This window comes from Cygnus olor, chromosome 15 (assembly GCF_009769625.2).
Source record: "Cygnus olor isolate bCygOlo1 chromosome 15, bCygOlo1.pri.v2, whole genome shotgun sequence".
Classification (NCBI taxonomy): Eukaryota; Metazoa; Chordata; class Aves; order Anseriformes; family Anatidae; genus Cygnus; species Cygnus olor.
Window position 1 is genome coordinate 1,979,816 of NC_049183.1, and position 140,296 is coordinate 2,120,111.

A 140,296-nucleotide genomic window follows, 5' to 3' on the forward strand; every position below is an offset into this window, starting at 1 on the left:
GCAATCCAGGAGAAGGAGACTCCACAACCTCTCTGGGCAACCTGTTCCAGTGCTCTGTCACCCTCACAGTAAAGAAGTGCCCTCTCATATTCAAATGGAACCTCCTTTGCTTCAGTTTGTCCCCATTGCCTCTCACTCTTATTCAAGATTCAAGATTCAAGATTATCTTGAGTGTCATCATGCGGCACTTACAGGGCAACCAGGCAATCAGGCCCAGTCAGCATTGGTTTATGAAAGGCAGGTCCTGCTTGACGAACCTGATCTCCTTCTGTGACAAAGTGACACGCTTGGTGGATGAGGGAAAGGCTGTGGATGTGGTCTGCCTTGACTTCAATAAGGCTTTTGACACCGTTTCCCACAGCATTCTCCTCGACAAACTGGCTGCTCGTGGCTTGGACTGGCGTACGCTTCGTTGGGTTAAAAACTGGCTGGATAGCCGGGCCCAAAGAGTCGTGGTGAATGGAGTCAAATCCAGTTGGAGGCTGGTCACTAGTGGAGTCCCCCAGGGCTCAGTACTGGGGCCAGTTCTCTTTAATATCTTTATCGATGATCTGGATGAGGGGATTGAGTGCACCCTCAGTAAGTTTGCAGACGACACCAAGTTAGGTGCATGTGTCGATCTGCTCGAGGGTAGGAAGGCTCTGCAGGAGGATCTGGATAGGCTGGACCGATGGGCTGAGGCCAACTGTATGAGGTTCAACAAGGCCAAGTGCCGGGTCCTGCACCTGGGGCACAACAACCCCAAGCAGAGCTACAGGCTGGGAGATGGGTGGCTGGAAAGCTGCCTGGCAGAGAACGACCTGGGAGTACTGGTTGATAGTCGGCTGAATATGAGCCAGCAGTGTGCTCAGGTGACCAAGAAGGCCAACAGCATCCTGGCTTGTATAAGAAGCAGTGTGGCCAGCAGGGCTAGGGAAGTGATTGTCCCCCTGTACTCGGCTCTGGTGAGGCCGCACCTCGAGTACTGTGTTCAGTTTTGGGCCCCTCGCTACAGGAAGGACGTGGAGGTGCTCGAGAGAGTCCAGAGAAGGGTGACGAAGCTGGTGAGGGGTCTGGAGAACAAGTCTTACGAGGAGCGGCTGCGGGAGCTGGGGTTGTTCAGCCTGGAGAAGAAGAGGCTCAGGGGTGACCTTATCGCTCTCTACAGTTACCTTAAAGGAGGCTGTAGCGAGGTGGGGGTTGGTTGGTCTATTCTCCCACGTGCCTGGTGACAGGACGAGGGGGAATGGGCAAAAGTTGCACCAGGGGAGGTTTAGGTTGGATATTAGGAAAAACTTATTTACCAAAAGGGTTGTTAGGCATTGGAATGGGCTGCCCAGGGAAGTGGTTGAGTCACCATCCCTGGAGGTCTTTAAAAGACATTTAGATGTAGAGCTTAGTGATATGGTTTAGTGAAGGACTTGTTAGTGTTAGGTCAGAGGTTGGACTAGGTGATCTTGGAGGTCTCTTCAAACCTAGACAATTCCGTGATTCTGTGATTCTGTTGCTGGGGACAACTGAAAAAAGCCTCGTTTCATCCTCTTGACACCCTCCCCTCAGATATTTATATACACTGATGAGGTCTCCCCTCATTTCTCTTTTCCAGGCTAAAAAGGCCCAGTTGTCTCAGCCTGTCCTCATACGAAAGGTGCTCCAGTCCCCTAATCACCTTTGTAGCCCTAATTTGTAAATTGCCTGTAGGAAGTTTCTTCTGTTGGTCGGAAGTAATTTGAGACCCTTGAATGGGCAGCGAGCCCCCCAGGGACATGAGAGCACAATCTCTGATGGTGCCACAAGGCAGTATTCCTGTCTGAATAGGTCCTTGTCTCCTTTCACTGTAGAAGCTACAGCTACCTCACCTGGGGAAATATAACTGAGTACCTAAATTAAAACATCTAACATGTATGGAGGTAAAGGAGTGCCCTGATTTTCATGGACACAAGGAAGAAACTTGCGTTTGGAAGTTTTGCATTAATAATTGGGTTGCACAATTAGATTCTAACACTCTTTGGTCTGGAAGATGCCCCCTTCCTCCAGGATTCCTCCTTAATCAGACCTCACACTGAACAGCAGACAGGTCAGGTAACACAGCTTACATCTGTGCTAGATGACGGAGAACCTAAAGTGTAAATCGGGAAGAATCGAGTAGTTTGTGGCCTCCACAGCATTTATTCAGAAGCCTTTCTAGTCTTTGGCTTGTTAACGTGTCCAGGTCTAGGACAACTGCTCGCCCTGAAATCGTTCAGCCCTGGGGCCCAGATCAGGAGAAGCAGACGTGCTTTGGGTGCCAGTGAGGGAAAACCGACGGGACCAGGACAGGGCTGGGTGCACGGCCCGGGGCTGACCCCGCAGCACACTCGAGGCCGCCGCGTTTCGCCCGAGGCCGTGGCGGCCCGCGCGGCTCACGCCGGTCCCATCGGCAAGCGGAGGGCGCCTCGCTCGCGGGCACCCCCCACGCGCCCCCTCCCGCCCCGCGACTGCGCCGTGCCGCGCGGTGCCGGGCGGCCTCCGCGCCCCGTGACGCGGCGGGGAGGGGCCTCGCGCGCATTGGCGGCCGGCAGCGGCGGAGGAGCGGAGCCCGGCGGCGGCCTCGGCAGCGGCGGAGCGGCGCGGAGCGGGGCAGGGCAGGGCGCGGCGCGGCGCTCGCAGGCCGGCAGGATGCTGGAGATCCAGCTGGACGATGGCGGCGTGGGGGGGTACCCGGGCGACGACTACTGCTCGGGCTCGGTGATGTCGGAGCGGGTCTCGGGCCTGGCCAACAGCATCTACCGCGAGTTCGAGCGGCTCATCCACTGCTACGACGAGGAGGTGGTGAAGGAGCTGATGCCGCTGGTGGTGACGGTGCTGGAGAACCTGGACTCGGTGCTGACCGACAACCAGGAGCACGAGGTGGAGCTGGAGCTGCTGCGGGAGGACAACGAGCAGCTCCTCACGCAGTACGAGCGGGAGAAGGCGCTGCGCAAGCAGGCCGAGGAGGTGAGCGCGGCCACCCCCCCCCACCGCCGGGCCTAACGGGCCCGGCCCGGCCCCGCCCCGCGCCGCCGCCTCGCCCCCCCCGGCCCCCGCTCGGCCCCGCCGCCGGGCATCCAGCGCCCATCTGGGACCTCCGCCGCGGGGGGCGGCGCTCGAGGGGACGGGCCCGTCACGGCCGGCGGGCTGAGGGGCCCCGGCGGGCCTCCCGTGAGGCGGCGGCCGGCGGCGGAGCGCCGCTCGAGCCGGGCGGGGCCGCGCGTCCACGGAGGTGGGAGGCCGGGGCCGTGAGGGGGAGCGGAGCGGAGCGGCCTGCGGTGCCTTCTAGAAGGGCCGGCGGGGGCCGGCCCGGGCGAACGCGGCCCGCTGCGCCCCGGTGGTGCCGGACAGCTCCGCCAGCCCGCCCGCGGGGTGCCCCCTTGCCTCGCTCGGGGAGCGTCGGCGAGAAAATGGCCATGGCTCCGCCGCCGGGCTGGCGTCGGCTGCGCGCACAGCCGGGCTCTTTTTCTCCTGCATCACCGTGCGCCTGGAGCCAAGGAGGCAGGGACTGGGGCTGCCGAGCCGCCCGCTCGAAAGGGGGAAGGAGAATGAATCAAAAATAGCTGCAGTTCTGTGAATGTGAAGAATTCACTCTGCAGTACCAACGGCAGCTAGGTGACTTGAAATTTCGTGCTAGTTTGTGGTTTAAAAAAAAATTATTCTTGTTAATTTCTTGACCCGTGGTTGAGCGGATGTGAAGATGGTGGCCTGTCTCTCTTTAGCGGTAACATCCCTTTCAATGCCAGCAGTAAGCTATTTGGAGCAAAAATTATATTTAAAGATCAGATTTTTGAAACTTTTTTTTTTTAAACCAAAACCATACCTTGGAAAAAAATAGTTTTCCGAGTTAGAGTATGCAGTTCCGTGGAGCACAGGTTTACCTTCCGTGAGCACTGTGCTCAGCCGGGCGAGGGGGTTGCAAAGTGGATGGTGGGGAGAACGACCCCCTCTGATGGAAGGCAACAAATCCTTGGTCTGCAAAGACTCAGGCGTAGACAAAAGAGAGAGAGGAGATGACTTGCACTGTCTCCCCTCGCTACACGTGTGCCTGTCTCTGCTGAAATCAAGAGCATCTTGTTGGCCATAAATGAGGTCTGCCAGCCCTGGGTGTGCTATTTAGCCTGCTGAAATAATAGTAATAGTCTGTGAGATGGGTTAAAGCACTGGTGGTAGAAAAAGTCCATCACCTGCCATATCATTTATGCTTCTCTAAAAAACTAGTTACAAAGTCATCTTTTGCCATCTTTTAAACTACGAGCAAAAGATTTAAGCTTCAGTAGTCATCACTATGAATCATATTCTGATTTGCTGAGAGGTAATTAATGAAATAGCTTTTGAACTCCGGAACTGTGTAAAACACTGTAGAAGTGTTTTTGTTGCTTAATAATGACTTGCAAGAATCTTGCTAACATAAAGATGAGGGGGACAGTCATGGTCCATTACTAATGCCGAAAGCTAGAACCAGGCAAGTAAAGTTTTACTCCTAATTTTAATTATGTATTAATGGGCTGATATTTTAATTAATAAAATCAATAAACAATCTTTAAAGTTCTTATGAAAACATGTAAGGATTTAAAAGTGACTGAGTACTCGGGACTTGACTTATTAAATATTCCACAGAGCCAGTATTTTGCAGCCTCTGAGAAACAAAAATATTTGAAAGTGCAATATTTATTGGGTGGGGGGGGATGGGACTTCGTATGGGAAATGGAACAGCCCATTTGGGATGATCTTGCATCTTTGGACTTGGGTAGATTTCTGCTCTCAACTTAATGGATACAGGATGCATTTTCTTCATGTGTACCAAGTCCCTGGAAGAAAATGTAGTGACAACAGTTACAGTCCCTGCAAGGATGCTCAAGAACCAGAGCAGAATACCATTTGCTGAGATTTAAAAAGTATTCTGTCATCCTTATGCACAGTTGAACTGAAGTGGGCAAAAAAGTGTCTGTAAAGAGACTTTTTACCAAAAAAAACCCCAATGAATAGATAATGTACTTCTTATGAGAACAAGTGAGTGTTCTCCTTCTACATTATCCCTGCACGTTCCACTGCCTAAAGGGGGCTACAGGAGAGCTGCGGAGGGACTCTTTGTCAGGGATCGTAGCAATAGGACAAGGGGTACTGGCTTTAAACTAAAAGAGGGTAGGTTTAGATTAGATATGAGGAAGTAATTCTTCACTCAGAGAGTGGAGAGGCACTGGGACAGGTTGCCCGGAGATGTTGTGGTTGCCCCATCCATGGCATTGTTCAGGGACGGCTTGGATGGGGCTTTGGAACCTGGTCTGGTGGGAGGTGCCCCTGCCCATGGCAGGGGGTTGGAGCTGGGTGATCTTTAAGGTCCCTTCCAACCCAAACCATTTTGTAAGTCTGTGATTTTTTGATTTTTTTTTGCGATGAAGTTTATGTGAGTGGTATTAGGCAGTTACCCCAGTAACTCAGGAAGGCGCTAACCACTTTCAGCAATATTTGGGGAAAACAAAAAGGCTCGGTATCTTTTTCTTGTGAAAATCACTTGGCCTTTCTCTAAAAGGCCTTTGAAGGCCCCACCTGCAGAAGAGGCCGGCAGAGCTGGGCTGCCGCTAAGCCACGCGGAGCGTTTAGCATGTGGAGCTGGGCACACACGGGTTCGGCTCCTCTTCACCCTTACAGGGCTCCCATCCAGTCTTGGCAAATGTTGTCTCTTGCCTGGTGTCTGCTCAGGAAGGGGTTGAGTTCCAACAGGGACAAGGAAGGGTCTAGGGGACACCAGCAAAAAAACCACAAGGAAAACAAGTTTTAATAAGTCCATCGTTAATGAGACATTCTGTTTTATGTAAACCTCTTTTCTGTGTGCCCTAAGTACAGGCTTCTGCAGAGATCATCAGTCGTGTGGAGTGTAACTCTTAGATGACTGGGCAAGTGTTAATGCATGTAAAAGCTTTCACAGCCTGTAAGATGTGAAGTGCAGGGTTGGTCATTGTACATTAGCATTGCTTCCCAGAGTGCAGAAGAATGATGAGGATCGCTGTCAGGTGTGGCACTGGTCTGCAGACATCTCATTGCATGAAAACCGCTTCCAGTGTGATTTTACATACTGCAAGGGAAAGGTAGTGGCTGCCCAGGTGAACAAAAAGTGAGTTAGTAGCAAAGCCAATTGACGATCTGCAGCATGAGTTGATCCTTGTTAGATTTTTTTTAAATGAATGTTCATTTGCCATGCACATATGCATGGTGTAAAAAGAAGTCCCCGGTGCTGCTTAGTAGGTCTGACCCCCTAATAAATGGCTTTTGTAGTTAGTGCTCTGCGCGGGGGCACTCCGGTGCCTGGGAGCATTGGAAAATGGTTAAAGAAACCTTGGTCTCAGTAAACGTGGCTATGATCTGTAAATAACTTTTCCTCTTGTGGTGGCAGGTCTGTTTCTAGGCGTGATGCGTTGGCGCTGCCTGAGTCAGTCCCTGGGCCTCTGTTCAGCTCCAGGAATGAGGAGACGGGCACTGGTGTGTTTGTTACAGCAGCCTGCCATGCTGCAGCTGACAAAGGCTTCTCTTGCTGTCAGTGCCCAGTCAGACCTGACTGAGACTGTGAAAGTGCTTTGATGGCATCGTTGCTGTGGAACTTGCAGGAGATACGCGAGTGTCACTATACCACTTCCGAAGAAAAGCAACCTCCCTGTATTCCGACAGCATGTTGCCATGGCCATCAGTTCCTATTGATGGTTTGCTATTTGCACTGTTGTTTTACAATAAAACCACTTTCGCTTACCAGTATTTTGTATTTATGAAATAGTTGGAGATGTCTTTGGTGTTTTGTTAGAAAATCATTGCTTTGGTGAAAAGTGATCCTTGGAGAGCTGTGTGCTGTGGTTTCCGCAGGTTTCTGCGGGATGTGAGGTATTTAAAGAGCTCTTCAACTGGGTGGCAATATTGCAAGTTCACTAGCTTGTGTCTGCATCTTAAGCAACCGGAAGACTTCTGAAAACTGCCCTCAGCCCTAATTAAGGAATGCTTTAAATATGATCCCTCCCTCTGTGGCTAATTAACAAGGTGGTGAGGTAAGGTGATGAAAGTGAGGCTCTGTGCTCAAACTTCTGGTGTTCTCCACTGTGAATGCTTTCTCCCTTTCTGCCTTGTGTTTTCCGTTTCTGGAACGATGGCAATCTGGGAAGGCACTTCCTATTTCCATACCCTGAAATCGGAACTCACGGATAGCTGGTTACTGGGAGATGCTGCAGCCTGATGGTGACCTCATAGTGTCAAAAGGGGAAAAAAGCATTCAGGAATAACAGATGTCAGAGAAAGAAAGGCTTTGCATATCACTTGGATGCTTTTCACTAAATGTAGTTGAAAGCAACTGGCAAGCGTGAAATGCAGACTAACTTCACAACCAGCCATGTTCAAGATCTGTCTTTATATTTTTCAAACTCTGCTCTTCCATTCCCGATGCCTGCGGGCAGTGTCAGATTTTGGTAACAGAATGAGCAGCAGAATCTGCAACGTTCTGTATCTGTATGTATCTATAGCGTTCTTCCAATTTAACTCAAATCCACCTCTATTGTTGTGTTGATTTACAAAAGATGTTGATCCCAAAGAAACTAGTTTCTTTGTTATCTTGAAAAATACTGTAAGATTGTAATGATGGTTTTCTACTGAGCTGGGTAATACTAGATTTCACATTTGTGACACTTACCTCCCCTCTTGTTATATGATTCCAAAAGATATCCATTTAACTGTTCAAAAGTAAAAGGCAATGCAAGTGTGAGCATCTGTCAAGTGATCACCTCTTCTGGGTGAGGCAAACCTTAAATCATTGGGGTATTAATAATCTTTTCTCATATTTGCGTCTTGTCAGGGTTAGGAGCTGAACATGATTCAGAATTTAATACAGTGTTGAAAATTATGATTAAAACAGAACACTGAAGATGATAAAATTAACTCCATATATTTAAAATAAGCAACAACAAAAATTGTTTCTGGAGAACTCTGTCCCAGATTCATACCTAAGCAGGCAAGCATTGGTTGTAAGTTCTCATTTTTCTCCTTTCTTTCTTACGTGGTAAACTCTTCTTACAAGCCATCCGTAGCAATAGCGATACCCTCGTCTCTGATTCGGCCTTCCGTCAGCACGTCCGCTGTGTGCAAGTTGGAAGTCTTTTGATTCTGAACGTACTTTCCTTACAGAAAATTGTGGCAATAAAACCAAGTAGGATTGTAAGCCAAAGATGTGATTTTGTGTTACCTGTCACCTGCTGCAGGACTGTGATTAACGTTAATGCAGATGATAATGGTACAGGGAAGGGATGAAGTATTTATAAGATGAATTAGGGACGTTCACTGGGAAACAAGTAAATGGTGTCTCTGCTTTAGTCAGACATGAGGGTTGAGAGTTGCCTCCTTGTGCTGAAGAACTATTTGCTATACTTTTAGATTGCTCTTAAACTTCTGCAGGCAGGTCTCCCACCATGTCAGGCTGAGGAAGGGCAGGAGCAGGAAAGGAAGCAACGACCACTTTTCCATCTCCTGCAGTGTGATTTTAGTATTACGGACGGCAGTCTGCCCTTATTTACTTCCCTGTTTGGGTGTCACTTGATCAGAAATAGCAGCAGACACTTGACAGATTGTGGATCTGGGATGACAGCGTGAACTAAAGCCAGGCTGGCAGCAGTGCAGCATCTTGGTAAATACACAATGTGCTGGTCCTGGGACCTCATCTCCTGGGGGATCCTTCTCGGTGGCAGACCACCTGGCCCTGGTTTTGTGATGCAGGAGAGAGATGTCATTCTGGTGACGAGCCAAGCTTGTCTTAAGTCTGACATACAGGTACCAGAGGATTTAAGAATAAGAGTTTGCCAGCAGAGACATTCAAGCAAATATAGTCAAATACTAACTACAAATGAGATTATTTATTTTATAATCTCTTGGAGGGGTTTTGTTGGGGGTACGCAGGAGGGTCTGTTCTTAAGTTTGTGGGTGATTGTTTTATACTGGATGAGCTATGTAAATATCAAGTGGATCAAATGCTGATTAAAAGCTAAAATACAAGATGTATTTTTCCTCTGCCTAACTCCGAAGTATTACTTGTGTAAACACAGAAGTAGCATGCCCTTCCCTCACCTTTTTTGGTCTTTCCCCCATAACATGTTTTTGTACAGAATGTTTCTTCTATGCAAAAACTATATATATATTTAGCATATTAGAGGTGTTCATAGCTGACAAACGGTTGCTGGAACAGTACTTATTAAAAAACAATTATTCTAATACTTTCTAATGTATTATGTGAATTCTACACTGATTAGATGAAATGCATTTGGAGACTCTTCAGTTTACAAGTTTGATTAATCTTAAGAAGATCGTCAGAACAGTGACAAGCAATAGCACCTGACCATGAGGTACATATTTCTGAATCAGTTTTTTTTGAGGAATCAGGCTTTCAAAATGCAATGCCTGTTAGTCTTTGCCCTGCAGGAAACTTACTTGATTCTCAGTAATCTTTGAGGGGAAAAAAAATACTATATCTAAACATAGATCCTCCATCCTCTTTCTGTCACTTAAGCTTATGACATTTATCAATGTTCATAAATAGCAGCATGTTATTAAAATTACTTTTCAAGTAAAATTATTCTGAGCAAGCAATATGAGCTGTTACTTCTTTTAAAGATCAATTTGAGGGCTTTAAACCAGGGTTGCTGGGAGAGGGGAACCCCAATACATCCCACTCCTCCCAGTTTGATGCTGGTGTCAGTGATAGATGCCCAACACCTGGAAGAGTCTCAAGGGTCAGCAGGAGAGCACCTGAAGAGCAGGACAAAGGAATTTCAGCCACTCCAGCCAGTAAGTCAGCTTCATAGTAAGTTTGCAGACAGCACCGAGTTGGGGGAAGTGTTAATCTGCCAGAGTGTAGGAAGGCCCTGCAGAGGGACCTGGACAGGATGGGTTGATGGGCAGAGGCCAATGGGATGAGGTTCAACAAGGCCAAGTGTTGGGTCCTGCACCTGGGGCACAACAACCCTATGCAGCTTGGGGGGGAGAGCGACTGGAAAGCTGTGCAGAGGAAAAGGATCTGGGGGTGCTGATTGATGCTTGCCTGAACATGAGCCAGCAGCATGCCCAGGTGGCCAAGAAGGCCGACGGCATCCTGGCTTGTATCAGGAATAGTGCAGCCAGCAGGACCACGGAGGTGATCGTCCCCCTGTGCTCTGCTCTGGTGAGGCCGCACCTCGAGTACTGTGTTCAGTTCTGGGCCCCTCAGTACAAGAAGGACATCGAGGCCCTGGAACGTGTCCAGAGAAGGGCAACAAAACTGGTGAAGGGCCTGGAACACAAGTCCTGTGAGGAGCAGCTGAGGGAACTGGGGGTGTTTGGTCTGGAGAGGAGGAGGCTCAGGGGAGACCTTATTGCTCTCTACAACTACCTGAAAGGGAGGTGTGGGGAGCTGGGGGTCGGCCTCTTCTCGCAGATAACTAGTGATAGGACTGGAGAGAATGGCCTCAAGTTGTGCCAGGGGAGGTTCAGGTTAGAAATGAGGAGACATCTCTGCTCAGAAAGAGCAGTCAGAACGGGTTGCCCATGGAAGTGGTGGAGTCACCATCCCTGGGGGTGTTCAAGGAAGTGTTGGACGTGGTGCTTAGGGACATGGTTTAGTGGGTGGCATTGGTAGTAGGGTGATGGTTGGACCAAATCTAAGACCATGTAAGGAACCTGAAGGTGCACAGGTCCATGGGACCTGATGAGATGCATCCGAGGGTCCTGAGGGAACAGGCAGATGAAGTTGCTAAGCCATTATCAATCATATTTGAGAAGTTGTGTCAGTCTGATGAAGTTCCCACTGACTGGAAGAGGGGAAACCTAACCCCCCTATTTAAAAGGGAAGAAAGGAAGAGCTGGGGAACTACAGGCCAGTCAGTGTCACCTGTGTGCCTGGCAAGATCATGGAGCAGATCGTCCTGGAAGCTGTGCGGAGGCCCATGGCAAATAAGGAGGTGACCGGTGGCAGTCAGCATGGCTGCACTAAGGGCAAACAGTGCCTTGGCAGATCTGGTAGCCCAGCGCGATGGGATTAGAGCATTGTTGGCTAGGGGAAGAGCAGCTGGCGTCATCTGCCTGGACTTGCGCAAAGCACTTGACACCGTCCTGCATGATATCCTTGTCTGGAAATTGGAGAGAGATGGATGTGACGGACGGACCGCTCGGTGGGTAAGGAGTTGGCTGGGTGGTCGCACTCGGAGTTGTGGTCAAGGGCTTCAATGTCCAGGTGGAGACCAGTGACGAGTGGTGTTCCTCAGGGGTCAGTACTGGGACCGGCGCTGTTGAACGTCTTTGTCGGTGACATGGAGAGTGAAATTGAGTACACCCTTGGCAAGTTTGCCGATGACACCAAGCTGTGTGGTGGGGTTGGACACGCTAAAGGGAAGGGTGCCGTCCAGAGGGACCAGGACAGGCCTGAGAAGACTTAATCTTTCAGTTTCTCTGAACTAAGCCCAAACAGCAGTAACAAATCCAGGAATCCTTTTAAAGATGCCCTGCATAGTGGGAATAAAATTGGTCTTGTACCTTCTTTTGCTTCCTAATTTACTACCCAGAGATACATGATTATTTTCCTTAAAGTCGGTTATTTTTTATTGCCACTAGAAACATGATTCCTGCCTGGCCAGGGTGGCATAATCCTGGATGGAGAGTTAGGAAAAGGTGGGCGTCTCGAGCCAAAAGAGCTGAGCAAGAGTGAAAGCTGAGGAAGTGAGATGTGATGTGGATTTAGAAATTGGTCGTAATTAAAAGTTTGTCAACAGAGCTTTAGCATGGAGCAGTTCCAGCAAATTCGTGAGAGGAGATGGAGGAAAATAGATTTTTTTGTATAGCTTAGACCAGTCCTCCAAGCCCAGTTAAACTTCTTCTTTAGGTCTGTGCTCAGTGTAACTGTTTTGGTTAGATTTTTTTTTTCACTCAGTGTGAAATGATATAGTTATTCTGGAAAGAGTTTCAAGAAAAAATCTGCCCTTCTCAAAATCTCCAAAGCAGATTGCTGGATATTTGTTAATGACTAAGTGGTTTCAATGTTGAGTTGACATTTCAAAGAGAAAATGCTTTTACTTAAAAATCTAAAACCTTGTACAGTCTTAAAATTTAATGAAAAAGTCAATGCATAGCCTCTGAGATATCCAGTAACTCTTTTAAGAATATAGAGAGGAAAAAAAGGTATTGACATTTCTGGTATTTCTAGAAAATACTGCATCAAAAAAGCCATGGGGAAAATAAAATGTGTTGTAATACATCTGGGCAGAATGGAAAAGAAAGTTAAAAGCGCCTTTAAGGATTAAAAGCACTGCAGAACAGTGAGTGCAGGAAAAATAAGACATGACCAAAATGTTTTTGTATGTTTCTATAAATACAGGTTGTAGGAATAAAAACTGACTCATTGTTCAGATGAAGTTACTGAAGGGTTTTAAAAGTCAGCAGGAATAATAAATGATGGGACCTCTCAGTCACCTGAAGAGAGAGGATCCAATTCACCAGCATCGTGATGTCTCCGGTATGGCTGCTAATTCCAGTAAAAGGAACGGAAAAATGTGCACATGGCTTATCCCGAGAATAGTCAATGGGTGTATTGTTTTGTGTGCTGGCTTTTAACAAACCCCGGAGTAAGAATATTTCCCTATATTTTAATTGCATTAATTTCCTTGGGAATCTTATTAAAAAATGATTTTCAACCAGATTGTCTCTCTCCTGGAATCCAGTGAGGTTTTACTCTTTAAAATTATATTTGCCACGTCCTCTTCTGCTGCAGTCTTCAAAGCGACGGGCTGTGGGCTCTTCTGATAGTCCATGGGACTGCTCTGCGCCGTAGAGAGTCACCGTTTGTAGAGGGCAGTACTTGCCCTGTGCAGGGTACAGAGGAGGGTGAAAGCAATCTTACCTTCCTAGTATTCATTGTTTTAAACAGAGATTTCAGCAGGTCAATGTATGTGTGTTGTGATATGTTAGAACCCAATCTAAGGGGCATTTTGCAAGCAGACCAAAAATAGGAGCTGTAGGGCTGGCAGCAGAGCACGCTTCGGAGCTGTTTGCCCTTCATAATCCTGAGTTCTCTCTCCCAAGGCCTGCTCTTTTTCAAGAAAACATCTTAAATGTAGATTAGAGATATCTCCCCTTTATTTTTTGTTTGCTCTCTTCCTATGCAGCTCTGAATAAGGGGCTGTGGGGCTGCTCCAGTGGTCTCTGCAGTTTTTCTAAATGGAAGACATGAAGTAAGAAAAAAGACACCCCGTGGCGTGGTATGATTATGTGCACATGTAATCTTTGAGAGGAGAACTGGTGCCGTGGTTTTACCTTCCATGGATGTTGCTGTTTAGGAATAATGTAATGAGGCATGGTAGAGATGAAAGAGAAGTTTTGGATCCTTGAGGTCAGGAAAGGATTTCTTCTAAAGCTGGTGAGATAGCTTCAGTGACCTTCCTTGTAAGTGTGGTGGTCCTGTGTTTTACATGTGGTTTGCTGTGGAGAGGATGTGCGTGGGTAACAGAACAAACATCTGAGCTGTATGGATCTTTCCACGTGCTTGTAGTGGGTAATGCTATTAGAACTAATTGGGTTTCCTAGTCTAGTAATCTGGATGGTAATTTATTGCAGCAGTACGCATGTTAGTTGGCTGTACAGAACAATTCATGTGCCCACATAGAGCGTGAAAACTAGGCTTGCTTAAATATACTTAGAGATTTGAAGGTGACATTTGCTTTTCAGGGGCCCTGTTTAGCTTAAATGTTTCATGAAAGCAGCTGCGACTACAGCTCTAATCTAGAGTCCCATATAGTATCAGTCCACTATAGTGGAGCTAAAGGGAATATTTTGTGTGTTTTACTTTTCTAGCGTTTTTTTCTCTGCTCTACATTGGTAGCATCTGATATAGAGAATAACTAGAGTCCCTGGTCAACAGTAACATTTTACAGAAATCTGAGCTTGATACTAGATACTATTTTGTTGTGATTTCATAACAAGGTTAGTATGTGTGTAAAAATCTTTCCTTCAGCTCTTACTGCTTTGCAGTAAGTAACCTATGTTGCTGTGTGTGCTGTTGACACTTTGTTGTTGCTAATGAGAGTTATCAGAGATGATCCCTTCCCTGCCTTCTTTGCCAAGAGGGCAAGCCAAGCCTTTTCTTTCTAAATATAAATTCATCGAATTCTGCTGCGAGAATCTTTTCCTCCACTTGCTGGTCATGTTTGGTCGGCTCCCACATATCAGAGCCTTTCTCCAGTTCATTGCTGGGGTATTTCACGATCACTGGCCACTGAGGTTACTCTGAGCTCCTTACCTGTGCCTGGTTCCCCAACAAGGCCAGCACGGAAGAGGAGGAGTTGGGGAAGAGAGATCAGAAGTTCTGGGGTTAGTGTTAGTTCTGTTAGTTAGTCTGGCTGCGGGAAGGCTCCCTAGGATTTTCTTCCTGCAAGTTCTCATCAGGCTAGGAAGCTTTGCTTCCCAACATCTACTTCTTCCTTTCTGCACTGATTCAGGCTGTAACACAATTTATGAAATTGTCAAAAGTAAGACTCTTCAGAATTTCTCAGTGACTCAAGAGTTATAGAATCACCTCAGTCAACATTACTTTAGTTTATACAATTTTAACTGTTAGTTTTCTTCTGTCTATATTATTTATTTACTTTTTCTAATCTCTGGTTGAGGCTCTGGTAAGCGGATTGCAAAGGGGACTATGAAGTCTGACAGCTGTGGATAGGTTTTCCACAAGACTTGCAGATTTCCTGCAAAACTTACACACAGCATGAATTACAGTCAAAGCTTTCTAAAACTGCAAAAATAGACGAATCACTCTGAAGAAGGTTTCTGACATATGTAGTTATTAATATATGACCATAGACATAGAATTTGTCTTCTCTGACATAAAATAAACAGGCATCAAAATTAAGCCTGGCATGAGAAAGAAAAATGTTACTGAAGATGACAGAATTGCACTGGTTTACTGGTTTATGTTGGACCATAGTTTATATGTTAATTATACACAGAATGCATCTTTTACTTTCTCTTGTAAGATACTTTCTTCAGCTTGATTAAATGCTATTGTACTACTTCCAGTACATAGAAATTCTTATCTCCTCTTTTAAAATTTATGCTTTTTTTTAATGAGGGAAGAGAGAAGGGGAAAAGCGTTAAAGAGCAAATAAATTTTATGTTTATTTCTCATCCTTACCTCCTTCTGTTTTTTCCCTATACAGAAGTTTATAGAGTTTGAAGATGCACTGGAACAGGAGAAGAAAGAACTACAAATCCAAGTGGAACACCTTGAATTTCAGACTCGACAGTTGGAGCTGAAGACCAAAAACTATGCAGATCAGAGTAAGCAAAGTTGTGCACCAGACATGATTATACAGTTTGCCTTACATGACCATGTAACAGCTATTGTGCAAATATTTCACATTTCTGTTTGTTTGTTTGTTTTAATGTAATTTATGCAAAAGCTGAAATCTCTGGCTATCCCTTTCTTAGGTATAAAATTCTGAGTCATCTAAAGGATGGGATATAGCTACACTAATTTAGCAGTGGGTTCAGTGCTTCTCTTGCATGGAACATGCTTAGTCTCTCCATCTTTGGGTAGACCAGTGCGGTGCCAGGAGTTGGACTTGATGATCCTTACAGGTCCCTTCCAACTCGGGTTATTCTATGATTCTATGATCTGCAAGATTTGGGCCATCGGTAAAGCTTTTTGTACCTGGTTTCCAGTTTCTTCTTGTGCTTGAACAGCACCTCCTTTTTTTTTCCTCATATAATGATCACATTTATTTATTTGTTCGTTTATGCACGTGCTTTCTTAACAGTTGCAGCTGCATTTTGTTGGTTGAAGTTCCCATCATGTTTTGTGTAATACTTCTTGTACTCAAACAGCTGGGAGGCACCCACCCCAGAGGGTAATTTAACTTGTTGATAAACCACCACATTTATAGGGTACCTGGCTAGTGCTCTGTTTCTGCACTTCCATTGCACCGCCCAGTCTGCCTGTTTTGGGAACATGCTAGTACCCATGACGTAAGTTTGTAATGAAAACCAGATACTCCAATTTGCATTATTCTGTTTCCGTTTGTTTCATTCAGTAGATAGGAGTTCATTTCTAACAAAGTATGCCTGTTTTGTAGTATAAGCTTTGAGACTTTTCTAGTTGCTCTGGGGAGACTGGTCTGTATGTTAGCTAATGGTTGGAATCTTTTCTTGATAGTTTCACGACTGGAAGAGCGTGAATCAGAAATGAAGAAAGAGTATAATGCTTTACATCAGCGTCACACAGAGGTAGGCTGTCATCTAATTATTTCTGAACAAACAAACTCTTACCCTGCCCATAAAATCATGTCAAAAAATTAATCTTTACCATACTGAACTAGAGCTTCTGAATCTTGAGAAGAACATCAGGTATACCTGAAGGGAGGATGAAAAGGTGATGGAGCTAGGATCTTTTCAGTGATGCCCAGTGACAGGATAAGAGGCAAAGGGCACAAAAGGGAACATAGGAGGCTCTGTCTGAACCTCAGGAAGCACTTTACGGTGCATGTGATGAAGTGCTGGCATAGTTTGTGCAGGGAGGTTGTGGAGTCTCCATACTTGGAGATATTCAAAAACCATCTGGACATGGTCCTGGGCAACCTGCTTTGGATGGTCCTGCCTGAGTAGGGGGGTTGAACAAGATAACCTGTATAGGTCACTTGCAAACTCAACAGTTTTTGATTCTGTGAAGAGAGCCCCCCTGCCTCATCTCCTGCTACTAACCAGCCTCCAGGATACCTTTTACATTATTTTTGAATATGTTTTTTCGTGGTTCTTGGTTAATCCTAAGTCATTTCTGATGTAATTTTCTGATGGATTTTCTGTCAATTTATTCCATTCAATTATGTCATCAGCTTAGAAGAAGAGCAAAGTTGAGGAGCATCGTCTTATTTCACCTGTTTTGTTTTGTTCTTTAAGAAAAAGGGAAATTAGAAATTGAGTCTTTTCTTCTCTTGTATTTGGCTCATGGATTTTTTTTTTCTCCTTACAGATGATCCAGACTTATGTGGAACACATTGAACGATCCAAGATGCAGCAGGTTGGCGGAAATAATCAAACTGAGGGCAGTGTACCTGGGAGAAGGTAGGGCCATAACCTCTCCATATAACATATGCCATCCAGGAACTTGTAAACTGAGTGCACATATTTGACAGAGAAACAAACCAGAAGAAGGATCTTTCCATCTGGGCATGAATTGTAGCTGAAGTTTTTTGTAATGGTTGTGGGTGAGTTGTAGGTAAGTTTTCTAAGGCTTGACAAAGAGGACCTTTTTGTGTTCATTTACAAAGTTCAGACCTTATCACACTGCCATGGGTGGAGGACATCTGGAAAAATATGTTTGTATTCTCAGGTAGCATGTAAAAGGTTTATCCGTAAACTGAATGGAGGTGGCAGAGAGTATTCATTTGTGTGAATGCCTGTGTGTGTGTGATAGCCAGCAAAACTGTAGTAATTAAATCCATTAGCCATTATATAAGTTTTTCCTCAATTTCTTCAGGGGAAAATTTCTGCAGGTCAGTCACCCAATAGACCTACTTATGAGAAAGAAACTGATTTTCCCCCGTTTTCATAGAACCAGCCTTTGTTTAAAGAATGACAGTAGTAGTAATGAAGTTCAGTACACAAAAGCCCTAGTATTTTGTAGTCTTAGACCAAATTTAAAGCACAGAAGTTGCAATTGCATTGATTTCATTACAGATGCATTTTATATACCAGTAATACTGCCCTTGGGGTGAGAAAGAAAAGAAAAAAAAAAGTGGTGTTCCATAAGTACTGGAAGACTAGAGAAGTAATAATCAAATAAAACATCATATAAATCTACTCAGAATGAGCACAACCTATTAAGCCACTGAGACGTAAAAAATATGTTTTCTGTGGCGATTTTTATGTCTGTCAAACTATTATTTCTGTTAATGAGCTTTAAACTAGCCAGCTTGCTATGCTGGCCTTTGGGAAAACAGACTTTGGCCTCTTCAGGGATCTGCTTGATAGAGTACCATGGGACAAAGACCTGGAGGTAAGAGAAAAGAAACCAAAAATATCAAATATGGTAATATACCAAAATATCAACCAAGAAAGCTGGTTGATATTCAAGGATCACCTCCAAGCTCAGGAGCAATGCATGCCAACAAAGAGGAACTCAGGCACAAACACCTGGAGGCCTGCATGGATGAACAAGGAGGTCCTGGCCAAACACAAGCAGAAACAGAAGGCCCACAGGAAGTGGAAGCAAGGACAGGTAGCCCGGGAGGGATACAGTGACATCGTCTGAGCAGCCCAGGATCAGGTTTGGAAAGCCAAAGCATCGTTAGGATAAAATTTGGCCAGGGACATCAAGGGCAACAGGAAAGGCTTCTATAGGTACATTGGCGATAAAAGGAAGACTAGGGAAACTGTGGGCCTTCTCCAGAAGGAAACGGGAGACCTGTTTACCTGGAGTATGGAGGAGGTTGAGGTACTCAATGACTTTTTGGCCTAAGTCTTAGACTTTTTGGCCAGCAAGAGCTCCAGCCATGTAACCTGGGCCCCAAAAGGGAAAGGCAGGGCCTTGGAGAATGAAGGACTGCCCGCTGTGGGAGAAGATCAGGATGGAGACCATGTAAGGAACCTGAAGGTGCACAGGTCCATGGGACCTGATGAGATGCATCCGAGGGTCCTGAGGGAACAGGCAGATGAAGTTGCTAAGCCATTATCAATCATATTTGAGAAGTTGTGTCAGTCTGATGAAGTTCCCACTGACTGGAAGAGGGGAAACCTAACCCCCCTATTTAAAAGGGAAGAAAGGAAGAGCTGGGGAACTACAGGCCAGTCAGTGTCACCTGTGTGCCTGGCAAGATCATGGAGCAGATCGTCCTGGAAGCTGTGCGGAGGCCCATGGCAAATAAGGAGGTGACTGGTGGCAGTCAGCATGGCTGCACTAAGGGCAAACAGTGCCTTGGCAGATCTGGTAGCCCAGCGCGATGGGATTAGAGCATTGTTGGCTAGGGGAAGAGCAGCTGGCGTCATCTGCCTGGACTTGCGCAAAGCACTTGACACCGTCCTGCATGATATCCTTGTCTGGAAATTGGAGAGAGATGGATGTGACGGACGGACCGCTCGGTGGGTAAGGAGTTGGCTGGGTGGTCGCACTCGGAGTTGTGGTCAAGGGCTTCAATGTCCAGGTGGAGACCAGTGACGAGTGGTGTTCCTCAGGGGTCAGTACTGGGACCGGCGCTGTTGAACGTCTTTGTCGGTGACATGGAGAGTGAAATTGAGTACACCCTTGGCAAGTTTGCCGATGACACCAAGCTGTGTGGTGGGGTTGGACACGCTAAAGGGAAGGGTGCCATCCAGAGGGACCAGGACAGGCCTGAGAAGACTTAATCTTTCAAACAAATATTTTTATTGTCCTTACCTGTTCTTTTTTAATTCTTCAATTTCTTCTGGCCCTGAGGAATATTAAAAGGTTTCATAGATATACTAGGCACAAGCTGTGACAGCCTTTGGTCTAAAAAATATACAGACGCAGTACCAGCTGCATAGGAGTACTCAAAAAAGACTGCCTGCTAGGTGTGTCGTCTCTTGTGTCTTACGAAATATGTCTGACTGGTCTTTCTTAATACCTGCGTACTTCATTTGGTTAATACTGCTGTACTTCACTCAAAAACCAAATCTTTGGAAAGCATTAGGGTAAGAAAAGGTACAGCATGTCAGACTATACACAAAGGACAACCTGGGAGAAGACATGGATATGACAATACTAGGAAAATTGATAAACAGAAAGTCATGAACATTTTTGAAAGGGAAATGGTATCATCTGTTTAGGCATAATGAAATGTGAGAGAGGAGCAGTAAGCAGAATTTGGATGTGAAGAAAGAGGAAAATCACTAATGAAGAAAGATAGTAAGAATAAATGTCAGATGGGTTTGAGGTAATGAAGAAGAAAGGAAATTTCAGGCCTTGGCTTAAGAAATACAAGTACCCTGGAAGTAGTGCCTTCCTTTTGCTGGATTGGACGGCTGTGGAGAAGGCTGAATTCAAACTGCCAAAATTTTGATTGTGTATTGTAAGAATGAAAAAGGGAGAGAAAAAGAGACAACCCCCTCCTTCTCCCCATGAAAGAGGTTTGAAGGATGCAAAAAGGGAGTAGTAAAAAACATGAATTTTTAGAATGTTTGTTAAATAGCTTGAGACTCCTACCAGGTTCACTGCAGCCTTGATATTCCTTCCCCAGCTAGCACTCTGTTTTCTGCCAGAGTGGTGGGTATGAATGGAAGGTGGGACATCCTGCTGGGCTGGGAGACTTATCCTCTGGTTCTGTACTGGTAGTATTGTTGGTCTATTCTCCCATGTGCTTGGTGACAGGACGAGGGGGAATGGGCTAAAGTTGTGCCAGGGGAGGTTTAGGTTGGATATTGTGAAGAACTTCTTTACTGAAAGGGTTGTTAGGCATTGGAATGGGCTGCCCAGGGAAGTGGTTGAGTCACCATCCCTGGAGGTCTTTAAAAGACATCTAGGTGTAGAGCTTAGTGATATGGTTTAGTGGAGGACTTGTTAGTGTTAGGTCAGAGGTTGGACTGGGTGATCTTGGAGGTCTCTTCCAACCTAGACGATTCTGTGGTGTGCACACAGGGTTGATGGCGTTAACAGTTTTGTTCACAACTTTTGGCAGTGTAACATCATTGCATATGTGGAAAATATGGCACAAAGCTTTCCATAGACCTATTGTTGGAAGGAAGGTAGGATGCAGAAGGAAAGTGGGCTCAATAACTGCAAAAACATACATATTTGAGGCTTCTGCTGTACTGCATGCCTTTGCTGTCAGATGACTTTACACAAGCTCTTAGACACTCCATGGTAGAGGATAAACAGGGTAGGCTAAGTCTTGTTGTGAGAATTAAAGTTGTGTTTTTGCAGTGGAAAATTCCACTAACCTTGCATATTCGAAAGTGATTGTGCAGGCATAACAGTGTGTGGCCAGGGTGTTAAGCACATAAGGGGACAGTGGAAGGTCCCACTGTTCCAAAATAGGGAGGATAGCAAAGAAAAACAAGCAGTTGCAAAATCAGCAAAACCAAAAAATCACAGGCCCCTCCAGTTATGAGAGAAGAAAAAAAGGGAGAAAGGAAAAATTAAAGGTTGGTCAAATAAAATTGTATACACATGGCACAGTAAAAAGCATCTAGTATGTTGTAGTACTCCGCCAGTGAGGAAATGGGAGGAATCAAGCTTCAGGTAATAGGGGATACAAGGTTATGATACATTTCTGCAGCACGCTCCTCCTTGCAGGACACCTGCCATTACAATTGCAAATAAAAATGCTTCTTCCCTGAGATCCTCGCTTGAGCCTGTGTTACTGGCTGCTGATTGTTTCTCACATTGTCAGTCCAGCTGAGCTCTCCCATCTGAAATTCATGGACATTTTACAGGAAGAACAGCTGTGCTGATGTCCGCATTTGTATCTTGCTACTGTTTCCGTGTCTCAGGTGGGGACTGGGTGTGCTGTGAGCTGATGAGCAGACATGGCACAATGTAGCTGGAAGTAAAGTGTCCACATATGCTCCTGTTTCTTTTGTTGTGCAGAGAAGCACAGCTCCCCTGCCATCCACTAGACAGAGAAGACTCAGCAACATCTCAGGGGGAGCAAGATCACGGTTTTAAACAGCTTTCACCTCAACTTGAAAGGCAGACTGGCTTATCTAGTTTTTCTCCTACATGTGCTTTCTGATTTACAGTGCAGTTCTCAATCAGATCTATAAGGAATTGGACCAGGAGCATTCTGGTCTGGATGAGCTCTTACCATAGTCATGGAAATCCCAAGCATTTCAAAACTTCAGATTTGGTCAGCTGCACATGCCTTCTCTCTGGATCTGTTTTTCTAAAATGACAGTAGTACTTAAGTCAGAAACAACTGCTGCATGACTCAAGCTCCCCCAGGGGAAAACAAAAACAAACAACAGTGAGTAGTGTTACTTCATTACCTTCGGTAATAATTAAAGATACTTTTGTAGCCTTGGCTGCAAGAATAACTTGCAGCGGGAATATATTGGTATCTCAAAAAGAGATGCTTCATTTATTTGGTTGATAAGGTATTTATCATCTCATTTGTAAGACTACCAAAGCCTTTTTACAGTATGTACGTAAAGGATGGAAAGCCACAGTTAATTATCCTTCTTCTTCTGAGGATCAAATAGTCCTTTCAGAAAATAAGATCTTACAGTATTCCTTCTAGAGAGGAGTAAATAAAGGTTGTGGTAGTTATTAAGTGGTCTGAATAGTAAGTTCTCAGTGCTATGTTTTCTGCAAAACAATAAATCAGCGTCCCAACAGAGAATGGCTTAGAAGAATAAAAGCAATTACAGAAGACAGTGTTTGGTGTCTGGCATCCTAGCCATTGCCTGATTGCAGATTATGCTTACCCTACATCCAAATGAACTGTCCAAAATATAAAAATCTATAGAGGAAAAATATCAAAAGATAAACGGTACCCTCTCTAGGTAAAAGAGATGGATATGATGGGTCTCTTCTCTTTCTCTTCTAGAAAGAGGAGACATGGTATAAAAAGAACTAGTAGTTTGTAGGTGTTCTTCTGAGTGTGAGAGCAGATGTTCATGAAAACATCCTCATCAGACTACTTTTTTCCTTTTCATCTGCCCCAGTCCGATCCTGGTCACAACTGTAATGGTATGAGTATGTTAGGCTTGTTTCCCTTCCCACTTATCCTTCTGTAAATAAGAATATATCTGTGCAATTACTTAGATGATAAAATCTAAAGGTGCTGTAGGCAAAAGCATGCTCAGGGCATCCCTCCTTTAACAGGTGCTATGCGTATGCACCTGCCAAGTTTGGATTGGAGTACACAGTAGAAATTGGTTTTAATGAGATTTCCCTTCCCGAATTTTCAAATAAGCTAAAATTAATCGTGACTTTATGTCATCGTTCAGTGAAAGAGACGGATAGTGAACAGCGTTGTTGGTTATACCTGCAGGGCCACCATTCTAAGGGCTTGAAGGGCAAAACTTTCATTTTTAAGAATTTTCAGGAATTGCTTCTTTGTATTGGATGAATGCTTTGAAGTGTGGCATATTGCTAGTCTCTTGGAAGAGGGAAAAAAAAAAAAAAAAAGAAACACTATTTCTGTGAAAGTCCCTGACAGGCCTTTATCTGAGTTTGTAGGAACAACCAGTGGGAAGTGGGACTTTTTCCTTCATTTCAAGCTTTGCACTGTTCAAGCATGTGCTGCGTTTACCTGTTGGGCACAAGCATTTAAAGATGTGTGTTTTTGCGTCACCGCACAGCTGTGTGTGGACGAACACCACCATTTGTGTTTGTCGGTGCACTGATGTTTTAGGGAAGATACAGGTATCATTTCCTATTTTCATTCATGAACGTGTTTGGGTGTGTTTTGTGTGGTAGGCTCTGAAGGTGCATATTTGCATAAGACCATACATACCCAAAGTGTGTTTGTCTGTCACGTGAGAGAAGTTTGTGTGAGAACTTCTGGGGTATTTACTGCCATCTGAGAGGGGTAAAGAGTATGTTGTACACTTTCACATAGTGCGATTTAGGGCGCATGCATACACTGTCTCTTTACACTGTCTCTTGTAGGGCTGCATGTTTGCATGACCTTTGTTCTCTAATAGTTGTTTTTCTTTCTTTTTGTCTTGCTTTTTGTGTGATTGCTGCTCTGTGTTGGCTGTTATGTTTGTCACTGCAGTCATCGCCAGTCATGGAGGAAAAGGTAAATCCTGTTGTTGCACCTTAATTCTGTTAATCATGGTTTTGGAGGTTGCTGTTGAGTGGCAATGGTGTGATGCTGGAAATGTACTGTTCAGGCCTGTTTGCCCTCTCTGTTTACTGACATTTGCATTAGACTTGCTCAGGTGTGCCACTTCCCTTAACTGATGCAAAGGGAGGGCAACAAGCTGCCACATCAGGAAGAAGCTTGTCCCAAAACAGGATCAGCCCTGTGTGTTGGGATATTTACACTTCACTTCCCAGAATTTTGAAAAAGCTTTCTTTTCTCCCTTATTTTGAAATTGAAAGAGTACAAAATACGCATATTTTCTAAGCAGGGCAGAAAATGTATGTCATTAGTAACTCTCAGAAAGCACATCTGACTTTGGGCTAGGTAGTGAGTTCTGCGCCCCCTTAGCCTACAAAGAGGGCAGTTCTCATTTTTAAATGTTGACAAACTTAGTTTTGTTAAGTTTTATAAGCTGTAGGATGTTACTGAAAGAGCATTCTGACCCAGGTTTTCGCTACTGCAAACCTCTATAGAGGTGTTTGCTGTTTACCTTGTAACATGAAGTGGAACTAACCAAGTGTTGAGTCCCCCTGTACCAGAAAGGCTTAGGTGTGTGAAGGTAACTACAAAGGACTGTAGTGAGCACTCAAAATTTATACCAACCTTGAGGATACTCTAAACTTCTTTGAAGACTGATAAAGTCAGCGCCAGTACTGCAAAGCTTAAGTTAGCTGTTTTTGCTCTTCTCTGGGAGATGCAGAAGAGGCTGGAAAGTGTTTCCAAAGAAATTCAGAAAGGAAATTCTGAATGCAGTTTTCCTAACAGTCTACATTAAAATACCTTCCTGAAGATCCTACAGCTTCTGCTGCTGCTGGGACTTTGCACCTCTGTTCTTTGTTTAGCATGGATAATAAAGTTCATATGATCAGCGTACATTCAGTGTGGTGCTACATTTCCTAGCATGTTAAATGTGTTTTCATAAGAATCTAGAAACAAGCTGTGGGCTCACAAAAGAAATCTAGTAGAGCTTACCTGAAGAGGAAGTATAATTCAATATCTGTGTCAGCATGTGTTTGGGATTTGGGATTTGTCACAAATCTGGCATCCTGACTTATTAGGAGCAGGTGTAACTGGCAGGATGGAGGTGATAAATCAGTATTTGGGCAAACTGCAATAGAGTGTGTTCTCTATAAGCAAAAGTAAATACAATCAGATAGTGTCTGTGATCTGTGTTCCTTTAAAATTCACATACATGTGCTGCTGTTGTAAGAGGGTTTATCTATGAAACTTCCGTATATGAATCTTCAGGATTTTCAGGAGAAAATGGAGATTCTTAGGAAAAGTGCATCCCAAATATCCTTTCTGGACCACACTGAAAACACCTTTCTTCCTTCTCTGCCCTTCCAAGATGGGCCACAGCAAGCAGTTACTCCTCAGCAGGAGCTGCACTGGCGCAAGGGAGCAGCACGCTGTGTTGCTGAGAATGGAAAGGCTGGGCTATTTGCATTCTCCACAAATGTCTATTCTGTTAGACATTTCACTTTCTTTCTTCATAAATGAGCTGGCTTGTGCCCCAGCCCCTGTGTCAGCGTGTTTGAGTAAGCCCTGGGGCGGCCTTAGGTGCTGCTGCAGTCCTTTTGTCCACAGTCACAGATCACAATCACAGACCAGGCTGGGTTGGAAGGGAGCTCCGGAAGTCATCCCGTCCCACCCTGTGATGAAGTGGTTGTGGGGGTAGCTTAGCTGAGTCTTAGCAAAAATTATTTGTGTCCAGGAACACCACTGCACAGGGTTGGCTTGGAGCCTGATGGAGAAGGGGAGCACGTCTGTGTCTTTTGAGGAGATGCTCACTGATGCCCTGTTTCTGGAATGTTAATGCTGATTAGACACCTTCCTTCTTTGATTTCCAAGTCTTAACATTGGTCTGTTGGGCAGTTCGAGCTGACCACCTTATGCACAGCCAAACATTTTTTGCATAGCAATTTAAACCAGTGCTGAGTATCATTAAAGAAAGGTACATGAAGGTCTGTTGTTATTAATGCTGGTGTACAGAATGGCAGATTTCATCACTCTCTGCACCAGAAAGCAGAAACGTGCAGTGAAGTGTGAATAGTCCTATCCAGGAGTAGGTGACATACCATTACTTAAACTCTTTGTGGGTTAATGTCACACAGGATCAGCTCAGTTCATCTCAAAGGCCACTGGAGTCCAGCTAGCAGAGGCTGCTGGGGAGATGCACTAAGTGGAGCTGTGGTCTGTCCCTGCAGTCCTGCTCCTCTGGCATGAAAGTGGATGCTGGTTTCAGCATGCTGCTTCAGCCTTTTCCACCTCTACTGCTTGCTCTACGTTTTCTCCCACTAGAACTTGGTCTCAAAATGTGTACCAGCTTGTATATTCAGAATCAAATCCAAGCTAGCTAATCACCTGCATTTGCAATAAAGGAGAGGGCTGAAGAGAATGCAGTTACAGACATCTGGCCATATGAATGATGCATTCATTTATAACTCCTTTTAAATTCTGAATTTTCAGTGAGCTATAATTGGATATGGAGAGGGGATCGGAGAGTACAAGTATTACTTTTCTTGCTTAATATTGGAAGTGATCCAAAAACCACTGATTTCTGCTGTTGGTGCAAATCAGATTTGGGGTGGAATGTACAAAGTGGCATGTAGGTGACTCACTTAAGCCTCTTTCCTGTTTCAGTGATGGCATCTCTAGAATCTTTGGGATCTTCCTTTTTTTTTTTTTTTTGTGGGAGTTGTCTGCTGTAGCCCACAGCACCTCCATTTCTCAGAGGATACACTGGCTTAAATCAGCTCAGTTCTCTGCATTTTTCATTTCCCCACAATATTTTATACTGATAGTGAAGTTGTTTTTGTCTGTTTTGGTCACTTGAACGCCTCTGCCTTCTTAGACTCTCCCCAGGAAGATGCATGGCTCTACCAATAGACACCCTGGGTCTGAACAGACAACCCTTTGGAGGTGTGGGGTTGGCAATCCACACAGCTGCTAAGTGAGGAGTGCAACTCAGTTTCTAATGATGAATATTTCACATAAGCTGGTGTGCTGTTTCTTTTGTGTAAGACCCTTGTAAACAGCTAACAGATTGGCTTTCCCTTTCTCTCTGTTTCTCTGTTTAGCAGGAAGGAACGTCCTAACTCTCTGAATGTCTTCCCCCTCGCGGATGGCATGGTACGTGGGCAGATAGGGGCCAAGATCGTCCCAACACTGGACCACTGGCACCTGAGTGACCTCGGCCAGCTGCAGTCCAACTCCAGCTACAAGGTTTTATAGACCATCACGGAGCAAGGGTTTCCCACTCTTCCACTGTCAATAGCATCCCATGTTTTCATTAAGGTGGAGATAAATCTGTGTCCATAACCCTTTGCAGCCTCTTCCTGCTGTGCATTTACTCCGGTGGTAGCTGTACTGTAGGTGGGAGGATATCCTTTCACACATCTGGCATACAGTATGGGAGGGATTTAATACAGCTCCTCATGCTTCTTTTTACTCCTTGCATCAGTATTAATCTCCTTTACTTGGCTGGCCCGAAGTTGAAAGGAATGTGTGGGGAGGCAGTCAGTAATTTAGGGAAGATAAATCCTTCACCTTTTTTGTCTTATTTGGGAGAGGAAATGATGGAACCTGACCCTTCTCTCCCCCTCAGTAAGGACAGTGCTTTTGTACCTCAGCTGGGGCCAGGGACTGGGTTGCACTTGCTCTTCATTGTTTGTTCTTTTTGACTTATCGCTGTTCTGGCCTTCCTGTGTTTGGTAAAAAGGGATACTAAATCTCTCTGTATGCCCAGGTCCTGCACTGTGCTTAAAGCTCTTCAGTTTCTCACACATCTAGTCCGTTGCTCTAGACTTACATTGTCTACATCCAAGTGGCCTCCTTGATGCATAGCTCAAGAAATTCTGACAAATTCAGTTCCATAGAACACAAAGCAGCAACTTCCTTTTTTTTTTTTTTTTTTACACAGGCTATGGAAAGTAGCCAGGCGCAGCACAGCACAGAGCTTGGCACTGTGTCAAGCTTCTGCCGTTGCAGAAGTTGGAAATCCAAAATCAAGATCTTTGGATAGGATGGGGACTTGAAACCTAACCCTTGCTGTAGTGTTAAAGGCACAGAGACTTGGGAAATATAGCAATTTGCAGAGTGCTTGTCAGGTTCTACAGTCATTTCTGAAGACTTTACCTGTAATTAATAGCATTGCCATGGAGCAATAGCATAATCAAGGATGAGGAAATGAAGATATGGTATGAATGTGTTACTGCAGACAGATTAGTGCTGTGCCAACACAGCACTGCTGCAGGGATGCACACAGCAACCAAAATGTACAGAGACCATACTTCTAGTTCTGGAAGGAGTCTGTTCCTTGGGGTCTCCAGTCAGTGCTGTACACTATGATGTGAACATGCTCTTGAGCTCTCTATTGATCAGGCATGTGTGGCAGGCGTAAGTTTTTAGAGGAGAGTTGGTAGGAAGCTGGGGTTAGATCCACCTTCCAGACTTCTGAAGGCATAATTCTTTAAGCCATGCCGTTGCAGAGCTTCTGAAAGCTTTTTAGTGAGGGTTGAGTGGATCTCATTGATAACTCAGCACCTCCATTGCAGGAGAATACAACAGGAATGCAAATAAATTGTAAGCTTTGATTTCCAAGTTCAGGTAATGGAGGGTTACTGATCTGATCATTTAGTAATTTATTCTTGGTGGTGTCAGACAAAAAGTCAATTTCTGGTTACAAGAAAACATTGTGCAGAGGTAGTACTGTGCTACTCAAGTCAGATACTACATGTGTCTGATGGGTAGTGCTGGGGTTTGTTTTGGTGCTTGTTAAAAAAAATCAGGAGGTCTTAAGGAGGACAGCTGATAGTTTGCAGATAGAGAGCTTGGGCTATGGAAGACTTGGATGGTTAATGCGTTATGGTGGATTTCCTAAGAGTATGGAACAAACCTGTGAATAATTAAAGGGAGTGATTAACTGACGTGCTAGATTTGCAATTTGGAATGGAGTATTTTTCTTGTGCAAGCTACTTACTCTGACTGAAGTGCTATTTCTCAACTATTCTACATGACTGAAATCTCAGCAGTAGTGCTCATATACTCCTTGCCTCTTCTTCAGCTGCTCTGATATTTTGTTGACATTGACTGCACACGTGTAACTCACCTTCCCAATACGTATATCCTGACTCTTCTGACTAGTTTTTCTATTTCATGGGGCCATACTGTACTTATGTTTTAAGTGTCCTTTTCTACTTTTTATTACTATTTTGTTCAAGCTGCTGTTTTTATTACTTTACTTTTAGATTCAGTTGTACTTTTATTTTATATAATAATTTGGAGTTGAAAGTCCTTAACGTTTTTGTTTTTATGTACTGTGCTTTCAGTGTTATAACCATACAATTGTGGCTACTCATGGTGACATATGACTGCTATGAATGTTGGGCCTTTGCAATGCATTTTGGAGGTCACTACTACACATTTGATGTTTAGGAGGTTGACAGGTATGGCTGTAGGTAAGTGGTGGTTGTGGAGAGTATTCTTTGTGTGAGCTATGGGTTATGGAGAATGCCTCCTAGGCTGTAGAGGAGACCTGTATAGTTAGTGGAATATTTAGCATTAATGGAGCAATCGGAACAATAGAAGGAAGATACCAGTGAAGTTTAATAGACCTTCTGGACTGTGAAGAGGAGTGTCTTTGTAGTGTTTACATTTGAGATGAATTTCTCCAGGGCAGGCTGGTAGGCTGATAAAGAACATACTTTAGATAAATATAAAATTCAGATGTATAACCAAAAATAAATGAAAGGCAGACAATAATGGTGTAGGATTTCTGAATGACATCTAGTTCCGAAAATCAAGGAATGACATGTTGACCCATCTCGATGTCTCTTCTACAGTGCTAAGATCCTCAAGGACTTAGGTTATGCTTACAGACTTACAGTGCGTACAAGGAGATCTCTGAATCCATTCACCCAAAAGAAGTTTTGTTTTGGGGGGGGGAAAGAGGTTTTATGATCACAGTTTACACGTGGTACTCGTTGTCCCTTTGTACAGTAGAAAGCACAACAGGCAAATTGCAGTTGAAGTATTATAAGCCTTACTGGATCGTATTTTTTCTTAAAAATCAAGTTTGCTATTATTTTCTTTACATATTAGAAAAGTAACTCACAAAACAAGAATATGAAGTACATGTGGGAAGTGTAGTTTCCACCTGTAGCAGCCTAAGTAAAGTGTCTCAATCTCAGTTTTGATAGTAAAATCAGCAAATGTGCAGGGAGACAATTTGAACGTCCATGTGGGAATATGGGTGCTATTCAGACTGACAGTACAGAAACCAAACAAAACATGGATAGTATTCAATGGTAGCGTATTTTTTAAAAAGCCTTAATTTCTGATACAAGTGTGCAAATGCAATGTAAATCCTCTACAGTACAATGTATAGCAGGCTATTTTAAGATAAGCATACAGAGGCCAGTCTGTAAAGGAAGATGTTAATAAGATTCCAGATTTAAAAAAAAAAAAAAAAAAAAAGGCTGCAAAGGGTTAATTTATTTCAGACCTCTCTCATCCCATTTTGAATTTGATTTTTTTTTTTTTGGTCATATTGTTCAGTTACTATTAGAACAGTAGAACGAGACTTACAAATGAGTGAAGCATCACAGCTCCAAGGTTTGGGAGGCCTTGAAGCAGCTTCTGAGCAGAGCCAGAATCTTTCTTGTAGTTGCACAGGAGGGGAGAGACAAGCCATACAGATTATAGCTGAGTCTGGGTGTGCAGATACTGAATGTCACTGCACTCAGTTGCAATTCATTATCACGTATAACTTTCAAAATTAATTTTGTCATCTCCCTGCAGGCAGTAATTAGAGCAGGCTACCGTGAAGAATGGGGAGATCTCATTGGGTTCTGGGAATGATCACTGCATTGGTTAAGACATTAATTGGCTGACTTTGAAGCAGTGCTGCTTTAATTGACAAACAAGGGGCACAGTATAAAATCCTCACAGAGCCTTAAGTCTCCCATGTTTTTCAAGAGGTGTTATACAAGAAATGGGGCTGTAATGTTTGTAAAGATGAGACCCATTTGTGCACATTTCACACTGGAAATCCATCTCCTATGTTAATTTGTCAGCTTTTGATTTTTGAATTCCTGGATCCTGTCTTGTCATTTGTAACTGGGGAGACCACATCTGTTTCTATTGTGTTGTCAAGCTGAAGGCATGCTTGGCTAGCTTCCGCATAATGTGATGTGGGGACATAGGTCTTCCCCCACTAATAAAGTCAGACTATCCCAGCTTGGTATCCACTTTGTTTCTGCAGTCTAGCATCAAAAATACTTTGGCGTTGTCTCAACACTAGAGATTCTCATCCTGGTTGTGTCAGTGGCTTACTGTAATGACAGCTTCCAGATCATCTAAGAGGTCACTTCAGATCTTTCCCAAGCAATGTCCATGTTGCCTTCCAGTCTTGGGAAACGCTGGCCTGGCTTACTGCAAGTGCCAAAGGCCTTCAGCTTCCACAATAGCCAGTGGCAGTTGCAGGTGCTTTTTCAGTTATGATAAAGCAACCTTCCTTGAGGTGCATGATGAAGAGGTCACATACTGATGAGACTTGTGAAGACCAGTCTTAAATGGTAAAAGAAGAAGGATATCAGTCCTTTCACAGGTAGGATTTGCTTCCTGAGTTCAGCATGAGAACTCACTGCTTCATTTTGGTTGCAGTGCCATGTGTCACCAGAGAATGCTGGACGTTTAGTTGGTACAGTGAGCAAGACTCACTTTCCATAATGCTTTAAGGCAGCCATATTCCAACAAATAGGAGATTAATTGAAATATCTACCTGTGCTTTTCCCTTTTTATTCTTTCCCTGCCCTGGAATTTCTGTAGTGCCCCCAAGATGAAATGTCTGAATCTGGGCAGTCCTCGGCAGCTGCCACACCGAGCACCACAGGAACCAAGTCCAACACTCCTACATCATCTGTGCCCTCTGCTGCTGTCACGCCCCTGAATGAGAGCGTCCAACCCGTCAGCGAATACAATGGCACAACCAAGGGCAACAAGAGGACACGAGAAAAGCGGAACAGTCGGAACATGGAAGTCCAGGTTACGCAGGAGATGAGGAATGTCAGCATAGGTATGGAAGCTGGAGCTTGCTTATTTTGCCATTAAAGTAATTGCCTTCACAGTGCTTGTGTCCCTCTGTTACAAGAAGAGGCTGGGAGACTGAAGGGTAATCAGCTTCATAGGTATAGAATTTGAGACAAGCTTACTTAGAAAGATATGTAGAGAGTCCGCTAATTGGATGTGAGTTATTTTCTGAGTTGCAAGTTTTGAAAAGTCAGTAATAAAAATAGTTTCACAAATACACAGGATGACAATGGATTACTGAGTTCAGTTCCCTGCAGTTGCTTTAATCCATGTCATAGAACCCCTTTCAGGAACAGGTAAGTCCCATCTCAGTCTGAGCTTTTGGAACGCCGTTTCTGGACCTCATCAGTATGCTAGTTGAAAACTTGCATTTAGTTTTCTCTCTGGATATATTCACAAGTATTTTACATCCAGTTGTTCATATGCCAAAATTATCAGTTGGGTTAACTAATTATTTTCCCTTCTATGTGTTTACCCTACAGTTTTATGTATTTCAGAATAGCAATTATATCCCTATCTAGCCATTTTTCTAAGCTAAGTAAGCTGTTTTCTTTTAGTCTGTTTCTCATATAAGAAATCTTTGGAAGTTTCAGTTGTTTTCTTCCCACTTCCTGGAGTGCTTCAATAAACTTAATTAATTATTCCTCGTGAAGAAAGCCATCACCTAAGCCTTCAGCACCAGACTGTTTAAAGAAAGAAAATGATGTAATAACATGCTAAAAGCCACTTTCAGTGCTGTTCAATATAGCCGTACCAATGTAGTGTCTGAGCACCTCCCAGCTTGTATTGTATTTAGACTTGCAGTAACCTTCAGAAATGAGTAGTTGTCTGTTTCTTGCAGATCATGAGCTTAAATACAAAGGGACTGTAAAATGAACAGGAAAGTCTGTGCAGGAGCATATGAAAGAACATAGGTTTTGATGTTAGCATCATAGAATCACTTAGGCTGGAAAAGACCTCCAAGATCATCTGGGCCAACCTTTAACTTAGTACTAACAAGTCCACCATTAAGCAATGTCACTACCTCTACATGTTTTCTGAAGATCTCCAGGAACGGTGAATCAACTACATCCCTTGGTAGCCTCTTCCAATACTCCATAACCCTTTCAGCGAAGAATTTTTTTCCTAATATCCAGCCTAAACCTCCCATAGTATTCTCCTGGAGAACCTCCTTGTCATTTCCTGTGCATCCTGGCGAATGCAAGTCAGTATGAACATTAGTAACAGAGAAATTGAGTATGGATGTCTTTGGTGGCTGAAACCAGGAATTGTACCTAACAAGAATAAGCTAGAACAAGAAACACAAGAAAAGAGAAAGTTCTTCCAGTGATGAGTTTGAATTTTCTTCAGAGACAAGTTTGTCCTACAGTATTTCTCAGAGTTCAGAGGGCAGTAGTTCAAGTTCACTATAAATAATTATCCTTAATTTTGCAGTTGGTGCTTATATGGTCATTTACCATCAGTAGCTTTTTTGGGTCCAAGTCAGGTCTATTTTATATGCATGCAACTCTAAAGTGGATGTGTATACGAAAGTTTAAATTTTCTTGCTGAAATTATCATATTGTGGAATCTGCTCAAGGCAGATAGGTGTATGTTTCTTATGTGCTCTGCATATTCAGTCTTTCAGCTATTTTTCGCGTGTGATGCAGAAGTATATCTCGATGCTGAGAAGAAACTTAGATACTTGAATTTTAATTAGGTATTTTATTCATCTGTAATTAAAATGTCTGTCAGTGATGCAGATGTCTAAGAGCAGAACCTACAAAAAAGGGATTTGCAGAAAAGCTTCCCAGGTTATAAAATAAAGAGAAGGAATCGTCTGTTTCTGTGAGGTGGGGAACCATTTGTGTATGGATGCCTAGTTTGTCAACAAATACACATCGGGCTTTGGCTTCAACATGACATTTGTTGCCAGCAAGTCCACAATGCCAGCCTAAAACAGTAAAATCAACAGTCAAGTTGTCATGGGCTTGGTATATTTGGCTGCTGAGGAAGTTTGGAAAGGTTAAAGATTTCACATCTAACAGTTAAGGGACTAATATAGTTTACATACGAGGTCTTTAATCCTTCAGGAATTTCATGTGTAAACAGCCACTGTATTTATATTGCTTTTTTTAGAATAGGTGCAAGCCTGAGTTTTTGAACATTTTGGTTTCTAATATGAGTAACTTGACAACAGGATTATTTTTTTTATTTTTATTTTTATTTTCTTATTTTCTTCTTCAAATATTGGCTTTAAGCTGTAGATTATACAGAAAACAGACGATTTCATATGTTGGACAATGTGTTTTCTAAGTGAAAATTCACTGTAATGGGTATCTAAACTAGTTGTAGACTTGAGAATTTGTCTTGACAAATTATTTCTATTAAAATAAGCCAGTGCCGATTCATAACTAGAGTAATCTCTGTGAAGCTATATGAAAAAGTTACTCTGTTCTTCAATTTTGGCTAAAGCTGCATAGTCATTGAAGAATTTTTACTGACAGATAAAAAGATTATTTGCAAGTTATTTTAATGGATAAAGTACTTGTGGTTATTACATTTTAATGCGTATCCAGGCCAATGATATTGGTGGCAAGCTAGTGTGGCACAGGGTATGCTAATGGTCTTTCTGTGCTGAATCATGAAGGCACCTTCCCAGTCCTGGTGCATTTCTGTCTCTAGGTGATCAGCCGCTTTCTGTTCCTATTTTAACACTTTGTACATGGAACCATGAAGTTTTGAAGCCTTGGTATTCAAAGCTGCAAAAGTGCCTTCCGGAAGCACTGATACTGTAGACCATATGTATTGTCTCCCTTAGGTATGGGAAGCAGTGACGAGTGGTCCGATGTTCAGGACATCATAGACTCTACACCAGAACTGGATATGTGTCAAGATCCCCGCCTGGAACGCACTGGTAACAGGTACTGATTGTGACTTTTTGCTGTTTGCTCTTTAGCTTGGTTTTGTGATGAGTGAAGAATGGATGCCGTGGTTCACACAGTTCAAGTTACAGCTATTTGAGGAAAATCCATATGTTCTGCCTAGTGCAAATGTGAGGGGTCTTGATTATCTTTGAGTTGTCCAGGGAAGGCAAATATCAGCTGGTAATCTGTGGAAGGAGCTGTGCAATCTGAGCAAACTGAATGAGGTTTGTTTGAGACAGGTTAGTTTGCCTTGTAGGGTCAGGGAGCACAGAGAAACGTAGCAACAAAACATTTAAACAGGCAAAGGGGACATAGGCTTAAGTTTTCAAGGTGAGGAAAAAGATGCATTCATCTAATGAGATCAGATCTGAATTCAGTTTTTAAATCTCAGGACTTTTTCAGTTTTTTTGTGTTTTTTTTTTTTTTAAGTGTTGGAAGAAAAGCAGGTCTGAGATGTGAGGGAGGACAAGCAAGAGTGACCCCAGCAGGGCAGTGGCTGTGGTGCAGTCCTGCAGGATTGGAGCAGGGAGAGCAGAGCAGGGCACTGGTAACGGGCTTCATAAGCAGTCCCCTACAAAGGAATGGGATGAATTAGGTGCAGGGGATACCCAGGAGCAGCAGGACACGGGACTGAAGACAAGTACACCTACAGCATAGGTTAGATAAGGACAGTAGGCACAGGCCTGAGCTTAAAGGGAGCCCTTGGACTAGTGGACAGAAGGTGGCTGTGTTCAGGTCTAAGGTGAGGCTAGTCAGAGCAATTTTGGACCGTCAGTGCACTCAGGACCTTGACAGAGTCCTCTGAATTAGTGAACTTTTACCAAACTACTATGCTGATATCCTTCCTGTCTACCACCCTTTTTGTGCTCAGTGGGAGGCTCCCTAAAGGCTGTTAATTTTGGCACCACGTTTCTGTGAGACGTCATTAACCTAGAATTACTAGTCTAGGTTCCTTGATTCATTTTTATGAAGGTCTAGAGATTAATTTTATGGAGTTCATTAATTTTACCCTGGTCCAGTGGGTAATTTAGCAGGACACCAGCAAAAATAACCCCCCAACTCTTGCAGGTATGCAGAAAATAATACCCTGACAAAGTTAAGGCAAACTTTTCTCACGGACCAAATCTGGACTGGATTGCACTTGTTGAGCACCCTCTTCTAGTCCTCTAAAAGTGCATGTGAGCAGCAATAACAGATGCCTTTCTCACCTGTGAAACACAGTTAAGTTCCCCTTAGGAGATGTAGGGTACATGGACAATTTTTAGGGTCAGCAGCAGGAGGAATCTAGGTAGCCAAAACAGCTCTGTGTGAGGAAAGTAAAAGAGACTGATGTGATCAGACTGATAATTGGTTTGAACATGAAGAAAAGAAAGGAGTGGAGAGGATTGCTGCACTGGAAGCTCTTCATGCAGACTGATCTTTGATCCACATAGAGAGGCAGAAAACCGCAGGAGACACAAGATAACTCTGGAGCTGCTGAACAGTGTGCTTGCTGCTTTAAAAACAGAATCCTTTTGAGAGATGTATTGTTTCAGCAAGTGGAGTGCTGAAGCTGAATTATGTCTTCAAGTCAGACCTTGAATGCTGTTTGCTTCTTTTCGCTTGTACTGTCTGTTAGACTGCATCAACTGTGTAATTCCTCAGTGTTCTCGGATTCCTGGGTAGCTCTGTAATTAAAAATTCTATTTTTTTCCTTTTATCTGCAACACGTTTTACCTCTCAAATATCAGAGACAGCTAACACAACACATTTGTAATCTCCATGTTTGATCACAGAGACTTGATTTAGCTAAGAACAAAGCCACGTGACTTGAGATAATATCCACTGGTACTGACCTTTATGTTAGACTGCTGGAAAAATTGCACAGCCTTACTTCATATTGGCTGATTCCCCTTGTACAAGGCAGGGCACTTAGAAGTGTCTATACCCACTTTAATCCCATTTTTTGCAGTAAGCACTGACAATCCTAGAGGATGCCTCACTCCTCCTTACTGTGTCTTTCTGCAACAGTTGTATTCTGTTTAAGCCATGAGATTGGCAAAGAATATGAGAAGATTCTTGGTAGAGAAGACACTAAGATGTGGAAATGTGCTACCATATGATGTGATTAGATAACATTAACTTTGATTTACCTTTAAGGAAATACATTTTGCTGACATAGGAAGAAGCATTTGTGCACTTAAAACCAAAAGAAGAAACTAACCTTTAGGCTGATTTCACTTACTAGTTGGCAAAGAAAAAAGAAGACCGTTGCTATTTTCAGCATCTGAGTCCTTATCTGATCTGCTTATCTTACCTGCTTTGAAGGTTGCTTTGAAGTTGATAGGAGTGTGGGAATCATTGCACAGTGTTAGAAGTCAGAATTGAGAGCTGCTGTGAATTGAAAGGTTTCTGTGAGATATCGAGTTGTCATCAACTCTTATGATGTAAAAAGGAATCAACCAGGCAAGCTTTGAGGTTGTGCATGATAGCTACTTGCACTTGATATAGGAAATAAAATATGTTTTTTTCTTTGCTTACTAATTTCCCTGCGTCAGCCTATGGTGAACAGGCAGAATGTACTCTCAGAGTTTTGACTTCAATGTTCTGTAATGCTCAGTATTTCTGAGAGTTACGTGATAGCTCAAATGTTGCCAAGTAACAAGTGTCCTTGCTTTTTCTTCTTCCAACAACAGCCCAACACAGGGGATTGTGAACAAAGCATTCGGCATCAACACGGACTCTCTGTATCATGAACTTTCCACAGCAGGGTCCGAGGTTATCGGGGATGTTGATGAAGGAGCAGATCTGCTAGGTAAAAACTTGTTAGAACCCTTCTGTTTTCTCTGATACAATGACAATTCTATTAAGCTTCTAGAAGCATTTAAATTCCCTTTTTTTTCCGGAACTTGGATGTTTGTCCTTGGCATGGAATGGCATGGAATTTGGGACATACCGTGACTGAAATATGTACCTGTAGTACAGTAACGCTTATCCAACAATTTAAGTTAATTTCTAAGTAACTTTTATTTAGTCTGTCTTTAGGTGTGTAAGTTTTTTCTCCATAGGATTCTCCCACATGAACAGTTTGGAGAGAAAATTTGCTCCTTCCACTTCCTCCCCCAAATTTTCACTTCAATAATTTTGCACACTAGCAACTTCACTTGGAATAAAGGTTTTGTTTGAAATATGTAAGAAAGTAACTCCTTTTGTTAAGTTTTTGAAATTTAAAGGAACAACTTATTTTAATATGAAAATATCATGGTCTGTATTGCAGTTTTTACCCTTTTATAGTCAATCTAAGAGAAATTTTAATTCATCTTTTAGGCTAGTTTTGAAGGAGGTTTTAATATCTGAAGTCTGGTTATATTCTGTATTCCCGACTAGGACTTTGAGGCAGTCAGAGAAACAGCTCTGTCTCAGGTAGCAGTCTGAGCCCTTGTCATACTTTCTGGCGTTGGATGCTGAGTGTGTAGACCTTAATTCATGACAAAATTTAAGCATGTTCTTAATTCCTTCTGAATATTTTTCTGAATCAGGAAGATATGAATGGTCTTTGAATATCCAGACAATGCAAGCACCTGACAAAGTTTATAACAGTTTCGCTCACTTTCAGTTTTGCTGTTTGACTTAAGGAGACTTAAGAGACATGAGGACTCCTACAGTATGTCATTTATGCATTGAATAGCAAAAGATCTGATCTGAAAGTGAACGTTATCTTCCTGGTAGTTACTGACCAGAGTGTTTGGATAATCTTACAACTTTGGTTCTGGAAAAACAATTTTTATTAAAGAACTTTTGGATATATATCTAGAACAGAATCAGTTGAATTATGTCACAGAATTCCAGCAGCACATCTTTGTAAGACTTAAATTAGGGGGATATTTGTATCACCTTTGAATGAATCTTGTATCATGGCCCTCTGAATGTGAAATGGGTATGTTTCTGCAGAGAGGATCGATTTTAGCCTATTCACTGTAGACTTAACTATGAAGAAGTGGACTGAAGACTGAAAAGTTAGGTTAGCATAGCACTTCTTGCTTTATCTAAGACAAAATCTCTGAAAGTGGTACTGTTACAGGCAAATGTGGGACTGGAATTTAAAAATGAGATCCAGGCTCTCATCAGAACTCTTGCAATAGCTATTTGATATAGAGAGATTTTTATTTTTTTAGAAGCATGGTATAAACTCTGCAGCATGCAAGATAGCTCTTGTGCATGGAGTGATGACCGTTGCCTGAAGTCTCAAGACATTTATTGTTTGACTCCTCATCTCAAAATTGGCAGAAGAAAAAAATCTACAGAAGAGTCAAGATGAAAGCACTGTTTTTTGCTGCCTGTGATTGGAGCCAACATGTGCAGGCAATTTAAAAATTAAAATTTAGAAGGAAAAGCAAGAGTTCTAGGTTTGAGAGTAACCTGGATGTTAGCAGTCATTGCAGAAGGGCCAGAACTCCTGCTCAGAGTGAAGATGACAGTAGCAATGACATGTGACTTAAAACTTCCATCTGCCTGCTGTGGGATGAATTTTGATTAATAGCCCCCACGCGTTACTGAGAACTCTCTTCATAGCAGGGCCAAAGCATTAAAAATGCTTAGAATCTAGCCATTTCCCATATACTTTATCATGGTCCTCAGGTGCTTCCTTATCTAGAAGAGTGTATAATCTATTACATGGCTATCTTCCACTAAATCACTCTATCACTCTATCACACTATATCCTCTGTGCCACCTGCTGCTTTCTACCTCTCCCTGAAATAGCTGTGGCTTCAGGGAGTGTCAGCTTCTAAGAGATGTTATTCAGGAAAATGACTAACTGTATCAACTGCTTGGGACAACCTGCTTCCTACTTCTGGAAATTTGTCGTCTGGTAATCCACTCCCCAGTTGGATTACATCCTGAACCCAGTGATCAGTGAGAAATACAGGCTGTTGTTTACAAAGGGCCAGAGTTTTTAGTTGCTCAGTGGGAGACCATGCTAGTTATATCACTACAGTTCCAGTTAGTCAAAAGTGCTTCATCTCTTCCAGTAATAAGACTGCCTAAAGATCAGTGACTGATTCTGGATCTTGGGTCATCAGTTATTTGGCAGTTAACACTTGTATAATAAAAAGCGTACAGAAACTTTGAACACTGCCTATGTAAGTATGGCTTGTGGAGATCAGATTTGTTTCCACCTGAAATCTGAACCATCAATATGTACAGATCTAATTTTTAAATTTAAGAATAACGTTATTCCATAGAAAGGAATTCCTTACTCAGTGCGGTCAGGCACTAGAACAGGTTGCCCAGAGGAGTTGTGGATGCCCCATCCCTGGAAGTGCTCAAGACCAGGTTGGATATGGCTTGCAGCAACCTGGTCTAGTGGATGGTGTCCCTGCCCATGGCACAGGGGTTGGAACTAGATGATCTTTAAGGACCGTTCCAACCCAAATATATCTGTGATTCTAAAGTTTGTCCTTTTTCACCTTACCAAATACATGAGGGGGGAAAAAAAAAGATTGCTTAATATTCACATTTCTTTTGCTTAGGAAATAGAAATTTCTTGTTCTCTCTTCATTAAGCACAAAAATAAAGGTTTGTTTCCTGGCTAATGCTGTTGTTATTAGGAGTAGTTTTTTCTGCAGAGCAGCAAAACTCTTGCAGCTGATAGCATGGCATGCTAGCAGAATAGGAAGGCTTCATCCAGTTCCTTTCCAGACCTGGGAGGTGATATATGATGAAATCAGTTCGCTGAGTGAGTTTTGTGACAGAAATGTCAATCTAATTACTCCTTCTGTTGAGTTCTGGCTACCAGCTTTGCCCACATGAAAGTGTTCTTTGAAATGAACAGACATCAGACATGCTGCTAGGATTGTATATAGGAAGGAAAGCAGAGAGATCTGAGAGGCCGTATTTCTCTGACTTAGAAATGAGATTTAAACACTTTTTTTTGTCTTTTCACAGTAGAAAGCACTAAGAATGTCTCATAAAGTTGGAGGAAAAAGTCTAGGTCTCAGTACTGACAAATTTGTCAACGTTATACAAAAATTTGCCATTCTTGTTAGGTAAATTGTTCCCTTTTCTGTAACTTTTTGCCTGAAGAGCCACAGACGAAATTGTGCTATATGGACATGATATAAGAAACAAGATCCACAATCCAAAAGATTTCTTTCTTTCTGGGTCTTATTTAGAGAATTAAGTGTAAGTGAAGTTTACCAAAAGTGAAAGTTTCATTCTTCCTCTAGTCTCTCTCAAAGCTTGGAAATCAGCCTTCAAGAATATTCTTTGCTTTTGGACTCAGTTTCTTAAAGAAAGAGAAATCTCATTAAGAGGACCTCAGAGTAGAATGATCTTGGAAAAATTACCTTTGAACAATAGCTGGCAGACAGGTCTGTTTCTTCAGTGGAAAATCTCACTCTTCTGAATATCTTCTAAGCTACCAACGTCTCTTCGTACAAAAGCAGCACTCCTCATTGCACTTTTGGAATATAAAACCTGCTTTTTTCCCCATGTTCTAACACCATTGTACACACATTAGTTTGTATAGGGTATATTCTGGAGAAATACGTGGAACAAGAACAATTATTTAGCAGTGGTAATTGTTGACCTAATTCCCTCCTTTCTCACTGCAGCCTTAGGAACACTGCCACCACCTAGTTGGCTGTTTGCCTCCCTACCCACTTGTTAGTTGCTTGTCCTTTCCTACCAATCCTGGGTAGGCTCACTCTTTTCTCATCTACCCTTCCCTTGGTCTTCACTATCCCGAGAGACTCTGGATGTGGAGGAGGACTAGTGGTTCAGTTGTGGACTGTGTGAAGTCCTTTCAGTTTTAGGACTCCAACTGTGCTTTGGAGATTAAAACCTCACTTCAAATAACAGGGATTTTGAGGTGAAGACGGAAATTCAGTTATATATATACGTAAATTTACCACTAATATGTTTTTTTAAACAAAAGTTGAGATGAGATTATCAAACCAAGTCCTTGCACTACACTGGGGGGGAAAAAAGGTGTTCTGAAATGCAACTGATTGTCTTTTGCATACTGATGCATCACTGAAGTGCACATTTAATTTCAGCAAATCTGGTTACTAAAAAGAGATATATTGCAAGGGGAGGGGAAAGGAGAAGGCAGTGGAAAATAGCTGTTCTGCCTTTACTACTACATTAGAGAGAAAATAAAGGTTTACCCAGTCCAAGATGTGATTGCCTGAGATTGATGCCTAGAAAACTGGGGGTAGCTAAGGCATGTGGTTGTAGTTGTACCTTGGGTTATCTTCCCGTAGTTTTTTTGTCCTGTATGTAGAGTCATGCCATCTACAGACATGGCAGGTCCTGTCCTTACTATTTCATGCCTTTTGACATTGAAATGGCTGAATCATTGTCAATTTTTTTTTTTAAACAAAATTTTTCTTTTGTTGGTTTCAGTCAGTGATTGATCATTTTTTCACTTCCTTTTTTCCCTTGTCTCTCTGTGCTTCGCTGGACATGGCCCATAGGGGAGTTCTCAGGTGTGTATCTCTCCTCCACTCAGTTTCCTTTCTTGTTTCTTTTTTTTCTTGTTGAGACTGAATGACATGGTATACACGTGTGATACTCCCCTGCTCTTGTCCAATCACGGTTGGCTTCGCAGACTTTTTCCCACCTTTGCCTTGCTTGGTTCCTTGCACTGACGGGTCCCTGGACAGTAGGACACCCCTGCCTTGTGCTCACATGCCTGCTGCATTTTGATATGCTTTTTTTTTGGTGTGGCTTTCTGCAGGTTTGCTCCACTATATTACACTGGCCTGTCTCGCAAGGTCTTCAGAAAACTCTGCTGTACCTTCCCTTTTTTTCAGGGCGTAAAGTGCCTTTTTGCTGCACGAGTGCTGTGCTCTGAGCAGAGCTCAAGTGGGTACAGAATTAGGTTTGTTTCTGCTTTTCTTCAGGCGAACAAGGCTGTGAGGAGTCCCTCTGCTTGCATGAAGGCTGCTCACTAGCAGTAATCTCACCAGCAGTGGAAGTAGATCTGATTTTTTGAAAATGCCTTTTTGAATCTCTCATAATGTACGCACACTGGCCCTCTTCTGACACAGCTGTAATGAAAACAAAGACTTTCTTGAGGGATAAGAGAGTGACAGAGCCTCTGTCTTTTTTTTTTTTTGAAGCTTTGTCTTTCTGGTAGGAGTTTGAAGTGATATCTCCCTTTTATTTTTGTAAAGAAGGTTTGCTACATTAGGGCCATCAGGAGGTCAGCAGGCCCTAGACTTGCAGAATTTTCACCTTTTCATAAAATGCAGTTGGGCCCTGATACAATTTCAGATGAAGTCAAGGGGATCTCTCTTGATTTCAGTACAAATTGAATGAAGTTTCCCTATAATAAAGGCAGGTGACTTATGAACACACAACACAAAATACTGTGCAGTGTTGAGCTGTCACGTTCCTCTGCACAACACCTCTTGATGTTGGGTCTGTAAGGTTACAAAAGGAAGGATGGCATTATTCTTTCTTCTAGTATGAATTGTTTTTGCTCTATTACTGTAAGCCACTTTTTCTTTTTTTTTTCCTCAGAAAGCCTCACACTGAAGTTGAGTTAGAATTTATCTCAGTAATGAAGTGGGTTTGGGCCTGTCAAAAAGGCCATGTAAGAGCTTTGATATCCCCCCTCCTTTTTTTTTCCTCCTGCCCCTATCCTTCCTTCACCCTATTTGTAATGTCTGTTGAATTACCTCTGTCGTGGGATGGGAAACCCGAAGATGTTTAGTCCAGGGGAAATGATGAAGATGGAAGAAAAAGATGAGCTCATCTTGAGCTTGTCCTAAAATCTCAGGTGTAAAACTGCTTAGGCTAGGCTGCAGAAGAACAAGGTGTAGACTAGTTTATATTCAGCATCACTTACACTGGCACCACACATGTTTACACATGCTGATGAGCTGCTCTGTTTGCTGTTTACAGATTCGTATTTAATGGCTGCTTTTTTCTCTTCCTTTCCTCCCTTTGTCCCCATATCTTTCTGTTCCCTTTCTCGTATGGGATGGCTCTCATAGTACGGGATGATTTCTTTGGTAAGGCGAAGGCCTTTTTTCTTTTTTTCTTTTTTTTTTAAACTGTATTTTTATTTCTAAATTTCTTCCATTCACCCAACATCTTTCCATATGTCTTGCATTACCTTGCTTTATTTTTTTGTGATAATGGTATCACCTCTCCAAGAAGCAGGACGCAGCTGGTCCACAGTGGTGATTTGAGGTTTCTCTTCTTTTTCTTGATGTGGTTGATTACCCACTTTGATGCTTCACACTATTTGCCTGACTCTAAGAATTGCAGAATGTGGAATGGCTCTCCCCTTTTTTCCACATCACAAAGGAGTAAAGACTTCTCATTTTTTCACTCCCCAGTGGTGTTTTTTTTCCCCATGAGTAAGGCTTTCTCATTACAGCCTGCATGAAGTTATCTCACAGTATCCACTCTGTGGCTGTGGGATGGCTTCACCCATTTCTTTTTTGCAAGACAAGCCCTTCACACCTCTCCCTGGTTAAAGCATCAGGCTGTGACTGTATCACACTAATTAGGTAGTTGTGAAGGCACTGATGGCTGGGGCACTGTATGACTTCAGTTCTCTGATAATAGCTCACCCTCTTCACCAGAATTCCTTTCTCTCCCCGTGACAGGCGCAAGGAGTGATAACTAACTCATGAAGAGAAGGAAAACAGTCCAAAAAACCCACCAAACACGAGGAGGAACACTTTCCTCTTATGTTCCTCAGCACCCATAACATCCTTGTGCCATTTTAATGTCTTACTGGCTAAATATTTGTTTGATCATTTACTAAAAAGGAACAAGAGAAACATTTAATAAATGTTGTCTATATCCTGTGACCTCTGGATTTTCTGAACAACATAAATGTCTTGAAAGAAAAGGCTATGCCTTACTCACCGTACCAAACCAAAAATGCACTTCAGTTCACAATGCAGTTACTGTGTCACATTTTGTTTGCAATATTGCTTGACACACTATCCAAAGAACACGTTGCCTGAAACATCAAAGTGATTAATTATCTGTCCACTGATTTAAAAAAAATAATTAAAAAATGCTGCTTTTTACTCATTCCTGCTGGGAATTTGCTTTTGCCATCATAAATTCATCCCATCTAACTGTGAGAAGAGGATCTGTTTGTTTGGGGTGTTGTGATGTGTTCTCACTTCTTGTATGCTGCCATGTTTCTCTAACTTCCATTTACTTAAAGTTTATGTTGTTTTTCTTTTACTGTAAATACTAATGAGCAAGTAACAGTTGTGAAAAATGCTGATGTCTTTACTGGAAAGGAAGAGGTAGTTCAGAGGGCTGAACAAGGAGCACTTCAGCACAAACACTGATTGTTGTGATACCTCTTAATGCTCTAGGACTTGTGTTGAGAAATAAGCTGTAACCCTCAGCACTGTCCCTTGAAAGAAAGAGGTCTCCGTGTCTTATATACTCAGGTAGCCTCTGTTTCCCATTGTAAAATAGAAGCTGATCCTGGGATTCGGCAAGTCCCCGGCAGCAGTAAACAGTCCAGTTATGGTTTTGGTCCCTAAACTCTTTCCTGTTTGGTTTTACAAAATACTGAATTCAATCCTTGCTCTTAGCTGCAGACTTTTCAAAGTCTTTTGAACCTAACCTGCACATTGCAGCTATTGTACATTCGTGCCCAAGTGGAAGTGCAGTGCATCTGATCTAGGTGCCTTCTTGAATTTGGTCCTTAAGTGATGGGCCTGGGACTCCAAATTGTAAACACCTATGGGAGAACTGTTAAATAGTGGAGCAGTGGACAATCTAAAGTCCTTTTAAAAGTGTAGTGGTGGAAGGTTGATAATGGGAAGCCTTTCATGTGTATCAGACTGGCCACATCCATGGTCCCAAATCTGTTCTGGGAAGCAGGATGTTTGACTTAACTAAGACAGAAAGAAGAGCACCGCTGTGCAGATCTGGCCAGCAGTTTGGACAGTGTTCTGCTGTGCTCTGAAGAACCCATGAGCTTCTAGCTTTTTCCTGTATGAGTGAACATCAAAATGTTTGTAATAGCTCATGGTTGTACCAGGAGTTATTGACTTAATTTCCCCTAACTAGTACTAGTGAAGGTCTCTGCTCTGTCCCTCTCTAGGGATTCTGTTAAAGTTGAGGTAAGAAGCTAGGTGTGCATTTTTGCTGTTAGCTGAAGGACACGTGGGTGTCTTTGTGCTGCATGGTCTTCCAGCAAGAGGCACTCTACTCTCCATAGCAGGACACAGAAGTGTAGGGAAGCCTAACAAAAACAAATGCTCTTCCTCAAGTCTGAGTCAGTCAGTGCCATACAAGCTTCGTATTTCTAGGAGAGCAGATGAAAACTGCCTGACCATTTTATTTATTTATTTTTTCCAGGAATGGGCAAAGAAGTGGGGAATTTGCTGTTGGAAAACTCGCAGCTACTGGAGACCAAGTAAGGAACTGTTGCATGGTCTGAACTGCCTGCCTGGTTATAAATGAGCTATCATCCTGAAGTAGGTCTTGGCGAGAACTCCAGCCTCACTGGGGCTTGCTTGTTTATCTAGCAGGCTCTCTTGAATACTTGTTGTGTCTTGAATTGTAGAAGAGAAATTCCTCTTCTGAGTGACTTTCCTAGCTGTTTCCTTTCTTGCAGGCACTTGGGTGATGTCTCTGGACATGTGCCTGTAGGGTCTGATTCTACCTGTGAAATCAGTGGCAAGCGTTTCATTAACTTCAGTGGGAGTCTAGATGGGTCTGGGCCTCTGTGAGGATATTGCGATTTTTAAGTTGTTATTTGCAAGGTTTGGTATTTCGAAAGAAAATTTTCTTACTGTTGAGAAGAGTTTTCAGAGATGTAATAGTTGATAAAGAAGAGCTAGACAATGTAATTGGCTTATCCCGTGTGAAAGGTTGGCAAACTAGATAGTAAAGAAGCTAAGCAACAGGGGAGAGGAAGACAAAGTAATCCTAAGGGTGATAGTTGAATAGTTATGGCGGGAAGCTGCTAATTTTAAAGATTTTAAGATATTTCAGAACTGATTAGAAATGCTTGTGTGTGTCACCTTCATCCACAGTTATCAACAACTACAGATAATATAAGTTCTGAAAGGTGTTTTTGGAACCTTAATCCTATTAAAATAGACTTGAACCTCCTGCACCTGATGTTGGTCTGTCGGTCAGAATGCAGGACTAGACAAACCTCATCATGACCAGCTATGGTGACTTCTGTTTTCTTCTGCACCTCTTTGTTGCCAAAATGTGCTTTTTCATGACTTATAGACTGACTGAGTTATTTCAATGTGCTCATTTCAACTCTCCTTGTAGTGCCTGTGAGTTTAGTTTCAAGTCTCTCTTATGGACGGCTGCTGTTTTTGGGCATTTTTGCTTATTGTCCCTTTCACACCTTTAAGAAATGCTTTGAACGTTGTGAAGAATGATTTGATTGCCAAGGTGGACCAGCTGTCTGGAGAGCAAGAGGTGCTGAAGGGAGAACTTGAGGCAACAAAGCAGGCCAAAGCCAAAATGGAAACCAGAGTCAAAGAGTTGGAGGAAGAGCTGAAAAGGTGAGTGATTCACTGCTGCCCCAGGGAGCTGGGAGAACCTGAGCTCTATCCTCAGGTAGAGGTAAATCTACCTGCTCTTTTAGTTTTACTGTATTTCCCTCATGGACATTAGTATTGGAATTCAAAGGTACCTTACAGAGCATTTCAAGGTTTGTGGTATGTGGCTGAGCTATTTCTAATGTTTTAGGTTGTTTTTTATTGGTTTGAAATAGATTATTGAACCTTAGAAAACCTGCAGAATTTTCTCCCCAATGTTAGGATTCCATTGCAGTGATTGCAAATGTAGGTTCCCCAGACTAAAGCGTTCATTATTTCAATTTGCAATTTTTTTTTTTTAAAAAAAGGAATTTCTGGAACAGTTGTTTTGAAGAAAACTGTTAAAAGTTTGATGCTGGCAGTGGCCAAGACAGTTCTGAGAGGGATGAATGCCCATTAATTTAATGAAAGAGCTCATGCAGATTCCCACAAACAATGATTAAATGTCACTGCTTAATTGTTTCAATGTTCGAGTTAAGAGTAAGAAGAGGGAGAAGAGATTTTAGAGCCCTATGCAGGTAGCATTTGGAGATATCCCATTTCTAATTTTCCACTCGAACTAGAGAAACCTCAGCCTGAATGCCTAGCAAAGCCTGTGAAGATTTCATATCCATAAGACTATGCATGCCCCATGGGGCTCGAAGATACATAATTACATTTTAACTAGCTGTACTATCAGCACTGTGGTATCTCAGATTCGGCGGACAGTGCTTAGTTTGCATCTGGAATCTGGAAGGTTACCTCTGTTATTTTGTAATTTGAGCACAAAGTCGCTAAGAATAACACAGACTGGTCTCTTCAAAATGTCTGAAGTGAAGGCAATCTCACTAGCAGTGGAAGTAGATCTGATTTTTTGAAAATGCCTTTTTGAATCTCTCATAATGTATGTAATATATTATGCAGTATGGACATGGACTTTTAACTGTCTGGTATGCTTTTTTTAGGAGACAGAGATGGCATTTCTGCACTGTCTTTCTTGCTAATAGAAGTTCTTGTAATTCAAATGGGACTGAACCTCAGTATGGGGCTTAAAGAAATTAAAAACATTCAGATAAATACTTTAAATAGTTTATTAACATGTATTTGGTGTTCTCTTCTTTACCATTATGACAAACTGATCTTCATATTAGAGGCTTTTTACTGCACTGAAAAGAGAAGCAGCCTAGACGAGCTTAAGCTAGCATTAGCTGTTGATGATGGCTCAGTTTTACATGATTAAGATCTCATCAAACATTTGAATATAGATTATGGCTCAGAAATAGCAATTGACAGTTTTGTTCTGGTGGTCAGTGTTTTGGGGCCTGGTGCTTAAATCAAGTGTTCCAAAGAAAGGGGCTGATGTCAATGGAGCTGTTCAGAGTAACAAGCTGCAAGAGGGAGGAATCGTATCAGAGAAGCATCTCATAATGGGTGCCTTGTGATGCATCCAGTTCTCCCTCCAAATGACTTCTCATCGTGAATAGATGATTCTTTCCCCAAAACACCTCACAGAGAGCCCACCAGTTGTAGTCACAGTATTACTTGCTGGTTTGATGCATTTCTTCCTGTTTCCTAGAGTGAAATCTGAAGCGATTGTTGCACGACGAGAACCCAAAGAGGAGGTGGAGGATGTAAGCAGCTATCTCTGTACAGAATTGGTATATTACATTACTAAAATGCCTGTGGGGAAAGGGGGTTTATGTACTTCTGTATTCATATGTGATACCTGAGATGCAGACTGATCTGTCTTTGTTAACAATGAGGGCAAAGCTGGTGAACTGCAGGTTGTTGCTATGAGATTATCTTTGCATATGACTTGCAAACTGTAGTTTGGCAAAGACGAACAGCTGACACAGTGACAATAAAGTGCACAGTGTGCTTTCAGCAGAACAGTTTTCGAGCAGTGTCCTGCTCAGCACCTTCCCATTTTACCTGGTTTTCATCACTTTTGCATGACAGCCTAGTATTTTCTTACAGGGTCTTGTGATAGTCAGCCTTCTTGAGAAGACCTTATCTCATGTTGGCAGGGAAGCTGTAAACTAAGAGGACTTTGTGCAGTGAAACTTGGGTTTTATAGGCAGCTTTGCAGCAGTAACTGTCTTCTTTTAACAGTTCTGTAATCTCCAGTCTTGCAGCGTTGTTTTTCCTCATTATTTTGTATATATAAGCCAGTACTGCCTATTTCAGAGTACAGGCAGAGAAGGCTCGTGACAGCTCTTTAGAGTGTTTTGGCTGAGATAGAGGCTTTTCAGCAAACTCCACTATAGCCAATTAAGAAGCAAACCAGAGGGTAAGAGGGAGATCACCTGTAATTGTCTCCTTTGCTAGGACAGGAAATTAGATACACCTCTTTTCAATATTACCATGTTCTTCTTCTCCAAGAGGTATTGAACAAAGTTTAATTTTAGCCTAACACTCCTGACTTAACTGGGATGAAATTAGTCTGTTGATAATTTAGGTAGGTAGTAAAGTTTTCAAGTTGTTCTTGTGAAATGCTGAAGAGAACTGGATTGTATTTAATATGAGCTGACAGGAGGTTTGTTTATTTTTTATTTTTTAAGGAGATGATGTGTGTAAAATTCCTTTTCATGTATATAATTCTTGATTTGACTGGCCGTACAGGTTTATTCCAAGTCCAGGGAGGCTGAGGAGGGACTTGGTTAGTTTGTGTTAGTCCAGCTCTCTGCAGTACTGCATCAACCAAGCTGTGATTGGGAGTTGCCACAGTTTAGACACAACCCAGTGCCACTTGTAGTAAAGAGTTCCCAAAATTGTTAGAATTTCTTTTGGGGCAGATATTTTACCCAGTTTAGTTGTCTTATTCTCATTTTCCACTCCTCAGAAGAGGCATGTAGAATCTCTTTGCTGTTGCCTTCTAACCCAGCGTGACATGTGCCTTCACTGGAAGGCTAAATTGTGTCACCAAAAAGGAAAAGGCCTTTCTTTAATTTCTTGTGCCCTGTGCCTTTATCAGTGTGTACTAACAAAATGCCTTCTTCCTAGTCCTCGTGAAGGGAAAGAGAACATAACCTGGTGTTCCCTGCTGCTTGTAACTGAATTTGCTACTGAATCTTTTTCACTAAATCCTTGTTTTCCAAACTTTATGAACCAAGGGACCACTGTCAGTTCTCAAAATCCCTTGCAGATTACCAAAACACCTTAATGACAATAGTCCTTGGGTAGGGCTTTCAGTTTGGTGATGATTCTAATTCTACTTTTGATGGGTTTTCAGAACACCCACAGGTCCGTGGGCCATGGTTTGGAGATCACTTGTCTAGAATTAGCACCTGAAATGGGAAAGGCAGGGCGTAATCAAGCAAACAAGGAAGAGCACTAACAAGTATTTCTTTCTGTCTCCTGACTTGCCCTATACTAACATCAATCCCCTTCCATCTTTTGTTGGCTGAAGCAGTGCTCCTCCCCTCTGCAGGACAACATTCCCATAGCTCAGCGACGTCGCTTCACCCGCGTAGAAATGGCAAGGGTTCTGATGGAGCGCAATCAATACAAAGAGAGATTGATGGAGCTCCAGGAGGCTGTCAGGTGGACAGAGATGATCAGGTGAGGCTGGATATTGGTGAACATTCCCATTTAGGACAAAACCTGGCCATGTTGGACTTTGAGCTTTTAGCCTTGAAGCTCTTACCAAGATATGGGAGAAGTTCTGAAAGTTTTCCAGACAGTAAATTCTTCTGTCCTAATACCTGATTCTTTCTCTCATATTCCTGAATGTGGGCTGCAAATGAAGAGTTGCCACTGTTATTTGGAGATACCGGACAGTTGTTTGTCTTGCTAGTTTCTTGTGTGCTAATTAAGCTAGAAGCTATAGGGAACAGGGTTACTTCTAATTAATTCATTCATTTGGCAGTGGCTTAAAATGAATGTGATGCTGGGGTTTGTAATTACCAGACTAATACTGTGGCAGTGATACTGTTGAAGGGAGTTAATAAAGGAAGTTGCCCAGAGAAGTCGTGGATGTTTGGAGGTGTTCAAGACCAGGTTGGACGAGGCATAGGCAACCTGATCTAGTGGATGGCATGGGAGGGAGGTTGGAATGAGATGATCTTTAAGGTTCCTTCCAACTCAAAATGTTCTATGATTCTATGGTAAATCATTGAATTGAACACACTTATTTGCACTTAATATCAGTATTGAAATATAAAGTAGCTGGGTGTGCGTTCATAAAAATGACTGCATGTCAATTCCTCTGTGTTTTACACATTGTTAGAAAGTTTCTAGAATGAATTCTGAGTTTTGGCATGGTTTCCTTAATGGAAATGGCCTGCTGGTTGGCAGAAATTTGGGCAAAAGATGCTGAAATTAACTTGATTCTGTTGTATTTTTCCTTAGAGCTTCCCGTGAGCACCCATCCGTCCAGGAAAAGAAGAAGTCTACCATCTGGCAGTTGTAAGTTCTTTGGTGGTCTGTGTAAGATTAAGAAAAGGGCAAGCGTTGTCATTTCTACTTCATACAGCATCTTAACAGATTCCTCCTCTGATGTTAATGAGAGGTCAGCTAGAATTATTCTTAGCTGAACCCTTTTGCCTTCAAGGGATTCCTTTGTCCTTAGTGAAATTAAAATCAGATCTGAACATCCCTATCATTTTGTTTTACAAGCTGGAAGGGCTTATGAGTGCCCTGGGATGGAAACTTAAGTACGCTCAGGATCAGTTTGAATAAAGGGGTGTTTTCAGAAGGACTTTGGGTTTGGAAGCTAAAAGTGCAGTTTTCATGAAGTGCTTAAAGTACCTTAAAGCACCTACCTTGTTAGCACGCATTGTGCTTTCCCTGTTGTGAATCTCTGCTATGTTGTGTCCCCAGGCTCCTTTTCTAATATTTGTTGGCCTTTTCCTGTCCCTAGCTTCAGCCGTCTATTCAGTTCCTCTTCAAGTCCCCCACCAGCAAAGAGGACCTACCCATCTGTGAACATCCACTACAAGTCTCCAACGACAGCAGGGTTCAGCCAGCGTCGCAGTCACACCATGTGCCAGATCTCCTCTGGCAGCCGCACCCTGGAGTTCTTCCCTGAAGAGTGAGTCACGTACTGTGCCCCAAGCCAGGTTCCCCCATAGCTCTTCCAGATAGCACCTTTTCTTAAAATAAGCTGTTTTCCACTGAAAAATAGTTTCTGTGCTGTTAAAATGTTTAGCACCCTGATCTTTCACTCATCGGTTACTGTACTGCATGGATAAGCTTAGCAAACTGGCAGCAACTTGACTCTCCTGAAGTATGGCTACTATGGCTTCCTAGGCCTTTCTAGGTTCATCTCAGCAGGGACCGCTGTTGGCCTTGAGGTCAGCCTCAACCCTAGTTCTGTCCTCATGTTTGCAGACTGTGTGAAAGAATGAAGTAGGACTTTTGTGGTAGTTTGGCAGTGCTGCGACAGTGGGTTGGAGAGTGTCTTGCCCAACCCTGTTGACAGAGACTTCAGGTGAAGACAAAAGTTCTCTCAGCATCACATTTGTGATACAGTATTTGATTTTAATTTTAAGTATGCTAAAAAAGAGCCTCTAGATATTGCTACTGCAGAGTTTTCTCCCTGTCCTTTATGTCTCTGATACGAGGGGGAAAACTCTTCTGTGCTTTACTTGACTTCGGAGTGTCTGTGTTCTACAGCTATGAGGCTGTACAGTCTGTAGGTGCTATGTTTTTGTGGAAGGACTTTGGAGAATATGATGATAAAGTAGTGTAACTTCTGCAATGTCAGGTGTTTGCTGGAAAGTCAATAAATCATGAGTACACAGATTTTCTTTAGAAAAAAAAAAGAAGGTTAAATTTATATTTTATAGTTACCCACTGCCTTTCTTCTGTTCTTATCTAGTTACCATAGTGTAACCATTGCGTGTGGTGTCTCAGGCATTTCAAAACTGCATGAAATGGTGTGTCTAACAGCTGTCAGAAGCTGTTTGTTTTCTCATCCTCTTGTCAAGGGAAGAAGCATGTGCTGGAGAGTGTTTTGTTTTAGGGGTTTAGTTTAAGTATATTTTAAAATTTTATTTTAGGTATAATAATTTAAATATAATTTTTTAAGTATATGGTTTAGGGGTTTTAAGTATGTGTGTCATTACATGTGTGTAGAGGTGTTTTTGTTTTGGCTTGGATTTTTTTCTGATGTTGTTCATACCTTGGAGTGATTCTTTAAAAACCTATTGAGAGATAGGACTGATATTCAATCAGCATTTTTTTATATTAAATTGTACTGTAAGAGCTCACGGATGAATTTTTCATCTTACTTGTGCCACAGCTGGCTTCATTGTGTTGAAAGCTGCAGTTTCAACAGTAATTAGTGCATATTTTCCCTGTCAGTAGTGAAAGCTTTAAAATGGACAGAAAAATAAATAGTTGACAATAATAAAGAAGAACTCAAAATGCCTACCTCATGGAGACCTTAGATAAGAAACTGTAGCAGCTAAGCAAAAGTTGCTATCTCATAGATGGTCACATGGAAGGTTGGTTCTGTTTCTGAAGGGCTCTTGGAAGATTGTAGTGGAGATGATTATGATTTGGCCTGCCACATCATTCAGGTAACAGGGAATTAGAGATTCGGATTGTCTATGTCTGCTTCATAACAGTGTTTTTCTTTCATTTCCTGTATCTCCTTTTCTCCTTGTGCAAAGATGGATTTTTGCTGCTTTGTATTCTTAAGCTCTTTTGTCTGAGTTTACTCTCCCCATGATGACAAAGTCCCTTAACCTTCTGCCTGTGTTTTTAACCACAGACTGAAAAGTAATGCTGTTGCTTCCCTCCTTAGTGACTGCACATCCTCAGCACGTCGTGAACAGAAGCGAGAGCAGTACCGCCAGGTCCGGGAGCACGTGCGGAATGATGATGGGCGATTGCAGGCCTGTGGCTGGAGTCTCCCTGCCAAGTACAAACAGGTAGATACCATGCCCCAGAGAGGCTGAGGGGAAGTAGACACTGCCTTTCTCAGTTATACCAGTGAAGACCTAACTCTCCCACTGGTAACTTTAGCCATAGTTGTTAAATACCTCCAGTTAGGGGTATTAAGTGCATGTCTTTTCCGTATGATATAATTGCAGGCACTGAATAAATTAATCTTTTCTGTATTTCTGCTGCAGTCAACAGGGGAGCATTCTTCTTTGTAAAGGTGCTGAAAGAACCTAGTCTAAAACAAAAGTAATCAGTCTTTGTCCAGATCCCAGTCCTTGTTTTTACTTCCTTCATTATTATAATTGGAATTCAACATGAGATACTTCGTTTATACCATGAGAATTCTACTAGTTGTTTAGTATAAAAAAAACAAACGTAGTGCAGTTTGCACCCCATTCTCCCCAGCAGTGACCCAAAATAAAATGTCACCAGCCTCATTTGTTGGCCTGCAGCTCCTTTAACTCTGGTCAAAGATCATCTGAAAAGAAGGAGTCTTGTAGTGTGGCTTGAAAGTAGAGGAGTTTCAGAACATGGTGGAAGAGAATGCCAGTGTTCTGGCTTCTGCACACTTCTGCACAGGGAGTGTCCTTTAACAACCCTTTGTCTGTCGCCAGTGCAGCGGATAGCCTCAGCTGACCATACCTCGTGCACCATATCACGGTGAGAGAAACAGTCTCTCAAGTTCCCATCCCTGTAGGGATTTTTTCATGCAAGATGTCAGATGAACCATCAACTGCTATTGGCACCCACCCATGAGGCTAAGAAGTTTGTTTTTGCCATATTGGTTACACTGCGGTTGCCGTAGCCTAGTGGTTACGCCTTGGTACTGTCTTTTCCATTTCCTCTTCCCCACAGCTGAGCCCTAATGGTGGTCAGGAAGATAATCGCATGAAAAATGTCCCTGTGCCTGTATATTGTCGCCCACTAGTAGAGAAGGATCCAACCATGAAGGTATGTTGCCTCTGCACACGATTGCAGTCCAGAAGTGGACATGGAATAAACAGAACTTGGTCGCTAAATACGTGGTTTTTACAACAGTCTCCATTTTTTGTTCATTCCAAATCCTACCTTCTGCTTCCTCTTTTGGAATGGTGGTTTCTAGTGTATGTAGGGAAAAGTACCACTCGTACATAATTCTCAGCTGATTCTGGATGCCAGCTCCCATGTCTGTCATACAGGTTTTGCTTTTTTTGAGACATACATAATATTAGCAACATCTTACACTATTTAAAGCTTTTGTTAAGACTCCTTAGGGTATAAGGCTCCGGGGCAGATGTGTTCTACAGCAGAGTGGGGGATCACACATTTCCTCATCCTTTCTTTTGGTTCCACTCTTGACCGGGAATAAAGTTAACAGTGAAAAGGCTAAAACTAGCTAGAGAAGATTTTTGTGAAGCTGTGTCTATCAATACATTGGGTTTACATGGCAAGTGTTTGGGAGCAGGGGGGCTGCAGGGAGCAGAGCCCAGAAGCTGCCCCGTGTTATATAAGAGCCAGCTTCAGCCAGCTCCAGAAGGGACCCACTGCTGGCCAGAGCCAAGCATGGATGGGGGGAAAGTGGTCTTAGTTTGCTTTTAGTTTCTCACTGTTCTAGTTTGTTAGTGATAGGCAATAAATTATATTCATCTCCCTCCATTGAGTCTCTTCTGCCTCTGACAATAATTGGCAAGTGATCTCCCCATCCTTATCTCAACCTCTTAGCCCTTTCCATCATATTTTCTCCCCCTTTTCCTTTGAGGAGGGGGAGTGAGAGAGTGGTTGTGGTGAAGTTTAGCTTCCTAGCAGGGTAAAACCACCATAATCAATACTAGAACGTTTTCAGTAGAATTGCAGTTGAGAATAAGTGATCCTCTCTCTGCAAGTAGCACATTTATCTGCTGTAATTAGTTGTTTCTAACTAAGCAGTCTACCATTAACTTCACCAAAATTTAGTGCTGATTTTAGACTTCATTGTGATATTTAAGTTGTAAGAAAATTTTTAATGCTCTTAATTGTTTTTAGAAGGTTGATGTGATCTTTAGATAATATTCTGTTCAGTATATTTTTATGATGATTTTAGGACAATTTTTGCTGGCTTAGTTCCTTGAATAGGTCTCTAAGATCAGACAAGCACTGATTTTGGGCTAAGGGATATGTGAGGAGACAGAAGAGTACAAGGGTGGGAGGAGAACTGAGGATCAGAAGTGCACTGGGTGTGCAGTCATTGTCAGTTTTGGTTGAGTATAATGCTTCTTATTGTACCCCAGACTGGTAGCAGCTTCCATCTTGCTTTGCTACAATCACTTAGGAATGCCATGCTCAGAAAAACTGAGGACATTTCAGAAGACTGCTTTCAGTTATGTACCTCATTTATTATTTTTATTTCTTTTAAATGTTTGACACATCTGTTAAAAACTTGGTGATTTTTGCTAGATTGCAGAGATCCCTTTTCTTACCTACATCAAGCGTGACTATGTCCTCTGGTAGAAATCAACAAGATCTATTATTTCTACCTTAATGTTTTAGTTGTTTGGTATGTTTACACAGTCTGCTTCAGATTTCTGTTTCTGTTGTTTAGCTGTGGTGTGCAGCTGGAGTCAATCTCATGGGATGGAGACCTTTGGAGCAGGAGTCTGGGAATGGGCAGAAACTGGATCCTGGACGTGATCCCCTCACTTGTGATCGGGAAGTGGAGTGCGAGAACAATAAAAGTAACCACACCTCTCCTGAAAAGAAAAAGGTCAGTAAAGAGAATTGACTTTTTTTTTCTCCAGTGTTCTTTCTCATTCCATCTCTCACATGTCCTCTCTTCTCAGTACCTTTGTATTACACTTACTACATATATAGAGAAGTCATTTCTACATGCACTACTGTTGCAGTATTTCTGAGACATTTTCTTGTGGGGGAAGGTTTGTGGTATGGTTCTGTCAGGAACCCTGTGTAATTTGGGATAAATTATCCAGGATAGAACTTTCCAACTTCAGCTTTTGAAACGTTTGGAATTTTTGAAAAAATTGCTAATAATGAGGACAGTTAAGGACTAACAAGCTTGCTAGGAAGACTATGGAGTCCTCATCACAGTAAACTTAAACAAAAAAACCAACATCATCATCAAAAAGCTTTAAGAAAAGTATAGACATAGTAAAGTCTGTAAGTTCATTTGGTTCAGAAGATGAAGCTCTTGAGATGTATTCTGGCTCTGTTTTTTAGTATTGTGGTGTTTGTTTGTTTGTTTTTAAGAACCAAGCCGTTCTTAAGAATACAGATACGTATACAGATAATACAGCATTTTATCCTTCCTGGTTTGTGGAGTTGTTCACAGCTGTCTCACACCACTGTCATATAGTCTTTCTGTGATCAGCATGCTTAAGCTGATAGTTTGAGTGCATCCCAGCTTCATGGTATTCTGTCCAAAGTGAGTGTTCAGTGATATTAGTCAGATATCTCAGAAGACAAATTAATGGCCAAATTTCCCTGGCCCTAGGGAGCCAGACAGGCTTTTGGCCACTGTTCCAGATACAAGTGCAGCAATGTGAAGGCAATTTATGTTGCTCATATTGTTTATCTGCACCAGCTAGGGATAGAGTTGGATCTTTGGAGCTGGTATTGTGGTCTTTGCATACACAAATGTTGCCAAGTAATAATATGCTCAGTCTGATCTGAGAGGAGCACTGATTCTGCCCATGTGTTTGCTCTTCTGAAGGCAAAGGAGTTCCATGAAATGGATGCCACATCCAGTCGTGTCTGGATTCTCACCAGTACACTGTCAACAAGTAAAGTTGTAATCATTGATGCCAATCAGCCTGGCACAGTAGTGGACCAGTTCACTGTCTGCAACGCTCATGTGCTCTGCATCTCCAGCATCCCTGGTAAGTACGGTCCACACACTGTCTGTGATCTGCACAAGGTCGCCCTCTCCACTTAAGGAGTGACAAATGTAGCATCATCACTTCAGAACGAACCCTTGGATGCTGCTGCATTCTGTAATTTTCCCTCAAAAGTGTAACTCAAGATCTTGCCTTCTTGTAGGACACTTCTGTGGAGATCCTTCGCTCCTGAGCATTTATTGAGCATTTATTAAGTGGTTCCTTTGGCATGTAAAGGATGTCTCTTGGGAGCAAGAGTGAGCCTTGCCCAGGTTTGGGAGGGCTCTGTAGCTGTCCTGGATGTTGACATTAGGGATGAGGGGATTCGCCACAGTGTTGACTGCTGTTGTGATGCCTCCATGGGGCTATTGAACCTCGAGGGTCAGTGTCTTCCCTCCACATGGTGATCTCAGGAGTACTGCTACATTTAAATTAGCAGTGGCTGCTAGATTCATGGGAGAATCTGTTCTTTGCCCTTCAGCGGCCAGTGAGAGTGATTATCCTCCAGGCGAGATCTTTCTGGAGGGAGATGTAAATCCTGAAGAGTCATCTGGAACAGATGGTGTCTTGGCAGGAATCACTCTGGTGGGCTGTGCAACCCGCTGCAATGTGCCACGAAGCAACTGTTCCTCGCGTGGTGACACACCTGTGCTGGACAAGGGACAGAGTGAGTTCTGGGATATAAAACTTACTGGCAGTCCAATTATAGCTAGTTCCATATGACCTTCTAGTGTTACAGCTGCATCCTTCTGTCCCTGACTTAACTGCTTCAGAGATCTCAAGAAGTTTCTTAATGCAGTACATGAAGACCAAAGTCCCTTTCGTACTTTTATCTTTAGAGCCCTCCTTTTCTCTCCAAGTGATCCCCATCCTGCAACCTGGCTGTGGGGCTAATAGAGCAGAGTATTTTGGACAGGTTATACATTTGCCCTGTTAAATTTGTTTCTGTTCTTCTCTCAGCTGTGGCTTTCTCCTCTCAACCATGGCTTCATGTTAAGTCAATTAAGCCTGTATGGAAAACATAATAATGCTCTTGCTGATTCCATACTGCAGTGGTAGCCTTGGAGAACTTCTGATGTTTTGCTAGTCACAGATGGTGCTTTACTTGAAAACTACCTCTGTTTCCCCATCAGAGCAGCAAACACTCTGGATAAACTGCTATCTGTGATGCAGGCTCGGGGGTTGATTGTATCTGCAAGGAAGGATAAATTAAAAAAAAAATAAAAAAAAAAAGAAACTTGATTTTAGCTAGCTTACAGCTCAGTCCTCAGCCCTTTGTACATCTCCCGCTGTTCTTTGTCTCTTAGGTGAAGTGGCTGCTGTCTGCAATGGGAAGATCAACCAGTCCCAGTCCACAGAGGAGGCAACAGAAGCTACAGAGGTACCAGAGAATGGTACAAGTGAAGCAGACCCTATTCAAGCCCGGCCTGGGCCCCTCACAGAGCACGTGTTTACGGATCCAGTCCCTGTGCAGGCACCTCTTAGGCAGAATGGGTAGGCTGTCTGGGACCAATGTGTCAGTACAGTTCTTTACCAGCTCTGTTTCTGTAAGCTGTTTATGAGAACAAGCCTGATCTTCTGATAAAGTGTCAAACTTTTTTGTCAGTTTTGTGTCCAAATAGTATTACAGGTGAGATGATAAGGAGAGGAAGAAACGAACTGAAAATAAACATGGTTTAGCCAGCAGCAGATTATGTATCAGCTGTTAAAGAGCAAATATTTGATCTCTCAGTGTGAATTTAGAAATGCTGTTGAGACGGATCTTCCAAAATACACATGCACTTAATGTTCTTACCAAAGGACCTTATTGATCCACGTGTGAAAATGATCATGTGTTTATTCCAGTAGTAACTCTGATGTGCTGTAAAGATTATGAAGAAAGCATAAATAATAATTATGTGCTGTAAAGATGATGAAGAAAGTCATTGCCCAAAAATTCTTAAGATAAATGTGTCTGATGTGATGGGCTGAGGAGCAAGGTGGAAATCTGGGATGAAAGTCATTCCTAAGTCATTCCTTGTTCCAGTTGTTCCTGAAAGTCATTCTCAGTTGTTTCTGTTGAAGTTAGAAATGAACAGAGAAATCATTGAGCAGAGAAAATTACTGCTAAACACTGAGTTAACTTCTATGGCTGTAAAGCACTGGTTATTTGCTTTGGGGGAGAAAAAAGTTTTGCATGTTCAGGAGTCAAGCAATTGAAAAACTGAAGAGATGGAGGTGATGCGTATATACAGATGCCTTTATCTGCCTGTGCAGTGCCAGCCTGTGAGCGCAGATGGGCATTCTGTGCATTGCTGTTCATAAACAATTCTAACAATGTTCTTTTGTCTCTTAAGGGAGAATGGTCAGCTGAAGGCAGAGTCGAGCACAGTACTGCCAGATCAGGAATCAAATGGGGATGCTGCTGGGACTTGCACTAGTGCTGCCCCCACCATGTGGCTGGGAGCGCAGAATGGCTGGTAGGTTCCCCTTAGGCTGGCAGATTTCTGTCACCTCAGTTGTCCTCTGGCCTCCACTCATCCTCATACATCTAGTTTGCTTTTCATTTCTGCAGTAGGGATTCATTACTAGTTCTGAGCCCTCAGCTCATCATGGACACTGTGATTTCACCTCACGTTGCACATTCGTGTCCTACTTTTATCAGGCTGAAGATGTGGAGCCTTGCTGCTAATCCTCCCTGATTTGTCCTTTCTTACAGGCTGTATGTGCACTCTGCGGTGTCTAACTGGAAGAAGTGTCTGCACTCAATAAAGCTGAAAGACTCCGTACTGAGTCTAGTGTAAGTGTGCGCTCCAAAGGATGCTGAAGGAGGAGGTTTGGTGACTGAGTGATGTCTTTGGTGGGGTGATAGTTCTTTGTCAGTCATCTTTTTCCGTACGCTTCTAAGTGCATCGATTTGTGAGGAAAGTTTCCTGAGGATTTTGTTATTAGAAAGCCTTGTACTGATCCACTACCCCGTTCAATTACAGACCTGACCCAATACCATGAATGAGGTGCTACAGGACAAGTGCAAGGGAAGAAAAAAGCAAAATTTCAAAAGGGTGTAAATTGGGTGGAATTTGTTGAAATTGTTGGAGTTTAAAGTGTGAAAGAGAAGTTAAACTAAACAGGAAATTGTTGGATAATCCTATTACACATAAGTATGAATGATCCTCTGCCTTTACAGGATGTTCCTGCAAATGCTAAACTGAATGGGAATTGTAGACAGAATATAAAGAAGGTTTGCGTGGAAGTTAAAAATGAATTGTTAAGTTCTTTACTTCCACAGACTTTGTAAAAGTACTTACTTTCCTGTGATTTCAGGCATGTGAAGGGAAGGGTCCTTGTTGCTCTGGCAGATGGAACACTAGCCATATTCCACCGAGGAGAAGGTAAAGATCAATATAATAAAAGAAAAATAAGCTGGCCAAGAGTGCAGCAATGAATTAAATGCTCTACTTAGTCAAGAAGGAAAGGTGCTGGCTTGCTAGAGTACAAACATGTGGTTAAAATGCATAGCTATTTTACACATGTAACCCTTATCCTGAAACACCCAAGGCATACTTTAGCATAATTTCCTGAGGTTTTCTGGGGGAGAAAAAAAGTGTGTGTATGTGCTGTGTAAGCATATGTGGAGTGAATGTAACATGTCTAAGAATGCATATGCCATACAGTTGTTTGAGGCATGTTTGATAAGATTAATACATTTGGGCCATAATCAGTGTTACTGGGCATTCACAAATCACCTGTACAGTGCACACACAGGGAGCTCCAAACCGCTCAGATGAGCGGCACCTGAGCAGATCACCTGTGCAGTACAAACAGGCCTGCTGCTTTCCAGGTGAGATGGATCTCTCTATAAATAGTGGAATTGGTCTCTGCATATGCAGAAGACAGAGCTGGATTTTTTTGGAAGTCTGGAAATCCCAAACAAATAGAGCCTTCGCATTGCACTTGGCATTTCACTTTTCTCGTGAAAAAAAAGAAAGATGTCTGAGTAACCTGACATGCCTTAATCATGTCATTTCAAGATACTTTTTTGAATTCTGTTGCTTGTCCTCTTCACTGTAGGAGATTTTATTTTCCCTATAACCTCAGCAGTTCTTAAGCTGTATTCATACCCTGAGGCTCATGGGATTTTGCTAATTGTGAATAATATTTGTATATTAAGAATTTATTACTCAGTTGTTCATTGAGTAGCAGTTTATCAACCAGGGTGAAATGCAGAGATTTTCTGGTTTTGTGCAATCTAATTTTCAATTCAGCCTGTCTCCTGAGTTCAATCCTGACCATTGGCACATACAAAATGTTCCCATCAGAAATATGATAATGCTTCATCACCTAGAGGCAATCTGTCTGCAAAAGACAGTATCTGCCTGATTAGGTAGCAAATTAGACCAAGAGAAGGAAGATCTGATTCCTCAGCCTGGATCTGACACTTCGGGGAAATAATGATGTCTGTCTGTGATATGAGAAAGCCTCACCATGAAGACTGTATGCTCCTTTTCCTTTTAAGTTTCCACATAGTCTTGTTAACTTGTCTTTCTTCTTCCCCTGCTGTTTTTGTTGTGCTTGTTATGGAAGGGTGTTTACTTCATTACAGTCAAAGGATGTTTAAATGAGCCTGAGTTGGAGAGCCTACTAAACTGTGTGTTATTGGCATGTGCTTGGGAACTATAAGGCTGTGCCTGAAGTGGTTTTATGGGCTGATGGGAAGTTCACAGACATAAGCCAGGTCAGCTTTTCAGTATCAGCTAGGCCTGTTTACCTAGATATAAATAGAAAGGCAAGGGGATTCTGTTAAATACTGACATGTCATGAAGGAGCTGCATTGTTTTTCACCCTCGTTTTTTCACCTTAGATGGTCAGTGGGATCTCAGTAATTACCACCTCATGGACCTTGGTCATACTCACCATTCTATCCGCTGCATGGCTGTTGTGTATGACAGAGTCTGGTGTGGCTACAAGAACAAAATCCATGTTATTCAACCTAAGACAATGCAGATTGAGGTATGAGAGCAAATGTGTATGTATGCACATACTTGTGTTATATTTATTCTTCTAGCTGTTTTCTGCTATGGAAATGCAGAACATTTTTATTGTCCATTGCTGACTGTAGGATGAAAATTGTCAAACTGTCAGTCTGGGTCATCTTATGACACAATCTGCCAGAGAGGTATTTATTCCTTCCTCCCTTTGCAGAACTTAAATCTTTAGATAAGTCTGAACTGAGGACTTTCTTTGTCTTTACTAATGCTATGGGATCATGTACTGTACAAATGTATATCTGCGCTTTACAGCTCTCCTTCGTGTATGGTCTCAGACTTCTCCATCTGTAGGCGATGAGGCACAAACGATGGATATAGTTAGCAAGTCCCAGTGGTCCCACTTGCCTTAAAAAAATAAAAATACATTCAGAGCATTTTGGTAGAAACATTTATTAAGTACAATGGTGTTAGTACAAACCTGCTTAACAGTGCTTGGAATAATTCTGCTCAAAGAGAGAAGAAGTGCTGAAACTGAATTTCACATCGGTGAGCCAAGGCAGTTTGCTGATCTTCTGAATTCATACTAGAGCTGTGTCTTTACCTTCTCTACCAATCACATTGAAAGCGGTTGGTTTCTAAATGTTCCTGCTCCCAAAGTGCTCTGCAAAGAACATATTCTCTGAGGAGCTGCAACTCTGTGCCATGCGACTCCTCATTTCAAACAAGGGATTTTCTGTATACTATAGTTAACTTCTGGCATTAATACATTTTCTTCCAAGGCCTTTGAAACCCAAACATGCAATCTCAGTCGAGGAAAATAGAATATATGTGCAGATGAGTGCAGATCTTCTGTGAACTCACACCGGTCCACCTATTTTGCATTTCAGAAATCCTTTGATGCCCACCCTCGGCGCGAGAGCCAGGTGCGACAGCTGGCATGGATTGGAGATGGAGTATGGGTTTCCATCCGCCTGGACTCCACCCTGAGGCTTTACCATGCTCACAGCCATCAACATCTGCAGGATGTTGACATCGAGCCTTATGTCAGCAAGATGCTAGGTAAGGCAGTAGGGACTGTCAGTAAATAGTCTGTTGCTTACTGAGATCAGGGAGAAATGAAAATTCATTAGAAGACCTTGCCCAAAGTCCTACAGTCTTAACTAACTCTACAATTCTTATGCACACTTACCTAGGTACTGGAAAACTGGGCTTCTCCTTTGTACGGATTACAGCTCTGCTCATTGCTGGCAATCGTCTCTGGGTGGGGACAGGGAATGGTGTTGTCATCTCCATTCCACTGACTGAGAGTAAGTGATCTTTATCAGAGATTGTTCTGTGTTGCCCTGAAAAGAACAGTGCTTTTGCATGTTATTTGTGCAGTGTGGCAGATGGCCCTGGCAGGCTAATATTTTCTGGACGTTTTTACTCTGAACCTGACACACCATTGATCATAGCTGTGTTCAGAGAGAAGAGCCCTGAGTACGAGTTACCTTGCCCTTGGTTTAACTGTTCCTTAATTGTGGAACTAAGTGTGCAGTTAAATGTTTTTAGGCTATTTAAAACCAAATGGAGATTTGTTAAGGTTCCTTTCAGTTCAGTTGAAGCTATATTTTTCTTGGGGCACCAATGATGTCTCTACCATCTCTACGGTCTTCTCTTTTGACAGAGCAGACTGGTGTGAGCTGATTTTGTAGCTACTGGAAAAAAGGAGAAACAAAGCCTTGGAAATTGTAGCAAGTCTCCAAAAGGAGGCTCTTGAGTCACCAGGAAGATCTCCCTGGAAATTTTTATTTGCTGTAGACATCTAAGTATCTCCATGACAGTATTTTTCAGAAGCTGACCTCAGAAAAGCTTCGTTTACTCATATTAGGGTTCAGTTTTTATCAGTCAAGTAGAAATCAGTATCCTAACACAAATTAAACCTGGTGAAGAGACCTAGCAGTAGTAGTTAACAGGCACATATCTAGAGCTGGAAGTTGAATTGAAGCTCTCAGTAATTCTGTTCTGTACCTCCCAGTCAGCATCTAATTTCCTTGGTGGAACATTTGTTCCAAAACATAATGGGGGAGTAGGATTTGAGGTTGACTGCAGTTGCTTTCAACGGACAGCAGTGAAATGTACATTTTCTCACCACTGGTGGCAGGAAAGCTGAGAAGCAAATAGCTCTTGTGTAAGAGGAGCAAATCTGTTGTAATTTTCCTGGAAGTCAGAGATGAAGTTGTCTCCTCTAGGGCTGCTGAAGACCCTGGGGCTGACACCAGGAAGCCAATGACAGAGTCCTCTGTACATTGTAAACTCTGTCTCACTTCTGAATCCCTATATTAGATCCCATTCTTTCTTGGTACTGTTGTCATAATTCTGAATTAAACTTGTTCCCTGCTGTAAACCAGTTGCATTATCTTTTGGTGTTTCTGTAAAAATGTGGTAAGCTGTAAACTTTCACTAGGAACTTTAGCAATGGATCTTTGTGACCATGGACCCTCTTCTGTCTCAGATACTATATTTATCCCGTACGATAAGAGTAAAATGAGCAAGAACAGTGTTGGTATAAGCTGATCAAACCTGTAGCTCTTGTTATGGTTTCTCCAAGTTTATGCATTTCTGTTGCTCCCTGAATTTTCTCCCAGTAACCACCTTTTTCTTCTCTCCCATCCTACCTATCTCTTCCCGTGCCTCTGTGTGTTCCCACTCCCTCCCTGTACCTAGCTGTAGTCCTCCACCGAGGCCAACTTCTTGGGCTCCGGGGTAAGTCCACTGCCTCCTTCCTTCAGCTTGCACTCCTTTTGCACCTGCTCACCTTAGCAGTCATACTTTTCTACCCTTCCATCCTGACATTTAGTTCTCTCCACCCATTTTTCCTCATCACTCTTTCATTTTAAGCTAGTCATCTGAGAAAAGTGAACAGAGACAGTAATGTAAATGTCATCATTTCCCATAGCCAAAACGTTTTTATCCATCTCATCAGCCATTCCTCCTTTTTCTGTGTGTCAAAGGTACTTTACTCTTCATCAGAATCAGTTCCCTTGTTCTGGTAGGCCAGGTCTGAGATGGAGATTGTAAAGGTTTAGTCAGTCAGTTCCAAGAAGCAGGAGTAGAATGTTCTTCCAAGGTCTTCCATGGTCATCCTTCGTTTTCCAAGGATGCTTCTCTCAATCAGTTTCCAGGCCAGTGGTAGTAGGTGCTGTGGCACCTGACAGCTGCAGATAATCAACCAAGACTTTTAACAAGAGAGACTTGGATAAATACTGAAGATTGTTTGGTTTTGTGCCAGTTAAGGCAGGGTCTGAGTTCACCATTCAGATTTATACTTACTTCAGCCTTTCCACAGTCAGAAAAGAGGATTTTTTTCCCATTGTAGGATGTTCCTGTGGCTGTCCAGAAACATTATCAGCATGTCTCTCTTCCTTTTAAAGCATCTGGTATTGGTCACTGTGAGAAGCCAGATATTGAGCTTGAAGCCTGAAATGCCAGTACCAGCCCTGTCTGTCAGTCAGAGGAGCTGAGCCAGTTGTAGATGCTTACAGTAAACCAAAGCATAGAGGTGTGCAGAGAGCTTTCATCTTAGGGATATTCTTGTCCCTGCACACATTGATTCTCATTCTTCTGTCCAAATATTTGTACTTACCTCAGCATCCTTTCATGAGCCTGCTAGGTAGAAATCTCCTTTGTTCCTGAGCCACTTAACAGCTGAAATCCAGCCCAAGCCAACATAGAGAACTACAGATAATTAACTAAGCAATTCAGTTCTCTCTGGAAATAGAGAGAAAGTGAAAGCCGTGTGATTTTAGTACTGTTTGTGGTTTACTAATATGGGTACATGCAGAAGGAAAGCATCTCCTGTCCTGACCTCTGAGCACTGTTCTCTGTTCCTTGGTGAGTGGAAACATTCGCATCCTGAGAGCTCAGACCTGAAAGATGCAGGCCTCTGAGCTGACTTTGAAATCCTTGGAAGCTGTGGGTGGTGAACATCTATCTTTCTGATGTTCATTGCTTGAGTAGCTAATCTGCTTCAAGGCTAACTCAAGGACTAAGGAAGGCTCGTACTCTACTGCTGTGACATTGACTGGGCTGAGAGGCCTTCAGCCAGACACCGAGGCTGCTTTCAGCAGTCTGTGTGCTCAGAGCTTGGCATGAGCAAAGGACTTGACTTGGAAACCATGAAAGTATTAGAATGAGTCCAGAGGAGGGCCACAAAGATGATCAGAGGGCTGGAGCACCTCTCCTGTGAAGACAGGCTGTGGGAGTTAGGGTTGTTCAGCCTGGAGAAGAGAAGGCCCCAGGGAGACCTTATAGTGGCCTTCTAGTGCCTAAAGGGGGCTACAGGAAAGCTGGGGATTGTCAGGGATTGTAATGATAGGACAATGGGTAATGGCTTTAAACTAAAAGAGGGTAGGTTTAGATTAGATAAAAGGAAGAAATTCTGTACTCACAGGGTGGTGAGGCACTGGAACAGGTTTCCCAGAGAAGCTGTGGATGCCCCATCCCTGTTCAAGGCCAGGCTGGATGGGGCTTTGGGCAACCTGGTCTGGTGGGAGGTGTCCCTGCCTATGGCAAAGGGGTTGGAACTAGATGACCTTTAAGGTCCCTTCCAACCTAAACCATTCTGTGATTTTATGATAAACAGAAAAACTTCACCAATTCCCAGAATAGCAATGATTCTCCAGGTGTACATTAAGAGGCCTTAATGTGTCATGGGTACAGTGGAAATCTTCACTTACACAGCCAAGTACCAAAGCCGAAGGCTGATCCTAGGACAGGAAATAATTTCTGAAGGCTGGACAGGACTGCTGCTAGAGAAGAGACCTTCACTGGAACACCCCAGAGGCCTTCCCTAGCATGCCCGTCACTCTTTTCCACAGCCTCCAGGGGTGTGTACCTCATTAGTAGCCAAATACTAGAAAAATGTAGTTTGTTATGATGAGTGGATTTACCAACCTAACAGAGAGGGACTGTACAGTCGTGTGTGGTCTCCTCCATCACAGCCCTCACATAATTCTAGGCTCAGTTCTAGGGCTAGTTCTATACAATATTTTTATCGATGATCTGGATGCAGGTCTGGAGTGCTTCCTCAGCAAGTTTGCTGATGATACAGAACTGGGAGGCGCTGTTGACTCCCTGGGGGATGAGGGGCCTTGCAGAAGGATCTGGACAGATGGGAATATTGGGCATTCAGCAACAGCATGAAGTTCACAAAGGAAAATGCTGGGTGCTGCAGCTGGGACAGAGTAATGCCAGACACAGGAACAGACTGGGAGACAAAGGGCTGCAGAGCAGCCCAGCAGAAAGGGATCTGGGGGTGCTGGTGACAGCAGGCTCCATGTGAGCCAGCAGCATGCCCTGGCAGCCAAGAGAGCAAAGCACATTGTGCATGAAACACAGCATAGCCAGCTGGTCAAAAGAGGTGATTTTCATGCTATATTTAGTGTTGGTGTAACCCCACCTGGAGTATCGTGTGCAGTTCTGGGTGGGCTCCACGATATAAAAAGGGTGTTAAGGTCCTAGAGAGTGTCCAGAGGAGGAGAACAAAGCTGGTAAAAGGGCTGGAAGGCCTGCCTCCCCTGTGAGGAGAGGCTGAGGACACCTGAGTTGTCTAGCCTGGAGAAAAGAAGGCCAGGAGGTGACCTCCTTGCTCTCTGCAACTTCCTGAGGAGGGAAAGTGCAAAGTGAGGTGCTGGTCTCCGTTCCCTGTAACTGAGGATAGGACATGCAGGAACAGTACAAAGCTGTGCCAGGGGAGGTTCACATTGGACATTAGGAAAAATTTCCTTGCTGTAAGGGTGGTGAAACACTGGAACAGGCTTCCTAATGAGGTTCCATGGCTGTCAGTACTCGAGAGGCATTGGGATAATGCCCTCATTAATATGGTTTAACTTTTGGTTAGCCCTGAAGTGGTCAGGCAGTTGGACTTGATGATCTTTGAAAGTCCCTTCCACCTGAACTATTCTATTCTATAAGACCTTTAAAGAGACTTGAACTTTTAAAGGTTTTCCTTCATGGCTCATGAGTTTTCTCTTTCATTGAGCCCCTTCTGTAAATGGGACCAAAACTATCATTAACAATGTTCCTTCTCCCTGTCCCCAGCCAACAAGACCTCACCCACCTCTGGAGAGGGCAGCCGCTCTGGTGGGGTCATCCATGTGTATGGCGATGACAACAGCGACAAATCTGCCAGCAGTTTTATTCCCTACTGCTCCATGGCTCAGGCACAACTCTGTTTCCACGGTCACCGTGATGCTGTCAAGTTCTTTGTCTCTGTGCCTGGTAAGGATGAGCACAGCCCTTCCTCATGAGGGCCTTGTACTGCTGTCCATTCTGTGGCAGGAGCTTGAGCTGATCTGCAGCAAAAGCTTATCTGTGCCATTTCTTAGCACAAACAGTGCCACACAGATGTCACTGTGGCTCAGACATTGGTAGCTTAAACTGCAATGTCTTCTGAAGTTCACCAGCAGAAGGAATTGTCCTGTCCAATTGTGTTTGTGTGTGTTAAGTATGTGAGGGTTGAGCAGAGGCACTGACAGCATCTCTGTCCTGACCCAGGCAACGTCCTCGCAACCTTGAATGGGAGTGTGTTGGACAGCCCTTCAGAGAACCCCAGCACAGCAGCCACAGAAACCGAGGGGCAGAAGCTGAAGAATGTCCTAGTGCTGAGTGGAGGAGAAGGGTACATCGATTTCCGGATCGGTGAGTGCCTGCAGTGGGAGGCATCTGGAATGGGAAGGGGTGCGGGGCTACGTGTGAGAGGGATCGGTGCTGTGGGGAGAGACATCTGGAAAGCAAGGCTGTTTTTCTCCTACCTCCTGCTGTGGGAGCAGATAGCAAGCATTTTCCTTGCACAGCACAAGGCTGCCAGACCCTGCCCCTGCCTGAGCCAGTAGTGCCATGCAGTCAGCGTGAGTGAAAAAAAAAAAATATCTGTGCCACTGGCTCCAAACATTGCTGTCTCACTGTGGTCACCTATGCTGGTCTGGGGCACTGTGTCATAGACGCTGGCTTCCCCAAACAGAAGGGCAGTTTACCCTGCCGCTAGAGATAGTTTGTTCCATTCATACAGGCCTGTTTCAGAAAAACACCATGTTGTTATAAATGTCCTGTAGGCATACAGGAAGGTCTGCGCTCATGCTGTCTGTCATCAGACTGCAGAGACTGTAGCAGTGATATTCACCTCTTCTGAAGAATTCCAGGGCAGCACAACTTGGGATTTTCTGTCCTGCCTTTCTTACTCTGCTTTCTCTCTTCAGGGGATGGAGAAGATGATGAGACAGAAGAGAACGCAGGAGATGCCACCCAGGTGAAGCCAGTACTTTCTAAGGCAGAAAGGAGCCACATTATTGTGTGGCAGGTATCATATATCCCTGAGTGAGAATTTCTCCTTTCCTACCAACGTAAGTGTCCCTCCTCCCACCTGAATGCCAAGATGTACATACAGAACGTCTGCATTATACCTACTGCTGGAAACCGACCCCAGACAACTGCAGCGGCTCCTGCCTCGGACTGTCACCCCCTTCTAACCTCTGAACTTGCAGCTTTCATCTTGGGCCTGTGCGCTTTCTGCGTGGTTGGGTTGTTATTCTGCTCTGGAGCTGGTGTCTACAAGGAGAGAAATGGCAGCGCATTGATAAAGTGAAGCTTGGAGCCAGAGCTGTGCAAAGACTTTGCCTGGGGCTGGGGAGATGGACTGGTGGTGGCTGTGGTTGTCCAGCAGGTTGCCTTGCTCCCACCTGCATGAGAAGTAGTATGTCACCCTGGTGTCCTCCGCCAAAGCAGTGGTGGTAAATCACAACTCCTACAACACTAGAAAAAATGCTTTCTAGTTCACCAGTGGACTTTTCACCTTATCCACTATGCACAGAGTACACTTAAGCACAGAATAATATCCCCCAGACTGACAGCTGCCAGGTCCAAGGAGCCTTCAATAGAAAGGAGCACTTCTGCTGGTTGGCCGGAGACGGTGGCAGTGCCATTACTGTGGGGAACACATCCTCCATACGAGCAGATGGAAAGTCTCCCTCCTCTTCTGCTGCTGTTGTCTTAGCAGTAGTGTGCTGGGTGACTGTATGTATCCAGAGAGAATTGTGTGGTAGCCTCCGATGGGCGGCAGGTGTTTGATTGTGGAGGCCGTGGGGCCTTTGGAAGCTATGGTAACAAAGAGGTACTGGAACCTTGTTATTTGAGAGCAGAAAAGGCAGCAATACTTTTAACTCCCTTTTCCAGAAATGCCAGGCAAAAAAAGACCTCTTGAGCTCATTCTTTTTATGAGCCTGAAAGGTTTAGGATAAATTTGTCTCTATATGGCATTTGTTGGCTTTTAAACTACAGGTGAGGGCAGATAATGTTGGTGTACTGTGGATTCTGCATTAACGTGGTGAGATTACCTTGACTCATACGGATGTGTCCCATCCAAGGAACTGCTGGCATCCTGCTGGAAGGGGGTGGCTGTTTTCACACAGTGGCTGTCAGGTTAGGGAAGTGTGTAGATGCAGTCAAGGTGTACAGGCTGTCTCTCACCTGAGGTCACACGGAAAAGGGAATTGGGGCCAGATCTCCCAGCATCTTTTACCTAACATCACAAGCACTGACTGACTTTGTTATTAAGTAGCTTGAAAAGCTGTACATTTCTGACTCCTGAAAAGAATGACAACCCCTGAGAGAATTTTGACTGCCCTCCTTGTGTGAGCTGTGCTGTGGGATTGTAAGTGTGTGTCCTGCTTATAGGAGAAGCAGCAAAAATTGGGGTCAGGGAGAGCAGTTTTAAGCTCCGTATTCAGAGCGTGGCAGCTCCAGATGTGGAGGCAATGGTTTGTCCTTCCTTTCTGACAGTGGAGACAGACCTGTCTCCACAAGGGCACATTGTTAGCGATGAACTGAGAAGATCCTGGTGATCGTCTTGTTTTTCCTGAGCTGTGCAGCACTCTCGGTCTCACAGGGATGTTCACTTCCATCTCTGGGGAATGTGTCCCAGCTGTGTCCTGCACTTGTTGCCATGACCCGGGCTGCTCCCAAGGCTTGTGGTCTACAGCTATTTGTGTGCTGCAGGGACACAGTATTCACTGGGGAAGCTCTAACATGTAACGTCTGTCCTGATTCAGCAGCACTGAAATGCTTTTTGAATCCATAGTTCAGAAAAGGCAGGGGCACACAGTTCCTCTCCGCAAGGAACCAAGAGGACAGATCCAGAGAACAGAGACCTCAACTACCAAAGTACAGGGCCACAGCAGTGCCTGCACTGCCTGTGAGCACTGCTGGTGATGCATGGACCTGCACCACTCCTCACAGAGGTAGGAAACCAGCTGGACAACGTCCTCCAGCCATCAACACACTGGAATCTCTGGCTTGCCTTTGGCTAAGGGATTCTTGGAACAGCCACCCGCATGCAGAATGGGAACGTTTCACCAGGAACATCTCACTGGGGTACTGCTGACCATGCCAGACTTCTTGTTCACTTTCCCCAAATGTTTTCTGCTAGGACAAGTTCTTTGGGTCACAGCACAGAATGCATTAAAGTTAACAAGAAGATAGACATTTAGATAGCAGATTCCACAGACATCTAACAGTTAATTAGGGCCCAGAAAATTTCATAATTTGGCCTAATTTAAGGTAAAAACAAGGCATAGTAAGTCCAATTCGTTAGCTCTGTTGAACCTCCAACATGAAAATAGAGAATTGCAATGTTCTTACCTCTTACTGTTTGTTCTGTATTTGGTTTTAGCAGTAAAAGTGACTCGGTCTTCTGTCACCCACTGATCCCTGGCAACATAAGGAAACTGGTCTTGAGTCTCCAGCAACAGGTTCCTTTCCAGTTGGATGCATGTCTTCCTCCAAGAGAAGCACATGTGTAAGAGGGATAGCTACAGCTAAGTAGAACCATCTTCTACTGTCGGCTTCTGTCGGTATTTGGTGGCTGCTGGGCAGCAAGGTGAGAACTGACTGGCTTCACCACACTTCCCTGTCATATCTCCACTGTGATGTATGTAAAGTATCTTGTATGTTACAAAAGGATTTTAAGAAGTGTCTTAAGGCCTGTAAACTCCGCTGTTTGGTCAGAAGATGGTATTCTGTAAAGAGACCGCTGTATGAATACGTTCCCATGCTTTTTCCCCTATGCTATCAAACAACAAACCATATCTGTTCTGTATGTAATAAATGTGTTAACATCAGCAAGTGCCCATATGTCTTGTTCCTGAAAAGGCACTGGGATTTCTACTCAGCCTTTAATAACATCGTGATATTTAAATAGTGGGAATGGCAGCTCAAATGCTCCCCCATTTAGCAATTTATTAGCAAGAAATGAGATGTTTATTACTCACTGTACTTGAGCAGGAGGTGCTGATCCTGCAAGCCGCATGCCCTTGAGGCAAGTGCAATGTGTAGCTTCTCCCAGTGTCAGAAATAAAAGGTAGAAAAGGACTGTTCAGCTGCTGGCTCTCTACAGCAGCCCTTGTGGAGTCCCCTTCAGGTGAGATACTGGGGTTACCATGGCAAGTCTCAGCTTTCAGCGCTCAAGTTACCAGTGTCCTGTCAGTACAGGGTGGTAGTTCACAGTGCAGTGGGAATCGGTGACATTCAACGCTTCAGAAAGTAAGTTTATCACACTTGTCTGCTCCTCTTAGTCCCAGCAGCATTTATACAAGTTTGTGTTTATTTTTTTAGAGTTGAATTCATTCAAAGGATATATGTAGCAGTAATTGATAAGAAGTGACAAAAAAGTCGTGAAAATTATTGTGAGTAGGATTATGAACACTGACTCTGCCAATTACCACTTGTCAGTCTGCAGGGTGAACTGCATTAAGCAGGATCCTTGCTGCTGGCTTCCCAAACAATTAGATGATGAATTATGTCTGCTTCCTCATTAACTGCCTATGCATCCTTAGGGCATGTGTGTAAAATTGTAAACAGTAGTACATTGTAGTATCAGTGACATGAATAGTTTGGTGCAGTAGCTTGAGAACAGAGCATTTGGCTCTGCCTTGTAACATCAGTCACTTGCCTTGTAACTAACTGCCCTGCCCATGGTGGCCTATTGAGGCCTCCCACCTGCAATCCTTATGAAGACCAGTGGAAGAGTCCAAAGCTTTACAGGACCCAAGTGAATCTGTAGCATGTTGGAAGCAGTAAACAAGCTCTTGGAAAAGGCCCTGAGGGCAGGAGCCCTGGTTGACAGGGGCTGTCAAGGTGCTGCGTGCTTTCAGCAGGTAGGTGAGGCAGCTCCTCTGTCCCCTGTACTGCACGTCCCAGGATTTCCCTGCTCTGCCCTGCCGTGGCTCCAGCCCAGTCTGGAGCTGGAAATGATGTTTGAGTTTATTCTTTCTTCCTCCATGGAGCAGCAGCTGTTCCCTAGAGAGAGCAAGAGAGGGAGAGCCTGTTTTTAAGCATACGCTTGTTCCTTTGGTTTTACTCCATGACATGTCTCCATGCTGTTGTCCCTGTCCTGGAGTGCTGGCAAGGCTGAGCATAACTTTTGGAAGCTGTCAGTGGCATGAAAAGCTGCAGGGGCAGCAGGCAGAGGGACCCTGGGGCAAAAGCACCGAAGACACCTGTTAATCCCAGAGAACCTGAGGCCCCCCCTGCAATGATCCCGGCTGAAAGGCCTGCCCTCCCAAAGGCAGAGGAGCCCCAGCAGGAGCCGTGCTGGAGGCCTTTAACCTCAGGAGCCAGCTCTGCCTTGAGCAGCAGTGCCTGAGGGGAGCCTCCTCCATAGGCGAGCTGTGCTGCATTCGCTGTATCCAAACGCATTCATGGTTTAGGAGGTTACAGAAAACAAACAAGCTGTTTTCCATCCACAGCAAGCTGCAGCTGGAGGTCTCACAGCCTGTAACAGTATTTGTGCATTTATCAACACCGCATTTTCCGCCACTGGATGCTCCCCTTGCTTCTAAAGCTAGGGAACCAGCACTAGTGTGTACCCTTCACAGCTCCTGCCATGGGCTTTCACAGTAGAGGAACGAGAGCTCAGTTCTTCCCAGCTTTTGTGCCTTGCCATAGGACCAGCTTTTAACCCATGAGAAAACCCTCATCCCGTGGCAGCTTAAACTTTCAGGAGCCTTTGGTGAGGAACCCCATACAAGTGCAGGTGGCTGATGTTGACCCATTTGTTCCTGGCTGTTGACAACCCCCTTCTGGTACCTGTGGGCACATTACTCTGTGCCATCCCCGCCTTCCATACACACTGGAAAGAGCACAGAGTCCAGTTTTTGCTTGCTTTCAGTAAATTCCTTGGTGATGTTAGGATGCTGCTGCAAATAGAACAGCAACTCTCAAGTATTTACTGCAGCAGACAAAAGTGCCGAATAGCTACTACTGCAGGAAGCTAGGTTACTAACCTGAACAACTTCTGTGATACCCTCACCACACCCAGACCAGAACCACTCCCCAGCACCCTAACAGCTCCTGACACTGCAGCAGAAGCCACAAATACTGTGAGAAAAAGTGAAATTCTAAGCACTGCACTGAAGAGTTGCATTTTTTGCAACTTTTACCACAACTGGAATATGTGATAGTTTGTTATTGGCTTCAAATAGTAACAGCTCATGCTGGATACCTTGTACCTCCAGAACTGATTCTCCCATCTCAGGACAGTCAGCTCTGGGAATAAAGCTCAGTATCCAAAGTCAAGTTGTGTTCCTCCCACGTTGTTCATTGCAATCATATTTGAGCAACTCAGATACTCTGCACTGGGTAAAAGGAGTCCGATGCCCTGCCTGTATTTGGTAAACTAAAGGTTCTGCATTTGCACCTCAACTAATCATGATGACCTCCAGGCATTGGAAAAAAATAAATCAAGTTTTCTTAGAAATGTACTGTGGAAATAAGAAATCGTTTATTTAATCTGAGAGATACATTTACACACAGCTCTGGGAAACAATGTGATATTCTTAGTTATTTTTCTGTGATTTAGGAAGGTACTTAAACTACCTGAACAATGTTCTTTAAAAAAAAAAAATCCTTTTTCAGGCTGTAAGGAAACTGTACTCCAAAGAACTGTAGCTGGTGACAGGCGCTACAAATTCAGAGAATATACAGGGAACCAAGAAGGTTCCTCTGCTGAGACCAAAGTTATGCAAAAAAAAAATCTGAGTGTTTCTGTACCTGTCCTTTTAGATGAGGTTACCATACAGTCCTGTGGAGAAAAATAAGAAACCTGAATCCACCATACCGCAGTGGGCAAGTGGATCTTCGTTAAGGTGATGTGCTGTTCACACGCAGCAAAAGCATGGGGGAAGCTCAGGTGATAGAACAAGACTTTACACTGATGTCCCTGTAGTTTTTTTCTTTGCTACCTGAAGGTGAGAGGCCACGGCCTTCTTCAGATCAATCAGTGGCTCCTCTGTGATTGCTCTTCCCTCTTTCTGCCACTGAGCAAGGATCATGGCTCGGAGCAGAGGCGGGTATGGAAGGTACCGAATGGTCTCCTCTGGCACTGGGGTGCATTTCTTGAAGGTCTCCTCCTCATGCTTGGGCACCATACGCCAGTCATGGTACATGACTTTGTCGATCTCTTTCATTACTTTTTCGGTTTTGCCTGAGAAAAGATGATGAACGCCAGTGGTCAGTGCTCTCAACAACAGACTGCTTCCAGGAAACACAGCAAGTGTCAACTTTCCTGTGTCACAGATGCTACAAGAGGCAAGAGTAAAGGAAACTTTCGAAAGATCACATAGTATGTTCAGCCTATACTATGAGATCCCACTTCTGTCCTTGGAAATCAGAACAGGAACAGACTGAAAAGGTATCAGGCAAGTTGTTCTGTGCTGACCAGAAGTCATGACTTGTAATATAAAAATCCCTTTGCTTCTCTCTGTTTTATTTACCATGGGTAAGAATGAGAGCAATTTATCTCTACACCGATGAAGGTTCCCTGGGAAGTTTACTGTTAAAAATAACCAACAACTTCAAAAGCTTTGGATGAGAAGTGTTTCGGAAACTCCAGTAAGTTACATTTCTAAAGCAGCTTTAAAAATAGGGAAATTCACTCATACAACTCTACGTACTATTTTAAAATCCTGGTGATGTAGGTTTACTTGCCAACACTCCCGTTTCACTGATGATTTTACCTGGAATGCCCTCGTGTTCATTCCGTGTCTCACTGTTGAGGTCTGAAAGCAGTCTGGCACCTCCTCTGGGGCTTTGTTAGCGCAGTATCTTTCCCCATGGCCAAGGTGCACTGGCTTTCCCGTAATATTCCTTAGAATGGCAACATGAGGGCTAGACCCCGACATTTGAAACTAAAAAAATGAGAACTTTTTTCTCGCTAATAAATTTGAGGAAAAAAAAAAAAAACAACTTTGCGGTTCTCCTGCAGCTCCCCCACCCCCACATACTTTGTTCTCTGGTGCTGCTTACAGAGGCTTTCCCCAAACCCTGCAGGAAAACGAGGTGCTCTTACCTCTGAAGGTCAGGTACCCCCAGGCTCTGCCGTGGTCCATGTTCTGCAAAGAAAGCGAGAGGGCGCTCAGAGCGGCCCCGGGAGCGGGGCAGGGCCCTGGGGACGGCGGGCCGGGCCTGGCGGCTGCCGCTCGGAGCCCCCCGCCCGCAGCCGGGCCTGCGCCGTTACCTCGGCCGTGTAGTCCGCCCGGACCTTGGCGATGACCCAGTAGCAGGGCTCGTCGTGCGCCCACAGCCAGGACTTGCGGGTGACCGTGCGGCCCACGCCGAACCGCGGCAGGCGGCAGAGCAGCGCCAGCAGGCGGCTCTCGCTGCGCGCGTCCCGCCAGGCCAGCGCCGGCAGGCGCTTCTGCGTCAGGGGCCGCCGCATGCTCTCGTAGTCCAGGGCGAAGCGCTGCGAGTCCCGCGGCCGCTCCTTCAGCGCCCGGTACTCGCGGATCTTCTTGGCCATGGCGGCGATGGGCCGGTGCAGCTTCTTGCGGGCCATGGCGCCGCCCGCCCCGAGCCGAGCCCCCCCCGCGGCCCCGGTCCGGCCCGGCCCGGCCCTGCCCGCCGCTTCCTGCCGCCCCGGAAGCCGCCGCGGGAACGCTCGGGCTGCGCCCTCGGCGGGCGGGGCTCCGGGAGGCGCCCGGCTGGGCCCCGCCGCCGCCGAGCGGCCGCCCCGGGCCCGTGCGGCGGGCGACGTGCCCAGAGAGGGCGGCCGGCGCCCTCCCCCCCCCCGGAGCTCGCCTTCTCCACAGAGCCCCGGGCCTCCCGGCTGCCGCCCTGCCCGGAGCGAGTCCGGGCCTAGGGCACCCGCGGCCCAGCAGCAGGCTGGGTGCGCTCAGCACCGTTCCTGTCGGGCAAACCCCCCGGCAGGGACGGGGCACGGGCACGGCAGTGCTGGGTGCAACGCCCGGGAACGGGAAAGTCAAACCCGCCCAAGGGCCCTGCAAGTTCTCGCTCGCTGTTCGTCGTGGGCAGTAGTCAGGGCCGAAACACCTGGGTTTTCAAAGGCAGCCTGGCAGTGCCCTTACATGTTAATGTACCAGAGTCCCTTTCAATCAGCACGTCGTGTTTGTCAGAATGGGTTTGGGTAATCACTGAATTAGGTTTTAGCAAGATGAAGCCAAGTTGTAACTGGATTCCCCGAGACCAGACCAAGTCCCCCACAGCAACAACTGCTCCGACAGCAGCGATTGTAACGGGGCCAGGAACCACCATCTGCATCGGGGGAAGCAGAACACGGCTTAGCTCCAGCCACGTTAGCCTGTGGATTGTGGCTACAGACTGGCAAATTAAACCTGACAGGTGTTTCTTTTTGGTTTTGTTTTCTTTTTTTAAAACCATATATTATATTGAAGGAAATGCATCCATCCTGATAATTCTGTAGAGTCCTTTATTGAAGGCATTCAGACATACAGACAGCAGTTTTTGTCAGCAAGCAGACAAGAGATGTGCACAGGAATGGGATGTCTGTGGAGGTTACAAAATAAAACTCCATTTCAAATGATGTTAATGTTCTTAAAATATGCATTGGCCAGTTGGCCATGCAGTTCACCGGGGATACAAGCGCAGTGCACGGGTATCTTCTGGCATCCAGGCACACTTCGGTCTGGACATCCTGACAGCGAGTTTTCTCGGGTAGCAGTGACACGCTTGTTTGTTTTGCCTTAAGGCAAGCTCTCACGCCGAAGGAAGCCCCTTCGCTCTGGCAGCACCACAGGGACCTTTACTGAAGACGCTCGGTAACAGCATCCCTCACCAGCAGCGGGAAATGCCGGGACGGACGCTGGCACGGCGCAGGCAAGGCACGCAGTGCCCACACCCGGCGGCCTGGCGGAGCAGCCGTGACCCAGCAGCGACAGCCACTTACCCCGCCGTGCTCAGCACGAAGCTTTCCTGCTTGGCCGCACCTTCTGCGCCACCGGCGGGCAGGGCGAACCTGTGCGAGGCCTCCGGAGCACGGAGACCTCCCTTTGCTCCCACGGGGGCACCAGCGGGGGCTCAGGCCCAGGCTCAGCCCGGTCGGCACGGCGCTCCCCGAGGCCGGCGGAGCCGCTGTGGGGGTGCCCGGGGTGTGCCCGCTCCGCGCCGCCCCGCGCCCCGTCGGCGCCGCAGCCGCAGCCCCGCCTCGGAGGAGCGGCCCGGCCCCTCCCCTCCCCTCCCGCCCGCCCCCCGGCGGGTGCCGTCGTGTCCCGGCAGCCCCCGCGCGGTGCGGCTGGTGGCTGTGTCGGTAAGATGGCGGCCGTGAGCCTGAGGCTCGGAGACCTGGTGTGGTGAGTGGCGGCGGGCGCCGGGCGGGGGGACGCGGCCCGGCCCGGCCCGGTCCGGCCCGGCTCGGCTCGGCCCGGCCCGGCCCGGCCCGGCGGGGAAGGCGCCGTGTGAGGCGCCTCGTGAGGCGCCCGAGGGAGCGGGGCTGGGGCTCCGCCCGTGGCAGCGGGGTGGCGGCGGGGCCGCGGCCGGCGCTGAGGCCGGGCCGGGCCGGGCCGAGCGTCGTCACCCGCCGGCCGCGGGCGAGGAGGGGCTCGGCGGGGCGGCCCGGGCCGTGCTCCCCGGGGGCTGCGCGAGGAGGGGCCGGGGGCGGCGGCGGGCGAGCGGGGGCCGCCGGCCGCGGCTGGAGCGGGCCGAGGGGAGGCAGGCTCGGCTCCTCGGGGGGCTGCCACGGGAAGGCGGCGGGAGGCGGCGGGTGGGAAAGCGTGGGTAAGATGGAGGGGGGTGTGGGGAGCAGGGCTCAGGGCGGTCGGCGCGGGGCTCGCTTGGAAATACGGGCTCCTCTCAAGGGAGGCGAGAAGAAAAATGAATAAGCGAGTAAGGCGGTCAGTGAGAGTGAAGATACTGCTCCTTGGGAGTGCTTCAATAAAGCAACACAGTAACGTGGGAAAGCACCCTTTTTTTTGTTTTTGCAGGTTAGGATGTTTCCTTTGAAGCTCACAGAAGCTACTTCCCTTTGTCACTCCAGTGTTACCTTCAAATAGTTGGAGAGCTGTGGTTTTGTATTTCCTGATCAGGAGAACTGAGGGGATTCCATCAAGGCCTGTAAGCACTGATTTTTAAGTGCATAGGCTCTGCTTCACTTGACAGGCTAGGGCTTCTCGCTAGGACTTGCAAGAAATAGCTAATCCCCAACACGCAGGTGTATGCGTTTATATCTCAGATAAAAAGAAGTGTGCGCTCCAGGCTGCGACAACTGCAGTTTCTCATCCGAAAAATTGACAGTGCTGTGAAGTTGTCTAATATATAGAGCGAAGTAAGTAAAGGTTTCTTTCAGTAAAATTTCTTTCAAATAAGCATTTGGGCCATGCAGTGCTCTTGGTGTTGGAATGCAGATCATCCTGCTTTAGTTTTGTATGTGACAGCCTAGACAGCTACTGTCCCTCGAGTGGTTGTGGAAGAACTCTTAACAGTAAAACAGTACCATATGAAAGGCTTTGATGAACATACTGTTCAGCACAAGGATGCAAGCATCAGATATGAGACGTGGTCATGGTTAAAGCTCTCGGCAGTTTTCCTGCCTGACCATCACTACTGAATCTTCTTCATGGAATTACCATCTCGGGAGGGGCTGGAATGCCTCTTGTTGAGAATTTTTTGTTCAGGAGCTGGCAGGCTTTGCAGATTCTCTGCTGCTCTCTGTCAAGACAATGACTGATCAGCTTTTGTGAGAGTACTGCAGCCTCCATAAGTGGCAAGGGTAAGATGATGATAAAGCTGGCATGCTGTGGGCTAAGGCTAATGTCTTTTCTCCTCTGTGGAAAAAATAGTTTTGTGTACTTCTTGTAACGGACACATTAGCAAGTATAGGAAATAAACTTTTCTGCATTTCTTTTGGCTCTTTTACATCTTCAGCACACCGCCACATGGCGAGCATCTGAAGAAAGTAATAATGGAACACCTATTGTGGGTGTCCTGACATCACTGTCCTGCCATTAGAGTTTTTCTATCAGAACTTCTAACAATCTCAGCTGTCTGAGCTGGAAATCTGCAGGTGATACGCTTATCTTACTGGACTGTTTTGTCCTGATGGAAATAAGTTACCGACCTGATCTTTGGTTTGATTGCCTGAATCAGCACTTAGTTTCTTGCATGGAATATCCACTCTTACAAGAAGAATAAAGGCTATGTCGTTCCTTCTTCCAGGCAGTAGCTCTGCTGTTGTTCTTTTGACTTAAATTCTGATAGTGCAGCAAGTTCATGGAGACTTTATAGGGACTTAGTCTAGGTACAGGTATCTACCAATAATGATGCTTATGTGTCAAGTGCTTGTGCCTTGCCCATCACGGTAGGTTTTGTCTGTAAATTGTAATTCTCTTAATATGATAATATGATGTGATGAGATAGAAATGGAATAGCCGGTGGTGACGTGTGTGGTTTGTTCTGGTTTGTTGTTTTTTTTTTTCCCCCCCATCTCTGATCCTAGTGCCTAATGCTTTAATTTGTCCCTAGGGGGAAGCTGGGCCGGTATCCACCATGGCCAGGAAAGGTGAGTTAGGTTTTTCCTTATTTACTTGGTGTTTGTTTTTTTTTTTCCTTCTGTACAGGGAAGGCTTTACCTGAAAGCTTTTCAGTTAAAGATTAGTATTAGTTGTTTTTCTTTTTTATTTTTTTTTAATGTACCAAACCCTTGAGTCTAAGCTGTGAACCAGTTTCAGGGTTTTAATTGATCTGGAAGTTCAGCCTGTCACTAACAGCTGTTAGCTCAGATGGGATGAAAAGCAATTCATCCAGCTCTAGAACTGATTGTGTTCCTCAAATTTAGCTATTTAATCACTATCGCTTTCTGCAACTCGGATTTCTTTCCTCCTCTGGTGACTTAGTTAAATCCACTGGTTTAAATAATAGAAATAAAGAGTCTGCCTTCTCAAGATATTTTTTAGAGCTATATTTTTCGAGGAATTCTGGGCGTTGAACTTCTGGTTCAGTTGTTTTTTGCTGATGAAAGGCCAAAAAGATTTTAGGAAATTAAATTCTACATGCCATCAGTTTCCATGAAAAAACTCAGGGGCAGTTCAGGCTGGATATCAGGAAAAGGCTCTTCACCAAGAGGGTGGTTGGGTGCTGGAACAGGCTTCCCAGGGCAGCAGCGGTCATGGCACCGAGCCTGCCGGAGAGCAAGAAGTGTTTGGACAGTGCTCTCAGATGCACGGTCTGATTTTTTTTTTTTTTTGGGTGGTCCTTTGGGGCCACAGGAGTTGAACTCGATGATCCTTGTGGGTCCCTTCCAGCTCAGGATATGCTGTGATTCTGTGAACTTTGTTTTTATTTCCAGTGTAGGTATGAGGACTGGAAATGCTGAGATAAAAGCATGCCACAGGGGGGAAAAGTGTCGTTAATGTGGCTGACAGCCATAAATACTTGGTTTCACTCTGGTTGTTGAATCAGGTTAAAACCAGGCTCGCCTGCAGTCTTTCAGGTGTCATCTGTGTAAGAGAAGGACTGATTTTCTCTTCTCTAATACTTTAAACTTCATAAGTAAGCTATTTTGGGAGCAAAGACGATGTTTTGAATATGAATTTTAAACTTAACTAAGTGGAACAAATGTTTATGAATGCCATTTGGCTTTATAAATTTTAAAAAGATCCCTGTCTTACTCGGGACAGGGAACCTCACTAAGAACGTAGTGATGTATCAGTGGAGTTTGGGTATTTTTTCAATCTGCTGCTGCATAAGCGTATCTAAAGAAATATATGGGTTACATCTCTAATTAAGACTTGTAATAGTTATAAGTTCTCTTTCTTGTTAGGTTTAAAGATAAAAATCTACAAGAGTTCTAATGCTGGATAATAAAGTTACAGAGTATAACCTTTCTTTACGTGCTTTTTAACTTTCACTTTTAATTACCTTTAGATCGTTAATCCGCCTAAAGATCTGAAGAAACCTCGTGGAAAAAAGTGCTTCTTTGTGAAGTTTTTTGGAACAGAAGATCAGTATGTACTGCTTGTTTTCATCTGGTGAAAGTGCTGTTCCATATAACATGCTTTTTTTCATGGAAGAAACTTTTGCTAACACGGCTAAGTGTGAATTTGTAGAAGTTTTTAGTTTATATGCAATAAAAATTCATCTGTTATTGCATGCTATAGATACACAAGTGGGTGTATGAAGACTTGGAAGACTTCTGTACTCAGTTACACCAGGATTTTAGTTGCTGCTGTGAAGGAAACTTCTTGGTAGCTTGCCATTTGTAAGGGAGTAGGTGTGACGGTCCAGGGTTAGGTTTTAGCGTGTAACTGTTTGAGACAGGTACAGTGAAGAGCATTCATTCGTTTTTGTGCTGGAAGAATAACATGGCTTTATGCTTGCCACTCATAATAAGAATATATTTTCATGCCTGAAGACTGAAAACGTTCTTGCTGCGCCTTTGGGAGACTTTGTAGCATAGGGCAGCAAAAACTAGTAGACTCTTTTTGCAAAGCAGAATTTATTGGTTCCAAATAGGCATACAAGATCATAGTTGTCTTGGACTTAGATGTTTACAATCTGGAGAGAAAAATGAAACTTACTTCTTGAAGCCAAAAATTATGTTGCCAGTTTTCCTGTTTTTTTTTTTCTTTGCTGCTATTTGGTGTTCAGTCATGCAATAAGTGAGAAACCTGCAGGAGATTAGCAAACATGTTACTTCTGGTAGGGACAGGAGTAACAAGAACCAAGAAAGGGATGTTGCTTAAAAGAACTGTTTTCAACAGTATTCTTGCTTATTAAAAAAAAAAAAATCCATTAAGAACTGATATCTAAACTTGATGGGGTAGAAATGAATGCTGCACACTAATAGGAAGGTTTGTAGGATCTCTAGTAACATACAGTAGGTGAATGTTGATTTGAGGGCAGAGGATTTTTTTTCTTGTTAGCCAATGGATATTCGAGCTAATCAGGCTCTAAAAGCTGAGATCTGTCTCTTTCTATCCTAATCATTTGCTCTTGTTTCTTCAATTTCATGTTTTTGGATTAAATACAGAGGTGTTTTGTATTAAGACAAGTTTGGAAGAAGTGGTTGTATGTTTATGGTACTGTAGCTGAGGTTAGCAACATTATTGCAAGTGTAGAGTTCAGATCTACAAAATAATTGGGGGTCTATTACATGATTCTGTATTCTTTCTAGGGAAAATCCAACCATGTAACACAGGAAGGTAGTGCTTGCACACACACCTGCCTTCCTCCCGCTCTCCCTGCTGCTTTTGAAATTTAATCATTTCCTGCTAGATGATCACAGTTCAGAGGCTTGCTCGTTTTGACTTGCATACCCTATCTGAAAATTAAATAGAAATAAATACTGTCTTCTTTGCTGCTCTTATAAAGTAATATTGATAGATAGGAGAGAGAATCTTGTGTGCCTGTTCTCTCCTGAGAATGGTGGTGTTAGAACTGTGAGAAATCCTTGTCTTTGAGCGTAGTCAAAGAACCAAGTCATGAAAATTTTAAGTGATTTCACTTAACATATGAGCATCAAGGGGAAATCCTTTTATTTTTTGTAAGTAAACTAATGCATTTTACAAATAACTTTTTTTAAGACATATATAAACAGTGGAAATAACAAATTAAGAAAATCTCTATCTAATGAACAGAATTACAAATGGGAGCATGCAGAACTCCTATCGCTGACTGTAGTTCACGGTATGATAAATACACACTGGCTCGTACTGGTATTCTAGTGCATGTTGCTCCTGTTTTCTTGTGCTTTGCTTTTTCCATACCTTTCAAGGTTGCAAGGTGACATTACCATTGATCCAATTTTACAGCTCTTCTGTTACTGCTTTATTCTGTCAAGGTTTAATATTTGGACACAGACCTTTTGGTTATTGGCCAGTTTGTGTAAGGTGAAGGCAAGTGGTAGTTAATGGGTAGAGTCCTTCTTGGACACTTTTCAGGGTGGTTGCCAGCCAGTTTGTCAGTAGTTAGGCAATCTCAGAATATGGATAGACTATTTTCTTCTGAGGAATTCCAAAATGCTAGTAAAAAGCTATTTCCTTCTGACCTTTGTGGCTCCAGTTTCTCATACCAAAGGTTAAGGAGAAAGTTGCTTGAAGGTAAGAATGGGTTTGCACTCATTTTATCGTTTTAATGTGGAAGAGGAATTTGCTGATTAATTTAAACTGTGATGTACACCTGTGCTCTAGCATAGTGAGAGGCACCTTGATGTTCATAGTGGTGATATAATATCCATGTCCTATTCTAAGTGATTTCCTTAATCGTGATGCACGTGCTCACATAATGCCTCTTATTGACTTGTTCTCTAAATTCTTCTCTAATAGTGAGAATTCCTAGTCTGTCCAGGACTTTTTTTCTGAGTATTTGTCCTCAGAGTAAGTCACATCAAAATGATTCTTCATCCAAAATCAAGAAGAGTTGATGTTTCCTGCCCATAGAACTGACAAGCATGTAACAGCATACAGTTGATGGATTATAAACTACAATTTTCTTTTAGTCTTTCTAAATAGCAATGGAAGATTGACCTCTTACCTTTGTTTTCAACTGTGTTTCTTAAATAGCTTTTCAGATTGCCTTTTATTTTCCATTTCCTATGACAAGCTACAGGCATGTCTTAGGAAATATTTGTACATCATTCTAGTAATCAAGGGCAGCAGCTGTAAGAATTGCTGTGTGTATTTATTTATGGCAGTTAGCAGTTACAAGGCTGGCGGGTCCATAGCCTACCAGGCTTACAGAAATGCTTAGAGTACTCCACCCAGTTCAGAATGTTCTGACATTTCATGGCCTGTTAGGAAATTCATTATGACATTTTCAAAACTGGAAAAAAAATAAAAATCATTGCTTTTTATTATGAAGCTGTCACTCTTCAGCACAGTTTTCTTCATGGAAGTATCAGGGAGAGTTCTGCAGTCATCGGGGCTGTGGACGTGTGTGCATGTACATACGCTGTAGCTATACTGTCATAGTCATGGTCTTGCATCATCTGCATCAGTCTTAATAGGAAGCTGGAGCAGCTCATTCTTAACACACAGCACCTTTTTGAAGCATCGGTAGAAAACTAAATAGTCTCAGTAAATGCCATGGGGTCAGGGGGTCACTTCCTGACTTGATGTAGTAAGGAAAAATGGCAAGTGTGTAAGGAAAAATGAAAGAAGCTTGTAATTTAAGATAACTAATGATCTGCAACCTATTTGCATTAGGCCTGACGATTTTGGCACAGCATTTGGTGTCTTCCCATCTCTCATATACTGTTGTGATGCCAGCACGTACCCTCTTCTGCCACTGTCCTCCCTGGTTTTCAGGGGGAGAGAAATTTACGGAAGTAGTCTTTGTAAAACATTATATGAGATCCCGACGTCAGAAAACACGTGGTTAAAGTTTGCTAGGTGTTGAATGTGATACTTTTTGGGAATCCTCATAGACTCAGAGGCTGTAGGCTGAGCTGACACAGGGTTAGCTTACATTGCTACTGTTTTTCAGATGGGCATATCCCATGCAGAGCTCGGCTGTAGTTGAGCTGCTGTATGCCAGAGCCAGCTGGGATGTTGTTAGACACCTCTGTAGGCAGAGTGCCATAGATGAAAATTACTATAGTCAAAACTTGTTCTTTTCTTGCTGATATTTCTGAAAGTTTAAGTACTCTGTAAAGTTTCTGTTACTGCATAAATTACACATTCCTTTACTGTAGTAAAATACACTACAATTGCATAAATTTGAAAAATTTACCACTTACAACTTCTATCAACGTTGAACTTCTGCTTGTTCTTCTGCAAAATATCCCTTCCTTTCAGTTGCGTGGATGTTTGGTTTAACTTGTTGTGATCATTTTTGTGCTGTTTGCCATTAAAAGCTTTACATATCAAATTAGAGAGTTCTGCCATTTGATTTGTCATACTGATGAAAATTGGGGCTTAGCCTTTTCATGTCAGGAACCCTGTCCTTATTTCTGCGTTTTGTTTCTTGGTTGTGTGTTCACCAACACAGATCTTGCAAATAGCCAACCTGTTTTCTTTTGACTTCAGACTGATTGTGTTAACATTTCGTGTGGGACTTTAAACTGGTGCTCTGTAAACTTGAACGTTCCCAGGCTTTACTAAGTAAAAGAACCTTGGAGATACAGTGCCACCGTTCTGCAGACCTAACTGTAAGGCTTGCAAAAAGTATTTGTGAAGTTTCTGCTACTCCCCTTTCTCCAATCTTTCTAGGGTTTTTCAAGGTATCATTAGGAACTGGTATCTTTAGACTGGAAGAGTGGCTAGGAAATGGTGCGTTTTAAGGTCATCTTACCTGTCCTAAGCTCCTGTCACGGATTTGAAAATGCTGTCTCTGGTTGTCTCTCTTCTATGGCACTGTTTTCCATGCAGCTCTAGGTCACATTCATACTTGCCTCTGCTTCACGAGCTTTTAAAGTTTTGATTATTGTTTGTGAATAGAATGTGGATTTTTACAGTGAGCAGGGGCTTTGTAAGAATGACATATTGAGGGAGATGAGGAAGGGTATGAAGAAATTATCAGAGAAGCCCATTACTAAAATGTATCTCATACATAAAAATGTATTAATGCTCTCAGACACACAATCTGATTTTTTTGGGGGGTGGTTCTTTGAGGACCCAGGTGTCAGACTTTGTGATCCTTGTGGGTCCCTTCCAACTTGGATATTCTATGATCTTTTTAACGTCTTTTCACTTTATATTTAATCCATTCTTTATGGATATTGGATGACTCTGTGTGGCAGTATAAATGCAATCTCATTTTAAATATGACAGCTTCAGTAATGTAATGTCACTAATTCCTTTTCTGGGGGCGTTAATGCGTTGCCAAGTGAGGAGAAAAATAGTTCCTTGTACGTTGCATCCTAGTGCACTGGGTTTACCTGGCAAGGGCTTGTTAGCAGGGGGCCTGCAGGGGTGGTCTTTGTGAGCAGAGCCCAGAAACTGCCCCATCGTAGACGAGAGCCAAATTCAGTCGGCTCCGAAAGAGACCCGCTGCTGGCCAGAGCTGAGCCAGCGAGTGATGCTGGTTGCACCTCTGGGAGAGCAGATTTAAGAAAGGGGCTGGGTGGGGGGAGGGCACGCGGAACTGCTGCGCAACAAGAGTTGGAGGAGAGAAGAGTGAGAACCAGCCCTGCAGACAGCCAGGGCAGTGCAGGAGGTGGAGCAGGCTGTCCCCCTGCAGCCCATGGGTCCCACGGCAGAGCAGGGGGAAGAAAAAAAAAAAAAAGCACACAGGTTGAGATAAAGATAATTTCCTTAAAGGAAAAAGGAAGAGGGAAAAACAAGCAAAGGCTGTGCAGAAGCACAGAGAGAGGGAAAAAAAATTGCTTGTTGATGGGAAGTAGAGAATAATGTTTGACCACGTCCTGGGAAGCAGGGCCTCAATACTTGTATTAGTTGTTTGGGAGGACAAACATCTTCATAATGAGAGCCCCTCCTCTCCTTCCCCTTCCCCCCCTCTTAGTGCTGAATGTGACACCATATAGTATGGAATATCCCTTTGGTCTGTTCAGGTCAGCTGCCCTGATGATATCCTGTTCCCACTCCTTGCCCACCCCTGGCCTACTGGTTTTGGCAGGGTCTGTAGAGTCCTGATGCTTTGTCAGCACTGCTCAGTAATGGACACACTGCTGGTGTGATACCGGTGCTGCTCTAGCTGCAAGTGCAGAGCCCAGTGCTGTATGGGCTGCTGCAGGGAAAGTGAACTCCATCCCAGCCAGAGCCAGCACACCTAGAGACCTCCTATCTGAGTATTGGCCATGAGGTTATTGCTTAGTAGAGATCTGGTATGTAAACAACTTCCCAGCAAACACATTTGTTCATTAGATTTCAGGTGTCTGAAACACACAAATGCTTTCTGGACATCCAGTGTCAAAAGCCATGTCTGTATCTTACAGAAGGTTATCCAAGTAGGTGACACACAAAGGGTAAACTGGAAAGGAAAAGACCCTTCTCAGTTATTTTACCCTGAGGCAGCACTTAAGACTGTTTTTCACTTGTTAGTTTGTCTCTGAGATCTCTAGCTCTTTGTCCCATGTGAGCACGAGTGCGAAAATTTACCTTCAATGACTGGAAGAGGAAAGCTTTGTACTTCAGACTTTCTCTATCCCAAAGGAGAAGTAATGGGAAAATAAACTAATGAGCATGTACAGCAAAGAGGGATAGTATGTGCAGGCTGAAAGAAACCTAAGAGAACACAGTGGAAGAAAAACTGTTCTTACTTTTAAATTTAAATCTGGGAACAGTGCTTAATGTGCTTTATTGTAATGTACCCCCAAAGTTTGTTTCCTTTATTTCCTATGCACAATGGAAAGACTTAAAGCTGATGCTGGTAGTACCTAGTTGTGCTTTGTCCCTGAGTGTCCCACAGAAAGGCTTTGCATCGAGGTGAATGTTTGGATGTTTCACTAATGTCTGGGCAGCTGTGGAAAGGTTCTTTGAACAGCTGCTAATGTGCAGGCTCTAGGCTGAAAGTAATGATTTGACTTGTTCTGGTATGTTAAGTCAGTTGTTCTGAAGATGATGTAAACTAAGCAAAAAGATTCAGCTTCGGGTGCAGGAGAGTACTGGGTTCTGCTTCCAGGCTATGACTGGCAGTATGGAAAGGATGCTGGTGCTTTTGCAGTCAGTTTTAGCAGGAGACCTTATCTCTCCCTATACGGGATACAAAAAAGTTTAAGTCTACATTCAGGAAGCTGTTTTCTAACTACAAAAAGTGGTTAATGCCAGTGAAGTTCTCTGCGAAGTTTTAAAGGGTTTGCCGGCTTTACTCATGAAGAGAGGGCAAGCAGGATCCAGCAAAGCAGTTGACTTATTATTTTTTTAAATAATTTTTAATTAGTAGTTTTTATCATTTTTTTCACCTTTATGTTAAGCTTAATTGCATAACATGATTTCTAAAGAGGCATCTGTTAAACCATTTCACCTGCTTACAGGAGCTAGACAGTACTGGAGAATGTTTAAGATGTATAATCAAGACTATTCAGTGTTTGTAACACAGGGATGTTTGGGGACCAGAGAAAATCAATTCAACTGGCTCATACTCCGTGCTGGGCTGCTATATGCTAAAAAAAAAAAACATCCTGGCTCAAAAAGATTTTCTAAAACTTAGGTGTATTTTCAGTAAGGTGGAAGTAGCTTTTTAACAGTGTGGCTAATAAGTTTAGGCTTGAGTCTGAGGAGAGAGGAAAGTAGTCTAATCCCTGTGAAAACCACAAGGAATAATGAAAGCAAAGGTGTTCCCTTAAGCTGCAGTGAATGAGTTGTAGAAGAGCTTGCCAGTCAGAAGGGAAGTGAAGTTGTCATCCTATAGTTGAACACTTACCCATTTGATAAATGTCAAGAGGTCCTATTCAGCAGCCGTGGAAATGGTGAAGTCTTTTGAGTTTCCTCTTCAACTGCAGTCAAGTGAATACTCTGCTACTGTACCAGTTTACCTTAAGTCAAATAGTAACAATGAAGAAAACTGTTCTTTTTCCTCCAAAGTGAAAACGCTGTTCTGTGCAGAATGTCAAGGTACGTTAGAAATACACCTGGCAATGAGCTGTGGTGTTTGCACTTACTTCATTTGTGAGGTATCTAATTTTGTTCTTTCTCCAGTTCTTGCAGACGCTTGTACACAATGTGTTTGAGCAAGGGATTGATCACTTTGAATTGTTATGTGGCCTCCACTTTTAACAGCCTTATGAACAGATTCGTGTTGGGGGCTACCTAATACGGAGGCATGTGATTGCAGGTGTTTCTACTGGTGATATAAGAACAGCCACTAGACTGCCTTTGTACTGAACAAGTGCCTATGATCATATCCAAAAGCTGGTCTGCTGATAGAGTATGTGAATAGCGCTTAGAGGGGAGCAGTGCTAGCACAAGAGGATGTGAAACCTGAGGGAGAAACCAAGTAAAAGTGCCAGAAGTAAATTCTCAGTGAATGCAGACATTACAGTCCTTCAAGCTGTAGAAAACAAGTGAATTTGGGTTGCTATCATCAATTGCTCTGTGGAAGAAAGTGTATCTGTATTTCTAGAAGTAGAGTGGCTGAGGAATTTGCTGTTTGGAGAATATAACTTATTTTTTCTGATTTCTAGTGCTTGGATCAAAGTGGAGCAGCTGAAGCCGTATCACCTTCACAAAGAGGAAATGATAAAGATTAACAAGGGTAAGCGCTTCCAGCAAGCCGTGGATGCTGTAGAGGAGTTCCTTAGAAAAACCAAAGGCAAGGATCAGGTGAGTGGGTGGTTCTTTACTGTGTGCATCAAAACAAGACTTGGTATGAACGATGGTGAAATGTATCTTTTATCTGAAAGGAGTTCATTGCTTCTGTCAAGTTTGGGGGGGAGGGGGGCATGGTTTTCATTCCTGTGTCTTTTTTTTCCCCCCATCCTCTCTTCTTCCCCACTCAGTCTTGTTTGAGGAGGAGGGGGAAAAAGTATTCTAATACTGATGGAGAAACTGAAGAGGCTAATTGATCTGCTTATGATGAATTTATAAATCAGTCTTAAGTCTTGGCCTAGAATTTAATATCTACTGATCTCGTCTTAAGTATAGTAGAAGTGCATATATGTGCACGCACTCCCAGCGAATCTTCGTGGCCCGTTCTATTACTCAGTTACTTAAACTGATGTGTTTTTGCAGGTGAACTGACCAGCAACTTCACTCACTGGCTTCAAGGGGCTAACAAATACCTAGTTTTCGTGTTGCCGTGCTGTTGATTTGCCTGATAATAATCAGCACAGGGTTCTTCACATCCTTGGTTTTACATAAAAGTCATTCAAGCTCTTCTCTTCTTTCCTTACCATCTTCTATTCTGTAATCTCTCAGGCATCTTCCCATAACTCCAGTGAAGAGAAGAATCGACGTAATTCCAGTGAAGAAAGAGGCAAGCAATCTGCTGGTGAAGAGAAACGCAAAGCCAGCTTGTCTGAAGGGAAGCTGAAGAAGGGCACAGGGGAAGGAAAAAAGAGGGTTTCTTCTGTATCGTCAGAGAGAGGATCAAAGTCACCTTTGAAAAGAGCCCAGGATCAGAGCCCCCGAAAGCGGGGGCGTCCACCCAAGGATGAGAAGGTTTGTGTTGTGCATGTCCGCCAGTGCCCTGTGGACTTTGCAGGTGGATTCTAGGAATGACTGGCGCCTTAAATAACAGGCCAGCAGGATGAGTCAATTCAGTATCAGGTGGTTTAAGCTGTTCCATGTTGCTTCTTCTAGACCGATTGGTTGTCAGATACCTTTGGCGAGCATATTGTTGATTCTTTCTGTGAATTTATTGCAGTTATTAAATGGCTCTGTTCAAATCTTGGAGAGGGCTTTGAGAGCTGTTTCCTGAGATTCCACCTTCCATCTTGCCATCCCTCAAATTCAGTTTATGTGGGAAGGATTAGTGAGGAGATGTGGGTCTTCATCTGATTCCTGACTTGTCCCATTTCATCTGCTTTGTGTGATCAAGTGATTTATAGTCACTTAACACACCCTTAGTAAGTGCTGAGGTTGAAGGGTGTTCTTAAGGGCAAAGGCTTAAAGAAGAAATTCTTGTAGCATGGAGAGAATACACCAGAAGAATTCTTTCTATTTGTTTCAATTTCTGTGCTATAGGATCTATTTCCTTCCTCCGTTACAAAAGTCCAGCATAAGAGCGTTATTTTATCCTTGTTACTTCCCTTTTACATCTGGATGTCGTGACAGCAACAGGAGCCAGCAGTCATCTAGAGTTCCAGCCTTTTTATTTTATTGTGGAACTCCGTGTTGAGTTCCAGATCTTCCTTTTCCAAAAGGATAAGTATTTCAGTGGATTTTTACAATGCATATGTTCCATCGGAGACTTCAGATGAAGACTGTTGGGAGACTTCAGCCTGCATCAGCCTGCTTTCTCACCAGTACTTCAAAGGGATCATGTTCTCCTGTGCTTCACAATCTTTGCTTTCAGTATACCTCAGGATGCAACTCAAGATGGTAGTCTTTGATCTCCAAAATTATTACTGGATTGGCCATAACAGGTTGAACAGCAAACTCTGTCTTGATGCCTTGGTAGTAAAATGAAGCTGATGAAAGAAATACTGGCTTTTTTTTTCTTGAGCCAACTTCTGTTAAATCAGACCATGCAGAAGAGACCATCAGTTTCTCCTTTTGGGGGGAGTTGGAAGAGGGGAGGAATGGATGCATACTTGTGAATTCTTACTAATAATTAGAGTGACTCATGCAGGAATACACTTTATTAGAACTTACTTTCTCCTTCCAAAGTGTTGCTATAGTTACATTGTATGTTCAAATTACAATAAGCCCCTTGGCCTATTTTTCTGATGCAAAATGCTTTTGTCTTTGAGTTAAGTTCATTCCAAAATTGATCAAAACTGATGGCTGTGAGAATTCCGATAGTGCTAACATGCTACATGCTTAGTTTTTACTGTATTAGCTGCTTTGGGGTATCGGAGAGAGTGCTGAGTGACTTAATTGTGGCACCAGAATTTTTACTGGGGAATTACAAGCGTGGTGGGTTTAAACAGCTTGTCACAAAGTGGTGGCCAGCTAGGTGATAAATGTTTGGCCTCAGACCGTGAAAGTGAGTGAGTTTCTCTAGGAAATAACTTTTACAAGTTCAGAAAAGTAATGTACTGACAATTAGAGAAATCACTATAAAATTATTGTGTCATAACACTATTTTTCAGCCTGTGAAATAACTTTAAAGTCTTGTATTCTGCTTGCCTTGTTCTCATAACTTCCCCGAAATATTAGTCCTAAAAGGAGAAAACATTAACAAATGTTCTGAATTACTGCAATGTTGGGATCTGGGTTTTTTGTTCACAGTCCAAATTCTAGTTTTCCAAGCACTTAGCGTGCACAAAATTCAAGGATCCAGTTGTTGCTGAGGTGTGCTCTATCTAGAAATGCTCTTTAGGCATACGTGATCATTCACATACTCTCATTTTCAAGTGTATATGGATATTTTCAAAGGACCAGCACGATCATATGTTATCAGAGTGGTCTTCACCCATGCTTTGCCAGTTGAAGCAGCAGTGTGGTCTGAGAGAGAATTTTAGTGTGCAAGGTGTTCCTTAGACTGAAGTGGCGCTTCGAGATTGGAGGCTGAAGTCTAAATTGTCCCTGCTATCAGCTGAAACAGTTGTATCAATATGAGTTACCTACAGCCGTCTTGCTCTTACCTGTTTTGCAAAGTGCTCTTCTCTCGTGGTTCTGTGTGGACAACAAGATACACCGTGCATTTTCCTGAAGGGTGTTTCATTTCTGAACCCTCATTTCAGGAAGATAACACCCAGTACATAGGAGTCTTGCACAGTCTCTTCATATAGCATGAAGACACATGTTTTAACCGTTATCTTTGGAAATAAGGATGCATATATTAAAACTTACAGTACAATAATGATGCATTAATATCATCATGACATGACAAATTGGGGTCTGTTAATGAATGGGAGCAGTCCACATACCAGTTCCTGTCTCATGCGTTCTGCAAACTTGAGCAGATGTGACTGTATCAGATACACACTTAGCAGCTTCTGCTAACAGGTAGGCCACTTTCTTTGGTTTTGATGGCGGTAGAAGATTAGAACAGTTCAAAGCTCTGCTTGACTGTGGTGATGTTCTTTACCCATTTGTTTAGCTTTTTGCATCCACCAGAGGGAAATGCTGGATCAAGTGTGTTCGTTTCTCTGCTCACCGCATGATTACACAAGCGCAATGATTACTGTTGCAGCTTCTGGACAATCCATTCTTCATATGTAACTGGTTGAATTCCCTTCTTGGCAGTTCATGTCGTTTTTGTTTTTTTAACGTCACCTGCATTGATAATACTGTGTGCTTTCAGTATTACCTCTTCATGGAAGAGCGTGGGTAGTGCTTTTCAAAACTGTGTATGATCTTATGATCAACATGTTGTTATCAGCTACTGAGCCAGGTTGTAAACTCTTTCTGATCTTCCTCATATCTTCTCAGGACCTCACAATTCCAGAGTCAAGTACAGTGAAGAGAGTGATGACTGGAACAGTGGCTGGATTTAAATGGCCACCAAGCGTCAGTGAGGTGAGAAGCTCTAGGTTTTCTTTACAGCATAATCGATCTAGGAACTGAGCTTGTAGAAGATGATCTAGAGCCTTTTATCTCGACTGTGGAATAGAGATTTTCCCTTCCTCCTGTAGGACCAAAAAGATGCTTTCTTTATGTCATTCTGTATTGTAACAAAGCTTGACAGTCTCCTGGGCAACTAGTAAGTATGTTGAAAAGTGATATTTCAGTCATTGTGGAATCATCTGCAAACTCACACCTCACCTACTGCACATGTTTTTTGTATTTCTGGTTTCAAAAATATTTCTGTGACTGGCTTCCCAAAACTGGAAGAGAAGATGTGGGTAGTCTCTCCCTGTATGGATACTGTGGTATAGGGTAGTTTACTTCAATTTCACTCTTAAATAGCTTTTGGAAACCTTCCATTTTGTACATAAATAATTAAATGATAAGGCAGAGTAAGAAGAGCGTGATTCTACAATAGTGCTTAGGATGCTCACTGGGCAGATAAAACACATGGGCTCCAGTTCTTGTTGCTGTTAATATGGGTTTGCCTACCATGTGACTGCTAGGATTAATGTCCAGCCAACTCCCAGAATACTGTTTTAAGAAATTTCTTGGAAGCTGGAAAATAATTGTTTTTGGGAGGAGCTGTTGCCTCTGTCAAGCGTGGAAAGGCCTTGCAGAGAGATCTGGACAGATTGGAGAGCTGGGCAATCACCAGCCACGTGAAGTTTAACAAAAGCAAGTGCCGGGTCCTGCACCTGGGACGGGGCAACCCTGGCTATACGTACAGACTGGGGGATGAGACGCTGGAGAGCAGCCCCGCAGAGAGGGATCTGGGGGTTGTTGTGGTTGACAGCAAGTTGAATATGAGCCAGCAGTGTGCCCTGGCAGCCAGGAGGGCCAACCGTGTCCTGGGGTGCATCAAGCACGGCATCGCTACTCAGTCGAGGGAAGGGATTGTCCCGCTCTGCTCTGCTCTGCACTGGTGCGGCCTCACCTCGAGTACTGTGTGCAGTTCTGGGCACCACAGTACAGAAGGGACGTGAAGCTATTGGAGAGTGTCCAGAGGAGGGCTACAAAGATGGTGAAGGGCCTAGAGGGGAAGATGTATGAGGAGCGGCTGAGGTCACTTGGCCTGTTCAGCCTGGAAAAGAGGAGGCTGAGGGGAGACCTCATCGCGGCCTGCAGCTTCCTCATGAGGGGGAGTGGAGGGACAGGCACCGATCTCTTCTCTCTGGTGACCAGTGATAGGACCCGAGGGAATGGAGTCAAGCTGTGATAGGGGAGGCTTTGCTTTTGAGAATGAAACAGTGTAAACTGCTTAATCGAAACAGGCTGCTTGATACAGCTGTTATACATTGAATGTTTTACACCTTAAGTTATTGTTGTCATGCAGCTTGGGAGAACAAGGGAGTAGTGCTGTGGTTGCTCAGTGACTCTCTGGGAGGTTTCTGAGTCTGTTTTTTTTTCTTTGTAGCCTGTGAAGGACAGTGATCCGCACTTCCATCACTTCCTGCTGAGCCAGACAGAGAAGGTGAGGATTTGGCAGACAGGATCATTCTGCTAATCTGTCTAGCTTGGCATCCTGCCCTTTGCTGGGATGAAGGGCTAAGTATAAGGAGTAGACGTAACCAGCTCTGAAATTCTGTTCTTTGGGGCCTAGTAGCAATGAGATTCTCACATGCAGTCTTGTAGTTCGATTACTTCCTAACATTTAGGTTTAGAATGATTTAGCAGTGAAGACAACAAATAGTTTAAGTCATTAAAGATTTCCTAGCACCAGGATTTGGCAGACTTGTTCTATTAAATTCTGCAGATTGAACATGAGGGCTAGGTAAAGCTGTTCTTCTGTTTTAAAACACAGTTTTTTGATTGTCTTTGACAGTTGTCCTTCCAATTTCTTCATTTGGACGAACTTGTTAATTAGCTTAATATGGGAGGAGAATTTCCTGTGACCAGAAAAGCTCCATGTAAAACAGTCAATTTATCTCATAAGAGTCAGAAGACTTGCAGGATTTTATCTTCAGCCAGTGAAAATCTGGAGGAAAAGAGAAGATAAAATGGAATGGAAAAAACATTTATACCTGGCTGAGGATCTGGGCAGAGACAGATTAAGAGTAGCTGAAAATAAGCAGCCAAGGCAGGGGCAGCCTTCACCATGCGATTTGTTGTAAGCCGTGTGCCTTCTTGGCTTAATGACAAGGCTTCCACAGCTGCATTGACATAATGAGCACAGGTATGAGGCGAGGTGCTCTGTGTCAGGCTCTGGAGTTCTATTTTCTTTGGCTCAAATGTGAGAGTAGGGATGCCCTGAATCCTTGCCTCTAGGGGAGCCTGTTGTATGAACTGCGGAAAGGAGTTTGTAGTCCCTGCATCAGAAAACAGGCTGAATTGTTGGAGTAGGGTAGGAAGGGAATAACTTGGTATGTTACAGTAGGTTTGTTTTTATTTTCACCCATTGAGGGAAGCCCGAGAGTTTTCCTGTGTTGCAGATGGTGTGTGGGTGAGCTGCCTGTTTTCTTTGTAGCAAGGATATAGTCTGTTTACTCAGCAGAGCAAATCAGCACTGTCCTTCTTCTGAATGCTTTGTCTTCTTCATACAGCCAGCTGTGTGCTATCAAGCCATCACAAAGAAGCTGAAGGTTTGTGAAGAGGTGAGGCAGCTCTTGGCTTTGATGGATTTTCCTTATTGTCATAAGGATTTACAGTTCCTCCAGAGCTGTGTGCTTTTTATTGTTTTCAGGAAACGGGATCCACCTCCATCCAGGCAGCAGACAGCACAGCAGTCAATGGCAGTATCACGCCCACAGACAAAAAGTAAGATCTCCAACGCACTTCAGCCATTTCCCTTCCTTTTTCTCCTTCCCACTTTATACATGCAGCCATATCCAGCTTGTGAGAATCAATAAACCTAACGTTTCTCTGTAACTAGAGATCTCTTCTGTCCTTGCGTGAAACTCTAATTTGGGGGGAGGTGGGAGGGAGGCAGCTAGAAACAAAACAGGAGCTGTACTGTAGAAAAATTCTAAACAAGGTCTGGCCTGGGTATATTTGCATATTTGTATATTTCGTGCAGCTGCCCTATTTCTTCAGGGTATATTGCAGAACATGAAGAAGCAGTATTTCTGAGTGCTGTATGATGCAGAAGGATAAAAGCTAGTTTTTCTGGTAGTGTGTGGCAGTTGACTGGGGTTGTTTAATTGCTATCCTGCGTATATAGAAGGCAAGCGGAAGAGGGAGGTGCGTTCTCCCAGCCCAGGAGCTTTGCAACGTAGCATGTGAGACTTCTGGTTTCTTCTAACGCCCCCCCCGCTTCTCCTTTCTAGAGTGAGAGCAGCTTCACTTGAGCTTCCTGTGTCATTCTGTAACTTCCGCTCTGTTCAAATTGAGTTCAGGCCACAGCTTGCTCCTTGCCGTTGGGGTCGTTCTCAATGGGATATCATTTCTCAACTGTACTCACGGGGAACCAAAATAATAATGAAGCTGTTCAGGTAAAACAGTCTCTCAGGAAAGTGTGGCTCAGATGTGGGTTGGGAGAGAAAGAAGATGACTGTTCCAGAGCCTTGAAAACAGGTGGACCTTGGTCGATCTGTTTAAGGAGCCTGTAGTGTCATGCTCTGCCCTGTCTAAATTAGTTTGCTCTAACAGAAAATAGCGTGACTAGATGGGAGAGCACGGGAGGCTTGCGAAAGCCACAGTGCGACTGTGGTGTGGCTAATTGTGAAGAACTAACTGTTGGGAGCTGCGAGGCTGACTTCATTTTGAAGTTACATCAGCCATGTAACTGAACGCTTCAGAATTTCCTGCTAGAATTGTGGTTTTGGTGTGAAGCTAGCTGCATGATGTATAAAAGGATCCTTGCAGCAATGACTGCAAAACGATTCAAATTGCGGGGTAATTGCAGGGATGGAACTTAGTGCATTGTCTTTTTCTTGAAGTGGGGGGAGCAGAACTTTTGCCAGCTTAGGGGAGGAAAGGCAGTTAATGTCAGGGATTGTCTCACTCATGTTGACCTGTACTGGGCTATTATATTAGTTCCTTTCTTTGTCCGTCAAATCACAGCTGTGGAGCAGGGACTAGATCTCGGGTATGTCTTTGTGTGGTGCGTAGCGCAGTAGTTCTTGCTGGATTTTACTGAAATAAAAATAGTAATGTATCATTCAGTAGTATAAGCCAGCCATTGTACACGTGAACTTGTTCAAAAAAAAAAATTTAGAGAAGCACCTGCTAATTCACACATCCTCTCTCTTCAGCATAGCAATAGCTAGCTACAGAAAGCACAAGCAACAAAATGTAATAACTGAAAACCAAAGAACCCAGCCTCCTAATCTTTTAATATTTTCCTACTCTTCTGAAGCGGGCTTAAGACTTTCTGCCAGAAATTGTCAGGGTTGCTTAGTAAGCAAAACAAATACCAGCTTGCTGGTAAAGCACACTATTTGCCCATTTGAAACGTGCAGCTTAAAAATCCTGTTGTTCTGCCTGTGGCTGCAGTGTGATATTTTTTTGCTGGTGATGCTCCAGGGTTTGCTCTTCATCACTTCCAAGACCGCAAGAGGCTCACAACAATTGTTTTCTTTTACATAATCCCTTTTCTTCGTTAATGTTTGTTTTCCCCTCAGGATAGGATTTCTGGGACTTGGTCTGATGGGAAGCGGCATTGTCTCCAATTTACTGAAGATGGGTCACACTGTTACTGTGTGGAACCGGACTGCTGAGAAGGTAGGTAGGCATGTACTTTAGGTAGGCATTAGTACTTATCTCTTTTAAACACGTAGTTACTGGCTGTGGTCACCAGTCACTGGTGCTTGGGAGAGGATGCCAAGGAAACACAGGTACATGCTTGGCACCTTACTCTGTTATTCCTTCCTGAGTGCTTGTTGATGGCCTCTCTGGACTAGAAGCTGTGAACAGTCACCCACCACATTGCTATTTTGTATTAAATTATGGGGCCGCTTGTATCCTTGTTGAGGACTACAAAGTTCTGGGAATATTGCTGATCTAAATAGCTAAGTCCTTATGTTTCAGAGATTGACCAAAAGACCAGGTGCTGGGGAGTTGATCCTAGGAGTGGTGTGGTGAGATGCTCTGCTTGACTGCAGCTTCATCTACACATCCGTTGTGCTGTTCATGTTGCAGTGGCAAAAGGTTCTATTGCAGCCATTCTCTGTCACAATACGAGACGAGGATGGGAAGGGTTGACTTCAAAGTGGAAATGGAGCTGAATGGCTACGCACATTCTAGCCACTTATTCTGTGTAGCGGAGGTGAAGATGTGGGTAGCTGGGGGATCTGTTGGTACACAGATTATATTGTAAAATATCAAAGGCAGTAAGGGTGCTCTGGCTACTTTGTTGAAAGGGACTAAAAGATTTTTCTAACCACAAAATGTGGACGGTATAAGGGGATGTGGTGAGAAGCAGCTAAGATTTTGAAACAGCAGCCCACTAAAACCTGTGTCAGTCTCGGCTGTGCATATTCCTGATTACAGTCCAGCAACACCTTTTGCGATGTCCACTTACCAATTCTTTTGCTCTTATCTCTCCTAAAACCCGCAGTACTCAACCTCTTATGATTTCACCGAAGACTTCTCTTTTCTTGTGCCTTTCTTTTGAAGTTTTTCACTTGGGGTTTCAGAAAAGCTGCAGAGTCCCTTGTGTGTTGGGAGATGAACCAACAAAAAACAACCCAAATGACCCAGTTGTAAATAGTTAATATGCCTGACTCTTTTTTGGTTGGGTCCAGCAGTAGAGTTTGTTTCAGCAAAATGCTAGAGACCTCATTTGCTCTGTACTTATTTTTTCTTACGTTTGGATTTGTGACTTTTGCAGTGTGATTTGTTCATCCAGGAGGGGGCACGACTGGGAAGAACCCCTGCTGAAGTTGTCTCCACCTGTGACATCACCTTTGCCTGTGTATCAGATCCAAAAGCAGCAAAGGATGTAAGGATTAGCTCTTGTTTTTCCTCCACCAGCTAGACTGGAACATACAGTCACTGAATGCTAGTTCTGACTCCTACTGACAACAGTAGCCTGGGTATTCGTAGATGCTGGGTAGGGCAGCTACGTAAAAATAAGTCTACCAACAAAATCATGCTTCTTCCACCACCAGATAATCCATGGGGGTTAGATATTGATATCCCTCTAGTGGACTACCATTGCAGTGCCAGACTAGCTTGGGCTTTTAGGATTGGAGTTTCTTTGCAGACACCCTATTGCTTTACCGCTCTTCTGTTCCTCACAGCTGGTACTTGGTCCGAGTGGAGTGTTGCAGGGAATTCGACCAGGGAAGTGTTACGTGGATATGTCTACCGTGGATGCAGATACAGTCACAGAGTTGGCCCAGGTAATCCTATCAACTGAACTTCTAACACTTGTGACTCAGCAGCAGTGTGGCAGTTCCTGTTGTTCCAGGCTGTAAACTGTCGGTTATACAGATGTTTGTGAAGATTTTGGGGCGACTGTTAGGGGAGACTCAAGTCCCAAGCGAGACAGAATAAATTGTCACATCTTGACCTGTGAACAAGTTGGATGAGATGTACCCTGGTGATAGCAGCAATGCCTGTATATTTGGCAAGGCTGTCAGGTGGCACCAATGCAAACTACCAACTGAATTTTGTCCCCTAGGATCCCTGTCTGGTATAGATTTGGTAGAGATTTAGTATTCTGTAGCAAACTGGAGAAGGAAATGCTGGCTGGTTGTATAAGCGTGCTTATAACTTACTGAAAATGCATAATCTGCTTATTGTAAGTGTTCTGGTTGTGGGGAAAAGAACGCCTTTATGTTTCACTCTAGAAATGTTCTGAGAGAGGGTTTATGTAGAAGAGTTTTACTTCTGGCATGGCATCTTTGATTTGTTCTTTGACACCTTGATCGTTATCCTCAGCCCTTAAATCAGTGTGAATTATTGTGGGAAGGGAAGATAATTTTGAAGTTTTAAGCAGAGTCACTGGTGGTGCAGTAGTGTGTAACACAAGAGTTTGAAGAATACAAAGCAATCTGTCAGAGGCCTTTCTTCTTTGGGGAAGAGGGGGAAAATATAAAGTAATAACCTGAGATTCCTATGCCTCATACAGTGCCTTCAGCACTCTTTCTTGGCCATTAGAGGTTGACATGGTAAAAGCATGCAAGCTCAGCTGCTGAAAATATGCACAGTAATGATGGGTGCAGGAAGTGTTGCTGAGTATGAGGGCAACTTTTGTGCTTAGGCACCCTTTGCAGGGTGCAGTGCACTGTGTTAGGTGCATTACGGTGCTTCCCTGTCCTGTTTGTATATCTAAGCTATTTGTGCTTTAAAATCCTCTCCTTAAGGACAGGAAAACCCCAAACAATGTTCTTGTTGGCTGTTCTGTATACTCAGGATCCTTGCGTACTGTTTATGCACTGCTAACCAGAGAAATTCTTTTTCCAGGTGATAGTGTCCCGGGGTGGTCGCTTTTTGGAAGCACCGGTCTCGGGAAATCAGCAGCTATCAAATGATGGGATGCTTGTGATCCTGGCAGCTGGTGACAGGGGTTTATATGAGGACTGCAGTAGCTGTTTCCAAGCAATGGGGAAGACCTCTTTTTTTCTAGGTAATTGAACCACCAAGGGCCTGATCATGGTTTCTTAGTGCAAGGACTGGGATATACAGCAAGGAGTCTGAGAGGCATATATGTTATCTTTGTATGCCATTGGTGAGAGGGTTTGGTTGTTTCCTGTCTCCATGGGCAGTATGGGAAACTGGCCTGTTCTTCTGGAATTTGGCCAATTCCAGAGCCCCCAGCCCATTTTTTTTCTTTTCTTTTTTTTGGAATACTGGTTCATTTTGGAGACTCTTTGTTGCTTTTTATTTTTAAATCATACATTTATGATTTCCCCCCCTTCCTTTGAGTGCTTGGGAAATGGCTAAGTTTTCCAAAGTCTTTAAGGGGAAGAGGAAGCTGTTGTGTGTTTGGGATCAATATGAAGAGTCTAGCAGTGTTTATACTGCGTGGGGTTGGGGAGGAAGGCTGCTGCATCTCTTGTGGAGGAATGCCCAATGGTGTGTCTCACTCCCAGGTGAAGTAGGCAATGCTGCCAAGATGATGCTGATTGTGAACATGGTCCAAGGCAGCTTCATGGCTACGATAGCAGAAGGACTGACTTTGGCTCAAGTGACTGGTCAGTCCCAACAGACCCTTCTGGATATCCTCAATCAGGGACAACTTGCCAGCATCTTCCTGGACCAGAAGTGCCAAAGTAAAGTTCTCTTACGTTGTTTTGTTATAGAACATTTCCCACAACCTACTAGCATTTCAGTTAATGGCAGAAGGGAGAAAACCATCCCATCTTCATCAGCCTGGGATTCTAGGTATTTTAAGCATTCTAGGAATGAAGACCTGAGTTCTGTTCCTTATCCTTTATAGCCAGGGATTCTGAGAACAAGCTCTGCATTGTTTACAGCCTGCTTAGGACTTGACTTGACAGTGAGGATTTCATTGGGGCAGGGTAATAAGTGAAATTGAGAGCAACTGCTTAGAAATCTTAACTAACTTTGTCAGTGGGTGATAGTGACATTATTTGCCTAATGAAGATAGAGAGCAGAGAAACAGAACATCTAAAAGCAGTGTTCTTGGTCATCAGCATGGGAAAGGAAAGTTTCGCGTTAGGCTTGATTTACTTTTGTCGTGCTTATATTTTGCATGCATTCCTCTCAACAGATATCTTGCAAGGAAACTTTAAACCTGATTTTTACCTGAAATACATACAGAAGGATCTTAGATTAGCTATTGCACTGGGCGATTCTGTCAACCACCCAACTCCTATGGCAGCTGCTGCCAATGAGGTGAGAGTTGTTCAGATGTGTGTTACTCAGTGTTTCTTCAATAGGTAGAGTTGGAGCCATTTGTCAACAGGGACAAAAATCTAAGAATGTGGTGGCCTCTAGGACAAGGGAACAGCAAGTGAACTATATTTGGAGTAGGATGGAATAATGGAATTGAATTTGATTCAATGGTAGAAGCCCTTACAGTATCACATCAGTAAAAACAGATGGCCTAAACAAAATCTGGTTTGTTCTGACCTGCGCTGCTGTAATTATTTGAAGTAATATGCAGTCTTTTGGTTTGTAGTGGTCAGCAAGTAATTTTTCTTCTAGGGAAAGGTTTCTTACTAAAGCAGACACTGATCCTTTTCTAATTTCTCTTCTCTAGGTCTATAAACGAGCAAAAGCATTGGACCAATCAGACAACGACATGTCTGCAGTGTACAGGGCCTACATCCACTAGGCTGCACCATTCTTACTGTTAAATACTATGATTATTGATTAATATTATTATGATACTGGGTTTTAACTCTGGACCAGTCCATCTCTGTCTCTCCATTTCCTTTTATACACAGACTTTGAGATCTGCCACGGAGGCAGCTGCTGCGGTCAGCCTTCCCCTGGTGGCAGAAGGGGGGGGGGAGGAGGGGGCTCGGATTGTTGCAGTCTAATTAGAAAATCCATGCCATGCACTGACAGTCGTGGAACAGAACAGTGGCGGCTTGTTCAGAAGCTCTGAGGCAACTCTGCCAGAAATCTGCTGCTTGGCTGATTTTATTTTCCTCTTTGTACGCTTGTCCAAGATGCTGTTTCTAATGATCCCTTTTCTCCTTTGCTGTGAAATAACGTGTGTGTTGGACTTTTTGCATCAAGGGGACGGGTGACATACATCCCATCTACCTGTGAGTATCTGTAAAGTCCTTGGTCCCAAGTAAGGTGAGGAGCATTTCTGTTTGTCACCCACTGTTTGAGAACAAAGCACCTCCTGTGGAGGAGAATGGCAGTTCCAGAAGGTAATGGGGTTGCATGCAACACTGTCTAGATTCTGTTTCTTTTTAAACTTCCACCTCCCCAGTACCCTGATGGAGGAATTCTTCATACTGTTGAGAAGAACAGATTGCATCCATGTCTTCCCCTGCACAGATAACTCTAGCTTAGGGAACACAAACTTTACTGAAAATGAGAACGCCAGTGTAAATGTGGCCTCCTAAAAGGCTAATCACAGCTGCCTATCCCACAAACAGCATGGGAGCTTAACACAGATTTTCATGGAAAGCTGCAAGAGAAATATTTAGCTTAAAACTAGGCCAGAGGTATTTTATTTGGTGAAGGAACAAACCTTGGAGTTGCTTCTGGCCTTAGTTTATGTTGCTTCACTATTTGCTTTACTTTTTTATACCCTAGTAGTCAGTAATTACGAAGGCATCTTGGATTGTAGCAGTGTCACAAGGAGAGTCTGAAAGGGGTGAGAGGAATGATCATAGAGCCAAGAGATGGAGGATATTGAGTTCCTTTTCATGCTCTCTCTCTGGCCTTCACATGGTCATTTTACCTATAAGCCTGATTGCCCATCTTTCAGGGTGGGTGATAACTACCTACCTCACAGGGATATTTTGTGTACTGATTCGTGATCTTTATACATGTCAGATTTTCCATACAAGTTCTTAGTGTTACTACTCTGAGTACAACACTAGCACAGCATGAGAATTTTCCCTGTACTTGTGACTCTGCTTGTGGCCAGATAACTTCAAGAAAGACTGGTGAATAAAATGGGAGGCTAAGGTTGCTGCTGAGCTTTACTTTAAAAATGCGGGACTTGAACTGCAGAGGCCAAAGCTAAAAAGCAGAGATGATCTCAGTGTTGGTAGCAGAGCAGCCCAGAGTCCAAAGGATGCCTGTCTCTAAAAATGCACAGGGCATGGTGGTTGTTTTTTTTTTTTATTCTCAGTATTAGCCTTTTAGGAGGATTTTTGCATTTTAGATTTGAGAGTTAGTAAAATGCCAGTAAGAAACATTGGCCAAAATCGCTTCTCAGTGGCACAATCTCCTCCCTTGGGTTGGGATTCTGTAAGGAAAGAAAGCACATTCAAATTAGATTGTGTTCTTTTAAATCCTGAGGTCTGCCCCTCCCACCATCTTATTTTTCTAGGAACTTAATGGCTGTTTAAGGAAGTTTTCCTGTGGCTTAGGATTTCTTACCAATCCTGCTTTGTGCAACGTGTATATGGTTCAGGGGCACCTTATTAAGAAACAGAGAAAGCATCAGATGCTCATTATGAAACATGACATCTAACTCCTAATGTTGTAAATGTTATTTTAGTGAATATTTCACCTCCTGCTATCACTGTTATTTGTAGGCTAATATTGTGTTATGCTTTATGTCCTGTGGCAAACATCTCCTAGTAATAGATGTTAGACATCACTTTGCCCATTTGTCAGCAGTATATGTGAGCAGTATTAGTTACACATACGTATTTCTTTGTCAATACAACTGTCATCCCACATGTAGATACTCATATTAAAGGCACATATAACTACCCAGGATAACCAGCCATTAGCCTGCTTTTGCTTTCCCTCATCCAGAAAAACTTAGCAATTAGCACCAGAAGTCCTTGATTAAACATGCTGCAGTTAAGAAATCACATTATGAATTACATATTGAGGGCATCTGGGAGAAGTTGTATTTTGGGGACAGGAGATAAGACCAGAGGTCTTGTAAGATGTGTTTTGGAAGGAAGAGGGGAAGGGAAGTACTGTCCCAGATTCTACTGAGAGTGGAACAGTTCCAGGTCAGTGCAGTAAAGTCTCTTGGACTAGATTGAAGGTGAATGGGTCTGACCCAGTGTAATCAAGGATCTCCCTTTTTACTTTGCGGTGCTTCTGGAAGCTGTGGGAATGCAAAAGGAGCTCTCAAGTCTCATGACATATATTTCATAGTGAATTCAAAGAACCATACTTATGAAAGGGTCCCTAGGCATCTCAGTGCTGCAGGTCTTGTTTTCCAGAAATATTGCATTTCTCAAAATTATCACTCTTCCTGTGGGAGCTGCAGGTGCAGACTGGTTGAACACTGTAACTTTTCCTGGAAAAACCTGACTGCAGCTTTCTGCCTGGATAGGTACATGGGTGGAGGGTGCAGTGCTGCCCAGCCAGCTCTGTGGTCACAGGAAGGCCAGAGACAGAGCTGAAGTGGATGTGAAGTGAGGAGGAAGGGTGGAAATGGTGGAAACTGGACTGTTTCAGATGCTGTCTGAGGTTGACTTGTGATAGTCTCACTTGGATTCTTCTATTTATATCTGTAGCCTCTGAACATGGATCTTACTCTGTTCCTAGGCCTGATACTTGGGGGAGGGAAGGGGCAGAGGGGGGGAAAGGTGTGGATTGAGAGATGCTCTAATAAAACTGGTTAGTCAATGTTGTCTTAATATTGTTGACAATTCTGTAAAGTTCATTTTTATGAAGATTTCTGTTTTAGCCATTTGCTTTTCTGACTCCCTCCTTTTTAAAGAGAAAATGTGACACTTGTGAAAAGCTTGTAAGAAAAGCTGTTTCTTTTCCTCAATGATAGAACCTATAGTTAATTAAGGTTGTGAATTTTTAATTTTTGCCTTGTTTTTAATTAACATTTGTCATTCAGAATAGGATGTGTGAAAATGTTTAAATGGCAAAACAAAAAGATTTTTTTGTGCAATTAACAAAGCTACTGGCAAAAAGAATAAAACCTTTCTTGGTAACACAGTGTTCTTGTGGCAGTTTCTGAACCTTTCAAACTGGTATTCTAGCATAAAAAAAAACCAAAACCACATGCGCTCCTCAAACAACTTGAAAGCCGGAGCTGCTGTAGAACAGCAGTGTACCTGGGAGCGTTTTGGTTGCTGTGGTCTCCTCAGAGAGGCACTAAGATGGACGAATAGGGCTAAATTCTGCTTCTGCTTGCAGGGAGGGCTGCGTGCATCTGCCTGAGGAGGAGGGTGAAGGCTCCGTTTTAACGAAAAGCTGAGGTGTGTTGGTTCATGGGCTTTCCAGTGATTATAACTGGGACTTGTGGTGTCTAAGTGGAGGGATCTTGGCTTGCTCTGTCAGGAGCGTTCTTCCTTCTAGCATCCGGGGCTTTTGGAGCACTACCTCAGCGACTCAGCAGCAAGTCGGCCTTTCCAGGCTGCTGAAGACAAGATCCCTGAGCCGAGGCTTTTGCAGGTGCAGGAATGTTGCTTTGTGATGATCCAGGCCATCGCACAAGGTAACTTGGGCTCGTACTGTTTGCTGCTGACTACTGGTGTGCTTCAGTTACTGCTAGAATCGTTTTTTTTTTTTTTTTTTTTCCTTTGCGGTTCTTTGGGAGCTCTCTAGAGCTGTGATGTTTACTCAAGTCCTTTTCTCCGACCTTGCGTGCCAGGCGAGCGCGGCCGGCCCGCTATGCCGGGGCTGAGGGCCGTGGGGCAGCGTGAGGTGAGCGCTGGGGGAGCCCCGCGGCTCGGCCCGGCACCGGGGGCGGCGCGGCGGGGCGGGGGCCGGGCTGAGCGCGGCGCCGGGAGGCACCGGGGGGCGGGGGGGGGCGGGGCGGGCCGGCGACACGATGGCGGTGGCCATGGCGAGCGCTGCGGAGCGCGCCGTGCTGGTGAGTGCGCGCAGCGCCGGGGGCTCCGCGCCGCGCCCGGCCGGGGCTCGGCTCTGACGCCGTCGCTCGTGACCGGCAGCAGCCGGGCGTTGGCGGCCCGGCGGGGCTCCCCTGCGGCTCGGGGCCAGACCCTGCCCGGGCCGGGGCGCTGCGTGCGGCTGCTCCGTGAGCCGCGGGGCCGCGGCCGGGTGGGTGCGAGCCCCCTGCCGCCGCGCCTCCCCGAGGCCCGGGCCCGCCCGGAGGCCTCGCTCCCCTCCCGCCGCCCCTCGGAGGCGCTGTGGCGGGGCCGGCCGGGCCGAGGGGTCCCCGGGAGCCGCGAGGGGGGCGGCGGTGGCTGTGGGTCTGAGGGACTCGGCGCCGGAGGCCGCCGTGCTTATGGGTAAATAACCGTGCGTCTTGGCCTGACCTTGGTCAGCCCGGCGGTGGGAGACGAGGCCTAGGAGCTGGTAGGCGCGGCAGGGCGGCCCCGTTCGCGTGATAAAAGGTGCGGGAGGCGCGGACAAGCTGCCTCTGCCGATGTACCCGTGGGTGGGAGCTGCAAGAAGCGGCGAAGGCTCCCTGCGGAGGGAGAGAGTCTGAGATTTATTCAGGGCAGGTGGGAAGTCACAGGGTCCACAACAAAAGCACAGAAAATAAGATTTGTCTAAAATTAATGCCATTTGTAGGATGTCTGGCATTCCTCAAGAATACGAGCGCGTAGGTGTAGTGAATGACCTCAAATCAGAAACATGTACCTGGGGGGGTTCTTCCCCTCTCACTAGGGGGGATGGAAGATGCCGGTAACAATTTGAAGTGGAGTAATGTGACCTAAAACATCCGTGTGGTGGCGGGGGGGGTAGAGACAGTCAATGCCTGTGCTTTACCCAAGTTACTTCCCTTCCTTCGGGAACCTGAAGGAGAGTGTTACAGAGAATGGAAGGGCAAGGGAGCTGCTATGTCAGTGCAATGCCCAGAAACCCAAACCAGGGCTACCAGGGGAAGGAAGGGCAGTGGTGCTGCACTCACGCTGGTAGGACAGACAGACCCTATCTAGTGTTGCTGTGTGTACCTAGTTCTTCTGGGTGAACCTGTGTTCAAAGTGGTCCTTGTTCTCATCCTTGTTCATACAACTCTTGCATAAGTAGATACAAGTAAATCCATCAGTAGTCATTTCATGTTTCTTATGGTAAACAGGAACTATCTAGCAGAGAAACCTTAGGCCTGGGGCTTGGATAACTTGGCTTAAAATTCTGGGTTGACCACAGCTTTCTGACTTTTTCTGGGGGCAAAGTGCTCACTTCATTCCTTTCCAGTACTTTCCACGTGGAAAATTTCCCATGTTTTACAAGGTAGCAAGCATAAATTTCTTCTCTATCCCTTGCTTGCTTCTTTCCCCACTTTTTCCAACGATTTTCTGAGTGGGCTCTTGGGCTTTAGCAGAAACGCTTAGCTGTGTTCTGGGGATCTGTTTTATACAGGCTTTTTTGTAGCAGACAGCTGACTGATGCATGAGGTGTTACATCAACAGATACAAACTTGTTTGTTACGGAATTTTGCCTAAATGATTGGGAATCTTCAGTCTTCCTCTCCCCTGGACAGTTTTTAATTTAGCTTGTTTTATTCTTAGGCTGCTGTTGCTTGGTAAAATGTTGCTCAAGGTGGGATTAGGGTGAGGGTGTTTTAGTTTTTGTCTTTGTTTCTCAACATCTACTTGGCAATAAGTTAACTTTACCCAAGTTGTACCTTAGTTGTCTCTGATGGTAACTGATAAGAGATCTCCATGTCTTTGTCTCAACCCACAAGCTTTTCATCTTGTTTTCTCCCTGCATGCTGTTGAGGAGGAGCAGGAGATGTGGTGTCAGCCCAACACAGCAGCTTAAAAAGCCTCAGGGTGTGAAGCAGCGGAATCTGAACTTCCATCTGAAACCCACATACTGTGCTGTCTGTTTTCTCCTAATGCTGTGATTATTGATGCAGTGACTTGTACAAACACTGTTTTGTTAAAGTCAAAACAAAAATGAGGACAATTCACTTGGCCTGGGGTGGAAAAGCGGGGAATGAGGCCTCTGAATACAACTGACACATCTTTCTTCTACTAGCATGTGATGTAAACATCACACATAACAGTATACTTACAACTTAAATAATTTCATATGTCTGAGATTTATTTCCAGTACTTGGCGAATATTTCTAATGATTCCACTGCTGTCTTTACGCAATGTAGGAAGAAGAGTTTAAATGGCTTTTACAAGAAGAGGTCCATGCTGTTCTGAAACAGCTGCAGGATATTTTGAAGGTAAGGGTAATCTGCTTAATCTGTTTTTGTGCTGTGGGTTTGTTTGTTTGCTCATCAATGTGAGGAGTGGTGGTAGGTTTCTCTCAGAGGAAGAAAAAAATTCTTAGTTGAGAGTACACAAAAAGGGCCATCAGGCATGTCCAGTGTTTGCCTGTCCTCTGGTTTGGAGGATTCACAGTGAAGCTGTTTTCTCCTAGATTGCTCTGTCTTTGACTCTTTGCTGAGAGAGCTGCTTAGGAAAGCCGTGTGGAGGCAGCCAGGCACGTGTGACAAGTGTTTGCCTTAAACATTAATAGTTCCTGGAACAGAGAATCTGGATCTTCATAGAAATTTGTCGTGTGAGGGTGGAAAGGAGTATGTTAATCTTAACTATCAAGCTTCTACCTGTGCAGCAACTTGCAGCAGATGCCTTCCTCGCCTGAACCCATCCTTCCCTCAGTACGCCGCCACCTCTGCAAGTTCCTGCCCCTTCCAGAGGCGCGAAGTGCGCAGCTGAGCTCAGCCTGTGGCACTTCCAGCCAGCCTGAGTATGGGCTGTTCTCAGCTGTGTGTCGGCAGCCATAAGGTGATCTGGTTACAGGAGGGAATGCTCACAAGAGCACCGCTCTTCTGCTTGATTGGTCTTCAACAGGCCCAGCCCGTTAACGCCCTTCTGGTGGGGGTAGTGTGTGATGTAAGAGCAGGGGCAAAAATGTGGAGGTGAGGGGAGGTTGCCAAATGAGGAAAGAGTGCAGCAGTTCTGACTCAGCATATGGCTTAATAGCAGGTGATGATAACCTGCGTTATCTGTGCAGAAAGTACCTGTTTTGAAGAATTTCTTAGTTCTAAAGGTGAAATGCGATTAAAAGATAGCAGCCAGTATAACCAGTCAGGAGGGCTGATCTTCAGGGGTTGGTGTGAGAGAGGTCGTGGGCAGTCCCTGAGCACATCCGCACTGGCTGAAGTCTCTGTGCTCCTGTCCATGCTGGGCAGGGTGCTGGAGTCACAGAAGTGGCTGTGCTGTGCCAGACCCCCACCGGCATCTCCCCTCTGCTCCTGCCTCGCCTTTCTTCCCGGGCTGCGATTCGGCCAGGCCTGGCAGGAGCTCCAGCACTGACCGCTCTGCTCTCTCTCCCGAGCAGGAGGCCTCGCACAGGTTCGCCCTGCCCGCCGGTGGCGCAGAAGGTGCGGCCAAGCAGGAAAGCTTCGTGCTGAGCACGGCGGGGTAAGTGGCTGTCGCTGCTGGGTCACGGCTGCTCCGCCAGGCCGCCGGGTGTGGGCACTGCGTGCCTTGCCTGCGCCGTGCCAGCGTCCGTCCCGGCATTTCCCGCTGCTGGTGAGGGATGCTGTTACCGAGCGTCTTCAGTAAAGGTCCCTGTGGTGCTGCCAGAGCGAAGGGGCTTCCTTCGGCGTGAGAGCTTGCCTTAAGGGAAAACAAACTCTTGTGGCAGGTTCCCTAAAAGTCTGTAGCTGTGTTCCAGGGGCTGCCATAGCCAGATGTTTGCAGTTTCCTGCTGAACTCTGTAATACAGCCATTGATTCCTGACCACATGCTGATGTGTTGCACCATTGCACTGCTGTCAGCAGTTCTTGCCAAGGTGTGTTTGTTGGATTCTGGACTTTGGGAATTGGAGTTACAAGACTTGAGTTCTGCTCTTGACTCAGTTTCTGACTCTGACCATGGACAAATCTTGATCTTTGCCTTTATCCCCCTAAGATAGGAATCATAAATCTCTTTGGCACAGAACAAAGTGAGATCTGTGCATAAGCTGCTATAGAAATGCAGTCCTTCTGAAATAGCTGCCCATTTTTTCATCTTCAGCATAGTCCTCTGTCTGAATATCTGTGCCCTGATGGAGCTTTCAAGCTTGCCGCAAAGTAGCGCACCTTAATTCTTAGAAACAGCATGGTGAGCGCTTAAGAAGGGTGCACTGTTACTGTATTGCTTTCGAAAGTTGTATTCTTCAAATCTTAAAGCATTAAAACTGAGTCCAGTTTTTATTCACTGTTGTTCCAAGGTAGATCTTAAAGTGCTTATCTAAAGAGTCTAGTATATTGAAATGTCACGTGTGGCTAAACTGAGTTCTTGGTGGCCCAGGTGCTTCAGTCTTCCCCCACTGTTTGCTGTAGATACGAGCCATGTTACAGGACTTCTGGATTTTTTTTTTGTAGCTTTCAACTCCCATGTGATCCATCTAGTACTTCAGTGTCGGTAATCCATCTAGTATCTTGTGATTGTGCCTTTTAGAGCTGTTTGTAACAGCAACCAAATTGTTAATATTTAATACATGAAATAAGCCTGTTTCAGAATAGAACATAATGTTTTAGGCAGGGCGGGTAGGGTGTGGTGGACTGGGGATCTGGAAGTGTGTGTAGAGTACACCTGCATCCTCCAGCTGACCCCTGGAGGGAGGGGACCTTGACTGGCTGCATGTGATGGGGAGGGACAGTGTGCTGCTGGCAGTTTCTGTAGGTGTCTATTGCTTCTCGTGACCTGCGTTGCCCAGATCTTTCTTCTCATTTCAGCACAGACCAGGTAAAAGGTGTGTTGACACTGCAGGGAGATGCCCTGTGTCAAGCTGTGAGTACTTCCATGCTTCCTGCTTTGTACCATAAGTCATCCTTACGTTTTACAAGTGATCAACAAGTATTCTTTGTCTTTCTTAACAGGCCTTAAATCCTTAATGTTTCAACAACCGTTGAAATTTGTCAAGATCCAGCATCTTGAGCCCTCTTCCTCAATGGTATTGACGTACCACTGCAGTGCCAAGGCAGTTTTACCACAGCTTTGGTGCCAGTTGAACTAGGCAATGGATATGAGATGCCTTTAATTTGAGTTATTTGTATGATAGCAGCCTCTGAGCCACTGCCATGCTGCCTAGATTTAGGATTCCAACGGTTGAATTCTGTTAAAAACTTCATTGCAGAGCTGACATCTGACTTTGCCTGCATGTGCTGCTCTGCTGTGGTATTGTCTTCAGTCAGGGAGGAAGAGCTGCTAGATGAGGCAGTCTGTAGTCATAACTATGTAAACCTTTGGACTTGCATGTATTGCAAAAATTTTACTAGTTTGTCCCCAAGGAAGAAGTGTAGTTGTCAGGGGTATGTGTTGGTAGTAATACCAACTGATACTAAAATTCCTAAGACAAGTGGTGAAACTGACTTTTCTGGGGATTCCTCACCTTTATTGCCTGTATTGTTGTAATTTCAAACTTCATTGGGGACCTTCTGAGTTGAGATGGTACGGCCTGCCTGCCTCTTGATACACCAAATGCCTTTCAGCTTATCCTTTGTATTAATATCTTCTTTGAAGAGGGCTGAGGTCCCGGTCGTGCCAGAACTTCTTTCAGCAGCTTGTCAAGGTGGTGTGGGAGGCAGAACAGGATGGGACTGGCAGTCTCTGTGTTTGGCATGTGGGGATTGCTTGCTCTCATGTTTTGTTTCTTTCTTCAAGGACGTTAATCTGAAAATGCCCAGAAGTAATCAGCTTCTGCACTTTGCGTTTCGGGAAGACAAGCAGTGGAAACTGCAGCAGGTATTGTTAACTTCAGATGTCTACCCCTTTGCAGAATGCGTGCCCTCCTCGCTTTCAGTGAAGGCTATATCCGTCCTGCGTTACCTAGTTCCAGTGGTAAAAGCTAAGGGAGGAAACGTGCATTTAAATTGAGTTACGGTGCTAGGAGGGAGAAGTGGGTTCTGCTTGTTCCTGAAAGACCAGCAAGCTGAAGGCTGTCGACATCGCAGTCATGATCCTTTAAAAGGAGTGCCTAAGGTGTGTGTGCAGTACGTGACTAGTCGTAAACTCCAGGCTAGCAGGACAAAGAGCAACTTCAGAAGCTTTGAGCTGGTTCAGTAGCTTGTTTTCATTGTCTTACAGAAGCATTTCTTTATGATGAGAACAGATCTCACTGCATTGTGCTCTTGTGGCATAGCTGAATTTCTTCCTTAAGGAGTCAAAGGGATGTTGAATACTGAATGTCTTCCCCCCGTTTTGCTGAGAAAGATCTGTTTCCAGGACCTGATCTAGCAGATGATCTTGAAGACAGTTTCCCACAGTTACTTTGTCATAGCTGAGTGAGTTGAAGAAAGGTGTATTCTATGTATTTTCCTCTGCGGTAGCCTGGATTTTTCTAGGTGATCAGTGCATTTGGTCCTTGAGTGCAGTTTGCAATGGCTGTTTTGGCAGTGGAGTGAAAACTCTACTAGGTAACTTTGTAGAAATCTAGAAAATTGTGTGCTTGAGTTCTTAATGCCAAATTGAGGTGTGCCTTGTCTTTGAGTTGCAAACAGTCAAAGTGTAGATGAAGTGAGTTTGTGCCTTACAACAAGGCAAGGGAACTTTTGTGCTAAGACTGCACAGCCCACACGGTTTTTTGGCTGTTGTGTCCCACTGCTCAGTTGATGGGCTTCTGCCAGCTTTTATGCAAAACACCTTTATTTACTTGGAAAAATTGTTGCGATGTTGTTCAGATGTGGAATGTGAGTACCTAAAGGACTCTGTGTAGAAGCATTTACTGTGATTATGTGGAGATCTTTGTCCTGTCTGAATTGAAAAGGACCACCTCGAATCCTTCATTGCATCTTTCCATAGTGCATGGTGCCAGTTGGATTCTTCTTTTTCTTTGTGCAAAATAGGTTAAAGTCATAAGTAAGAAGCTGTAGTATAGGCACACTTTTGAGGAACACAGGTGCAGGCACAGGCATTCTTAGTAACTTGATTAGAAAAGACAGCAAATTCAAGGGGAAATAGCATGTCCTTATAATAGCAGAATGAGCAAGTTTGCCAGCACTGCCAGGAACTGCATAGTTTTCCCAAAAGCATCTGGAAGATGTAAGGGCTGGAGGTGATGGTGTTTAGAGATGTCATAGCCCCAGTACCTGCAGAATCTGTGCAAGCTGTCAGTGGATTTTATCATCTTTCCTTTCTGTAACCTCCAGTCCAGCAGGACTCTTCTGTGATCCATGAGCCCATGGTGAGAAGGAACCAGTGACTAGATCTGTGCGAGGGAGGCCACTGCAAATTTGAGCTCAGATCTGGTGTTGCTGAGGAGCAGTGTAGATGAATTGAACTACAAATATCCCAAGCTGTGTTAACCATCTCCCAGCAGCCACCTTTCATACAGACTTGCCTTTCCGTCTATTTCTCCCTATGTCTTACCTCATTGTTTTTTTTTCCTTTCTTTTTTTGCTTTCTGGAACTGAATGCAAGTCAATTTCTCTCAGGGTTTTCCTCCTCCTCTGGTTTGCCTTTGCGTGAAAGCGCTGGGATGCACCTATCAAGCTTGCTTTCATAGTTGTCTCTTGGCTGCAAGCAGTTTTGCTTAAGAGGAACTTGGCTAGCTGTGTGCTGAGTCTGGTCATGTTCCACACAAGGAACGCAGTGGCAGCTTCTTGAGGATGGTGATAACACTCAACCCCAACAAGTACAGGGCTGTGGCATGATGCCATAGAGACTGTGGGAGAGATCAACGTTTGCTGCTCATTTCTTCCATTGATACAATTTGTCATTTGTTTTTATCTCTAAGGAGTAAATCATCATATGTGTTGCTAGACCTGACTGCCATATGCCATCAGCAGTGAGAATTCCTACCTGAATAGTCATGATTGGAGTTCTCACAGGATGAGAATGCCTGATGTCACTGTTCCTTTGGGGCAGCAGCAGTATTTTTGCTGACAATTCGTGTTGTAGCTTTCAGACTGTTTAGAATCCCCAGTCCTTGGGTGAAGAACCCGGTAATGGATCTGGACAGCACTGGTAGATTTGTGTCAGCAAATGTCTGGTACTCATAGAAAAATGTCCTTAATGTCTGAGAAGTCACCATTTTCTTAGGGCCAATGAGGTAGGGTAACTTCTGCTTTCTTGCATGTGTTAGAGTGCTTCTATAATGGTGCTGCATTTGTACCTTTGCAGATACAGGATGCTAGAAACCACGTTAACCAAGCAATTTACCTGCTTATGAAGAGAGATGTAAACTACCACTTCAAAACAGGCTCAGAGGTTCTCAAGGTGAGGAGAAAGCACTCTCTAGTTGAGTTGGAACATACATGTTTCTTTCCTTCATTTGGTTTTTGACACTTAATGCACGTTACTGTCTTGACTGGAAACGGATTCCTCGGTTGTACCTGTATATACGCGTGTCAAGGAGTATCCATGCGACGTCATATTTGACATGAATCTATTACCAATCTAGCATCAGTAACAGCGTTGCAAATCACAGTGAATGGTAAACTGAGCAGTGAGTGCCCTGTTGTACAGCGGTGGTGTTTTGAGAGAACCTCCCTTAATCTTTCCTGGATGGTGCAGTTATGTAGATCACGCTCTTCCCTGTCAGTCAGTGCTCTTGAGAGAAGAAATGAGGCAGTCATCAGCAATGAAAAAATGACATTTAGTACTTACAATTTACTGATGATTTGAAAATGACTTGCTGATCAATGACTTGTTGATGCTGTCTGATACAGGCCAGCTGTTGTGTGGCATAAAGCCCAGCCCTCTGCTTGGTCATGCTCTCTGGACCAGAGTTGGGATTTACTCAGAACCCGCCACAATGTCAAACATGAAAAAGCCACGTCTTTTAAATCTCTGTATGCACAAGGGCTGCCAAATTTTTACTACCAATCTCCTTTTTAATTTTGGGTGAAAGGAGGGGGGGGTAATTAGACATCATTTCCAATGCCTTTATAGAGCTCACGACTGCTAAGATAACAGACATATGTTGATTCCCACATCTGGAAAAGGAAGTCTTCCTGAACAGAGCATTTGAACTGTGGTGTTTCTGGCAGGATTGGACCAACGATGAGCTAGTTCTTTAGTGCCCTAGTTCATATGTGGTTATGGATGGGGCAGGGGGGCATTCAGTAGTTGTATCTATGATGTGGTAGTGGGGAGAACTAGGACGTAGGTTGTTTTCCTTGAATACCCGCTATTTGGAAGCACTTACACTAAGTTTGTCAATGCTTTTGTGGCATCAGTAATTCATCTCATCTTCTCTGCTTTTTCTTGTAATGAGTAGATGTTCTCTCCTCAGTTCCTGGTAACAGCTAAACTACGTTCGTCATAGAATTGTAGAATCACAGGATGCTTTGGGTTGGAAGAGACCTTAAGGACTGTCTGGTTCCAACCCCTCTGCCCTAGGCAGGGACACCTCCCACTAGATCAGGTTGCCCAAAGCCCCATCCAACCTGGCCTTGAACGCTGCCAGGGATGTGGCATCCACAGCTTCTCTGGGCAAACTGTGCCTCACCACCCTCATAGTGAGGAATTTCTTCCTAATATCTGATCTCAATCTCCCCTCTTTTAGTTTAAAACCATTACCCCTTGTCCCATCACTACGCTTCCTGATGAAGAATCCCTCCCTATCTTTCCTACAGGCCCCCTTTAGGTACTTCAAAGCTGCTCTAAGTTCTCCCTGGAGCCTTCTCTTCTTCAGACTGAACATCCCAGCTCTCTCAGCCCATCTTCATAGGAGAGGTGCTCCAGCCCTCTGATCATCTTTGTGGCCCTCCTATGGACCTTCTCCAACAGGTCCATGTCCTTCTTGTGCTGGGAGCCGCAGATCTGGATGTGGTATTCCAGCTGAATGAGAGTGGAACAGAGGGATTCACCTCCCTTGTCCTGCTAGCTATACTTCTTTTGATGCAGTCAAGAATACAATTGGCTTTCTGAGTTGCAAGTGTGCATTGCCAGCTCATACTCAGTTTTTCATCCACCTATAGTCCCAAGTTCTTCTCCAGAGGGCTGCTCTCAGTCCACTCATTGCCAAGCCTGTATTCATGTTTGGAATTAACTGGACCTGAGTGCAAGAGGTCCAACAATGCCTGTCCTCTAGTTGGGCTCTCTATCACCTGTACTAGGAAGTTATCCTCAGTGCATGCCAGTAGTTTCCTGGCTGGCTTGCAGTTTGTTTTGCTGCTTTTCCAGCAGGTGGCTGTGTGGTTCAAGTTACCCAGCAGGATCAAGGCCTTGCAAGTGTGGTGCTTCCTGGAGCTGAAGAAAGAACTCTTCATCAACATCCTCTCGTTAATTGTGTGGGCTATAATAGATGTCAGCCACAGTTTCCTTTGTCTCTAGTTTTCACCCAAAAGACCTGTGTATCGTTGTTCTTTAAAGATGGCTCTGTACAATCGACCCTTTTTTTTTTGCATGCAGGACAATTCTTCCACCTTTCCTTCCTTGTCTGTCTCTTCTGAACAGTTTATAGCCATCAGTTGGAACGCTCCAATCATGTGGTTCATCCCACCAAGTTTCTGTGATAGCAGTCAGGTTGTAGTTTTCCAGCTAGGCAATGGCTGTCAGTTCTTCCTGTTTGTTATTCATACCATGTGTGTTTGTGTAGAAGCATTTCATTTGGGTCTTAAACTGTCGAACCTTTTTGGAGGGTTGGGTTGGGGTGTTCCTCGCTACTCTGAGAGGTGTGCTTTTCCTCTCTGTTGCTCATGAGCGTGTAGCTGGATGTTAACCTGCATGATGCGTTGACTTCTGCCCGTGCCCCTGTCTCTGACTGGCAAGATAGAGGAGACCATCTGGTCCTCTGTCCCACTCACGTGTGACCCCAGGACCCTGAAGTCTTGCTTGATCTTGCTCAGGCTGTGCTGTACCATATGGTTGGTACCCATGTGGAAAAGAAGTAGGAGGTGGTGTGTGCCTTTTACCAATCTTGGCAATCTCTGCAGCATCCCGGACCTTAGCTCCTGGCAAGTAGCAGACTTCCCTTGACTGCGTAACAGGCTGGCAGATGAGTGTCTCAGTGCCTCTCAGTTGGGAGTTACTACTAGCACTTGCCATCTTCTTCTGCAACTTCTGGCAGGCATAGCTGGTGCTGTTTCACTGTGTGAGTCTTGCTCTTTGATTTCATCTGCTGCCAAAGCTTCATATTTGTTGCTGGTTGGTATTTTTGCGGAAATCATTGTCATGGTCTCTTGTAACTCATGGCAACAGGCTGACACCTCTTTTTCCAGGGTCCTGTCTGTGTCTTGTTGATGTTTTTTTGTCTGCTAGTCCTTGTGGTACTAGCAAGTCCCTTCCCAAGTCCCCAGATCCTGAGTGGAAGGGGTAGTGGTTGTTGCAAAATCCTACAGCCTTGCTATCAAGAGCTATCCAGGGTTCGTCACTCAGCAGTGTACTGTACGTTATCTTACAGCTTATGGATGCTGTGATGTTACAGCTCTCAAGAGCACGGAATCGTCTTACCACTCCAGCCACTCTGACTCTACCAGAAATTGCCTCCAGTGGTCTCACAGTAAGTGTGTGGTAGTCTAGCACTCATACGCTCTGTGTCAGGATGTTGTGCTACATCTTGATGAAAGTGGATTTCTGAAACCCCTCCTGAGGCAGAGAGAGACGTGAAGTAAGCGCAAGCCCTGAGCTCAACGGTTTTGGCTGTTTCTGTATCTTCCTGTGGGAGAGCAGATGACTTGGGCGTGAGGACTCTGGTTCTCCGAGAAGTTCTGTTCCCTTCCCAGGAAGGTTGTACAGGGATGATTTCCCCGTATGAATACTGCTCCATCCTATTTTGTCACCAGCACTCATACCAACACAGTCTGATGAAGTGCACCAAGAGGAACAACCATGGCATGTGTGCTGCTCAATCTGTTTCTTTCTTAACGTGTCTCTCACTATGGGATAATTGCAGTATAGCTTATAAAAAGCTAGTGATTGCCTAGCATTAGAAATAATGGTCAGTTCACAGTTAAAGAAACAACTTATTTTCTCACCAGAGAATGTTCGCTCCTGCTCTGCCTCCAGACATCCTTGTGAATTTCTACATTAACCTCAATAAGCTGTGCCTGACCATCTACCAACTCCATGTGCTGCAGCCCAGCACAACTAAGGTGATGCTTGCTATCTCTTCAGCCTTGTTTATTTACCCCTTCTTACTTGTCACTATGAGGAGATCACACTGTTGTTTGGTGCACCATTATAAGCATAAGATAATGCAAAAGTGACTGTGACTGACACTAAGTGTCTGTGTCTAGATCTGCACCAGTCAGAGCACTGGCTCTAAATGTAGTTCAGGTCATGGCCACTTAGCCAAGAAGAAAATAGCAGTACCCTGAAGAAAGTCAGAAACTGTTTTTTGCCAAGTAATGTTTTATCTTACAATGTAGTTTGATAACTTTACATGCTTTTGGAAGGGTATAATTGTAGTAATCCAATTTACATTGAAGTAGCTTCGGGGGTTTTTTGAATGGAGTTTTGATGGTTACTTTTCTGCTTCACATGTTGCATTTGAGTCGATTTGATGTCCCCTAAAAACAGAATTAAACCCTTAAGGTTTATGAGATGCAGTCCTTCCATATGGATGTTTTTCCTAAAATCAATTTCCTATTTTTCTTCTGGTCAGTGGGAACTTACTTTTCTTGCTCTAAAATCTGGATCTAAATTGCACTCAGCTACTGTGTAGAATGTGCTTTTTCTGAAGGAGCGAGATGGGATCAACTGGCTTGTATTCAATATGAATGGAGTATTCAGGCATATGTATCAGGTGTTTCTTGTCAGGCTACTGTGAGTGCAAATAGTAAAGGTCTTCTAAATTATTAATTTACTAACTTAAAATCCTAATGACCCTTTTCTTCTCCTCTAGAATTTCAAGCCTGCTGGAGGATCCATTCTACACAACCCTGGAGCCATGTTGTAAGTACAATTACTACAAGGCTGTGTAAAAGGGATAGGAGGATGCTGAGGATGAGATCCAAATGAGATCTCAAGACAATCCACACACTCCCTGACACAAAAGGCTACCCTGCCACTCCGTCATGCAAGCCATCCCACCACGGAGGGGTGGCTTTTCAGGATTCCAGTCGCCCATAGAGTGCCTTGAGTTTTGCAAGAGATTAGAGCTGTCAGCCAAAATGAACATCAGGCTGTTGGTGTTGCCATCTGCATTTCCTGTGTTATGCCTCTCTGGAAAGTGGTAATGTTTCTACTTGAACCTTTTACATTTTTTTTTTTAAACTCTGAATCCAGTCAGAGATAAACTGAGAGTTTGCATTCTGTAACTTTGCCAGATGCTGTTTTAAACGTAGAAGTCGTTCCGATCCCTTGTGTGAGAATGGAGGACAGATGAGTTCTGTATTTTGTGCTGTTTTGTGTGAAACTGCTTTTTTTCCTCTCCAGTGAGTTTGGCAACCAGCGGTATGAAGTCAGCCATGTCCATAAAGTGGAATGTGTTGTCCCATGGTTAAACGATGCCCTCGTCTTCTTCACAGTTTCACTGCAGCTTTGCCAGCAACTGAAGGACAAGGTAACACCCTTAGAGAAGGGTCTTTGTTTTTTAAATCTGGATTTTGAGAGGATCTCAGGTTTAAAAATCTGATGTGATGTTAATTTGTGTGACTGGTACATGAACTGAAAACAAGCAATGAGTCAGTGCTCCGGAGCCTTGGAGCTGGCTGGCAGTGCCCAGCAGGCAGTCATCTGGGATAAATGCAGCATGGCAGACGTTTGCTGAACAAGGCTGAAAGGAGCAGGTAGAAGCTTTTGTGTTCTCAGTCATGAGCTGGATGTTAGGAAATGCCAGAGTACTGAAGAGGAGGCATGGAGAGGTTCAGCGAACTAGATTCCAGAGAACAAAGTTCAATTCCAGCTCTGCAGCTGACCTGGCTGCCACCTTGAGCAAGCATCAATGTGCTCTGAGCATCTTCAGTGACAACAGCAGCAAGTCTGCCCTTTTGCAGTGCAGTGCTGGATAATGCTGTAAAGCTTAATCTTTACACACTCGTTACATGTTCTTTCTTCTATGACTGAGGGGATCGAGGAACTTAACTGCTTATCTTCTTGTTTTCCAGATCTCTGTTTTCTCCAGTTACTGGAACTACAAGCCATATTAATTCTCTGTGGATTGTCCAAACACTTAAAGCACTTCGAGCATCTCCCTGTTTGTTTTCCATGTGCCTGTTGAGTCCAGGTCAACGTGAGAAGTGCTGTGTGGTTTGTTTACCCTGTGGCCCTTTGTAGGGTAGGGTCGATGCATCTGGAAACACACATCTAGTGGTTTCGTCTGGGACCAGTACGTGAGCAGGGCACCAAGCAATGCTGTGTGGATGGTGGGAGCTCCCACCTATCTTCTTTCACATGTGTTCTTTGTGGTTTACACTTTGCAAGCCTCTGATTTACACTAGTACCTTACAAGGGACAGGGAGCTGTGGAACACTCTCAATAACTGTATTTGCACACAGTGCTGTAACTAACTGCTGGACTTTGAGCTGGTTTGGGAAGGGATGAAGTTAGACTAACACACCACAAAAAAGTGCTGGGCATGTTGCTCCATGTAGTGAAATATGTTGCTGTGGCCTCATCCAGTTGTCGTTATGACTAGCTCAGAGCTCTTCTCTCCAATCTGTTCTGGCCATGCCCATGTTATTGTTTCCCCTTTGAGGAAATTCTTATTTGCTACTATTTGAACTATTTTTTTCCCCTGGCATCAATGTGATCATTTGTGTTATTTATTTTTCCTAAGCCTCAGTTGAGCCACTTGTTTTTTGGTTTTGTTTTTTTCCTGATGTAGTGTATAATTTTCATTGTCAGCCTTTGGAGCTGCCCTCGTACCTTCAGCACAGTTGTACAGTCTCACATTCTGTCATTAAACTCCAAGTGAGTACCATGTTACCATGATTTGCTGCCTACCTATGAATGCTACAGTATGTAAGTCATCCCTCTTGCTATTGATAATTGTAAAATAAAGAACCTCATTCCTGCCATACTTCTGTGGGGTGTCAGTGCTGAGAATGAAGATTGCCAAAAATTCTGTGCTATTTTACAAGTGAATGCTTTAGTTTTGCTTGCTGTTTTATTGCTTGGAGAAGGGAGGACAGTAGCGGTCTCTCAGGGTGGAGCTGTGCAGCCCTTCAAAGGCCAGGGTTGGTTTGTGTAACTTCAGCCTGTAGCTCTTAGGTCAGTGCTGTCTGACACCTGAGTACTACCTGAAGTACTTCAAAAATCTCTTGATGGTCATGTCTGGGAGGGGCTGTAGCTACTGTGGCTGGGCTGGATCGGCACATGGAGCTGATTGTCAAGTGATGAGGAAGCATTGCCTGTCTCCTGCCTGGATCCAGTTTGACCTATCCAGCCTGTGTTTCTGATGGCCTTCATTGCTGGAGGACCTTACCCAGGAGCCTACGTTTGCACTGAGGAGAAGACTGCAGGCTCATGGTGGTCCCTACAAGAAATCAGGGCCATTGGGGGCTGTCCTGACAGCATGCAGGATCCTGTTGCTTTCCAAGCGCTATCCAGAGCGCCCTGCTCAGAAGGGGGAGAGAGATCACAGAATGGCTGCAGTCGGAAGGGACCTCTGGAAGTAATCTGGTCCAACACTCCTGTTCAAGCAGAGCCACTTGCCCAGAGCCAGGTCCAGATGTCTTTTGAATAGCTCCAAGGATGGAGACTAGTAATAGGTATGTCACTTTTTTGTTTTTCCTTTATAGATATTTGCTCCGGGCATGTGTGGCCTACTTTGTCTATGACTTCCCTTTCTGTTCCTTTTTTGAGGTCCATGGGAACCTGAGTGGGTTGGTGCCTCCTTGTTACTGCTGCTGCCTCCCTTGTCTGAGGACTTGACACCTGGTACTGTGCTTGTCTGATGTGTTAACGCTGTGGGTTGCAGACACTGTTCCTGTAAATGAGTATCAGGCTATGACCAATGAATGTGTATGTTAGTAATGAAAGGTGTAAAGTAGAGAGGCCTGGATCAGCTAATTCAATAGCGGGTGCATTACTGACTCCAGTCCATTATCCTTGTAACTAATGTAACTAACTGTGGTGATGACCCTGGGTATGCATTTACCAGTCCTTGCTCTGTTCCAGGCTATTTTTGCTTAGAAAATGATTTATACATGTGGGGAACTGCTCACCGTTAACAGGTTCTTGCATTAGAGTATTTTTACAGTTAATCACCTCTCTGGAGCTGTCTGAGCTTCTCTTTAACCCTCCCTGTACGTGGGTGGAGGCTCCTCTTTTAATTCATCCTGGTGTATGAAGTCCAATCAATGTTGCCACATCCTTTCCTACTTAGCTTCCTGCTGCCAGGGACGTAATGTGAAACCCAGCGCATTGTTTTCTTCTGATGAAAATGGTCTCCTTTAGATCTGAAGGGCAGGAGTGGGCAAAGAGGAATGGCTGTCCTGATTCCAGCTCTGATGCACAGCAGCTGTGCTGTGAGAGCAGTTGAGGCCACGCTTCATCAACCTAACCCTAAAGCCCAGAGTGGCAGGGATTGGACTCGTGTCCAGCAACACAAGACTGGATTGCAATTAACTGTATCATAAGAGGAAATAAAGGAGTCTGGGTCTGGGGTGGGGGTGTGGGGAGAGCTTTGCATTTGCCTGCATAGACTTGTGCTGCTGCTTCTTCCTACTTTGTCAGGAAGAAATTCCATCCCCAGCAAACCCTGCTGCTAACTCACTCTTCTGCCACAGCCCCGTTCTGCTGGAGCAGGGTTTGCAGAGCTTGTCTGTGCTCAGAGATCAGCCCACTGGGCTTTCCTGCCCTTTTTCAGTGGCTCCAGACCTCCTGGTCCTACTGCCCGGCTGGGAGCAGGCAGGGGAGGCTGCTGGGGAGCAGCCGGGCAGTACCAGTGGTTCACAAAGCCCACAGGGAAATCCCTGTGGGCTGGTGTTGCCAGGGTCTGGCTGGAGGCACCTTGGTCGATCGGAGCAGACCAACCATCGTGAAGGCTCGTGGAGGCCAGGGCACCTCCCTACAGCTTTCCCTGCTTGCCTCCACCCAATGCACAATGTGAGGTTCGCATCCCACTGTGCAGTGGTGATGCCCCCCGCCACGGTGCTGACCTGATTTCCATTTTTGTGGTCCCCATTGTAGGGGGGTTGAGGTACCTGGCAAATATCTTCACCAGGCCTTGGCTCTCTGCCTTTGAAACTGTTTTTGACGCAGGTTCCATGGAGGCACTTTTTCTAGTACGTGTTTTGATTATTGGTAGCATAAAGTAAGGGGCTAGGCTGGAGGCCCCGATCCAGCTGGTGGGCTCCTGTACCCCCATGTCCATTCTCTTGCAGGGTCAGAGAGCAGCACCCACAGGACTTGCTTTAATTTATTTTCTCCTTTCTTGACAATGTTTTCTGCCTTTACTTCTGCTCCATGTTGTTTAGTATTGAGAGGTGCCAAACTAGTTTTGAAATTCAGACCACGGTGCTTGAGTTCACCGAGGCCGTAAAAAATCAATTCCTTAGCAGAGCCTTGAACATACTACTGAGATGTGCTGTAGTCCTGAGGGAATGTCCCGCCATTCCAATGCTGTACCAGTGCAGGGAAGGTCAACTGCGTCCTGAGCTGCATCAACAGAGGAATGGCCAACAGGTAGAAGGAGGTGATTGTCCCCCCTGCTCTGCCCTTGTGAGGTCCCACATGGAGTGCTGCATCCAGGGCTGGGGCTCCCAGCACAAGAAGGACATGGACGTGTTGGAGAAGGTCCATAGGAGGCCACGATAGCCCACACAATTAACGAGAGGATGTTGATGAAGAGTTCTTTCTTCAGCTCCAGGAAGCACCACACTTGCAAGGCCTTGATCCTGCTGGGTAACTTGAACCACACAGCCACCTGCTGGAAAAGCAGCAAAACAAACTGCAAGCCAGCCAGGAAACTACTGGCATGCACTGAGGATAACTTCCTAGTACAGGTGATAGAGAGCCCAACTAGAGGACAGGCATTGTTGGACCTCTTGCACTCAGGTCCAGTTAATTCCAAACATGAATACAGGCTTGGCAATGAGTGGACTGAGAGCAGCCCTCTGGAGAAGAACTTGGGACTATAGGTGGATGAAAAACTGAGTATGAGCTGGCAATGCACACTTGCAACTCAGAAAGCCAATTGTATTCTTGACTGCATCAAAAGAAGTATAGCTAGCAGGACAAGGGAGGTGAATCCCTCTGTTCCACTCTCATTCAGCTGGAATACCACATCCAGATCTGCGGCTCCCAGCACAAGAAGGACATGGACCTGTTGGAGAAGGTCCATAGGAGGGCCACAAAGATGATCAGAGGGCTGGAGCACCTCTCCTATGAAGATGGGCTGAGAGAGCTGGGATGTTCAGTCTGAAGAAGAGAAGGCTCCAGGGAGAACTTAGAGCAGCTTTGAAGTACCTAAAGGGGGCCTGTAGGAAAGATAGGGAGGGATTCTTCATCAGGAAGCGTAGTGATGGGACAAGGGGTAATGGTTTTAAACTAAAAGAGGGGAGATTGAGATCAGATATTAGGAAGAAATTCCTCACTATGAGGGTGGTGAGGCACAGTTTGCCCAGAGAAGCTGTGGATGCCACATCCCTGGCAGCGTTCAAGGCCAGGTTGGATGGGGCTTTGGGCAACCTGGTCTAGTGGGTGGCATCCCTGCCCGTGGCATCCCTGCCTGTGGCGGGGGGGTTGGAACTAGGTGATCTTCCAGGTCTTTTCCAACCCAAGCCATTCTATGAATGCTGCTCATACAGAAAATCTAATTTTCTGAGAGGTGTTTTTTCGTTTTTGCATCAAAAAAAAAAAATCACAAAATTAATTGGCTAGAACAAACCATCCTGGTGGTGCAAGGGCAGGGCCGGACAATTAGCATGAGGCAAAGATGCAGGCTGCAGCCACGCTGACCAAGATGAGTGGTTTTGCAGTTGTGTGAATTTAGATCAAGATTTGACTCCACTTTATAAGGGCTAGATGTTTAGCTGGTGGTAACTGTCACAGCCTTAGTTAATGGTGTTGAAAATAGTTTTGGCTTGGTTCTTCAGAGGCATGGCCCAGAGAGCCGGCGATGCATGGTGCACTTGTACTCAGGAAGGTGGTGTGGGGCCACAGGTTCAGAAGATCGGTTCAGAAGCTGTGTTTAGAACAGTTCTGTGCACAGCGTTGTGGAAATACGAGCAGCATGATGCTTCCCAGCAGTGTGCATGGGTCTGGTGCTGAAGGGGAGAGGCACCCAGCAGCTCTGCCCGCACGTCACAAAGCCATGCTGCCTGGGCACTGTCTCCAGTGTCACCTGGGACAGGCTTCGTGCCTCCCCGTGAAAAGCCCTGTTCTCTAAATGCTGAGACAGGGATTTTGCTGACGTGTGCCCCAGGCTTGACAGCACTTGTGTTATCTGAAATGACAGCCAGCAAGCTGATCTGGCAGTCAGGTTTTTGCTCCGTGGAGTCACAGACAAGTGATGTTTCATGCCTGTCTGGTCCCATCTCCTTGATGTTGTTCAGGAGAGGAGGTGATGCAGAGGCTGATGCTGGGTCATGGCGAGACTCCTGCTTCTGAAGCTGACTTGCATTGGCGGAGCCACTGCCCAGTCTTCAGGCTGTTTGCTCTAGCAGAACTGCTGTACCTCCTAGTGTCCCCTGTTTTCATAGCCTCCCTCTTTCCTGGGATGGGGCGTGGGGGACGGAAACCTTGGTTTGTTCTTCATTTCCAGAAGACCATCCCTGCACTTCTTGTAGCGCAGGCAGTGGGGGGGAGGCGTTGTGGCAGGGCTCTGTAATGAGCTTCGGGATACAGGGGAGGGTGCAGGTTGGGCCCTAGGGACTTTCATTGTTGGGCTGCTGATTGTGAAAGCTGGGATAGGGGCAGTGGCAGTAGAGGAGACAGATAAATTTGTCCATGTGGCTGGCTAGAGGATGGAGTGGATTACAGACAGAAAGTTAGTTGTGGAGGTTGAAAGCTTAAATAGGCAAGAGACAGAAGAATGCATTTATTTGCTGACGGCCTAGGTAGGTACGAACAGATATGAGCAAGAACTTGGTTAAGCAGCTGGTGAAAGTGGAGGTGTTGTATCTCACATACCCCCGGGGGCAAAAATGACTTGTGGTCCAAGAGGAAGCTGACTCCAAAATGCTGGAGCCAGCATAGGAGATGCTTGGCACTTTAGCTCCAAAACCACTCGGCATCTTGCTGGATCTCCTCATTCTATTCTCTCCTTCTTGCATTCCTGCTGCTGGTCCAACTTTTCTCACTGTCCCAGACTTTCCCTCTTCCCCATAACATGTTGGGACTGGGACTCCCTCTTGCTGGGCATCCCCAGGACAGTATGGAGTGCTTTCAGCAGCTGTGACTGTCGAGTGTTAAGAAGTTGTGGTTTAGCCCGGCTGGCAGCTAAGCACCACACAGCCGTTTGCTCACCCTCCCCCCTCCCTCTCTGGGATGGGGGAGAGAAACGGGAAAGTGAAGCCTGTGAGTTGAGATAAAGACAGTTTATTAAGACAGGAAAATAATAATAACAATAATAATAATAATAATGATAATAGTATTATTAATAATAATGTGTACGAAACAAGTGATGCACAATGCAATTGCTCACCACCCGCTGACCGATGCCCAGCCTATCCCCGAGCAGCCGGCCCCCCCTCCACCCCGGCTAGCCACCCCTATATATTGTTCAGCATGACGTCAGATGGTATGGAATACCCCTTTGGCCAGTTTGGGTCAGCTGTCCTGGGTCTGTCCCCTCCCAGCTCCTGCTGCACCCCCAGCCTGCCCGCTGGCAGGACAGAGCGAGAAGCTGGAAAGTCCTTGGCTTGGTGTAAGCACTGCTCTGCAACAATTAAAACATCAGCATGTTATCAGCGCTCTTCTCATTCTAATCCAAAACATAGCACCCTGCCAGCTACTAGGAGGAAAATTAACTCTGTCCTAACTGAAACCAGGACAGAAGTGCAAGAGAGATGCGAGAGCAATTTATCTTTTTTTTTTTTTTTAATTAGATCCCTGGGTTCTGTATACTTTATAGTGGTATGGGCAATGTTGCTCAGGTTATCAGTACGGTCAGCCCCCGATAGTGACAGAGATTTGGGGGTCAAATCCTGCATAGGGAGTCAGGCCACGTGTAAAGGAGATGGGAAGGCAATGCAAACACTCTTACCAATACATGAAAGGGGCCGAGGAGATACTCAATGACTTTCTGCTCAGGTTAGCTGCCCACCAGACGGTATTTCTAGACCTCATCTCACTCCAGAGAACGTGGGTGCTCAGACAGTGGGCCCTGCTCCCCTGCAAACCTAGGATTACACAAGCTTCTGCAGGCTCCATCTCTGGGGCTGTCCTTGAGCTTTTATTTGAGACAGCCTTTGACATGAGCCACTTCCATTGGCAGGGTGGAGGTCTTGCTGACAATTCTTAATGACTGTCACCTTGCCTCGTAAAAGAAACGCACACCTTGACTCCATTCTGAGCATGTACAAGTCCTGTTTCCAGCCAGGTCTGAGATCCCAGCCTACAAATCGGGCTTCTCGCTTTTTCCTGGCACAAGCAGGCAGTATCCAGCTGGACTGAAATGCCAAATGCCTGCCTTCTCCCAGCCTGCCAAGTGAGCTGGCTGTGATGAAGGATCCCACGTCACTAGCAATACTCACTTAGCACTGATTATCCCTTTCTAGCAGTGATCTGTGGCATAGTCATCTAAATGGGGTTTTAACCCACTTAGTGTGCATTATTCTGGTTTTGTATTGTTCTCGTATGTTAATCGAGCATTCAGGGATGGTCTGGTAGACAGTGCCAATCAAAGTGGGTTATAGAAAATAGTTCTCATCAAAGTCACTTGATTTTTTTCAATAGAACTGGATATTTTATGTAAGAAGAAAGACATCTGTAAAACCTCTGTTCTACCGTAGTGTGACATGGTAATTAATGAATCTTACTTCCATTTTTCCATCGGTTTCCTGATGCCTTTAGAAAATAGGCTGGCCAGACCCTGTGCTACCCCGAGAGAGCTCGACACACCTGAGCTGGGTGTTCTTCCATGTCCTTGTTCCTGAGGCCTGGAGGGGGCTCTCAGGACCAGCTGCGGGGTGCTGGGTGTGAACAGGCTATGACTATCCTGGGCAATTCCATCTGAGGCCTCTCCCCACCTCTGCCTCGTGCCAGGGGCTGTATTTATCTGGGCAGTCAGACCTGGGCTGAGCTGTGCTTGTGCTCGTGTCTGGCCCTGTCTCTCCAACTGCTCCTCCTGAATGGACTGTGTGCCTGTGTTGTAGGTAGCTTGTCTCCAGGGGGCTGGAGAAAGGCTGGGAGAGCTGGGGCTGTTCAGCCTGAAGAAGAGAAAGGTCTGGGGAGACCCTATTGCAACTTTTCAATACTTAAAGGGAGATTATTAAAAAGATGGAGAGCAACTTTTTGCTCAGGCAGATTACGACAGGACAAGGGGAGATGGTTTTAAACTGAAAGAGGGGAGATTTAGATTAGATGTTAGGAGGAAATTCTTCACTCAGAGGATGGTGAGGCACTGGCACAGGCTGCCCAGAGAAGCTGTGGATGCCCCATCTGTGGAGGAGTTCAAAACCAGGTTGGAAGTGGTCCTGGGCAACCTGATCTAGTGGGTGGCATCCCTGGCCATGGCAGGGGGTTGGAACTGGATGGTCTTTAAGGTCCCTTCCAACCCAAGCTGGTCTACGAGTCTATGCCAGGCAGGGTTTGGGTCTGCAGACATTGCTCAGTGATGATGTTCGTGGTACACTGACTTACACGAGTTAGGAGAAGGGTCCCCACTGAGGTATGGGTAGCCCATCCCCACTCCAGATGACCATCACAGGTCCTGCTATTGCCTGGATTAAGAAAGTGCATTTATTTGCTTTGGGTTAGAAAGACGTCTCCCTAGTATGTACAGCAGCAACATCCCCCACACACAGCCTGTGGCCCACCCCGTGTCCCAGGGAAGGACCTGGTCACTGGGAGAGCAGAACATCCAGTGCAAAAGCCATCATTGCAACCATCCATGGGCTATGGCAGTTGCTTTCCCTACCGCCTTTGCTCACCTGGCCCTGCTCACACTGCCTGTCTCCCCTGTCACTCCATGGGGACCACTCCGGCCAGATGGGACTGTGGGAGGCAGAAGAGACTGTGTGACAACAAGCCGATGTGTCCAGAGTAGTGGGAGCACTGAGTAGACAACTTGGAAGGATGAGAGCCAACAGAGGAGCTGGAGATTTAGTCCTTGAACTTCAGGTGGGCTGAGGATCTGGAGCAAATCTGGGTCCATTCTTTCCCTTGCATGTAGTATGTTGCTTAGGAGAACAGTTGACACACAGAAAGAAAAGGAATGGCAAAGCCAGAAGGAGGATACATCAGGGTATCTGGCTTGCCTTTCCCAGCATCCTCATTCATCGGGTGGGAGAGGGTGGCCTGAGGCTGGCGACACAGCTAGGGGGGCAGATGGTGCAGAGCTTGGCCACTAACAAATGTGAAGGTGCTTGGGGGGACGGGAGGGGGCTGCTGGGGAGTCTGGGTTCAGCTCTCAGTGGTTATTGTCCCCATGCATCTGGAACACTTCTGTCGATACTGCCTCGAAGCGAGGCGCAGCGTGCAGCATGTGCACCTTGTTGCGGTGCTTTTTCCTCAGGAGGCAGCTGAAGACTTTTTTGAAGCCTTTACGGAAGTGCTTGGAGACCAAGGCGTAGACGATGGGGTTGAGGCAGGAGTTGGCATAGGCCATGCAGTGGGAAAGCAGGCGGAAGGCGTAGGTGGCCTGGTTGAAGGGGAAGTCTCCATAGAGGTATCGGAGGATGACTACGTGGTAGGGCAGCCAGCACAGGCAGAAAAGGATGGTTACAATGATGATCATCTTGGTTACTTTCTGTTTGGCCTTCTTGGACTCTGACATGTCCTCCAGGGGTTCCACTGCTGTCCACAGGTACTTGATGGTCCTGGTGTAGGAGAGGCTGATGACCAGCACTGGGATGACATAGCCGAAGGCAAACGTGCTGGTGTCCATGACCTTGCGTCTCCACTCCTCCCAGCCAGGCATGCAGATGTAGCTGGCCTCCCACTCGATCAGGTCATAGTAGCTTAGGTAGGGGCCTGCAAAGACCGCAGAGAGGCCCCAGATCACGGACATGGCAGCCACGGCATTGCAGGGGGTCCGCAGCTCCCGGGAGTGCAGCGGGTAGCAGATGGCCAGGTACCTGGGGAGGAGAGCAAGGCAACCGGAGCTGAGGGTTCAGCCGAGCTGTAGCTGGCCACAAAAACAAAGGGAACAAGAAGGTTTCCTTCATTCCCCTGAAGACCCCTGAGTAGCGGCCCTACGTAGTATCTCATGCCCTCTCTGAGATACAGTACTGGGTGAAACAGCTTTTATCTTTACAGCTGGCTGACACCTCTGTGCAGGGAGGGTGGGTCATGTCCCTGCGCTAGGAACAGAAACGGGGCTGTCACAACCGCACCGATACCGGCTGCTTGGCAGAAACTATGCAGCAGGAAAAAGGTCTGAACTGAGGTTTTGAGACCTGGGCAAGCTTCACTGGGTGATGGACGCAGTGCAGGCTTCTGCCCACTCAGGGCCTATTTTCAGCCTGCTCCAGTTTTCACATCAGGCTGGCGGGGAAGAGGTTTGCTCGCTGTAACCAGGTCTGTGTTTGCCTCAGTCTGGCTACTGGGGGGGGGCAGGTGGGCCCTTGCCTTTGGGTGCTTGTCCCTCTTCCAGCAAATGGTGTCCAGAGGCAGTGTGACAGCCAGCTCTGCTTCCCCACCCCCAGACAACACTAAAGAGCAAAGCTGGCAGAACCGCTCTGCTGCATGCGTCAGGCAGGATTGGGAACGAGCAGCAAAGGGGAATCCCTTTTCCCACGTTTGTCTTGGCAGTCCAGCAGAAGCTGCAAGGAGATGTCAGAAAGGAGAGAAAATGGCTCGGTGCTTGTGCGTAAGGGATGGAGAAAAGTTGTGAGCACAGACAACTTATTTTAGTACCCTTAGAGACAAGGACAAAGAGCAAGATAGGCCAGGACATGTTTTCTCTATGGCAGGCAAGGCTGGGAGCTTACCCTAGCACGGAGCTCTTCCTCCTCCTGCACCATTAGTGTAGGCCCAGCCAAAAGTGGAGCTCAGCACAGCAATCCTACACTGAGGGGGAACAAGGCAGAGCCCTTAGGAACAATTCAGATGGCAGTGAGCAGGGCCTGGATGATCTCCCAAGAAGAAACTCGGCTCACAGTGTGGGTGTCTTTCTGCACAGGCTGCTGTGGGGCCCAGGAGGGCTCGGGACAGGTGAGGGAGCAGGATCTGTCAGATAACAGCTTTTGTGCTGGGCCGGCAGCTCTAGGGGAATGAGAAATTTGTTACAGGACTGGGATCTCTCTTGTATATTTATGTGGCTTCTCCTTTAGTGCTCTTTGGTTACTTTGCTGCCCTCGCTGCCCTCACGTGATGCTTTTCTGCAGCGGTGGCTTGGGGATAGCTACTGCCCTTGGAATGCCATCTGTAACATGGCGCTGGGTGAGTAGGAGTCCCTGGCAGTGTGGAGCTCAGCCTGGGTCTCAGGTGCCCTAACTACAAGGCGGGTCTTCCCTATGGAAAATGCAGGCAGGAGCAGCACTGACTTTGCACCGAGGAGAGCTGGAAGTGCTGCTTGAGGGTTGGTAGGGGAAGGGAGCTAAACTGGTCCCCAAGCTGCCTTTGGCATGGACCAGCACCACTGGGGTTTGAATGATTTTCCTGTTGGTGATGGGCCATGACCTTCCCATGCCCTCACTCCACCCAGCTTCTCAAACTGCCCTCCTTCCCCAGCCTGAGGGCATCGTCAGACCGTTACCTGTCCACAGAGACAGCAGCCAGTGTGAAGCTGCTGGCATACATGGTGAGGTAGATGAAAAAGTGGACAGCCTTGCAGATGAAGGAGCCGAAGACCCAGCCTTCAAGGCAGTAGATGGTGGCCTGGAAAGGCACGCAGAAGACAATGAAGAAGAAGTCAGCCAGGCTGAGGTTGAGGATGAAGAGGTTGGTAGTGTTGTGGCCCATTTGCCTATTGCGCAGCAGCACTGCCAGCACCAGGCTATTGCCCACTGTGCCCAGGAGAAAGATGAGGGAGAAAACCACAGGGACAATGACACTAGCAGGACTGAACTGGTAACTGTCAGAGGGGTTCCGGTACCCAGCCAAGCTGGTGAAGTCCTCATACTCCATCATTCTGTGCCGTGGTGAGGTGCTGGAGCCTGTGGCGACACAGGGAAAGGTGTGAGAGACTGCAGAAACGCTGCAATTAAATACTTAGATTGGCTGATCAGCCTGTTGGCTGGCTGGAGACAGACAGAGCCTTGTTCTCAGTTCTGCCACCCGCATGCTTTTCAGCAGGCTCCTCTGGACACAGCCGGCATGCAGGACAGGTAGGGTTAGGCTGGCAGTAAGAAGCACCCTGCTCCCCCCTTCCGACCCTGGAGTGAACCCATACCCCGGATTTAGATGCCACCTTGGACTGATGATGCTGAAGGTGAGGCTTGGGAGAGAGGAGAGAATATCATCCCCATGGGTTGATATCCCCAGCCTCCTCCTCTCTGGGAAAATGGAGCCAGGATTTTCCCTTCCCAGCTGATGGCAGGCAGGGGTGTGATGTTTCTTCTCAGCAGCGGAGCTGCAGCCCTGAACCAACCACCTGGATGAGCTGAGGTGGCTGCTCCTTCTGTACTGATGTGCGGTTTGATAGTACCCCCGTTCCCAGCCTTTTTGGTACCTGTTCTACAATAAGCATCGCACGCTAGACACAGGCTGGAAAAGCTTTTGGCAGTGACAGCTCCTACACAGTTCTGTGTTCTGCCCAAATGAGGACTTTCTGGGGAGGACAGCTCTGATGGGACCACCTGTGATCTGGACTCAGTGACCCAGATCTCTCTCCCTGTTTCATAGGGCAGCTCTCCTCAGGACTTGGGATTCCTGTATCATTCTCTTGCCCCAAAAATAAACATTTGGACTGAAAGCAGATGAGTTTGTGTGGGGAAACATGAGTTTCTCTGTCACATGCACAGAAATCTGCATGCATGTATTTAACTTCTGGAGCAGGTGGATTATCAAATGTACACATAGGCACAGATACCCTTGAAAAAAAACATGATTTGGGTTCCTTCTCCTCTTCAGTGTTTGTATGGATGTGCTGTGGTTACTAGAGCATGGCCCAACACTGGCTCACTGTGATTATGTGACTATCTCTGCAAGAAATGGAGCTCTAGCTGGTGCGTTCGTCTTCAGGTAGGGGATGGGGCAAGGGCTCCCTGGGAGCACTGGCAGGGCGAGTGCCTGAAGCAGAAGCACTGCAAGGGGCATGTGAGCATGGGTCCCCTGCCGCAGGCGTTCCTGGTATCAGTCAGTGCCTGACTATGTAGCCTTGTCACAGCTTTGAGGTTCTCCTTGGTTGCCCATGGCCTGTCTACATGAAGGCCAAGCAGTGCTTCAATTCCCCTATACAGATGGGAATTGAGACGTGGTGAGCGTAAAGAGGTGGCTGGTTGGATCAGGGCTGTCACTAATGTAGCAGAAAAATGAATATTTCTGTTATTTCTGATTCCCACCTCTGTGCACAGTCCTGCCTGCAGAGACAGGAGAGTGATAGGAACAGGCACAGAGTAAAAGCAGTGGTACCCTTTCTGATCTCAGAAGTGATATATACCAACTGTGATATTGCCGTGGCTCTGAGATTTTGAGCGACTCCCAAGGAGTCGTTCAGAGCACCTCTCACAGAGTGGGACCTGTATGCAGTCCCAGTTCAGCATCTGCTCAGGAGGCTGTCAGTAACTCCCGCTGCTTTGTTGTCCCTTGGAAGCATTTTGCAAACATTTCAATCCCTACCATTTTGTGAATGGTTTACGGCGATGCTCCTGAGTCTCAGTTGGTTCTGAACAGCCTTGACTAGCAGTGACTGAGAGAGGGACAGGTGCTGAACGAGGAGAAAAAAGGAGACCATGGGCAATGAATTTCCTCTTCCACATCTGCTATTCAGGGTTAGGAGGGCAAAGGTGGTGCGTCAGGGGAGGTAAAATTGCAAGGGATGAGAACTGAATCAGTGGCAAAGTTGAGAATGGAACCAAAGAGACCTGGCTTCTCCAAAAAGGGTTCAGTAAAGGATCTGTAGGGAGAATGGGTCTCAGCGCCTGACTGTTGGGGGTAACAAACAACACAGACAAAAAACACCAACACAGGTGGGGGCAGGCAGCAGGTCAAACCAGGGCTGCCTGGGACCCAGCATAGGCAGCTCTTACATCCAGGGAAAAGGCCAAGAAGGGCAGGGGTAGGCAGGGCAAGGGCACAGATACAGGAGCGATGGGAAGAGGGAGGTTAAAGGCCCTTGGTGGTCTGGACAGAGAGCAGCGAAGGGAGGAGAGGAGGAGCAGGCAGTTAGAGCTTCCTCTTTCAGTGGGCTCAGGAGCCAGTGTTTCTGGGCTCGGTTCGCGGTTGGCATTGCTGTCTCCAACACAGAGTGCCTCTATTTCCCCCTTTGTGCAGCAGCTCTACGAAAAGGTGCCTCATCTGCTCCGCTGGGGGACAAGGCAGAGCCCCTTTGCTTGGCGACCTCAGGGGCTCAGCCCGGGAGCACAGCAGCCCTCCAACACCCCGGCACCCTTCCTCTGCCCAGCCTGGCTCGGGCAGCCTCGGTCCTCCCCACCTCCCGCAGCTGGCACGGGCACGGCTGGGGCTGCCTGTCCCCGGGAGCCTCTCCTTTCGCTGCCCTGCCTGCAGAAGGCAGCGGTCAGGTGCCCGCACCGCCCGCCCCAGCGCCCTGCCCCGCTCCCGGCCGCTTTGCCCGGGGGCCTGCCCCGCTGGCAGCTGCGGGGGGGGGGCAGCGCCCGGTCCCCGCCGGCGGGGTCCTACCTGCCCGCCGCTCCGCTCCGCTCCGCTCCGCCCCGCCCCGCCGCCCGGTGCGGCTGCTGCCGCCGGTGCTTCTCGGGCACAGCTCGGCACCGCCACCACCCCGCCGCTCGCTCCGCCCCTGCTCCAGCACCCCCGGGCACACACACACGGGTACGAGTGCCCCCGCTCCCGGGCACACACGCCCGCGCACACATGCACGCGCGCCCTACGTATGCATTCCTGGCAGCCGCGCGCGCCCCAGTGAGAGAGGGAGTTAGGAGAATCTCATCAAGGAGAGAGAGAGAGAGCGCTGACGGCACTAAACGAGGATGCTACTTAGTGTCTTTGCTAACTATGGTGCACTGTGCAAATTAACTAAAGCAGGAAGCCTTGGGCCCCTTACCAAGGTCAGTCTCTTAATAAGAGTGTGAGCCTATCTTAAGAAACTGGTCCTGCGGATGGGCAAGAGCCAAGGAGCAACTGAGTCTGTGCAAAGACAAGAGATAACTGGCGGTGACGAGGAAGAGTCATCAATCTTCATCCCCACAACCCCCGATGACCACCACCAGAATACACTGGGCAAGCGCAGATGGGAGGAGTTTATGGAAATGACTCCTCGGAACTAATTTTAATACAAAGCAGGGACAGGTTATGAATATGTATAGGCGTATTGTGAAACTTCATGCATATGTAACTCTTTACTGCATATAACCAAGGCAAGTTGCCGTGTCAGGCGCGCACGACTTTGGCGGGACTACCCCCCGTGCTGCCCAGCACTGAATAAACATACCTACTTTACAATCTTACTGATTGTGGAGTCCGTTTTCCACAAGTCACCAGCACACTCGTGTGAACACACGCAGCACATGTGTGTCCCTCAGGAAAAGAACACGGAGGGTTTGCTCCTCCCTTGTGCACGCCCCACAGCACGTGTCTACAAAACCCAACAGCAAGCACAAGCCACTCTGCTGACACTGAGCATAGCCTGAGCACACACAGCCCTTACACACCTGTACCCATCCATAGCCAGCTCCCTGGTGCTCTTCTCCTGTGTGAGTCCATGCTTTGTGCACACACGGTGAAACTCCCATGCATCAAGTCCCACTGTGCCCTGCACCCAGGGCACACTGGCAGGATCTCTGGAGATGGGTACGGGGCGGTTATGGGGATTCGGGGGATCTGGGGGCTCCCAATCCTTGTCTCTTTGCTTCACTTAAACCCCAACATTTCATTGGGTTAAAAACTGGCTGGGTAGCCGGGCCCAAAGAGTTGTGGTGAATGGAGTCAAATCCAGTTGGAGGCCGGTCACTAGTGGAGTCCCCCAGGGCTCAGTACTAGGGCCAGTTCTCTTTAATATCTTTATTGATGATCTGGATGAGGGGATCGAGTGCACTCTCAGTAAGTTTGCAGACGACACCAAGTTAGGTGCATGTGTCGATCTGCTCGAGGGTAGGAAGGCTCTGCAGGAGGATCTGGATAGGCTGGACCGATGGGCTGAGGCCAACTGTATGAGGTTCAACAAGGCCAAGTGCCGGGTCCTGCACCTGCGGCACAACAACCCCAAGCAGAGCTACAGGCTGGGAGATGAGTGGCTGGAAAGCTGCCTGGCAGAGAAGGACCTGGGAGTATTGGTTGATAGTCAGCTGAATATGAGGCAGCAGTGTGCTCAGGTGGCCAAGAAGGCCAACAGCATCCTGGCTTGCATAAGAAGCAGTGTGACCAGCAGGGCTAGGGAAGTGATTGTCCCCCCTGTACTCGGCTCTGGTGAGGCCGCACCTCGAGTACTGTGTTCAGTTTTGGGCCCCTCGCTACAAGAAGGACGTGGAGGTGCTCGAGAGAGTCCAGAGAAGGGCGACCAAGCTGGTGAGGGGTCTGGAGAACAAGTCTTACGAGGAACGGCTGAGGGAGCTGGGTTTGTTCAGCCTGGAGAAGAGGAGGCTCAGGGGAGACCTCATCGCTCTCTATAGGTACCTTAAAGGAGGCTGTAGCGAGGTGGGGGTTGGTCTATTCTCCCATGTGCCTGGTGGCAGGACGAGGGGGAATGGGCTAAAGTTGTGCCAGGGGAGGTTTATGTTGGATATTGTGAAGAACTTCTTTACCGAAAGGGTTGTTAGGCATTGGAATGGGCTGCCCAGGGAAGTGGTTGAGTCACCATCCCTGGAGGTCTTTAAAAGACGTTTAGATGTAGAGCTTAGTGATATGGTTTAGTGAAGGACTTGTTAGTGTTAGGTCAGAGGTTGGACTAGGTGGTCTTGGAGGTCTCTTCCAACCTAAATGATTCTGTGATTCTACTCTGCCTCATGGGCTTCCTTTCCTCTCTCTGCTTCTCTGCCCTGCTTCTTCTATTTTCTTAAATCTGCATTGTCCCTCTGTCCCTAACAATATTTCTTCATTTCTGTGCTGCTCCCTGTCCCTGCTGTTCTCTGACAATCCTGGTGTTCTGCTCCCTGTCCTTCTTTTCCCCTCTCTGTCCCTCTCACATTTCTTTGTGTATTTCTTTCTTTCCCCCTCTGCCCCGATGCTTCTTCATCTATCACTGCTCTCTTTAGCGTCCTTCTCTGCCTGTTCCCATGTCATGCTTCTGCTCTCTAATTTGTCTTTCTCTCTGTTCCACTGCCCTTTCCTTCATTTCTCACTGTATCTCCTCATCCAGCTGTCTGTCATTTTTTCCCCTCTGTGCCTCTATCCTGACAGCTGTTCCTTTTTGCTCTTCCTCTGTCTCCAACCTGCAACTCATCACTGTTTTATCCTTTTCCTTCCCTTTTTGTGCTGATCTGCAACCCTTCCCTGCACCTTGCCCCTACACAATGTCTGTGTCCTCCTCCCTGTC

The 140,296-nt window shown here is 45.1% G+C and overlaps 5 protein-coding genes across 45 annotated transcripts; 3 read left to right on the forward strand and 2 right to left on the reverse strand.

Annotated features, from left to right (window-relative positions):
• Nucleotides 1–2,524: 2,524 nt before the first annotated feature.
• On the forward strand, nt 2,525–73,164 carry MAPK8IP3 (mitogen-activated protein kinase 8 interacting protein 3). Of its 33 annotated transcripts, none has more exons than XM_040574146.1 (33): nt 2,525–2,955; nt 15,189–15,309; nt 16,184–16,254; nt 16,997–17,088; nt 23,703–23,726; nt 26,873–27,017; nt 31,623–31,869; nt 34,684–34,786; nt 37,465–37,583; nt 42,247–42,258; nt 43,774–43,791; nt 46,124–46,181; nt 47,140–47,292; nt 48,884–48,965; nt 50,717–50,868; nt 51,658–51,714; nt 52,169–52,339; nt 54,059–54,185; nt 55,054–55,149; nt 56,756–56,917; nt 57,881–58,046; nt 58,525–58,710; nt 59,351–59,537; nt 60,380–60,502; nt 60,742–60,822; nt 61,347–61,414; nt 62,884–63,032; nt 63,898–64,069; nt 64,204–64,317; nt 65,717–65,755; nt 69,092–69,271; nt 69,548–69,691; nt 70,249–73,164. In XM_040574146.1, exons 1-33 carry the CDS (start codon nt 2,638–2,640, stop codon nt 70,368–70,370), a joined length of 4,059 nt encoding a protein of 1,352 aa, XP_040430080.1. In that variant the 5' UTR covers nt 2,525–2,637; the 3' UTR covers nt 70,371–73,164. The 33 variants fall into 33 exon arrangements, with proteins under 33 accessions (XP_040430080.1, XP_040430081.1, XP_040430082.1 ...); XM_040574147.1 differs by having other exon boundaries at nt 55,057–55,149; XM_040574148.1 differs by having other exon boundaries at nt 50,720–50,868.
• Nucleotides 73,165–75,805: 2,641 nt separating this feature from the next.
• MRPS34 (mitochondrial ribosomal protein S34) lies at nt 75,806–77,957 on the reverse strand. Its single transcript, XM_040574862.1, has 3 exons — nt 77,559–77,957; nt 77,391–77,433; nt 75,806–76,526 (listed from the first exon to the last, which is right to left on the reverse strand). Exons 1-3 carry the CDS (start codon nt 77,874–77,876, stop codon nt 76,249–76,251), a joined length of 639 nt encoding a protein of 212 aa, XP_040430796.1. The 5' UTR covers nt 77,877–77,957; the 3' UTR covers nt 75,806–76,248.
• Nucleotides 77,958–79,531: 1,574 nt separating this feature from the next.
• On the forward strand, nt 79,532–107,823 carry GLYR1 (glyoxylate reductase 1 homolog). Of its 8 annotated transcripts, XM_040574194.1 has the most exons (18): nt 79,535–79,647; nt 80,278–80,407; nt 80,526–80,618; nt 81,815–81,851; nt 83,216–83,295; nt 91,371–91,509; nt 92,104–92,346; nt 95,227–95,313; nt 96,779–96,835; nt 97,905–97,955; nt 98,045–98,118; nt 99,924–100,023; nt 101,132–101,242; nt 101,544–101,645; nt 102,712–102,874; nt 103,341–103,520; nt 103,982–104,106; nt 104,474–107,823. In XM_040574194.1, the coding sequence occupies exons 6-18, from the start codon at nt 91,423–91,425 to the stop codon at nt 104,546–104,548; spliced, it is 1,455 nt and encodes a 484-aa protein (XP_040430128.1). In that variant the 5' UTR covers nt 79,535–79,647; nt 80,278–80,407; nt 80,526–80,618; nt 81,815–81,851; nt 83,216–83,295; nt 91,371–91,422; the 3' UTR covers nt 104,549–107,823. The 8 variants fall into 8 exon arrangements, with proteins under 8 accessions (XP_040430123.1, XP_040430124.1, XP_040430125.1 ...); XM_040574193.1 differs by lacking the exon at nt 80,526–80,618; XM_040574189.1 differs by lacking the exons at nt 80,278–80,407; nt 80,526–80,618 and having other exon boundaries at nt 79,532–79,647.
• Nucleotides 107,824–108,637: 814 nt separating this feature from the next.
• ROGDI (rogdi atypical leucine zipper) lies at nt 108,638–123,653 on the forward strand. Of its 2 annotated transcripts, XM_040574197.1 has the most exons (11): nt 108,638–108,703; nt 110,907–110,978; nt 112,100–112,182; nt 113,484–113,538; nt 114,412–114,492; nt 116,869–116,964; nt 120,095–120,193; nt 120,672–120,785; nt 121,538–121,587; nt 122,071–122,197; nt 122,742–123,653. In XM_040574197.1, exons 1-11 carry the CDS (start codon nt 108,662–108,664, stop codon nt 122,781–122,783), a joined length of 861 nt encoding a protein of 286 aa, XP_040430131.1. In that variant the 5' UTR covers nt 108,638–108,661; the 3' UTR covers nt 122,784–123,653. The 2 variants fall into 2 exon arrangements, with proteins under 2 accessions (XP_040430131.1, XP_040430132.1); XM_040574198.1 differs by lacking the exon at nt 116,869–116,964.
• Nucleotides 123,654–131,093: 7,440 nt separating this feature from the next.
• On the reverse strand, nt 131,094–134,858 carry LOC121078674 (galanin receptor 2b-like). The gene is made up of 2 exons (XM_040575097.1): nt 134,444–134,858; nt 131,094–132,821 (listed from the first exon to the last, which is right to left on the reverse strand). Exons 1-2 carry the CDS (start codon nt 134,815–134,817, stop codon nt 132,155–132,157), a joined length of 1,041 nt encoding a protein of 346 aa, XP_040431031.1. The 5' UTR covers nt 134,818–134,858; the 3' UTR covers nt 131,094–132,154.
• Nucleotides 134,859–140,296: the final 5,438 nt, after the last annotated feature.

Coding starts and splice junctions, on each gene's coding strand:
- MAPK8IP3 (XM_040574146.1), top strand. CDS start 2,638: ATGCTGGAGATCCAGCTGGACGATGGCGGCGTGGGGGGGTACCCGGGC. Junction 17,089..23,702: donor GGCAGTGTACCTGGGAGAAG/GTAGGGCCATAA, acceptor TTGTCACTGCAG/TCATCGCCAGTCATGGAGGA. Junction 55,150..56,755: donor AGAAGGATCCAACCATGAAG/GTATGTTGCCTC, acceptor TCTGTTGTTTAG/CTGTGGTGTGCAGCTGGAGT.
- MRPS34 (XM_040574862.1), bottom strand. CDS start 77,876: ATGGCCCGCAAGAAGCTGCACCGGCCCATCGCCGCCATGGCCAAGAAG. Junction 77,434..77,558: donor GGGCGGACTACACGGCCGAG/GTAACGGCGCAG, acceptor CTTTCTTTGCAG/AACATGGACCACGGCAGAGC. Junction 76,527..77,390: donor GGGGTACCTGACCTTCAGAG/GTAAGAGCACCT, acceptor ATCTTTTCTCAG/GCAAAACCGAAAAAGTAATG.
- GLYR1 (XM_040574189.1), top strand. CDS start 79,610: ATGGCGGCCGTGAGCCTGAGGCTCGGAGACCTGGTGTG. Junction 79,648..81,814: donor AGGCTCGGAGACCTGGTGTG/GTGAGTGGCGGC, acceptor ATTTGTCCCTAG/GGGGAAGCTGGGCCGGTATC. Junction 92,347..95,226: donor GTCCACCCAAGGATGAGAAG/GTTTGTGTTGTG, acceptor ATATCTTCTCAG/GACCTCACAATTCCAGAGTC.
- ROGDI (XM_040574197.1), top strand. CDS start 108,662: ATGGCGGTGGCCATGGCGAGCGCTGCGGAGCGCGCCGTGCTG. Junction 112,183..113,483: donor TTCGTGCTGAGCACGGCGGG/GTAAGTGGCTGT, acceptor TTCTCATTTCAG/CACAGACCAGGTAAAAGGTG. Junction 113,539..114,411: donor GAGATGCCCTGTGTCAAGCT/GTGAGTACTTCC, acceptor TCTTTCTTCAAG/GACGTTAATCTGAAAATGCC.
- LOC121078674 (XM_040575097.1), bottom strand. CDS start 134,817: ATGATGGAGTATGAGGACTTCACCAGCTTGGCTGGGTACCGGAACCCC. Junction 132,822..134,443: donor GCTGCTGTCTCTGTGGACAG/GTAACGGTCTGA, acceptor TCTCCTCCCCAG/GTACCTGGCCATCTGCTACC.